Source organism: Salvelinus namaycush, chromosome 17 (genome assembly GCF_016432855.1).
Source record: "Salvelinus namaycush isolate Seneca chromosome 17, SaNama_1.0, whole genome shotgun sequence".
Taxonomy (NCBI): Eukaryota; Metazoa; Chordata; class Actinopteri; order Salmoniformes; family Salmonidae; genus Salvelinus; species Salvelinus namaycush.
Window position 1 is genome coordinate 16,689,005 of NC_052323.1, and position 142,725 is coordinate 16,831,729.

At 46.1% G+C, this 142,725-nt stretch overlaps 5 protein-coding genes and 1 pseudogene across 8 annotated transcripts; 4 read left to right on the forward strand and 2 right to left on the reverse strand.

The window, feature by feature from the left end:
• Positions 1-2,996: 2,996 nt before the first annotated feature.
• On the reverse strand, positions 2,997-12,010 carry LOC120061968 (annotated as a pseudogene).
• A 539-nt stretch (positions 12,011-12,549) lies between these two features.
• LOC120062365 (lipid droplet-regulating VLDL assembly factor AUP1-like) lies at positions 12,550-25,137 on the forward strand. Its single transcript, XM_039012286.1, has 12 exons — positions 12,550-12,798; positions 13,242-13,379; positions 13,864-14,014; positions 14,203-14,387; positions 18,140-18,212; positions 18,685-18,758; positions 21,909-21,975; positions 22,222-22,327; positions 22,455-22,592; positions 23,637-23,785; positions 24,421-24,509; positions 24,653-25,137. The coding sequence occupies exons 1-12, from the start codon at positions 12,758-12,760 to the stop codon at positions 24,696-24,698; spliced, it is 1,257 nt and encodes a 418-aa protein (XP_038868214.1). The 5' UTR covers positions 12,550-12,757; the 3' UTR covers positions 24,699-25,137.
• Positions 25,138-27,501: 2,364 nt separating this feature from the next.
• On the forward strand, positions 27,502-30,589 carry LOC120062364 (tubulin beta-4B chain-like). Its single transcript, XM_039012285.1, has 4 exons — positions 27,502-28,020; positions 28,746-28,854; positions 29,019-29,129; positions 29,401-30,589. The coding sequence occupies exons 1-4, from the start codon at positions 27,964-27,966 to the stop codon at positions 30,459-30,461; spliced, it is 1,338 nt and encodes a 445-aa protein (XP_038868213.1). The 5' UTR covers positions 27,502-27,963; the 3' UTR covers positions 30,462-30,589.
• Positions 30,590-35,077: 4,488 nt separating this feature from the next.
• LOC120062366 (diacylglycerol kinase theta-like) lies at positions 35,078-61,783 on the forward strand. Its single transcript, XM_039012287.1, has 23 exons — positions 35,078-35,884; positions 37,474-37,553; positions 37,772-37,871; positions 42,429-42,514; positions 45,807-45,932; positions 46,013-46,166; positions 49,665-49,739; positions 52,705-52,805; positions 53,615-53,829; positions 54,009-54,099; positions 54,304-54,358; positions 54,499-54,560; positions 54,728-54,878; positions 55,069-55,107; positions 55,659-55,774; positions 55,907-56,058; positions 56,609-56,757; positions 56,886-57,064; positions 57,208-57,308; positions 57,583-57,729; positions 57,936-58,047; positions 58,234-58,386; positions 58,525-61,783. The coding sequence occupies exons 1-23, from the start codon at positions 35,662-35,664 to the stop codon at positions 58,624-58,626; spliced, it is 2,769 nt and encodes a 922-aa protein (XP_038868215.1). The 5' UTR covers positions 35,078-35,661; the 3' UTR covers positions 58,627-61,783.
• Positions 61,784-67,809: 6,026 nt separating this feature from the next.
• LOC120062367 (nuclear factor NF-kappa-B p105 subunit-like) lies at positions 67,810-90,063 on the forward strand. Of its 3 annotated transcripts, none has more exons than XM_039012290.1 (24): positions 67,810-68,127; positions 68,711-68,751; positions 69,055-69,130; positions 70,477-70,523; positions 70,673-70,771; positions 76,293-76,441; positions 77,799-77,962; positions 79,540-79,698; positions 80,665-80,769; positions 81,864-81,955; positions 82,070-82,208; positions 82,371-82,499; positions 82,706-82,804; positions 82,900-83,067; positions 83,223-83,364; positions 83,567-83,681; positions 83,760-83,988; positions 84,064-84,233; positions 84,450-84,552; positions 84,699-84,829; positions 85,063-85,132; positions 85,263-85,429; positions 88,313-88,451; positions 88,572-90,063. In XM_039012290.1, the coding sequence occupies exons 2-24, from the start codon at positions 68,716-68,718 to the stop codon at positions 88,649-88,651; spliced, it is 2,808 nt and encodes a 935-aa protein (XP_038868218.1). In that variant the 5' UTR covers positions 67,810-68,127; positions 68,711-68,715; the 3' UTR covers positions 88,652-90,063. The 3 variants fall into 3 exon arrangements, with proteins under 3 accessions (XP_038868218.1, XP_038868216.1, XP_038868217.1); XM_039012288.1 differs by lacking the exon at positions 67,810-68,127 and adding an exon at positions 68,205-68,615; XM_039012289.1 differs by lacking the exon at positions 67,810-68,127 and adding an exon at positions 68,205-68,615 and having other exon boundaries at positions 83,787-83,988.
• A 364-nt stretch (positions 90,064-90,427) lies between these two features.
• Positions 90,428-99,920, reverse strand: LOC120062368 (ubiquitin-conjugating enzyme E2 D2-like). 2 transcript variants are annotated; one of them, XM_039012292.1, is made up of 8 exons: positions 99,616-99,920; positions 94,663-94,842; positions 92,810-92,873; positions 92,609-92,640; positions 92,434-92,511; positions 92,200-92,305; positions 91,989-92,082; positions 90,428-91,438 (listed from the first exon to the last, which is right to left on the reverse strand). In XM_039012292.1, coding segments are annotated over exons 3-8 (357 nt in total). In that variant the 5' UTR covers positions 92,811-92,873; positions 94,663-94,842; positions 99,616-99,920; the 3' UTR covers positions 90,428-91,392. The 2 variants fall into 2 exon arrangements, with proteins under 2 accessions (XP_038868220.1, XP_038868219.1); XM_039012291.1 differs by lacking the exon at positions 94,663-94,842.
• Positions 99,921-142,725: the final 42,805 nt, after the last annotated feature.

The following is a 142,725-nucleotide window of genomic DNA, read 5'->3' on the forward strand; positions in this document are numbered from 1 at the left end:
GCTTCTTTCTAGCCATAAGCGGGAAGCAAGCCTTATTACGAAAATAAAAACCCAATTTCAATTTAAGCTTTGTGACAAGAATATCCACATGAACATTAAAGGACAACTTGTCATCCAACCAAATACCTAGGTTTTTGTAGGATGATACTTTTTCAATGGATAAGCCACCAGATGTGACAATGCTAACGTTCTCTGGCAGAGTTCTAGCTCTGGTAAAGGTCATTAATTTAGTTTTTTGTACATTCAAGACCAGTTTGAGACGATAGTGACTGAAAAGCAGTCTGGAGCTCTTCAACAGCCTGAACCAGAGAAGGAGCACATGAATATATGTATCATCTGCATATAGATGTAACTTCGCTGGTTGCATCCCATTTCCCAAATCATTAATAAAAATTGAGAACAACACAGGAGCTAAAATGGAACCCTGGGGCACACCTCCATTAATCTCTAGAAAGCTAGACTTGTGATTGTCAGTATATACACATTGTGTTCTGTCAGAAAGATAGTTCCTAAAACAATTTACTGCCCCTTCACTGAGACCAATGTTTCTGAGTCTAGCTAGCAACAATTAATGGTCAACTGAATCAAAGGCCTTTGATAAATCCACAAACAGAGCAGCACAATGTTGCTTTTTATCAAGTGCATTAATGATGTCATTTGCCACTGCCATAGCTGCAGTTGTGGTGATGTGCCCCGATCTAAAGCCAGACTGAACACCGCTCAGTATGTTCTTTTCAAATAAGAAGTGTTTTAACTGAGTTCACTACGGAGTCATAGACTTTGGCCAGGATAGGGAGATTAGAGATAGGATGATAGTTATTAGCATCTGAGGGATCTCCACCCTTTAGCAGTGGGAGAACATACGCTGATTTCCAAAGGCTGTGTATGTAATTGGTCAAGAGACTCAAGTTGAAAATATGAGCCACAGGCTCAGTAATAATACCAGCTGGTATCTTTAAGAGGTAGGGATCCAGATTATCTGGACCGGCAGACTTTTTAGTGTCTATTTCCTTTAGTGCTTTATAGACCTCAGTATAAGAAACAGGCTCAAAGTTAAAATGGTTCACATAAGGGCCTATTTAATAGTTTACTGTAACAGAGCTTACATTAGAGGCCTGGGCCCCACCATTATCAAAAACTGAACCAGCAGATATGAAGTGCTTGTTAAAAACCCCTACAATATGGTCTTTATCCTTCACTTCATTAGAATCCATCATTAAATGGTCAGGAAGGCCAGAGGATACATTAGAACCTGACACTGATTTGATTAGCTTCCAGAACTTGGTAGGTTTGTTTAGGTTCTCTGTGACTGCATTTAAATAGCAATCTGATTTGGACTTCCTGATCAATCCTGTGCATTTGTTTCTTAGCGCTCTGAAGGAGGCCCAGTTAACAGGAGCATTTGTATGTCTAGCTTGAGCCCAGAGACATTTCTCTTTCTAATTAATTCTGCCAAGTTATCTGAAAACCAGAGATTGTCCCTTCCACTGAATCTATATTTCTTCACAGGGGCATGCTTATCACAAATCGACACAAATTTCATATAAAAATAGATCAGACTTACTCTGTCAATATTATGGTACAGATCATGTAAGAACGCTTGCTCATCAAACTGTCTAAAATTTATTTTAAAAATATAACGTGGTTTGGCTTTGGTCATTTTTGTATTTTTAACACAAGCAATTGCAGTGATCACTGACATCACTACAGAATATCCCAGTCGATGTGTATTTGTGAGAGGTATTCGTTAGAATAATGTCCAATAGCGTTGATTTGTTAGGTGCTCTGGGATTCGGTCTTGTAGGCACATTAATTAAATTAGCGAGATTCAGAGAGTCACACAGATCTTTAAAAGAGTCTGATACAGATGTAAGCATGTCCCAGTTCAAATCTAAAATAATGAATTCAGAGTCATTTAACCTGTGCAGGACATCAGAAAGAGAGTTAAGTGCGTCTCCCAAAGCCGAGGGTGGTCTGTAGCAGCCGAGGGCGGTCTGTAGCAGCCGAGGGCGGTCTGTAGCAGCCGACTACAGTGATGTGGGAGTCTTTATATATGTTCACTTTAACCGCAACCAATTCAAAACGTTTGGCTTCGGGAAATCAAGAGAATTTCAATAGTTAGCTATTAAAGAAAAAAAGCATTTTTGTGTGTGTGATTATACAGTAGGCTTAGCAGCCCTTATTTTATGCAAATATTTAATCCTATGGTTACAATATTTATAAAGACATTTTACAAATGTGTTCAGGGGGGGGCATCATACAGGCAAGTCAGTTATTTTTATTTAACTAGGCAAGTCAGTTAAGAACACATTTTGTATTTACAATGACGGCCTACCAAAAGGCAAAAGGCCTCCTGCGGGGATGGGGCTGGGATAAAAAAAAATGTAAGAAATGTAAATATAGGACAAAACACAAATCATGACAAGAGTGACAACACAACACTACTTAAAGAGAGACCTAAGACAACAACATAGCATGGCAGCAACACATGACAACACAGCATGGTAGCAACACAACATGACAACAACATGGTAGCAACACAAAACATGGAACAAACATTACTGGGCACAGACAACAGCACAAAGTGCAATAAGGTAAAGACAACAATACATCACATAAGCAGCCACAGTCATTGCATGTATAAACATTTGTAAAATCAGTTGTACAACAACTGGTAAACAACAGTTTCATTTTCACATTGTATAAACCTATAAACCATGTTTTTCTTTATAAAAAAAACTCAATTATGATTCATTTAAATTAGTGTGCAACAATTTATTAATAGCCACAAATGGCAGAGTACACCAGATGGACTGGTCCATTTTTGCCTAGCCTAGGCCTAGTGGGCCTGTCTAATTTGGGTTTTTAGCGCAAAATTCTCATTATCTTGCTAATAATGGGGGCCTCAAGGGGGAAAAAAATGGGCCAGTGTGTTAGAAAGGGGAGATTTTGGGTCCCAGTCCGCCACTGGTACGACTACACAAATAAGAGTCATGCTACAGTCCTGTCTTTTGTCCCCTCAGTGGCCTGCATTCTAAGAATAGTACTATATGGTGAATGTGAGGTGCGTATGACTTGACATGCTCAATGTGCTGGACGCCAGTCCTGCATGGTCCCCCAGTGATGTCCTGCAGTAGAGAGGCAATGTGGATGGCTGTGTCCTTTGTCCAGGCACCCCAAACTTCTCTGTCACTCCCCTTAGGAGACACCTCTTCTTGGTCTCCTCCAGAAATGTCCACTCTCTCCATGACAGGAACAGAGGAAGTGTCACAGTCTGTAATATGATGTGATGTGGTAACATTCTGGTGAATATGCAACATGCCACCGGTCCTTTTCCTCAGTAGTCGACAGGCAACAGGCCAGCCATCCGCAGAGCTGGGTATAAGACCCAAATTCACCCGGTCAGCCAGGTTACACAATGGGAGCTGGAAAAACACCCAAAACGATTATTCTCAGATCAGAAATCAACCAGTTTATGTGATCTCCAGTATAAAGATGTTGTTCCTTACTTGCCGGTTGTCTCTGTTGTGGTCGGTGCAGTGATGCCACACTCCATTTAATTCCCAAGTTTCTCTGCAGGGCTTCCACGGCATCTGGGTTCCACTCACAAGCATGAACATGGCTGGCCCCCGCATGCACCAAGAATGGGATAGTGAAGTAGCCAATACCTAATAAAGAATAACAATATAAGGAATAACAATATAATCCTATAGTGCTAAATTATGCATAGATTATGAATCTTTTCTGTAGTTCATGGACAATATACACAGATGCAAGATGTATTTTCTTACCTGCTTATAAATCCACCACAGTCTCCCCACTGCAGTTGAATGAGGCGACCCTGAGCTTCTCTGTGATGTTACCAGCAGAGAACATGCACACCTGGTCACATCAAACTCATCCCTCAAAGAAAGTTGTAAAACATGACAAAACAATTGGACAAGGAGTACGTAACATACAACTATTCCCTTGAGACTACAAAGAAACACTTCTGGTACCATTTTTTTAAAGAATACTGGTACTAATGTCATTGAAAGGGTTAAAGGAGTCATTACCTGATATTGTTGTCTACATGTGTCACCCAGCTGTCCTCTCCAACTAGCATGGTCACTACAGGAGTTCTGAATCCATCCTTGGAGATTCAAGCTATCTTTGCCAAATGTTCTGCACCCAGTGCTTGGGCCACTGCTGGCCACAAATCTGGACCTGTAACAGATGCATTGGAATAAACACACACACTAAACCGACACAGAACATAAAATGAGGCCTGTATCAATATAATCTACAGATGATAACATATTGTATGCTATACTATAGCTGTTTTCTTCCATACTGGCTGAGAAAACCAAGTCTCCGTGGCGCTGGCAACTGTGATGCATATCGTCTCTCAGATCCTCAGTCCATCTCTCACCATGGGATTCTAGTAGGTCCTATAAGACATTCACCAGCTTGTCACTGCTTGAGATCCTCCTCTCTCTCTTTGACAGCAGAGGAGCCTGTTGCATAGAGAAAAGCAGAACAATTACAGCAAATTGTTAGATTTCAATCCAAAAAGTCAATGAAGCTAGAGATCAGTAGATGATTAAGACTATGCATATGGGTTGTTCCATTTGATTTTAATCACTTTTTTAAATCACACCCCTTTTCATTTGAACAAAACTTAAGTGGAAGTGGTCAGAAAGTGACTTTTTGAACCTGAATCCCAACACATTCAGGAGATAAAGGTGCCCAAAGTTGACCCATTTTGCATACAACACCATACAACGAGAAATCCATGTCTGCATCACTGGAAAAGATAAAACGGTTGAGTTGAATTTAATTTTTTTTTAAATAAAACTTGTAATTTAACCTTTAAGGTCAAACTCAGATTTGTTTTCATTTTCCGCATATCTTGTAACTTAGACCCTATTTTACATCTGAGGTGTTTGTCTTGTGACCGCCATCGGTTAAGACACAACATACATATTATATATAAGATAAGAAAGAGTATGGAAAGTTTGTTGAAATCAAAAGGGGTGTGGTCAAAAAGTGCTTAACACCAAAATGGAACCACCCATACATATTGGACATTGTCAGAAAGGTAGTAAGTGGTGTGTTTACAGATATATTCAATCGCTCCCTATCCCAGTCTGCTGTCCCAACATGCGTCAAGATGGCCACCATTGTTCCTGTACCCAAGAAGGCAAAGGTAACTGAACTACAGTTGAAGTCTGAAGTTTAGATACACCTTAGCCAAATACATTTAAACTCTGTTTTTCACAATTCCTGACATTTAATCCTAGTAAAAATTCCCTGTCTTAGGTCAGTTAGGATCACCACTTTATTTTAAGAATGTGAAATGTCAGAATAATAGAAGAAAGATTTATTTCAGCTTGTATTTCGTTCATTCTTACATACACTCAATTAGTAATTGGTAGCATTGCATTTCATTTGATTAACTTGGGTCAAATGTTTCGGGTAGCCTTTCACCAGCTTCCCACAATAAGTTGGGTGAATTTTGTCCCATTCCTCCTGACAGAGCTGATGCAACTGAGTTAGGTTTGTAGGCCTCCTTGCTCACACACGCTTTTTCAGTTCTGCCCACAAATGTTCTATAGGATTGAGGTCAAGGCTTTGTGATGGCCACTCCAATACCTTGACTTTGTCCTTAAGCCATTTTGCCACAATTTTGGAAGTATGCTTGTGGTCATTGCCCGTTTGCAACCAAGCTTTAACTTCCTGACTGATGTCTGAGATGTTGCTTCAATATATCCGCATAATTTTCCTCCCTCATGATGCCATCTATTTTGTGAAGTGCACCAGTCCCTCTTGCAGCAAAGAACCCCCACAACATGATGGCCAAACAGTTCTATTTGTGTTTCTTCAGACCAGAGGACATTTCTCCAAAAAGTACGATCTTTGTCTCCATGTGCAGTTGCAAACCGTAGTCTGGCTTTTTTATGGCGGTTTTGGAGCAGTGGCTTCTTCCTTGCTGAGCGGCCTATCAGGATATGTCGATATAGGACTCGTTTTACTGTGGATATAGATACTGTTGTACCGGTTTCTTCCAGCATCTTCACAAGGTCCTTCGCTGTTGTTCTGGGATTGATTTGCACTTTTCGCACTGAAGTACGTTCATCTCTAGGAGACAGAACGCATCTCCTTCCTGAGTGGTATGACAGCTGCGTGGTCCCATGGTGTTAATACTTGCATACTATTGTTTGTACAGATGAACGTGGTACCATCAGGCGTTTGGAAATTGCTCCCAAGGATGAACCAGACTTGTGGAGGTCTACAATTTGTTTTCTGAGGTCTTGGCTGATTTCTTTTGATTTTCCCATGATGTCAAGCAAAGAGGCACTGAGTTTGAAGGTAGGCCTTGAAATGCATCCACAGATACCCCTCCAATTGACTCAAATTATGTCAATTAGCCTATCAGAAGCTTCTAAAGCCATGACATAATTTTCTGGAATTTTCCAAGCTGTTTAAAGGCACAGTCAACTCAGTGAAATAATCTGTCTGTAAACAATTGTTTGAAAAATTACTTGTGTCATGCACAAAGTATATGTCCTAACCGACTTGCCAAAACTATAGTTTGTTAACAGGAAATTTGTGGAGTGGTTGAAAAAATTAATTTTAATGACTCCAACCTAAGTGTGTGTAAACTTCCGACTTCAACTGTAAATGACTACCGCCCCGTAGCACTCACTTCTGTCATCATGAAGTGCTTTGAGAGACTAGTCAAGGATCATATCACCTCCACCTTACTGGCCACCCTAGACCCACTTCAGTTTGCATACCGCCCTAACAGGTCCACAGACGATGCAATCGCCATCACACTGCCCGATCCCATCTGGATAAGAGGAATACCTATGTAAGAATGCTGTTCACTAACTACAGCTCAGTATTCAACACCATAGTACCCTCCAAGCTCATCATCAAGCTGGAGGCCCTGGGTCTCAACCCCACCCTGTGCAATTGGGTCCAGGACTTTCTGACATGCTGCCAGCAGGTGGTGAAGGTAGGAAACAACATCTCCACCTCGCTGACCCTCAACACTGGGGCCCCACAAGGGTGCGTGCTCAGCCCCCTCCTGTACTCCCTGTTCACCCACGACTGCATGGCCATGCACGCCTCCAACTCAATCATCAAGTTTGCAGACGACACAACAGTAGTGGGCTTGATTACCAACAACGACGAGACAGCCTACAAGGAGGAGGTGAGGGCACTCGGAGTGTGGTGTCAGAAAAATAACCTCTCACCCAACGTCAACAAAACATAGGAGATGATCGTGGACTTCAGGAAACAGCAAAGGGAGCACCCCCCTATCTACATCGAAGGGACAGCAGTGGAGAAAGTGGAAAGTTTTAAGTTCCTCAGCGTACACATCAATGACAAACTTAAATGGTCCACCCACAGACAGTGTGGTGAAGAAGGCGCAACAGCAGGAGGCTGAAGAAATTTGGCTTGTCACCCAAAACCCTGACTAACCTCTACAGATCCACATCCTGTTGAGAGAGCATCCTGTCAGGCTGTATCATAGCCTGGTATGGCAACTGCTCTGCCCTCTACCGTAAGGGTGGGGGTGGTGCGGTCTGCACAACGCATCACCGGGGGCAAACTACCTGCCCTCCATAACACCTATAGCACCCGATGTCACAGGAAGGCAAAAAAGATCAAAGACAACAAACACTGGAGCCACTGTCTGTTCACACCGCTACCATCCAAAAGGCAGGTCAGTACAGGCATATCAAAGCCTTGACCGAGAGACTGAAGAATAGCTTCTATCTCAAGGCCATCAGACTGCTAAACAGCAATCACTTAACTCAGAGGCTGCTGCCTACATAGAGACCCAATCACTGGCCACTATAACAAATGGATCACTAGTCACTTTAAACAATGCCACTTTAATAATGTTTACATATCTTACATTACTCATAGTATATAATACAGTATATGCATATGATATCTAGTTGCACCTTTCATATGCCGCTCGGTCATCGCTTATCCATATTCATCGCTTATCCATATATTTAAATGTACATATTCTCATTCACCCCATTTAGATTTGTGTGTATTAGGTAGTCGTTGGGGAATTGTTAGATTACTTGTTAGATATTTCTGCACTGTTTGAACCAGAAGCACAAGCATTTCACTACACTCGCATTAACATCTGCTAACCATGTGTATGTGACCAACATAATTTGATTTGATTACTCCGCTCAAAATCTGAGAGTAAAGTAATATGTCGGAAACAAAATGTCACGACAATCCGGATAGAAACAGCGAATTTGTCAGTAAACTTTCCAAATGTAGACAAAAAAAATATTCTAGACAAGGTGGGATATTTTTTGTCGGTAAAATTACGTATGCGAGAAATGGCGGTGGAAAGCCTTTATGCACGACTATTTATATAATAACAATAATATCGACGTAAACTTGAGTTACCAATGATATGTTGTGCTGTCCTTCCAGGAGCTCAGGAAAGCACGCAGTTTATTAGGCTACAGATTAAATATGTTGTGATGAACTTCACAGGATGGTGACCAGTGATGAGCTTGATGCATCTTTTCAATAAATATCGAGTGTCTTATTCTGGTGACATTATGATCGACGCTTGGCTGCCGTTTGACAAATAAAACGTATATTTATTCTGCGCCCAATACGTGTGTGGTTTAGACCCAGTGGAGAATATAGCAAACCCGTACAGGCTCCAAGATCTGGTATATTTCAACATCTCAATCAAAAAAGCTAAACTCACCTTTGACCCTATCATCACACAAATGCTTACAGTATGGCGTTCAATGGGGAACAATTGCAAATATATTATTAATCACCCCCATATTATTTATTTAATGTATTTTTAATCCCAGCCCCTGCCTCCGCAGGAGGCCTTTTGGTAGGCGTCATTGTAAATAAGAATTAGTTTTTAACTGACTTGCCTAGTTAAATAAAGGTTCAATAAAAAAAAATATGCCATTGTTTAATAATGACAGTATCATTTTGGGTGGCAAGCCTATATGTTTTTCAGCTTGGAGTGAGGGGGGAATTCTTACTCTCTCTGACATTGTGGACAGTTGAAACCTACATGCGTTCCAAGACATGAAAAAGCAATACCATCTGCCTGGTTTTAATTTTTATTTTATTTGCAGCTTCGTTCTGCTCTAAGTGCTTATGGAGTACATTGGAGATCTGATCATCTCATCCACAAAATAATAATGGCAAGGGTAAGGGCAATCTCCAAATTATATATATCAATCAGATGTATTTATAAAGCCATTTTTACATCAGCCGATGTCACAAAGTGCTATACAGAAACACAGCCTAAAACCCCAAACAGCAAGCAATGCAGATGTGGAAGCACGGTGGCTAGGAAAAACTCCCTAGAAAGGCAGGAACCTAGGAAGAAACCTAAAGAGTAACCAGGCTCTGAGGGGAGGCCAGTCCTCTTCTGGCTGTGCCGGGTGGAGATTATAACAGTACATGACCAAGATGTTCAAACGTTCATAGATGACCAGCAGGGTCAAATAATAATAATCACAGTGGCTGTAGAGGGTGCAACGGTCAGCACCTCAGGAGTAAATGTTCAGTTGGCTTTTCATAGCCGATCATTCAGAGTTAGAGACAGCAGGTGCGGTAGAGAGAGAGAGAGAGAGAGTCGAAAACAGCAGGTTCGGGACAAGGTAGCGCGTCCTGTTCACCGGACGCTCTACCTTGTCTCGAACATGCTGTTTTCGACTGGTATATATTCCTATTCCTACTCAAACCAACATATTACCAATCTATTAAAAATGGAACCAAGATATACCAGCAGTAGATATTAACTGGAGTACTGTCTGGTCCAACATCATATTCTCATCAGGAACCCAAATGACTCACTACAATTTTGCCCACATGAGTTATGCGACTCCTCAACAACTTTTCCAGATGAACATAAACTCAACCCCTGTCTGTATGCTCTGCCCCCAGGGTACTCCTGGCACATTTGTGTGACTAAACTGCACACTTTAGAGTGGCCTTTTATTGTCTCAAGCGCAAGGTGCACCTGTGTAATAATCATGCTGTTTAATCAGCATGTTGTTATGCCACAGCCTGTCAGATGGATGGATTATCTTGGCAAAGAAGAAATGCTCACTAACAGGGATGTAAACACAATTGCACACAATTTGAGAGAAATAAGCTTTTTGTGCATATGAGGGGGGGGGGGTAAATGTCTCTTGGTTTGTGTTTTGTTTGTTTGTCAAACAAAAAAATTATAACTTGATCACAAAAACAACTAAAAATCTTGCTCTTTTGTCCATAATAATTTCATCATGTAAGCTACAACTGCACTGTATACTGAAAAAAAACATCAGTAGAGTTGAAACTGCAATGGAAACCCATTAAACTTCTATTTTTATTTGCTACATGGGAATTTAACCGCAACAATTATTGTTATGTACACTACGTCACCAAGCAAAGCCTTTTTCCGCAATGAATGTCAGTTTCATGCAAACCCCTCTGGTGGGAGAATATATTGTTTTTATGCAGATTTTTGAATATTTGCATGAAAATCTGTCACCAAGTGGATGGAAACCTAGACACTGTTACCTAGCTAATGAGAGACTGTCGAATTTGGTCAAACAAAAAAAAGCTTTCTAATTTGCTACGTGAGGCTTATTTGATTGAATAGAAGTTTTGTAATGGTTAGGTTGTTACAAATGCACAGACATAAGTGGACGCACGTGGCATTTTGGCAACTTACCTGAAAATGACTTGATATTGGAGTTTTGCCTGTTGTCATAGAGATAGAGATCTCATCATGGATATCCAATAAGACGTTTCAGCATGGACATTGTCATCAAGGGCTTCCACCATTTTAAAGTAGTCAACTGGGTGGGGATTCTTATGAATTGGGAGCAATCAGCCAATGAAGAAGAAAATGTACTACTTTAAAATGGAGACAGCCTCAATGGCTCTGCCCATGCTGTGACAGACACTATAATTGTACAGATACAAAGATGAGTCCTCTCTCTCTATCTATCTATCTATCTATATATATATATATGGCTATCCTCCCACCTGCCTTCCATCTTTGAGGACATGTACTTCCATTGTTAGAGCGGTCACTCTAATACAGGGATGGGAAACTTTGATGTGTGTGCGGGCCACAAAAAACGAAACTCATCATGAGGGGCCGCAGTGGCTCGTGGGTCTGCGTACCACTAACATGGGCTAATTGAGTGACTGCTGATGCGCAACCAAATTTTGAAATTACACCTTGTATATTCTATTATTCTAACTCTCAATAGTAAGTTGATACTCAACTGAGTCCCTAAAAAAATAACACACTTTTATTTTTTGGTCCGCTGTCCTACAAAAGGGGGCCAAATGCCCAGTTGCCCATCCCTGCTTTAATATCTTGTCAATATAATAGACAATCTTTGACATTGTGTATCCTCCTCATAGCTGCCATTACCTGGATCCTCACAGTTTCCCATGTGCTGCCAGTGGTACACTCTGTTTTGGAAACTTTGGAGATCAAGCTGGGGTAGGCCGAATGGTATGATTGGCAGGGTCACTGTCCCAGCAGAGTGTTTTTGCATGCAGAACCTAAGGTTCAGAACACCTTGTGCCTGCAAATGTTTCCTTTGTAAAGGTCATTACAAAGGAAATACATAGTTAGCAACAGAAGAGGCAGAAAAACAAGCCATCCGGTCAAGACATGCAAATAGAAAGTAGGCTAGCTAGCTAGCTTCCAGAAATTGGGAATAGCTAGCTTCCAGAAATTGGGAATAGCTAGGTAGCTAACTGCACTGTTGTGCATGACGTTGTAGCACCCTCGGAGATGGTCAGTGGTGGAAAAAGTACCCAATTGTCATACTTGAGTAAAAGTTAAGATACCTTAATAGAAAATGACTCAAGTAAAAGTGAGTCACCCAGTAAAATACTACTTGAGTAAGTCTAAAAGTATTTGGTTTTAAATAAACTTAAGTATCAAAAGTAAATGTAATCATTTTAAATTCTTTATATAAAGCAAACCATACCGCATCATTATCTAGTTTTTTAAATTTACAGATAGCCAGGGGCACACTCCAACACTCAGACATCATTACAAATGAAGCAGGTGTGTTTAGTGAGTCCGCCAGATCAGAGGTAGTAGGGATGACCAGGGATGTTCTCCTAATAAGTGGGTGGGTGAATTGGACCATTTTCTGTCCTGTTAAGCATTCAACATGTAATAAGTACTTTTTGGGTGTCAGGGAAAATGTATGGAGTAAAAAGTACATAATTTTCTTTATGAATGTAGTGAAGTAAAAGTAAAAGTTGTCAAAAATATAAATAGTAAAGTACAGATACCCCAAAAAACTACTTAAGTAGTACTTTAAAGTATTTTTACTTAAGTACTTTACACCACTGGAGATGGTGTACCACCCATTTCTCCCCAGAGATATCACAAAACATGAAAATAACGATGCAGGAGCAAGTTGAATATGGTGACTGTTTTCCTTAGCTCGTTCCAGCTTGTGGTGACCATTTTTGGAGTGTCAAACGTTAACGAAAAAGAAGGAACCGGAAGTGGTGGAAAAACGTCACTCTTCTGCTCTTTCTAGCGTTCAACATGGCGCCCAAGGTAGACTAACTGGACACGTTAGCCAGCTACAACATGAGCTAAAGAGCTGTTGCCAGTTTTACCTTTTTATCGTTTGGAATTAGTGTTTACGTTTGATTAGCTAGCTAGTATGCAGGAACGTAACCCGTGTAAATAACTTACTCAACCGACAGATAAGGTGAAATAATGGAAACTCAAGGAATAGAACAGATGTTTGACTTCCAGCGGTAAGAACAAGATGTGTTGTTGTCAAGACAAGTATGTAACGTTAGCTAACTAGCAGCTAGCTAAATTAGCTTATCAGTACTCCCATAGCAAACATGTTCCATAGTCTTGGCTGATCATAATCGGCTCTGGCTAGTAGCTAGCCAGGTCACAGTCTTATTGCCTTCCATTTAGCTTGTTAGGTAGCAAAATTACCCCAAAATATATCAGTATTGTTATGAACGACGTTAGCTAACTAGTTAGCTGGTATCTTGATTAGTATCAATAAGTAACATTAGTTTGCTAGCTAGTAGCCATCTAAGCAACATGATTCAGCTGTTATTCTTAACACGTTTAGCCAATTGACGTCAGCTGTTTTATATTCTTGCTCATTTTTAATCTGTCCGGTTGGACTCGGAATATTCTGCCTGACCATGACCACACTGAAAATCTGTGTCTTAAACAGGTTGCCAAACGATGGACTGGTCCTGTTGCTGGTATTGCTTTACTCTCCAGTTGGCCTGTGTTTGATGTTACTACGAATCTTCGTAGGTGCACATGTGTTTTTGGTGAGCTGTGCACTCCCAGACAGTCTTGCTAGAAGGTAAGGGTAGTTTTGCATTATTGACTAGCAGTTGTACGTTGACTCAGCAATATAACGTCATCATACACCTTGGGCTGACTTCCTGCTTATAATAAAACCAACATCTGACTAGACTGCAACAATTGGCTTCTCCCAATATGGGAAGAAGAGTGCAAATTTGGAGTAGTCAATTGTGGGAAGTCTTGGCAGATTTGGAATAGTTTTTTAAAATGCAACCTTTATTTAACTAGGCAAGTCAGTTAAGAAACAATCTTATTTACAATGATGGCCTACCGGGGAACAGTGGGTTAACTGCCTTATTCGGGGGCAGAACGACAGATGTCAACTCGGGGATTCGATCCAGCAACCTTTCAGTTACTGGTCCAACGCTCTAACCACTAGGCTACCTGCCGCGCTAGAGTTCATGTAGTATTTCTCAGTTTCAAAACATATTCTCCTGGTTCGTGCTTACAGAATCTAACTCAAAGCTTTCTTCCTGTTCCAGATTCATTGTGAGAGTAATGTCCTCAGTCCTTGGTATGCACGTGAGACAGAACAGCCCACGTTTCAGAGACAAAAGCACAAAACTGTACATTTGCAATCACGTGACCCAGTTTGACCACAACATTGTCAATCTTCTGACCTCGTGCAATACAGTGAGTATTTTGGTTGATGAAGTGAAGCTATTTATAGTGTTGCATTTTGAGCTCCTGGAGTTGTGCTTGCCCAACTGAACAAAGATCTCTTTGTCTAGAGATGCAGCTGCATTGACTCAACCGTTGGCCATCAACCAGTGTTTATTTATTTTGACCATGTCATGTGACCTGTCTGCTCCTCTGCTCAGCCCATGCTGGAGGACTCTGCTGGCTTCGTGTGTTGGGCCAGAGGTTTCATGGAGCTGGGTGCCGTATCGGGCCAGGATGAGATGGAGTCCCTCAGGAGATACTGCTCCTCTCCAGGAACTCTGCCCCTGCTCCTCTTCCCTGAGGAGGACACAACCAATGGGCGCTCTGGCCTGCTCAAGTTCAGGTGAGCCACAATACACTGCATTTTTCCTGTCCTCAAGAGTATTGAGTTCTGTCTGTCACTATTTGTTTTTGAAGTTGGTTTCTTCAAACCAAGAGTATCACTGCCCCACATGCTGCTTAAAGCATCGTGTGCATATCAGTGCTTTCTATGGGGTTTATCCTATGCATAAGACAAAGTTTTTTGTATTTGATTATATCTGCTCTCTTTGTATAGGGGAGAGTGGGGTAAGTTGAGCCTAAGGGTTAGTTGAGCCACCCTTTGCTTCTAGGAAACCATACACAAAATGAATAATGTGACCAAAATATTTAGGACGAGGTCATCATTTCATTGAGTCTGTGAAGGAAGAAGCCACATGGGGAAAGTGGTAAGCAAGTTTGGTCCAAAAAACAGATTTTCATAAAGTCCAATTAATTTAAGTTATAGGTTTCATGATGCTTGTGTTTAAGTGATTGATGTTAACTGTTAACCGTTAATTCAGGGTTTTCCAAACCTGGTCCTCTGGACCCCAAGCGGTGCACATTTTGGCTTTTGCCCTAACACTACACAGCTGATTCAAATAATCAACTAATCATCAAGCTTTGATGTGAATCAGCTGTGTAGTGTTAGGGCAAACAACTAAACATGAACCCCATGGGGTCCCAAAGATCAAGTTTGGGAAACACTGTGTTAATTGGTTAGCCGCCGAAAATACATTTGACCGGTCATGCTTATCGGTCTATAGGTTCATTTGCATTATTTAGTGGAATTAAATCGGCGTGTGTATTTTCATTGGTGGAATTAAATCGGCGTGTGTGTGTTTTCGTTAGTCGTCATGTATGTTATTTATCACACGCGTACAGAGCCTAGTTTGAAGAGCGGAATAGCCTACCATCTGTCAGACAGCACAAGAGTAGCTCCTCATAAAGCCTGTAGACTACTGGAGTGAAACGTGCTTTTGGAAGCCCAGTCATTGTGCAACAAATAACTATTCTAAATACAATCGCATGTTAACTGTTTTGATGGTCACGATTTAAAGAGCTATTTTTATTTCTCAATCTCAACTCGTAATTAAAGCACGTCTCCCGTTTGCCATTCGAGTGCAAAGGCTATAGTCAACAGTAGGCAGGCTATCAGCGTGTCACCCACCACTTTGTATTGTGAGCTTGAGGCAGTACAGGTTATTGTGAGCTTGAGGCAGTACAGGTTATTGTGAGCTTGAGGCAGTACAGGTTATTGTGAGCTTGAGGCAGTACAGGTTATTGTGAGCTTGAGGCAGTACAGGTTATTGTGAGCTTGAGGCAGTACAGGTTATTGTGAGCTTGAGGCAGTACAGGTTATTGTGAGCTTGAGGCAGTACAGGTTATTGTGAGCTTGAGGCAGTACAGGTTATTGTGAGCTTGAGGCAGTACAATTGTTTAAAACGTTTTACTGAACGTTTTACTTTACTGTAAATGAGGTATGTCTTACGTTGCTTCAAATTAGCCTAGTGAAAATCCAACCGTAGAAACGTGGTGGCAATTATTTAATAGAATTCCTCATGCCATTAACCAGCATTTCTCTCCTGTTGGTTTTCATATCAACTTTCCTTCATTCTCCGGAACCAAAAAAACAGTCCTAGTCATATTAGCAACTCATCCCAGTTGTTGCTATTAGATTCCCCCTCTTTGTAAATTTGTGGCCAAGATTTTAATCTCTGTCACATGGAACCACTCGCATTAGGTGCGCTCTTAATGAACATGTTAACTTCTTGTATGCATACATAATAATTTCTGTTGGTTACGCAATTTTACTGTTTTTAGGAATTTTTATTTACTGTTATTTGGCCGGTTAATGAGGGTCGGATAGTCGGCAGCAAAATTGACAGATATGCACCCCTAATCTAAAGCAAAGTAGATCGTTTTAAGATTGATTTATACATCAGTTGGGGTCTCTACTAGCATTCAAACTCTAGGCGGCATTCAGCATTCTGCCTTCTCCCTACAGTTCTCAGCGGTTAGCTTCGCCCACGACTGGCTCATGTAAACTACAATCCCCACGCTGTGTTTTAACGTTTAGAAATGTCAATAATCATTGCTTGCGATACGGCTTTCTAAACATATGACCCTTATCTTTGTAGATAAACTGTAGTAGTTTTGACCTGCTCCATACAGCTATGGGTTCCTCCATCAGACAACTACACTTCCACTACACTTCCAGAGTTATGCTTACACACAGGCTTTTGGAGCACGCTAGATAGCTAATTAACACAGGTGGTCTCCTCTGTTTTCCGTAAACAAGCACTGTAACATGGACATATGGCCTTGCGGGAACACTAACCCTATAAAGGTGTGTATCAGTTTGTACCTTTTTGTTTTTAGAAAATTAGTTCTAGCTTATATGAAAGACATGGTCCTTATGCTTCTTAAACCGTACCACAATGTTAATGTTCAGACCGAGCGCCGGAGCTCTTAACAAAAATCCCCTGTGCAGAAGTCGCCTTCGTCCAATTACCTTTATGTGTTATGTAATGGAACTGAGAGTCATCATCAAGGCATAGGGTCTCTATAAGCTACAATATGAGGTCCTAAACCTAGCATGAAAGTACATCCTTGTACCTTTTTGTGGGCTAATATAGTCAACATTTTTGCCTTGGGGTACGGTGAGCCAATGGCTACCATACCCCATTAAAAATGATGATTACATTTTGTAAGTTATATGCATAATATTTTTGAAATGTGTCATGCATATGAACTCAAGATATTGTATTTTTATTGTTACAGAGCAGACATCATCATGCCCCGTGTATACAAATGTAAAACAAGCAGGAGTCTAGCCCCCCTTGAGGTTCTTGAGAGAGCAGCCAAGGAAGTGAGAGACGGGAAGAAGTCCATTCAAGCAGCAGCAAAGGATGAACAAATAGACTGAATTGACAGTAAAGGGATGCATTGACAAAAAATAAAACAAACATGTACCTGTGTGAAAGAGAGGCTATGACAGAGTAGCACAGGAACACAAGGTCTTATCTGATGACATGGAGTCTGAGCTTGCTAAACATATCAAGAATCTTGCGGATCAGTTTCATGGTCTTAGTAGCTTCAAATGCAAAGAACTAGCCTACAAATTGGCACATCAAACAACATACCTGTCCCAGACAACTGGTCAAGAACTGGAAGGATAAGTGATATTGAACAGAGAGCTCTATATCTGAATGTAGGCATACATTTATGATATACAATATACCACACCCCCATTCCATGAATTCAACTTTGACCAACCAGCACCATCACCCATTGTCACAGGACACAATCACCCACTTACCCCAAGGTGGCTCAACATACCCTGTCCCTATGCTCAGCTTACCCCACACCAGGGGTAAGTTGCGCCAAGAGAATAACTTTTTTAAACTTATGTTTACATTAATTCTGATTATTTCCAGGGAAACAACATCTTGAAATATTTGTAGATATCTTTGTTACAAAGAATACTAAATTTCCCTTGACATAGTGATGCTGAATGTTAAAAAAAATATGTATATATATATATATATATATATATATATATATACACTACTAACCCCACTCTCGCCATCACAAATACATTTTTATAGTTTTCACCAGTAGGACAGAGAACTATTGCTATTAGCAACTTAAATGGTTAGTGATTTATTAGCAGGTGGTTAGAGGAGAATCTGTCCTGAGCAGAATGCCAACACTGCTATAGGCTGCCCCTGTACTGCCCGTGTATTACTGGTGCTAAGAGCTACTGAGCAAATCAACCTGTTTTCTCTCCCTCAGCTCCTGGCCTTTCTCCTTGACTGATTCCATTCAGCCTGTGGCCTTGCAAGTGAAGAGACCATTTCTAGCTCTGGTAATACGATCAAAACTAAACTGCCTCTTTGTCATATTTTAAAAGAAATTATGTGGCATATTTAGCAATATACATTTGGTGAAAGTTTTTGTTTAAAGAGTTGGGCTTTCAAGGGACGACAACTGTTGTTTATTCAGTCTTGTTGAGTAGACTCGTAATATATGGTAGATGAGTGGGTGTGCATTTAAATGGGAGGAGCAAGTTCCACACTAAACATGACATTTTTATAGAAATTCTAAGAAACTGTGACATTATTTCCGAGACACCACTCATATATTAGAGTTGATCAAGCCATCATTTCGTCCAACAGTCCATAGGAAGACCTGTAAAATTGTTTTGCACACCGCTGGTAGACTAAATATGTTTTTGTGCACTTGATTTGTCACTGTCAGTCTTAACATATTTCTGTCAGACACATGCAGAGGATTTCCTGTAATGAAAGCGCTAATGTAGTTTGTTCCTCTTTCTCCAGAGCACGCCAGACTCCTTCTGGCTGACAGAACTGTTGTGGACCTTTTTCGTCCCGTGTACAGTGTACCATGTAAGGTACTAAATAATTACTACCTATTACTACTTGTCATTGTCCGGGTTCTGGTTGGACCTTGTAATAGTATAGAATTGATATTTGACAACTTTTGTTTGTCCTTAAAGTCCACTCCATTACTCATTGGGAAATTCCCTTCGAATTTGCAGTGGTTTGTCCTAGATATGTGACGCTCTTGCCATTTCAGAGTTAATGTTTAGTCAGCGTCAGCAGAACAGTTCCTAGTGAAAGTCTAAACACTTTACATTTTGCTGCCTTAAAATGAAATCTTAAGGGATTACATTGTTTTTTCCCCCTACAGATCTAAACATCCTACTCCAAATTTCCCAAATGAAATAATAAAAAAAATTGGATATGTCTTCACCCCCCCAGAGTTAATACTTGGTGGAAACACCTTTGACAGCCTTTATAGCTGTGAATCATATTCAATAAGATTCTACCAACTTTGCACAACCCTTAGGTCAACATACAGTACAGTTTTTGAATGACTACCTCATCTCTGTACCCACACACATACAATTATCTGTAAGGTCCCTCAGACAAACGGTGAATTTCAAACACGGATTCAACCACAAACACCAAGGTGTGCCTCGCAAAGAAGGGCACCTATTGGTAGATGGGTATAAAAAAAATAGCTTTCGTCAATAAGAATTCAACCCCTTTGTTATAGCAAGCCTACATAAGTTCACGAGTAAAACTGTGCATAACAAGTCACATAAGTTGCATGGACTCATTCTGTGTGCAATAAATGTGCTTAACATGATTTTTGAATGAGCACCTCATCTCTGTACCCTACACATACAATTATCTGTAAGGTCCCTCAGTCAAGAAGTGAATTTCAAACACAAATTCGACCACAAAGATCAGGGAGGCCTCGCTAAGAAGAGCATGTATTGGTAGATGGGTAAAAATGAAAAAGCACACATTGAATATCCCTTTGACCATTGTGAAGTTATTAATTACACTTCGGATGGTGTATTTAAATAAAGATACTTTTTTTTTTTTTTTAACTAGGCAAGTCAGTTAAGAACAAATTATTATTGATCTGTACACCCAGTCACCACAAAGATACAGGCGTCCTTCTGAACTCAGTTTCCGGAGACGAAGGAAACCCTTCAGGAAGGCTGATGGTAACTAAACAGTTACACACTTTAATGGCTTTGATAGGAGAACTGAGGATGGATCAACAACATTGTAGTTACTCTACAATACTAGCCTAAATGACAGAGTGAAAAGAAGGAAGCCTGTACAGAATAAAAATATTCCAAAACATCCATCCTCTTTGCAACAAGGCACTAAACTAATTTTGCCTTAAAATGTGGCAAAGCAAGTAACTTTCTGTCCGGAATTCAAAGTGTTATGTTTGGGGAAAATCCAATAAAAAAAGTACCACTCTCCATATTTAAGCATAACGGTACAGTAGATGCATCATGTTATGGGTATGCTTGTAATCGTAATGGACTAGGTAGTTTTTCAGGTTAAAAAAAAGAAACGGAATGGAGCTAAGCACAGGCTAAATCCTAGATGAAAACCTACTTCAGTCTGCTTTCCACCAGACACTGGGATATTAATTTACCTTTCCGCAGGACAATAACCTAAAACACAACTCCAAATCTACACTGGAGTTGCTTACCAAGAAGACGGTGACTGTTCCTGAGTGGCCGGGTTAGTTTTGACTTAAATCACCTTGAAAAGCTATGGCAAGACCTGAAAATGGTTGTCCAGCAATGATCAATAACCAATTTGACAGAAATAATAATAATGTGCCAATATTGTACAATCTAGGTGTGCAAAGATCTTAGAGACTTACCCAGAAAGACTCACAGCTGTAATCGCTGCCAAAGGTGACTCTAACATGTATTGACTCAGGTGTGTGAATTCCTGTATTTAATTTTCAATAAATGTGCTAACATTTCTAAAAACATATGTTTTCACTGTCATGGGGTATTGTGTGTAGATGGTTGAGAGAAAAAATTTAATATATCCATTTTGAATTCAGGCTGTAACACAACAAAATGTGGAATAAGTCAAGAGGTATGAAAACTTTGGTCAAAATGTCTCGAGCTCCGTTTGGTTGGGAGTCATTGATAGAAAGCAATTTTCAAACCTTGTCTCTGATTTGCATGCACATTTAAGTCAGGACTGAGACTTGACCACTCAGGAACACTCAACATCTCTTGAAGCCATTCTGGTGCGTCTTTGGCATTAACGTGTAATTGTCCCACTGAAAAATAAAACTGCTTTGCTCCTGGGTATGCTCCTTTTCATATTTATTTTGATCCTGACAAACTCCCCGGTCCCTAAATGGCCAATTTATTTGCCGTGTTGTATTGCAGTATTACTTAATGGCTGTGTTGCAAACAGAATGGATGATTTGGAGTGGATTTTTTTAAAGGCCACTAATGTGGGGTGAATGCAATCTTCTGTATTTTAAAGTATTGGCAGCATCATGTTATGGGTACGCTTGTCACCGGCAGGGACTGGGGAGTTTGTCAGGATCAAAATAAATATGAAAGTGACAAAGGCCAAATTAAAAGTTAAAGGAAACCCTGTCGTAGTCTTCTGAAAACGTAACCCTGGTATAGACCAATATGTGTTCAGTGATCCTGAATGGTCCATTCTCAGTCCTGACTGAAATCTGCTTGAAAGTCAGAGACAAGGTTAGAATATTACTGTCCATCAATGATTCCCAACCTTATTTACTTAGCTTGAGCAATTTTGACAAAAACAATGGCTTTACGTTGCCCAAAGGTGGTGCAAGGTTGGTAGAATCTGATTCAAAATTATTCAGAGCTGTAATGGCTGCCAAAGGTGCTTCCACCAAGTATTAACTCTGGAGCGGGTGAAGATGAACGCAATCAATACATTTTTTATTAATTAGGAACATTTTCTATAAAAAAAATTTCACTTTGAAAATGTGGAGTAGGCTGTGTAGATCGGTAGGAAAGAAATCCAATTAACTCTTATTTAATTTTAAGTCAGCAAAATGTGAAGACTGCAAGCGGTATGTAGACTTTCACTAGCGACTGTGTTGTCATAACTTTTCAACCAGCTTGATTAGAGGTAGAAGCAAGTTTACATCAAGAGGCAAGTTTTTAAGTTCATCACTGCTCACAAAGCTTGTAGAGATCCTGTTTCGTTTACTTTCACAGATGGCTCCCCCCTGTGTCGAGGCAAGATGAAGAATCCCTTCAAGAGTTTGCCAACAAAATCCAAGGGGTATAAAACCTTACACACTTGTTCTACAACGCCTTCTGTTCCCTAATGCCCACATTGTCTCAAACAAAACCAGTATGTATCTTATTGAAGGATGGTGCATATTGCAAGTTATCACATTGACTGCCGTAAAGCACTCAATTCCAGGCTCTGAGCTTGTGATATTACAAAATTCTCAATGATATGGAACACTTAAGCGAGTGGTTATTCGATTGTCCTCTGATTGGTCTTTGCGCCGTCCATTTTCAGCTCCTAGCCACCGAGCTCGGCGTGGTCTCAACACAGATTACCAAAGCAGACAAAGCCGAGCACGTGAAAAGGAAACGGCACGTTGCACCGCACACCACCGCCTCAAGTAAGAGAGACCTGGAGAAACCTTCCCTGACAAAGCCCCTCTTACAGCATGGTCTTGGTGCAAGTTATGCTAACTTGGTGGTTGGGACCGTCAGTGATGGTGTGTATTTGCTGCTGTCTGTGTCCAGATTTGGGTGCCAGACCACGTCCTCTGGGCTTCATGGTCCGCAGCTCTGGGGTGGAGGAGCTAAGGATCAGCAGGATGGCCCAGCAGGTGAAGGAGGTTCTGCCTGACATCCCCCTCGGCGTCATCACCAGAGACCTGGGTACGCCAATCCTTCATTTCCGCTTTGCATTTCCAGTGCAGTGACAGAGAATTTGAAATGGTGACGAGCAGTGCACCAATTCAAGTCGCATGTGCATTTCATTGAAATGGAGTGGTAATACTTGACTTGAAACCAGTGCTATAACACGTTATGACAAGGTCAACCTGTTTAAAATATGATCATAACACTATCATGACGCATATTTAGACCTGTTGTGACATATATTGTTATTTTCTGGCTGGTTATGACACCTAAATCAGAGTGTAAATACCCACAAAACCAACCACTAGTTATTTTATGGCTGGTTATTACGCCTACATTTTAGTATTTTTATTTAACCTTTAACTAGGCAAGTCAGTACATAAGTGTGTAAAAACCTACAGAAGGCAAAACATTCCATTACACCATAGCCTACTTATCAACATTATGTTTACGTTATATTCTTTAAAAAATTGTTTAACCATATTAAATGATCATTGTAAATGCACACGTTGATGTCAGACATGCGCCTACCCCAATGCTCTGTTGCTGATGACTGGGACGAATACAGAAGCAGATTTCAGGAGCAGGACAAGACATCCTCTTTTGACTGATGACTGATATAAGGGCATGTACGTGATAGGCCTATCTGGCTTATATAGTTATGATGGTCATAATGCTTCTTGAGTGTCAAAGTGTGTTTTCTACAAGTTATTTAAAATCTAATGAAAAAACATGACTGTAAATAGTTAATTACAAAGGATTTAAGAAACAAACTTTCAACCGAATGCTTTATTTAAATTAACATTCTTATGTAGGTGTCATAACAAGCCATAAAATAGTGCAATATATGTCACAGCCGGTATAAATATATGGGTTATGACAGTGTTATGACCATATTGACAGGTTGTCAGCTGTTATGACATGGTTATTACTGTCGTAATATGTTATGACACTGGGTTTCAAGTAAAGTGTTACCAATGGAGTTTGCATTAGGATCAATGGGAGAAAAAGGCACAGTAGCATGCAGCGTTTCCCAAACCTTTTCCCTTACCCTTTTTACAGTGCAAACCAACTGCGTGGACACCACTATCACTAACCTGCTGGAGAGCACTGAGGAGTTTCCATTGGAGGCCACAGGCGGAGCCACATCTGCACCAGGCCCATCCTGGAGGTCCCTCTCCTTTTCAGCTGCACCTGCTCCCACCATTAAGGTCTGCCAATCATCTAAATGATGTCTTAAGTCTACTGGTAGTCTACACTAAGTGTACAAAACATTAGGAACACCTGCTCTTTCCATGACATAGACTGAACAGGTGTAGATGAAAGGGAGGAGACAGATTAAAGAAGGATTTTTAAGCCTTGAGACAATTGAGATGTGGATTGTGTATGTGTGCCATTTAGAGGGTGAATGGGCAAGACAAAATGTTTAAGTGCATTTAAATGGGGTATGGTAGTAGGTGCCAGGCGCACCGGTTTGAGTGTGTCAAGAACTGCAGCACTCCTGGGTTTTTCACGCTCAACAGTTTCCCATGTGTATCAAGAATGGTCCACCACCCAAAGGACATCCAGCCAACTTGACACAACTGTAGGAAGCATTGGAGTCAACATGGGCCAGCATCCCTGTGGAACGCATTCAACACCAAGTAGAGTCCATGCCCTGATGAATTGAGGCTGTTCTGAGGACAAAAGGGGTTGCAACTCAATATTGGGAAGGTGTTCCTAATGTTTTTGTACATTCAGTGTATATTACCTTGCCAGCAAAGTAATTGAGGTACCATCTTGCTACACTATTCAATTTATCAGGAGCTTGCTGTATAGTCAGATTTTGTTGATTTTTGACCCATAGCCTGCTGCCAAGTCTTTTGGGAAATCGCCAGTAGACCGACACATGTCCCTACAAGAGAGGAAGGAGGCCTTGTATGAGTTTGCAAGAAGGTGAGATCAAAGCTGCAATTCAGTCTTGGATTGATTTTAATTTCACCCACCCATAGAATTGACACATTTGGCCCTACATTTTACACTCGTCGTTGTTGTCCACCTGTCAACTCTGTTAGTTGTTCCGCCTTCCTTTCCTCTAGACGCTACATAGAGAAGCATGGACTGGAGCAGGACGACAACCTCTGAACAAGATCTGATCGCTGGGAAATGTGTTAGGAATGATGGTTGTTAAAATCAAATAATTGTACAGACAATAATTGTACAGGAGTGTATGGAGAGTTGAACAGAGGGTTTTTGTTGAGCCACACATACCGGAGGAAAACCTTCTGAAGACTTCAATGGATTTTTTTTATTTTATATTTGCTTGCATGGAAATCATGCATGTGTATTTTTAATTCTTTCTCCCAGCAAAAATATTATTTTGATAACAATTTGTATTAAGACCCAGTGACCATAAAACATCTCATTATTTTTTATAATGGCAGAGGTTATGATGAAACAAAGTCCATCTTGCTCTGCTTTCAGAGAAGCCACATCAGCTCTTAGGTTCATTATAATTCGACAGTACTTGTTTCTGCAGTATGAACCTTCTAAAGTTAATAAAGTTCATAATTTATAAATGCAAGAGATTGTCTTGGCTAGAATCACAATTCCACTATTCCTCTTTGGATTTACCCTGGCATGACTCAATTAGTGCTAAGCAGCATTAAGTCATAAAATCAAATTCTACGAGAGAGTAAATACATGTGTATAACTGTTGGGGATTGTCAAGTCAGAAACCCAACTTTAACAAACTATCTGTTAAGCAACTGCTTGCAAAGCTTAGGGTAAGGTTTAGAATAAGGGTTAAGATTAGAGCTAGAGTAAAGTGAATAGTTGAAATGTTACTCATAGTCTGTAGAGCATCTACAAATAAAGGGTTGCTTACAAATGTTTAATAGTCAGATAACAATATGAGATAATGAGAATGAGGAGTTATACTTGTGTAGGCGTATCCTACTGCTCCTGCCCTGAGGCCCAGGGTTTTGTGGTGCAGGGAGTGTATCATTAGCGTCTATACAGCAGGATCATAGGCCCGAGACCCCCTTCAGCTGTTCTGATTCGCTCTTCTACAGTTATTTGGGAAGTAGGCCACAAACACAATACGTCACCGACAGACATCTGCTCCGTTATGGGTCTGGCACCGCGGCAGTATCATGTCGTGTATGTACAGTACCAGTCAAAAGTTTGGACACACCTACTCATTCAAGGGATTTTCTTTCTTTTTTCTGTGTTGTAGAATAATTGTGAAGATGTCAAAACTATGAAATAACACATATGGACCCATGTGGTAACCAAAAAAGTGTTAAACAAATCCAAATATATTTGAGATTTAAAGTAGTCACCCTTTGCCTTGATAACAGCTTTGCACACTCTTGGCATTCTACTCAACCAGCTTCTTGAGGTAGTCACCTGGAATGCATTTCAATTAACAGGTGTTCCTTGTTCATGTGTGGAATTTCTTTCCTTAATGCATTTGAGCCAATCAATTGTGTTGTGACAAGGTAGGGGTGGGAAACAGAAGATAGCCCTATTTGGTAAAAGACCAAGTCTATATTATGGCAAGAACAGCTCAAATAAGCAAAGAGAAACGACAGTCCATTACACATGAAGGTCAGTCAATGCGGATAATGTCAGTAACTTTGAAAGTGCAGTTGCAAAAACCATCAAGCGCTATGATGAAACTGCCTCTCATGAGGACCGCCACAGGAAAGGAAGACCCAGAGTTACCTCTGCTGCAGAGGAGAAGTTCATTAGAGTTACCAGCCTCAGAAATTGCAGCCCAAATTAATGCTTCACACAGTTCAAGTAACACACATCTCAAAATCAACTGTTCAGAGGAGACTGCGTGAATCAGGCTTTCATGGTCGAATTGCTGCAAAGAAACCACTACTAAAGTACACCAATAAGAAGAAAAGATTTGTTTGAGCCAAGAAACACAAGCAATGCACATTAGACCGGTGGAAATCTGTCCTTTGGTCTGATGAATCCAAATTTGAGAGTTTAATTCCAACTGCCGTGTCATTGTGAGACTCGGAGTAGGTGAACGGAGGATCTCCACATGTGTAGTTCCCACCGTAAAGAATGGAGGAGGAGGTGTGGGGCTGGTGACACTCAGCACACTTAACCAGCATGGCTACCACAGCATTCTGCAGAGATACACCATCCCATCTGGTTTGCACTTAGTGGGACTATAATTTATTTTTCAACAGGACAATGACCCAACACACCTCCAGGCTGTGTAAAGGCTATTTGACCAAGAAGGAGAGTGATGGAGTGCTGCATCAGATGACCTGGCCTCCACGATCACCTGACCTCAACCCAATTGAGATGGTTTGCGATGAGTTGGACCGCAAAGTGAAAGAAAAGCAGCCAACAAGTCCTCAGCATATGTTGGAACTCTTCAAGACGGTTGGAAAAGCATTCCAGGCGAAGCTGGTTGAGAGAATGCCAGGAGTGTGCAAAGCTGTCAAGGCAAAGAGTGGCAAATTTCATGAATATAAAATATATTTTGTTTAACATTTTTTAATGTGTTATTTCATAGTTTTGATGTCTTCACTATTGTTCTATGTAGACAATAGTCAAAATAAAGAAAACCCCTTGAATGAGTAGGTGTCCAATTTTTTCACTGGTACTGTATGTATCTCATAATCAAGGTAGAGGGAAGGGAGGATTTCATGATACAAATAAAAGTGTTATTCAAGTAGGTCTATCTGAGATTTCAGCCTGACAATGGTTAGGTTAATGTTGCAGACTTTAAAAAATAACTGATATGATGTGGAAACTTTTAACGTGAACAATGACAAGTGATTTATAACTTATAAATTAGAAGACTGTCTTGATGATTGCATGTAAAGACTTCAGCAAGAGTCCAAAAATTTAAAATAACCTTAACTCGTTCCCTGCGTTATGCCTCCACGAAAATTGACCAAATCAAAGGTGAAATTATATAAATATGGCTATTGATTATTTCTCCCTTATTAGTGGAGATATGTTTCGTGATGCAAAAATTCAGATTGAAGGAATTGAATGCTACAAACTTGAACGAATGAATTATGTCGAGATGACATGCTAGACTTTTAATAATATGCTAAACCTAATGCGATTTACAATCTGGAGGCCGAGATGTAGGCTACTATAGCCAGTATTTTCATTCCCACTTCATTCTTTATGGTCCTATAATATTCATCCTATTACAACACGTGATATCGTAGCGTTTCTGATCAGAATTCCACCAATCACGTCGCTTACAACGCGGGTACTGCGACCAAATGGACCAATAGGATTGCTATAAATTGACTCGATTTTGGAGCATGACCAAACAAATGTACTCTGGAGCAACAGTTTGACGATTGTAGCCGCTCAAAGAAAGAACTCCTTGAAACTAGACTAAGTTTACTCTACTAACAAAATGAGGGAGATTGTTCATTTACAAGCTGGGCAGTGCGGTAATCAAATTGGCGCTAAGGTTTGTACACTTTAGGCTTTAAAATCCATGATTTTTGATTAGGTTTAGAAGTTAAAAAATAAAATCTACGACCACGTTTTATTGTATTTAATTATATTTGAGATTGTGCCCGAGAAAATAACTTTTGGGCAATTTTAAAATGTTATGTCTTGGATTGAAAACGATGTGGCCCCGTTGTGCTTGGTTGGATCAATTATTGTTTGGCGGAAAATATCACATCCCCTTGATTTATTATTTTCCTTCCCGTTTGTTCCAACAAGTTCAATGATTTTGAAGAGGCATCAACTTGTTAACGGGGCAAACCTTCAGATGATCGACGCAATGAGTCTTCAAGGGTGTTGGCCGCCCCGCGTTGAATCAGCGCGCGCAGTTGTAATATGGCTCGTTGTCTTGTTCAGCGGATGCGCCAAAACCTGCTCGCGCTCACTGCAACTATTATAGTTTTAGTTTACATATGCATATTTGTCTGTTCTAATACATCGAGCACTATTTCCCCTTTTATTTGTCCATTTAACAAAGGACAACGCAAAAATTCGACCATTGTAAAATGGTGCCAACTTTGGAAACCATTTTGTTTTTAGATGTAGTACTTGAAGGAAGCTACAAAGCCGATTACTCTTGTTTTTTTTATTCAAAAATGTGTTCTTTATTTAATTCGATTGTAAACATCTTAACTGAATTGTCAATACATTTTCAGACTTCAAAATGCATGATTTGTCTTTTAGTTCTGGGAGGTGATCAGTGACGAGCATGGCATTGACCCCACTGGAAGTTACAATGGGGACAGTGATCTTCAGCTGGAAAGGATTAATGTGTACTACAATGAAGCTTCAGGTGAGTTAGGTTGTGTTATGTCATGATCCACATTTGGTCTTTTAAGCTGGCTTTCGTCCAACTCTGGCTACACAACTGATATCCTAGTTACTATTATAAGTGTGGTAGAATGGGTTTTGAAAGGATGTTAATTTATTTTAAGTGCTCTTGTGTTGTCATTTCAGGTGGAAAGTATGTGCCACGTGCAGTACTTGTGGACTTGGAGCCAGGGACCATGGACTCTGTGAGATCTGGACCATTTGGTCAGATCTTCAGGCCTGACAACTTTGTCTTTGGTAAGAAACTGCCTTGGCAGTTTGACTATATTAACTTGGAAGTTGTCTGTGCCTGGATTTGTTGCATGTTACTACAGTACAGCTTAATTACCTGACTACAGTCACTAGAGACAACCTGTTGGCATTGGTTACGTAAAACAAAGGGTTTCCGTGTCGCTTAATTTGCTTTGTCATCCCTGACTTTAGTGTTTGCACAATCAATCACCAGGGCCCAGTTTTTCCATAACATCTCATTATCTTTGCATTGATGTCCTACTTTTGTCCATTCCAGGTCAGAGTGGTGCTGGTAACAACTGGGCCAAGGGTCACTACACCGAGGGTGCAGAGCTAGTTGACTCTGTCTTGGATGTTGTGAGGAAGGAAGCTGAGAGCTGTGACTGCCTCCAGGGCTTCCAGCTCACCCACTCCCTGGGAGGTGGAACTGGCTCTGGCATGGGCACCCTGCTTATCAGCAAGATCCGTGAAGAATATCCCGACCGCATCATGAACACTTTCAGTGTGGTGCCCTCCCCTAAAGTGTCAGACACTGTGGTGGAGCCCTATAACGCCACCCTCTCAGTCCACCAGCTGGTAGAGAACACAGACGAGACCTACTGCATCGACAACGAGGCGCTCTACGACATCTGCTTCCGTACCCTTAAACTCACCACACCCACCTACGGAGACCTCAACCACCTGGTGTCTGCCACCATGAGTGGGGTCACCACCTGTCTCCGCTTCCCCGGCCAGCTCAACGCTGACCTGCGCAAACTGGCAGTCAACATGGTGCCTTTCCCCCGTCTCCACTTCTTCATGCCCGGCTTTGCACCTCTCACCAGCAGGGGAAGCCAGCAGTACAGAGCCCTGACAGTTCCAGAGCTCACTCAGCAAATGTTTGACTCTAAGAACATGATGGCAGCCTGTGATCCCCGCCACGGACGCTATCTCACCGTGGCCGCAGTCTTCCGCGGGCGCATGTCCATGAAAGAGGTGGATGAGCAGATGCTGAACGTCCAGAACAAGAACAGCAGCTACTTCGTTGAATGGATCCCCAACAACGTCAAGACTGCAGTCTGTGACATTCCTCCCCGTGGCCTCAAGATGGCTGCCACCTTCATCGGCAACAGCACTGCCATCCAGGAGCTGTTCAAGCGCATCTCTGAGCAGTTCACAGCTATGTTCCGCCGTAAAGCTTTCCTCCATTGGTACACCGGAGAGGGCATGGATGAGATGGAGTTCACAGAGGCAGAGAGCAACATGAATGATCTGGTGTCTGAGTACCAGCAGTACCAAGATGCCACTGCAGAGGAGGAGGGAGAGTTTGAAGAGGAGGGCGAAGAGGATTTGGCTTAAATAGTTTTTTCCTTTTAAAACATCTGAGTAGTTTCTTCACATTTCCTGTCTCTGGCAACCTTCAGCTGTACCTTTTTTATTGTTTGTTTGTTCATTTGGTTCACTTGCAATAAAAGTAGATAAACCTATTTTTACACTGTTTGTCATTCAGTAAGACCTGGGTAATGTAAAGGGGGTGGCAGGTAGCCTAGTGGTTAGAGCATTGGGCTAGTAACCAAAAGGTTGCTGGATCGAACCCCCAAGCTGACACGGTAAAATCTGTCCTTATGCCCCTGAACAAGGCAGTTAACCCACTGTTCCCAGGTTGGCCCGTCATTGTAATTAAGAATTTGTTTTTGACTGACCTGTGTAGTAGAAGAAAGAGAAAAAATACAATAAGTGAAAAAATTTAGTATTTTAATGGAAATGTTTACTGTCATTAACATTTTAGTTTTGTGAGGGAGGTGATGGTGAAATAAGCTTGTTCAATGGAGAATAATTGTTTCAATGTAATAACTGCAATAAGTTAAATGCAAAATATGGCACAATGGTTCCAAATAAAAGGAGTGTTCAATTAATATCGTTAAGCAAAAGTCCATGCTTTGATCACTTAAAATGGTGATTAGAGGTCAAATGGTATGTGCACTCAAGTATTCAGACCCCTTGGCTATATTCACTTCTTGCATTACAGTCTTGTTCTAAAATTGAATTTAAAAAAATGCACAATACCCCAAAGCAAAACCAGGTTTAGAGATGTTGATGTCTTTCAGAAACATGTAAGTATTCAGACCCTTGACTGAGTACTTTGAAGCACCTTTGGCAATGATTACTGCCTTGAGTCTTGGTTATGACGCTACATGCTTGGCACAGCTGTGTTTGTGGAGTTTCTCCCATACTCTGTCAGATTGGATGGGGAGCTTGGGCTCTGGTTGGGCCACGCAAGGATGTTGATACTTGTCCCAAAGCCACTCCTGTGTTTGTGTGGTTAGGGTTCTGTTGGAAGGTGACCTTTTGTCCCCAATCTGAAGTCTTGAGCACTCAAACAGGTTATCAAGGATATCTCTGTACTTTGATCTATTCATCTTGACTGTAGTCTCCCAGTCCCTGCTGCTGAAAAAAATCCCCCACAGCATGATCCTGCCACCATGCTTCACCGTAGGGTGCCAGGTTTCCTCCAGATGTGACACTTGGCATTCAGGCCAAGGAGTTCAATCTTGGTTTTGTCAGACCAGAGAATCTTGTTTCATGTTCTGAGTCCTTTAGGTGCGTTTTGGCAAACTTCAAACGGGCTGTCGTGGGTTCTGTCTGGCCACTATACCATAAAGGCCTGATTGGTGGAGTGCTGCAGAGATGGTTGTCCTTGATGGTTTTCCCATCTCCACAGAGGAACTCTGGAGGTCTGTTGGTGACCATCAGGTTCTTGGTCACCTCCCTGACCAAGGCCCTTCTCCCCTGATTGCAAAATTGTTCCTGGCAGACAGCTCTACGAGGAGTTTTGGTGGCTCCAAACTTCTTCCATTTAAGAACGATGGAGGCCACTGTGTTGGGCACCTTCAATGCTACAGAAATTGTTTGGTACCCTTCCCCAGATCTGTGCCTCGACAAAATCCTGTCTCGGAGCTCTACGGACAATTCCCTCGACCTCATGGCTTGGTTTCTGCTCTGACATGCACTGTCAACTGGGACTGTATATAGACGTGTACGCCTTTCCAATCAAATTTACCACAGGTGGAATCCCAAGTTGTAGAAACATCAAGGATGATCAATGGAAACAGGATGCACCTGAGATCAATTGAGTTTTATAGCAAAGGGTCTGAATACTTGCGTAAATAAGGTTTTTATGTTTAATTTTAAAATTTGCAAAAATGTCAACCTGTTTTTGCTCTGTCATTGTGGAGTTTTGTGTAGATGAGGGGGGGGAAATATTTGAATACATTTTAGAATAAGGCTGTAATGTAACATTTATGTGGAGGAAGGGGTCTGAATACTTTCCAAATGCACTGTATTTACATTATAAATCATTGGTCGAGACCTGTTGGGTCCATGCCTCACCTATTTTCTCAGTTTGGTATAACTGTATGTATACTGGACAAAAACCTGCAATGATTTTACTGAATTACAGTTCATATAAGGAAATAAATTAATTAGGCCCTAATCTATGGATTTCACGACTGGGCAGGGGTGCAGTCATGTGTTTTTCCCCACAGAATGGCTTTATTACAGAAATACACCTCAGTTTCGTCAGCTGTCTGGGTGGCAGGTCTCAGACAATTCCGCAGGTGAAGAAGCCGGATGTGGAGGTCTTGGACTGGCGTGGTTACACGTGGTCTGCAGTTGTGAGGCCAGTTGGATGTACTGCCAAATTCTCTAAAACAACGTAGGCAGTTTATGGTAGAGAAATAAACAAATTCTCTGGCAACAGCTTTGGTGGACATTCCTGCAGTCAGCATGCCAATTGCATGCTCCCTCAAAACATGAGACATCTGTGGCAATGTGTTGTGTGACAACTGCACATTTCAGAGTGGCCTTTTATTGTCCCCAGCACAAGGTGCACCTGTGTAATGATCATGCTGTTTAATCAACTTCTTGAAATGCCACACCTGTCAGGTGGATGGATTACCTTTGCAAAGGAGAAATGCTCACTAACGGATGTAAATACATTTGTGCACAAAAGCTTTTTGTGCGTATATAGAACATTTCTGGGATGTTTTATTTCAGCTCATGAAACATGGGACCAACACTTTACATGTGTTTATTTTTGTTTAATACAGGTAGGCCTACAATAGAATACAAATGTGTTCATATTCCTCAAAACTGGTCACCAGGGCCCAGTTTTTCAAAACATTTAATCCAGATTAAAATTGTATTTTTTATTCAGCTGGGCAAGTCAGTTAAGAACAAATTCTTATTTACGATGACAGCCTACCAAAATGCCTGGGATTTAAAAAATACAATATAAATATAGTAGCAGCACAAAGACATGGCACAAACATTATTGGACAAAGTCAACAGCACAAAGGTCAAGAAGGTAGAGACAACAAACAATACATCATAGAAAGCAGCCACAACTGTCAGTAAGAGTGTCCATGATTGAGTCTTTGAATGAATAGATTGAGATAAAACTGTCCAGTTTGAGTGTTTGTTGCAGCTCGTTCCAGTCGCTAGCTGCAACGAACTGAAAAGAGGAGCGACCTTTAACAGAATGTGACTGGCAGAACGGCTTAGTCTTAATCCTGAGCCCCCATTCAATTGTGTTCACTTTAGAAATATATTTATTTTTTTATCCCAAATGTCATGGGATCATATAAAAGTGTATTTGTTGTAGCATATGTTATACATTAACAGATTTGATTCAGTTCTCTAAAAACTACATCCAAAAATGAGGGACTACATCTAAAGGAGCAGAATCTAACACCACATGATGATTTTGATCCGCATTAGATGTTTTAAACCTGGGCCCTGGATTTCCACTTCTTGATCTGCATGCTCTTAGCTATCCCCAGTGACATACATTTCAGGCCAAGGTTGATAAATTTCACTGTGTTCATGTAATGTGAGTTGTCACATGTATTTTCACCTAAATACCACTAGGTGGCAGCAGGTAGCCTAGTGGTTATAGCGTTGGACTTGTCACCAAAAGGTCGAATCTCCGATCGAATCCCCGAGTTGACAAGGTAAAATCTGTCGTTCTGCCCCTGAACAAGGCAGTTAATCCACTGTTCCTAGGCCGTCATTGAAAATAAGAATTTGTTCTTAACTGTTAAACTGCCTAGTTAAATAAAGGTACAAAATACAAATAACCAGCCTATGTCCAAGAGTTGGTTGACTGATGAATTGAATGCCAGGGACAATAAGAAAGGCAGAAAGAGGACCATTGGGGTTTATCATGAAGCACTTTACTTTTGAGTTGATAGGTTTAAAGCTGTCAGGTTTCCACCAATTCGTTTGACCACGGATAAGTATAATACTGTAGCAACCCGCACGGACAGTTGTGTGTTATGCTATTAGTTGGTTGTTTTGTACTTACCATTACCCAGTGTTTGCGGGGTCCGCCATGCCAATCAACCTGCTATCTGCCAATCACGGCTTGGAATGTTCTGATGCCGGGCATCCTGGTGGTTGGCGTGGGGGGGTTGGAGCATTGGACGTTAAGACCAGGTTTAGCTATTGTTCTCTCTCTTATGGCTGGCCTTCACAAGAGAAGGTCACGGTTGTTTTATAGGGTATCCTTCATTTATTTGGCGTAGGCTACGGCCAAACAGTAGCCTGTGTGAAGTTGGGTTAATAAACCGTAAATTCGTAAACTCAATTCTCTGTCTGGACAATTGTTCCTTTTTAATCTAGTCAAGTCATTACAATACTGGTGACCGGTGGTAGGTGAAATGCCGCATGCCAAAAGATTATGGGCAATACAAGTAGGCTAGTGAATAACAGCCAAGAGTTTATTGCATTGTAAAAATTGTCATTTTTATAATCTAGAGAACTGCACAATGAGTTATTAGAGCAATAGGGTCGCTGGCGCGTTATGGTCGAGATGGCTGCAGGAGCCCAGCAAGGACTTTTCTGTTTGTGCTGTGCTTCATTTGCGTTGAATATTCTCTGATGCTGGTCACTCACTCATCGTGTCTGGGCGCTGTGAGGGCCAACCTTGTGAGGGCGGATGAAAACCGCTGCACAACTATGAAAACTGCGGGCGGAAGTAGCTAGCAGCTGATGTGTAAAAGCTGCAAAAGAAAAACGGAGCAGGATAAAAACAACCAATTTAGTTAGCAATTTAAATCGCTAATTAGTTAGATTGTCACTTGTTGCTTTGATGGATTTTCTCTGAACTTGCTTGCCTTTAATTTTTTTTGCGAGCAAATTTACCGTTTTGCTGACGTTAAGTTAGCTAGTAAGCTTCTTTTTCATGTTTCCTGGTGACGAGCCACAAGACTGAGTGTTTTGTCAATTAACCATCTTTCTGGATCATTCAAGACTTATGTTTTTTTATTTTTTGCAATGCTGGTAGCTAACTGCCATGTCTATTGTTGTTAGCTAACTTCATGACCGCTATAGCTCCAGCAGCAGCTGGCACCACTGGCTCCAAAGTGTAATGACACGGCGGTTGGGCATAACGTAGCTGGAGCTCGCTGGTTTTGCCGCTTGGCAGCGGAAACATATTTTCGCTCAAACACCCTAGCTACGTTTTCATTATACACGACCCTTGTGGTGCACAGATACGATGGCAAACAGCACTCGAACGAAGAATGAGAATTCCATCATGGAAAGCCCAAGCGCAAGCCCCATGTCCGGGAGGAAAAAGGCACAACAATCCCCTGGGTCTCGCTCAAGGTACCATGTCAATGCACCCGGACATTGTTTTAGGAAAGTGACTCTCACCAAACCAACGTTCTGCCACAACTGCAGTGATTTCATATGGGGTCTTATCGGATTCATTTGTGAAGGTAGGTTGGTTTACACGAGACGTGACATTTGTTTTTGTTTCTTCGCTTGACCAGAGCAGTTGAGTTGAAACGGTTCAACTGAAATGTAAAATGTGCTTGACGTTGGGGAATTCACAAACTGAAGCATTTTGGTTGACGTAATGCTTATAGGTTCTAAACTTGTCTAGATATTGTCGCCATGTACATTATGGCATGTGCGTGTCGTAGGCGAGAGGAAGAGCTGTATGTATGTGTGTAGTAACATTGTGTATGTGTATGTGTGTGTGTGTGAAAGAGGCCTTGTCGCTGTGTCCAATACATTTGTGTGTGTAAAAATGTTAAACTGCAGCTAGTAGACTAATGCCATTATCATGCACAGACTGGCATTAGGATGCTATCGATGAATGTCAATTCAGTAAAGTCCCTCTCCTTTACTCCATGATGTCCATCATGGTTGACATCTGAAAATGTACCTCCCATGAACATGTGTAAAAAAAAATATACGAAACAAAGCAATGCCTAGCCTTACACTGAAGCATGGGGACAGCACAGCAGCACTGCATAATAGCATAAGACTGATGGACAGCACCCAGTGTTACCAGGCAGAGCGAACGGGGGAAATGCAAAGTCTCTGTTGCGCAATTAGCTGCAGTCAAATCGTGATACACTTTAACTGGTCGGCATGGCAACAGGGGACTGGATGCTTGAGAGCAAAAAAAAGCTAAACACCCTAGACATGGCATAAGAAATGTTTATAATGCTACACTGGTGCTAGATTAGATTTATGTGCCTTCTTAAATGCTGTAACAGCCTATGTGTCAAATGTGAAGCATAAACTGTATGTCGCCCCCGTGAAGGTGGATGCGACCATGCACTCTTGTTGTTAGACAGCTTGTCTTATTAGAACAGTTGTTACTGTGCCATCTAGCCGAAGCCCATAATATCTCAGTAGGTCTATGGGGCTGCTTATGGCCTGGCTCAAGCAGTGTGTTCCCAGTGGGTTGTGACGAACCACTGCTCCTTTCAACATATATACCCGAGCCGTAACCTTGTCAGGAACCAGTTCCAGTAGCACTTTCTAGAGTAGGTCTATTGTAATGCATCATGACTGCCACAACTGTGTGCATCTGGTTGACACCGAGAATCAGATTTTCACTTAAAAACAACAACGATGATTGCAAAGTTAAACAAAGAATACAACTCTATACACAAGGAACACTTTTAACAATTTTCATATGACACTATACAAAAACACATTGATTTTTTTTTTTTTAATTGAGCAATTCATTATTTGTTTTTGTTTGGCATACAATTTAAAGTAAAAAAATCTTGAGTCTCAGTGTCACTTGGTTACCGTAGAATTTCCAATCTATAAAGACTATTACGAATGCTTAGCAAATATTATAATGCATTACTGGGTGAAGGCATTACTAATGCATTTACAAGACATTAGCCAATACAAAGGTAGTTTATAGACAGTGTAACACTAATGTATTGCTCAACCAAAATCTCATTACAAGAAATGAATGGGACTTTGGATAGCCTTGTTACTGATGCTCCAAGGATGAATTGACAAGTTGACTGACTCTGGTGTCTCCTCCCACCCCTAGTATGTAACTTTATGTGCCATGAGAAGTGCCTGAAGACTGTGAGGACTGCGTGTTCATGTATGGCCCCGACGCTGGTGCGGGTGAGTGACAGCACAAAGTTAAACTGCTCTATCGCTGCTTGTGATTGTGGTTAGTACATGCTAGTCCGAAAATCCTTTGGCATGGTTTCAAGAGCTTTCACAACAGACAGTGTATATGCGACCAATGGCACAATGTACTTGCAACGTATGACCAAAGTGTTGCATGTTTACTTTGTAGAAGTGTGCATATTCCTTTTTTGTCCATTTGTGAACTCCAGGTCCCTGTCGCCCATTGCTTTGGTCCAGCAGGGCAGAAAAAGAGATTCTGCTGTGTGTGTCGAAAACATCTGGAGGGAAACACAGCCATTCGCTGTGAAGGTTGGTTTTCAAGAGCTTTCACAACAGACAGTGTATATGCGACCAATGGCACAATGTACTTGCAACGTATGACCAAAGTGTTGCATGTTTACTTAGTAGAAGTGTGCAGGTCATGATGTTGCATATGGAAGCTAAACCTCAACGTATGTGTACATAGGCTACATTGGACATTAAACACAAGTGTACACACCCAAAGTAGATTTTATATACACTCCCCTCCATATGTATTTAGAGAGTGATGCTAAAATATTACATATGGCTCTATACTCCAGCATTTTGGATTTGAAATCAAATGTTTCATATGAGGCGACAGTACAGAATGTCACCTTCATACATATCTGATTTACAGTTTAGAATTTAAAGCACTTAATATATTTAGTCCACTATTTGAAGATGTCATAAGTATTTGGACACATTTCACTTGTAGTGTATTTAAGGTAGTCAAAAGTTTAGTATTTGGTCACATGTACCTTGCACACAATGTCTGCATCAAGCTTGTAACGCTATAAACTGGTTGAATGCATTTACAGCTTGTTTGGTTGTGTTTCGCATGGTTTGGTCCAATAGGAAGTGAATGGAGAATAATGTATTGTGTCATTTTTATTGCTAGTAAGAATAGATGTTTGTGAACACATTTACCTGAATGTGGATGCTACCCAGTGGTGATTCTAGCATGTAAATCTTGGTGGGGCAAATTCAACTTTTCTTTTTTTAGATGCATGCCAGCAAAGCCACTACACAACATTGTATTATTTGAATAGGCCTATGTGGTTTAAAAAGGAAAATACAATCATGAGGATCCACTTTTATAGACAATATACTGACGCAATGACAGCACATTGTGCAAACAAAACAACCCTCGCAAAATCAACTGGAATTACATGGGTATATTACAGAACTCTTTGTTGAAAAAACAATATTTGAATGGGAAGAGACTGTCACTGGCAAACATGGTTACAGACCCAACAACATTATATAGTATCCCCTCCTCCTTAAGAAAAGCACGAGCTAATTATAATACACAAAGTAAGCAAAACAATGAAATTATTCCAACATTGCCTAAAATGATGAATAAAATACTAATGAGATAGTGAACGTGACACTTATATAGGTCTATCTTCAAACTCCCTGTCATAAATGAGCCAAGGCGCAGTGTGCATGTAATTCCACATATTTTTTAATCGTAGTGAAACCTTCACAAAAAAACAGGTAAACAGAAACCGAACGTGACGCAAACGTGGAGCACACAAACACTCACAGAAAATAAATAATTACCCAAAAACACAGGTGGGAAAAAGGCTGCCTAAGTATGATTCCCAATCAGAGACAACGATAGACAGCTGCCTCTGATTGGGAACCATACCTGGCCAACAAAGAACTAGAATGCCCACCCACATCACACCCTGACCTAACCAAAGAGAGAAATAAAAAGGTTCTCTAAGGTCAGGGTGTGACAATAAGAAATGAAACAACTGAGATGTACAAACTATGGCATAAGGGCACGATGACCGGATAAGAGTCAAGCCATAATTTCGATTAAGACATTAATGAGCGAGTAGTCGATATAACTATTTGTTCAGCACATTTCGCGACAGAATTCAGAACATGGGCCGGTCTTACAGCATTCTCCCTGTGTACCCTAAGAACATAGGATAAATAATGGGGGCATATAAGCAGACAATGAAAGCTCTTATAATATTCAATGGTGACTTTTCTCTAAAACAGGCTATAGGCTACAGGTGCACCACCAAATCACAACATTAGGCTAAATTATGAGGGGAAAAGGGACCAAATGATTAGGGTGAGGCACATGGGCTACTAACAGCTTACCACACAACATACACTTACACGCAACCCAAACCGGCTGACATTTCGTCTTTCAATCACCCATGTGGGTATAACCAATGAGGAAATGGCACGTGGGTACCTGCTTCTATAAACCAATGAGGAGATGGGATCGGCGTCAGAAATAGAAAGGAGTTCTATTTTAGCCCTTGTCATCGCTGACGCGCGTGAGCAGTGTGGGTGCAATAATTGAATAACATGGATTTCTAAATGTATTTTGCGACGCTCGCGCATGCGACGTGTCCGGTCTGGTCAGCATGTAACATCATTGGTCATGAGTATTACTTTCTTATCTACAGTATACATATCTCCCTGGCATTTTACATAATTTATGCAGCAGCATACAAGACATTTTTGGACTCACCGTTGTTGTGCTGTGCTCACTTGAACGTGGTGCGGCGGTCCTTCTGGTGGGCAAACTTTGTCATCAAACTTTGTCACAGTCTGGCATTTTCTGGATTTATGGTGCTTTCAAGACAACTGAGAACTCTGTAAAAAAACAAGGTTGAATCATGACATCAGTGATTTTTCAGGTCGGAGCTCTACAAAGAGGCCCGAGTTCCCTACATGGAATTCAGAGTTGGATGACCGTTCAAAATGTGTTTTCCCAGTCAGAGCTTTTTTTTTTCCCCAGAGTGAAGCAATGAAGTATGAGATTTCCCAGTTCCAAGTTTCCAGTTGTTTTGAACGCGACATAAGTCATGCTGGACTGACAGCATGACCAATGTGAATGTTTATCATTTTAAGCTGGGATAAGAGACCCTTTCAGAGAGATGTTTTAACTCCTCAAACCCAGACTTGTACCACACATCCTCTCCACCAAATAGCTGGCAGGGGAAGCAAAATAGTGATTGTTTTGCAACGCTTGCAGTTAGCCTTTGATTTCTTCCAAACCACTCATTGTTGAATTTCCGATTTCCGACTTGTTGTGCAATGTTTATGGCCAATGAGCACCGATACGATTTATCTATAATTTCTCTTCATATGACAAGGATTGAAAAGGATTTGCCTATAAATTGTCAACGTGATTCATGATGATGACTGCTTGTCTAGCTAGCTAGATAAGATTGTGAAAGTATGATGTTGACATGATCAATCAATCAAAGCTATGGTAGATATAATGTGATTTGACGTAATTTAATCTGTGGCCAATGGCCTTAAGCCTTCTTGGACAGGGACTTCTAATGTAAATCTATGGTAGCACCCAAGGGGGCTTGAACTGCCTGTAGATTCTCCGGTGAAGTAGTGTCCCCATGAGTGACAGAACACTGAGCCAATCACGCCCCAACTAGAGAAGATTACCAACCCCTACGCTCTGTATTTTCGCTGGCTGCCCCACCACCACAGAAAGCACTGAGCTGGGCTGAAACACCTACATTTTGGAGCTGCCTTACTCAATAAAGAGACCATATTTGTATGCGGCTTTATTAAGTCTATTCTAATTATTTTTTACATTATTTGCAAGCTGATATGTGTCATCAATGAATGCAAAAAATAAAATGCAAAACAGGCAACAAAAAATACTAAACTGAACCGGTTGGGCTCAAAACCCATTCTCGTGATATCAATTTGGTAGTTACAGTCTTGTCCCATTGCTGCAACTCCACAACAGGCGACGGGTCGAGAGCCATGCGTCCTTCAAAACACGACCCTGCCAAGCCGCACTGCTTCTTGACACACTGCTTGCTTAACCCAGAAGCCAGCCGCACCAATGTGTTGGAGGAAACACCGTCCACCTGGCGATCGAAGTCAGCTTGCAGGTGCCCGGCCCGCCACAAGGAGTCGCTAGAGCGTGATGAGACGAGGAAATCCCGGCCGGCCAAACCCTCCCCTAACCCGAGCGACGCTGGGCCAATTGTGCGCCGCAGCATGGGTCTCCCGGTCACGGCCGGCTGTAACACAGCCTGGGATCAAACCCGGGGCTGTAGTGACACCTCAAGCACTACGAATCAGTGCCTCAGACCACTGCGCCACTCGGAAGGCCTGAGTGAGAAAGTTAGAGATGAAGATCATATACCTCCCAAAAATGTTTTATCTCCCCCATCATAGGTAATGGTGAGAGGTTAGCATGCTTTGTTGTAGCCTCTGTAACTTTCTCACTCGTCATTATTCATGATTTTTCTTAATCATGGCAATATCAGGATTGATTTCGAAGTGTTCAGAAACATCTTATCTACTCACTTAGAAAGAAAATGACTCCAGCCATCATTCACCATTCAGTTCCTATGGGGCAAAACATAACCCAAAATACATCCAAAACAAACTGCAAATGCATCCAACGAGTTTGTAAAGTCACAAGCTTGATGTAGTCATTGCATGCTAGAAATATGGGACTAAATACTCAACTTTTGATTACTTTAATACACTATAAGTGAATTTGTCTATAAAGATATATAAAGTGTTTTCATTTCTAAACAGTAAATCAGATATTTATGAAAAGACCCTAAAATAATAGGTAACATTCTGTACTGTCACCTCATATGAAACATGTTATCTCAAATCGAAACTGCAGTAGTAGGGGAATGTACTTTTACATTTTAGTCATTTAGCAGACGCTCTTATCCAGAGCAACTTACAGTAGTGAGTGCATACATTTTTGAATAATGAGATTCACACTGTAAACTTCCTTGGGGGAAATCTAACTGGGAGCTGGTCCATCAGTCATAGTAGTGACTTTGACAAAAGTAATATATCCTCTGTTTTCGGTTTCAGTTTGTGAGCTGCATGCCCACTCGGAATGTGCTGCATTCAGCTGTGGTGACTGTCGTCTCTGCCATCAGGATGGGAGTCAGGACTTTGTAAGTATTCCACACCTTCTGTCTTAAAGGTGCATTGTGTTCACACCTTTTTCATTTAAAGTTAATCCAGCAAACCAAAATTGTTTCTTTTGAAAGTTCCCAGAACATTTATTAAGTTGCGGCAAATGTTCTCATAACGTAAAAACGGTCCAGTTGTGCTGATGATTATACAATGTTTGTATAAAACATTTGCCTGACGTTGCAAGAACATTCCCAGAACACATTTAGTCTATTCTTTAAATGTTCCCAGAATGTTTCATTAGGTTGTAGGAGCAGTCTGGTGGGAACATTGTGGGGCCATCACAAAATATATGTTCCAAAAACACAAACAACTATCCAGTTGTGCTGATGATTACAATGTGTCTAATAGGTTAAAAAAACATTTGCCTGATGTTGCAAGAATGTTCCCAAAAATACATTTGTATGTTTAAAATTGTCTTTAGGTTGTGGGAACATTGTGGGGATATGACAAGAGAGAGGTTCCCAAAACACTAAAACTGATCAGTTGTGCTGACATTCATATAATGTTTGTATCAGGGTGCACAAAACATCCTTTGATGTTGCAAGAATGTTAACAGAACATCCGTTCTGAGTTCTTTAAAGGTTCCCAGAGAACACAGTGGCCTCCATCATTCTTAAATGGAAGAAGTTTGGAACCACCAAGACTCTTCTTAGAGCTGGCCGCCCAGCCAAACTGAGCAATCGGTGGAGAAGGGCCTTGGTCAGGGAGGTGACCAAGAACCCCAATGGTCATTCTGACAGAGCTCCAGAGTTCCTCTGTGGAGATGGGAGAACATTTCAGAAGGACCACCATCTCTGCAGCACTCCACCCATCAAGCTTTTATGGTAGAGTGGCCAGACGGAAGCCACTCATCTATAAAAGGCACAAGACAGCCCACTTGGAGATGGCCAAAAGGACTCTCAGACCATGAGAAACAATATTCTCTGGTCTGATGAAACCAAGATTGAACTCTTTGGCCTGAAAGCGTCACGTCTGGAGGAAACCTGGTATGTTAGCTAATGTTAGCTCAAACTCTAACTAGAACTTAATGGGAATGTTAGCTAATGTTCTGGGAATGTTTCCGGTTTGCTGGGCGGTTTGTTGTTATCAATACGCATCATTAATTGTTAGGCCTATACAGGATCTTCATTTGACCACCCTGTTGCAGGAAATGACAACTTGTAGTGTATTCGAGGCTTAAAAATGCTTTTAAAGTTTGGTAGGTGTATCGGATGACATCTCCATTAATGTTAGCAGTACATCCCAGTAATGTTTTCTCAGAACCAATTTAATTGAATCCAGGCATGATTGCTGAAGAATGTTTAGAAAACGTTATTGGAACAATCATGTCATAACGTCACACTAATTTCATGAGAGCATTCCTTGCTTGTTTTTAATAACATCTCCATCAACATTAGCAGAACATTCCTGTAATGTTTTCTTAGAACCTTTTCTATTGCTTTCACCGGAACATTGTGTTAATACAATCCCTGGCAACCTAACGACAACCTTCGGTGAATGTTATATGGTAGTTAATACACATTTTAATGAATGTTAGAAGAACATTCCAAGGATATTTCATTTCTTCGCAAAAATATTTGGGAATGTTATCATTCTAATGTTCGAAAAAACTTAATGGGAATGTTCTGGGAATGTTCACAGTTTGCTGGACAGGTACAATATTCTCAGTAGGTAAAGAGGCAAAACAGAAGACTAGTGCAAGGGTAGCACTTTTGAGGCGAAATTTAAGTTACAGATTGTAGCTTTAACTTCTTATGGCTGCAGGGGTAGTATTGAGTAGCTTGGATGAAAGGTGCACAGAGGTGCCCATAGTAAACTGCCTGCTCCTCAGTCCCAGTTGCTAATATATGCATATTATTATTCATATTGGATAGAAAACACTCTGAAGTTTCTTAAACTGTTTGAATTATGTCTGTGAGTATAACAGAACTCATATGGCAGGCAAAAACCTGAGAAGTTCCACTTCCTGTTTGGATTTTTTCTGAGGTGGCAGATTTTCAACCAAGCTCTCATTAAAATTACAGCGAGATATTGATGCGTTTTCACTTCCTACGGCTTCCACTAGATGTCAACAGTCAATAGAACTATGTCTGATGACTCTAATGTGAAGGCGGGCCGAAGGAGACAGGAATTAGTCACCACTGCCACGAGCTGACCATGCTTTCACCATGCGCGTTCACATGAGGAGGACCTCCGTTCCACCGCTCATCTGAAGTCAATCTAATTCTCCGGTTGGAACGTTATTCAAGATGTATGTTAACAACATTTTAAAGATTGATTCAGTACATCGTTTGACATGTTTCTACTGACTGTTACGGAACTTTTGGACATTTCGTCACGTTATAGTGGACGCGCTTTGTGACTTTGGAATTGTTTACCAAACGCGCTAACCAAAGTAGCTAATTGGACATAAATAACGGACATTATCGAACAAATCAAGCATTTATTGTGGACCTGGGATTCCTAGGACTGCATTCTGATGAAGTTCATCAAAGGTAAGGAAACATTTATCATGTATTTTCTGGTTTCTGTTGACTCCAAAATGGCAGCTAATTTTATTTTATTTTGAGCGCCGTCTCAGATTATTGCATGGGTTGCTTTTTCCGTAAAGTCTTTTTGAAATCTGACAAAGCGGTTGCATTAAGGAGAGCTATATCTATAATTCCATGTGTATAACTTGTATTATCATCTACATTTATGATGAGTATTTCTGTTGAAACGATGTGGCTATGCAAAATCACTTGATGTTTTTGGAACTAGTGAATGTAACGCGCCAATGTAAACTCAGATATTTTGATATAAATATGAACTTTATCAAACAAAACATGCATGTATTGTGTAACATGAAGTCCTATGAGTGTCATCTGATTAAGATAATCAAAGGTTAGTGATTAATTTTATCTCTATTTCTGCTTTTTGTGACTGCTATATTTCGCTGGAAAAATGGCTGTGCCTATTGTGGTTTGGTGGTGACCTAACAATCGTTTGTAGTGCTTTCGCTGAAAAGCATATTTGAAATCGGACACTTTGGTGGGATTAACAACAAGATTACCTTTTAAAATGATATAAGAGTTCCATGAGCAAGCACACTGAAACGATGTGAGAGAAATTACTGCTGTGCTGAGCAATATCAAATATGTTTGGTCCAGCCAGATCTACATTAAAGCAAATCCAGCAGGATAATGAGTGTATTCCGATGTGGTGACTAACTCACGTATTGCTTTTTGAACCACCTCTCTCTCCGTCTCCTTTTCTCTCTTCTTGTCCTAGGATACGCTTCACCACCACTGGCGGGAGGGAAACATCCCCTCAGGTGCACGCTGTGAGGTCTGCCGACGCACCTGTGGCTCCTCGGACGTCCTGGCGGGGATGCGGTGCGAGTGGTGTGGTATGACGGTAAGCCTCAAAACGACAACAAAAGTACCGACACTAAAGAACAACTATAGTTAATAATGCGTTTGTTTCATCCTTTGCAGACACACGCTGCCTGTTATGTCATTGTGCCTCCAGAGTGTGGCCTAGGACGTCTACGTAGCATGCTCCTTCACCCCGCTTGCGTCCGAATATGCTCGCGGAACTTCAGCAAGATGCACTGCTACCGCATCTCTGAGAGCTGCCAGAATGACCTGGGTAAGCTGGTGGTCTCCACCAATGTTCCCTCTAAGCTGTGAACTTCACTCAACTTTGTAGAGCAGTGGTCACCAACCGGTCGTCACAATCGACCGGTCGATCTCCAAGGCCTTCCTAGTTGATCACTTAAATGTATGCTCACTCAGCTGTGCTTCACAAGTAATGCAAGAACTGATCTATTACCGGTGTGATCATACACCCGACCTCAAATTGTTTCATATAATTATTTTTAAACAATGCATTGGCAAAGCCGATATGTGGTGATGACGTATTGGGCCTATAGCCTACTGCACAAACCTCATTGCTACAGTACTGTTTTTAATTTGTTAATGTTGCATAGGCTTACGTTTTTTAAGTCATGTTTAAAAAAAAAAAAAAAATCTGAGCGGTCATTCTCGGCTTGCGTTTTGACTCATAAAAGTTTGGTGGCCACTGTTCTAGAGTTTTCCCTGCTAACACTATCAACGTTTCCCTTTACTGTGGCAATTATGATCGAATCAACGCAATATTAGCGGCTTTCAATGCAACATACCGAAACAAAACAAACTATGCAAGACATTTCATAGTTCTACAAGAGCACAAAATGTGTACATTTCTAGACATCTTTGAAAGCGAGTCAGGTAAAGAGATTTTTGTTTGTCTTAAAGGGCTAGTGTTGTATTTTTAAGACAGACAGGCTTGAATAAGCAAAGGAGCTAAGAGGTAGAGGGTAGCATAATTTGTCGGATTAATAATGGTATGGGAATAATGATGCATTTTATTTTGTAAAGTGGTTTCTTGCATCACACAACAAAATGTTCAGTCACCTCCTTATCTGAAGGACAAGTGTATAAACAGGTTATTGTCAAGCCCTGCATGTATTTTGCCAAAGTCTCATGGAATGTAGGCCTACATTGAACACCACACATTGGCTGCTACTGTAGGCTGAACGATAAAACAGCTATTTCAATGTTAAAATGTTGTGGAATATATTTTCTCTACTGTTTTGATGGTAGGCCACTCTGGTAGGCCTACATTATGACCAAATAGCCACAGTAGCCTACTGGACCACTGTTAAAACTGTAACTTAAAGCGGGTACAGCCTCAGTGTTAACAGTAAACGCGCGCTGGAAGTTGCACAGAATTTTCACAATGTTCAACTTTGCGCTCAGCAGACCTGAAATTTGCTCAGTGCTGATTTTTTTTTGGAGGGAACATTGGTTTCCACCATCCATTAACCCTCCCCACCCCCATACCCAAAGCCACATCCTCTAAGCAACTGTTTCACACTCAGACATTACCATTCAAACGAATATAGACAGTGTGCACACAAATATACACATTGTAAATATTGTAAATATACACAGTAAATTAAGAAAGTAATAAGATAAACAGTGCATTTGGAAAGTATTAAGACCCCTTGACTTTTTCCACATTTTGTTACGTTACAGCCTTGTTCTAAAATGGCTTAAATAAATAAAAAAAATCCTCATCAATCTACACACAATACCCAATAACAACAAAGCAAAAACGGGTATTTTGAAAGTTATGAAAATTCATTAAAAATAAAACCAGATACCTTATTTACATCAGTATTCAGACCCTTTGCTATGAGACTGGAAATTGAATCCTGTTTCCATTGATCATCCTTGAGATGTTTCTACAACTTGGAGTCCACCTGTGGTAAATTCAATTGATTGGACATGATTTGGAAAGGCACACACCTCTCTATATAAGGTTCCACAGTTGACAGTGCATGTCAGAGCAAAAACCATTCCATGAGGTCGACGGAATTATCTGTAGAACTCCGAGACAGGATTGTGTTGAGGTACAGATCTGGGGAAGGGTACCAAAACATTTCTGCAGCATTGAAGGTCCCCAAGAACAAATAGGCCTCCATCATTCTTAAATGGAAGAAGTTTGTAATCACCAAGACTCTTCCAAGACCTTGCTGCCCGGCCAAACTGAGCAATCGAGATAGAACTGAGCAATCGAGGGAGAAGGGCCTTGGTCAGGGAGGTCACCAAGAAACCGATGGTCACTCTGACTGAGCTCCAGAGTTCCTCTGTGGAGATGGGAAAACCTTCCAGAAGGACAACCAACTCTGCAGCACTCCACCAATCAGGCCTTTATGGTAGAGTGGCCAGACGGAAGCCACTCATCAATAAATGTGAAAAGGGATACCTAGTCAGTTGTATAACTGAATGCTTCTTCCGCATTTAACCCAACCCCTCTGAATCAGAGAGGTGCGGGGGGCTGCCATAATCGACATCCACGTCTTCGGAGCCCGGGGAAGAGTGGGTTAACTGCCTTGCTCAGGGGCAGAACGACAGATTCTTACCTTGTCAGCTCGGGGATTCGATCCAGCAACCTTTCGGTTGGCACCTAAAGACTCTCAGACCATGCGAAACAAGATTCTCTGGTCTGATAAAACCAAGCTTGAACTCTTTGGCCTGAATGCCAAGCATCACGTCTGGAGGAAACCTGGCACCATCCCTACAGTGAAGCATGGTGGTGGCAGCATCATTCTGTGGGGATGTTTTTTCGCGGCAGGGACTGGGAGACTGGTCAGGATCGAGGGAAAGATGAACGGAGCAAAGCACAGAGAGATCCTTGATGAAAGCCCCAGTCTGAGCAGGTTAAGGTTCACCTTCCAACAGGACAGCGACCCTAAGAACACAGCCAAGATGACGTAGGAGTGGCTTTGGAACAAGTCTCTGAATGTGTTTGAGAGGCCCAGCCAGAGCCTGGACTTGAACCCGATTTCTGGAGAGACCTGAAAATAGCTGTGCAGCAACGATCCCCATCCAACCTGACAGAGCTTGAGAGGATCTGCAGAGAAGAATCTCCAAATACAGGTGTGCCAAGCTTGTAGCGTCATACCCAACAAGACTCGATCGAGGCTGTAATCTCTGCCAAATGTGCTTCAATAAATTACTGAGTAAAGGGTCTGATCACTTATGTAAATGTGATATTTCAGTTTAATTTTTTTTTGTAAATTTGCAAACATTTCTTTGTTTGCTTTGTCATTATGGGATAGTGTGTGTAGATTGATGAGGGGAGAAAAAAACAATTTAATCCATTTTAGAATAGGCTGTAATGTAACAATGTGGAAAAAGTCAAGGGGTCTGAATACTTTCCAAAGGCACTGTAACTGAATGGCCGAGTTTCCGTTCTGAAAATGTGAGACCTAGGCCTAATTCATTCTCTGACAATACCACACAGTCAACTTTTCAGTCCCTTTGTAAACATTCTTACTTGGGCATCTAGGCTGTTAGGAATGACGTCTGCCTTTGAGGAAGTGTCAACTTGTCGTTGGTCCCTTGTTCTAGGTCAGACAAGATGTCACTAGTCATTTGTCAAGCAAGATGAGCAACGATAAACTGTGCTTGACTTTGAAATTAAAAAGGCATTCCATGTTTCACACGTGTGTAAACTGTGGGAAAACAAATGCAACGTTCATTCTATTTCCTCATTGTTTGACTTCACGTACCTGTACTTCGACTTTTGCTTCATCAGATAACTTGGACGAAGTTGACACCCAGATTCCAGCAACTACAAAGGAGAGCCAGCCGGCAACCACAGCGGATTCAGGTAGATACAGGATAAGTTGTCACGTGTATTTGGCCAGTGATGTTTCCCTGTGATCATTGAAGTCACATCAAAACCTATACGATTATTCCCATGTTTCAACTATATAAGAGAGTCCCTAACGTTTCTGTAAGAAGTTACAGTACCAGTCAAAAGTTTGGACACACCTACAGTTGAAGTCGGAAGTTTACATACACCTGAGCCAAATACATGTAAACTCAGTTTTTCACAATTTCTGACATTTAATCCTAGTAAAAATTCCCTGTCTTAGGTCAGTTAGGATCACCACTTTATTTTAAGAATGTGAAATGTCAGAATAATAGTGTAGAGAATTATTTCTTTCAGCTTTTATTTCTTTCATCACATTCCCAGTGGGTCAGAAGTTTACATACACTCAATTAGTATTTGGTAGCATTGCCTTTAAATTGTTTAACTTGGGTCAAACATTCCAGGTAGCCTTCCACAAGCTTCCCACAATAAGTTGGGTGAATTTTGGCCCATTCCTCCTAACAGAGCTGGTGTAACTGAGTCAGGTTTGTAGGCCCCCTTGCTCGCACATGCTTTTTCAGTTCTGCCCACTCATTTTCTATAGGATTGAGGTCAGGGCTTTGTGATGGCCACTCCAATACCTTGACTTTGTTGTCCTTAAGCCGTTTTGCCACAACTTTGGAAGTATGCTTGGGGTCATTGTCCATTTGGAAGACCCATTTGCGACCAAGCTTTAACTTCCTGACTGTTGTCTTGAGATGTTGCTTCAATATAGACACATCATTTTCCTCCCTCATGATGCCATCTATTTTGTGAAGTGAACCAGTCCCTCCTGCAGCAAAGCACCCCCACAACATGATGCTGCCACCCCTGTGCTTCACGGTTGGGAAGGTGTTCTTCGGCTTGCAAGCCTCCCCCTTTTTCCTCCAAACATAACGATGGTCATTATGGCCAAACTGTTCTATTTTTGTTTCATCGGACCAGAGGACATTTCTCAAAAAAGTACGATTTTTGTCCCCATGTGCAGTTGCAAACCGTAGTCTGGCTTTTTTATGGATGAACCAGACTTGTGGAGGTCTCCAATTTGTTTTCTGAGGTCTTGGTTGATTTCTTTTGATTTACCCATGTTGTCAAGCAAAGAGGCACTGAGTTTGAAGGTAGGCCTTGAAATGCATCCACAGTTAGACCTCCAATTGACTCAAATGATGTCAATTAGCCTATCAGAAGCTTCTAAAGCCATGACATAATTTTCTGGAATTTTCCAAGCTGTTTAAAGGCACAGTAAACTTAGTGTACTTCTGACCCACTGGAATTGTGATACAGTCATATAATCTGTCTGTAAACAATTGTTGGAAAAATGACTTGTGTCATGCACAAAGTAGATGTCCTAACCGACTTGCCAAAACTATAGTTTGTTAACAAGAAATATGTGGAGTAGTTGAAAAACGAGATTCAATGACTCCAACCTAAGTGTATGTAAACTTCCGACTTCAACTGTACTCATTCCATGGTTTTTCTATATTTTTACTATTTTCTACATTGCAGAATAATAGTGAAGACATCAAAACTATGAAATAACACATATGGAAACATGTAGTAAGCAAAAAAGTGTTAAACAAATCTAAATATATTTTAGATTCTTGGAAGTTGCCACCCTTTGCCTTGATAACATCTTTGCACACTCTTGGCATTCTCTCAACCAGCTTCATGAGGTTATACACCTAGAATGTATTTCAATTAACAGGTGTGCCTTGTTAGAAGTTAATTTGTGGAATTTCTTTCCTTAATGCGTTTGAGCCAATCAGTTGTGTTATGACAAGGTAGGGATGGTATACAGAAGATAGCTATATTTGGTAAAAGACCAAATCTATTTTATGGCAAGAACTACTCAGCTCAAATAAGCAAAGAGAAACGACAGTCCATCATTACTTTAAGACATGAAATTCAGTCAATCCGGAAAATTTCAAGAACTTTGAACGTTTCTTCAAGTGCAGTTGCAAAAACCATCAAGCACTATGATGAAACTGACTCTCATGAGGACCACCACAGGAAAGGAAGACCCAGAGTTACCTATGCTGCAGAGGAGAAGGTCATTAGAGTTAACTGCACCTCAGATTGCAGCCCAAATAAATGCTTCACACAGTTCAAGTAGCAGACACATCTAAACATCAACTGTTCAGAGGAGACTGCGTGAATCAGACCTTCATGGTTGAATTGCTGCAAAGAAACCACTACTAAAGGACACCAATAATAAGAAGAGACTTGCTTGGGCCAAGAAACACGAGCAATGAACATTAGACCAGTAAAAATCTGTCCTTTGGTCTGATGAGTCCATATTTGAGATTTTTGGTTCCAACCGCTGTGTAAGGGCTATTTGACCAAGAAGGAGAGTGATGGAGTGCTGCATCGGATGACCTGGTCTCCACATTCACCCGACCTCAACCCAATTGAGATGGTTTGGGATGAGTTGGACCGCAGAGCGAAGGAAAAGCAGCCAACAAGTGCTCAGCATATGTGGGAACTCCTTCAAGACTGTTGTAAAAGCATTCCAGGTGAAGCTGGTTGAGAGAATGCCAAGAGTGTGCAAAGCTGTCATCAAGGCAAAGGGTGGCTACTTTGAAGAATTTAAAATCTATTCTGATTTGTTTAACATAACACTTTTTTGCTTACTACATGATTCCATATGTATTATTTCATAGTATTTAATGTCTTCTCTATTATTCTACAATGTAGAAAATAGTACAAATAAAGAAAAACCATTGAATGTGTAGGTGTGTCCAAACGTTTGACTGGTACTGTATTTTGTGTTGCTTTAACTGTGTGTGCTATTTGGAGCATGACACTGAGCTAACGGGTCCTAACGCTCCCAATGTTCAGCATTTGCTAATGTTTAGTAATCTATTCTAATCCTAATTATACAGGTCCATACATGTAGAATTTCCCACGTTTGTCTAAAGAGTTTTTTTTTTTCAAATTTCAGGGAAGCAGGTTCTCAAGGTGTTTGATGGGGACGATGCAGTCAAGCGCAGCCACTTCCGTTTGGTCTCCATTCCTCGGATAACCAAGAATGAGGAAGTGGTGGTGAGATTCTCCCCATTCCCTAAAACTGGATTAACACTGGATTATTTCCGCTTTTTTCTGGCATCAAGTGATTAATTGTTTTTAGAGTGCATTTATTTTTCTCCCATCACTCCTTCCTGGATATCTGCTGTGTATGCAGCCTTTAGCCCTGCTCTGTCACACCTGATTCAAGGTCCTGATGTTCAGCTGGTCAGCAGTGGTGTTAAGTACTTAAGTAAAAATACTTTAAAGTATTTTTACTTAAGTCGTTTTTTTCTTCATATCTGTACTTTACTATTTATAATTTTGACAACATTTACTTTTACTTCACTACAATCCAAATGAAAATAATGTACTTTTCACGCCTGTATCAAGAGAACATCCCTGGTCATCCCCACGGCCTCTTAACTGGCGGACTCACTAAATCTTCGTTTGTAAATGAGGTCTGAGTGTTGGAATGTGCACCTGGCTATCCGTAAATTTAAAAAACAGGAAAATTATGTTGTCTGGTTTGCTTAATTTGAAATGATTTATACCTTTACTTTTGATACTTAAGTATATTTTAGCAATTACATTTGCTTTCGATACTTAAGTATATAGCAAATACTTTTATACTTTTACTCAAGTAGTATTTTAATGGGTGACTTTTACTTGAGTTGTTTTCTATTAAGGTATCTTTACTTTACTGAGAATTGGGTACTTTTTCCACCACTGTCTCTGCGAAGTGTTTAAGTACTACTGGTCATTAGAATCAGGTCAGGTGTGTCAAAGCCTGCACTCCCAGTAGGTCTCTCCAGGAGGATGATCACTGATCTAATCCCTGTCTGCAGGAGTCAGCGTTGAGGACCTTCTACATCCCAGATGACTCGCTGGACTACGAGCTCCAAGACAACGGCCAGCAGGCTCTACACAGCAATGACATCCTCAACCGTAACGGCACCCCTGACGAAAAGGCCATCTTTAAGGAGAATGTGCCGGAGGCGTGGCTTCTAAGGGCCAAACCCCAGGACACAGAGGTCCTCAAGGTTTATGCTGGCTGGCTCAAGTGAGTACTGCAGGGGGACAATACTTAGTCATTGGGCAAATCTCAAATGACTATTCCCTAAAAGTGCATTACTTTTTGAACAAATCCTTTGCTGATGCCTAATGAGTTGTTCCCATGGTGAAAGTTGCCCTTATACCATACCTCTATCTCCCATCTCTACTGCCTGGCTCTGTTTACAGGGTTGGTGTGGCGTACATATCCATCTCCATCTCCAAGAACAGCACAGTGGATTCTGTCATTAAGGAGGTCCTCATTCAACTGGGAAGACAGGTACAGCTTACCAGCAGGTCTCCAACATAACATACACAGTCCACCTTAACTGCAGCTTGGCACATACCTTGGCACGAGTATTGTTCACGGAAATTGCAATTAATGGTTGTACTAGAGACTCCATTGCTCTGACTGTATAAACGTATCTGTTAATGACAACCCTCGTTCAACAATACTCTTGTTTGGTGATGCTCTTTTCTCCAGGACGAAGACCCATCAAGCTTCAGCCTTGTGGAGGTTTACATGGGCAGTAAGCAAGGTCAGGAAACAGGGTGGTGGCAGACCTATACATCAAGGATGGGTTTTTACATAGCAAGTGTCACACTCTGTTTATATGCCTTCATTACTGTATCTTATCAAAGTTCACTGACGGGGTGTGTTCTTTCTCTCCACATTCAGTTCAGAGACAAGGGCTGACAGGCCAGGAGCTGCTGCTGTACAAACTGCAGGAGATAAGGAAGGTATGAGGAACTTTAACCTGACCTGTTTATGGGTGATTGGGTGTGCATAATGTAACAAAATGTGGAAAAGGTCAAGGGGTCTGATTACTTTCCGAATGCACTGTATGTGTGTGTAGGTGTTTATGAACAGGCGTGTGTGTTTATCTGTGTCTTTTTGTTTCTGACAGATCTCCCTAAGGCAGATGAACCAGACCCGTTTCTACATAGTGGAGAGCAGGAAGCAGGTTGTGCAGGTCAACCTGCTGCTAGAGGGACTGCCTGTACAACTGAGCAAGGAGGAATATACCGACCTGCTACAGGAGCACTTAGCTATCAAGAGTGAGTCTACACACATCACATCACCATGCTGCTCCTTTTCTAGAATTAAAAGGGACGGAATCCCACAGTATTCAGTGTTGTTCCGCTTTACCCCAGAAATCCTCCCGAACATTTCCCTTGAAATGGACTATAGTTGATTGAAGTGTGATTAGGACTGTTGTTAACTAACTAATGTGAATCTGCTCCTTAGGTCACTTGGTCACCATCACACATGTTTACGGGAGCCAAGGTGGGTATGTTGCCATGGAAACAGCCAGTGGAGCACCACCTTCCCTTTTCCAACCCCCTCCATCTCATCCCACTCTTTTCTCCCCACAATCCCCTCCCTGTGCCCTCATTCCACATCATCCCCATTCAGGACACACAGGCTTTAGTTGGCTCTGAAACAGACGGTCTGTTCTGAGCTGTGTGTCCCTGCTTGACACTGCTCAAGTCGCTCCTCTGTTGCCGCAGGCCACTGCAGCAGGATCCTGCCCCATTCAGTGTTACATAAGCCTCTTTCTTACTGACTGTGAGTGTCCCACTGCAGCTGCCACTTCCCTAGAGCTAAATGGGCCATTTATATCAAGCCTGATGTATGGCCCACAGCCATTTATCTTGTGATGTCTTCATTATAATAAACCATTTATTTGTGGAGAATGTTTGATGCAATACATCCAAAGCACTAAATGTCATCATAACATTGAATGTGTGCCAGTCTGGGCTATATGAGAGGTCCTATTTACAGTGCTTGTTATGCAAAATCACATCCTGAGGTTTGCTTGTCTGTCTGAGTTGTAGGTGCAGTAGTGGTGCAGATATCGTGCTTCTCTGAGGCTGAGAGGATCTACATGTTAGCCAAAGACACGTCTGTCAGTAACCAGCAGCTGACCTCCCTAGTCATACCAGAGATCATGGTAATGCTGCATCAATGTGAAGTAAACAATTCCAGATCCCAATTGAATGTGTCATTTACGTGACCTGAACTTTTTAAAGAAGCTGGCTTGCTTTACTCCATTGACAGTGCTGCTGTTGTAACTCCCCTGCAGCACAACAAGTTGCCCAAAGGTGGCTCGCCCCTACTGGTGTTTGTCAACCCCAAGAGCGGCGGGCTGAAGGGCCAAGAGCTTCTCTATGGCTTCCGGAAGCTTCTCAACCCCCACCAAGTGTTTGACATGACCAACGGGGGACCGTTGCCTGGGTGAGACAAATGGTGGTTAGCCTCATTCAGCAGTGTGATGTCAGAGCTGTTGTGTTTGTAGAAGGGGGGTCTGTGTTGTGCAATGTTTTTTCCACAAGGTCTTTGGAAGGAGTTTTTCGACTATGTATGTTTGTTAGCCATGACACGGACACAAAAAAATGTGGCCAACCAGCGAATACATGATTGACTTTAAATATATATGTTGTAGAAAATAATAGAAACATTATTATTTATGTAAGAGATATGTATATATATATATATAACTAGCTTACTAGGCTATAATTCTAACCAATGAAAGAGATAGCCTAGTAAGCAAGTTAGATATATCTATAATTCTAAACCAATGAAAGAGATAGATATATCTAACTTGCTTACTAGGCTATAATTCTAACCAATGAAAGAGATAGATATATCTAACTTGCTTACTAGGCTATAATTCTAACCAATGAAAGAGATAGATATATCTAACTAGCTTACTAGGCTATAATTCTAACCAATGAAATAAACATCTTATCTCTTTTATTATGTTCTTTTTTTCTATCCTCCACAGACTGCACACGTTTAGAGAGGTACCCCGCTTCCGGGTTTTAGTGTGTGGGGGAGATGGGACGGTGGGCTGGGTCCTGGGGGTCCTGGAGGCCATCCGACACAAACTGGTCTGTCCCGAGCCTCCCATTGGTATTGTCCCACTGGGCACAGGTGAGAGGACACACCCTTCTCTTCTGATCACTGTAGTGTGCGTAGGTTAGCTTTAATCAGCGGACATCAGTAGTTGAACTATTCCCCCCCCCCCCCCAATATCTTCTCCCCCCAATGCCTTCCATCAGGTAATGACCTGGCGCGGATCCTGCGCTGGGGGGCGGGCTACAGCGGAGAGGACCCCCACCACATCCTTGTGTCTGTAGACGAGGCGGAGGAGGTGCAGATGGACCGCTGGACCATCCTGCTGGATGCACAGGAAGTCACAGAGGACGGCAAGGAGAACGGCTTCCTGGAACCACCAAAGGTACAATCAGATGAATGCAGATATAACAATGGCAATAGCTATAATTTGAATCATAACTATAATGCCAAGAGATCTATTCAGTTGATGCATGGGCGCGCTGGTCGTCGTGGTCATTAATTTACTGGTGGTCTCCCTTGTTGCAGATAGTGCAGATGAACAATTATTTTGGGCTGGGCATCGATGCTGAGCTCAGTTTGGACTTCCACCATGCCCGTGAAGAAGAACCAGGAAAGTTCAACAGCAGGTAGGAGACCACCTCCAGTAAGAAGTTGCTTTAAAATGTCTCAATAAAGAGAACATCCCCAAAACGACTTATCCTTGTTGTGTGTGTGTAGCAGTGGAGGCTGCTGAGGGGAGGACGGCTCATAATAATGGCTGTAACGGAGCTAATGGAATGGCATCAAACACATGGAAAACATGTTAGATGTATTTGATACCGTTCCACTAATTCCGCCCCAGCCATTACCACGAGCCCATCCTCCCCAATTAAGGTGCCACCAACCTCCTGTGGTATGTAGGTTCCATAACAAAGGTGTGTACCTGAAGGCGGGTCTGCAGAAGCTGAGCCACACACGGAACCTTCACAAGGACCTTAAACTGCAGGTGGACAAACAAGAAGTAGAACTGCCCAGCATAGAAGGCCTCATCTTCCTAAACATCCCCAGGTAGGAAATACACACAAAAACACACAGGGTTAAACTCTAGACGCGACTGACAGTCAGACACTCATGACGCATGACATTCACTTCAAGATGCATGCTCATGAAGAGGAATGGCCTCACACACGGTCCCCTTACCCACTCAAACCTAAAAGTACATAATGATCTGAAACACAGTCGGTACTTACAACTGTGTGTGTGTGTGTGTTCAGCTGGGGCTCTGGGGCAGACCTGTGGGGATCAGAGGGTGACTCGCGCTACGGGAAACCCCGCATTGACGATGGCATGCTGGAGGTGGTGGGGGTGACCGGGGTAGTGCACATGGTGAGTTCATCACCTACTGCCCTTACTCTGTTTAGTACCACGTATGTCCTGATACCACAGAGAAGAGAGAGATCAGCACTAAAAATGATCCCAGTGTTTCAGAACCTTTTCTCCAGTGTACAGCGTTAAAATCAGGATACCACGAATGAGGTTTGTATACAGATATATCTGTGTTGTGTGGTCCAGGGCCAGGTGCAGGGCGGCATGCGTTCTGGGATCCGTCTCGCCCAGGGCAACTACGTGCGTATCACAGTGACCAAGCCCATCCCTGTGCAGGTGGATGGAGAGCCCTGGATCCAGGCCCCTGGAAATATCATCATATCTGCAGCAGGCCCAAAGGTAACCGCTTTTTGCTACTATAATGGGGCAAATAGTTACAACTTTACTGTGGTGTCCTTCACCAGGGATGCAAATCTCCCATACCTATCTATAAAGTCAAGCGCTGTTAAGCTATCATGTCCTTGATGCTGTGTTCAGGTACGGATGCTGAGGAAGTCCAAACACAAACAGAAGAAGCAGCCTGCCAGCCTGAAAGAGAGGCGATCCGAAAGCCCTTCGTCCAGCGATGGGGGACACTGACGCCCCCCCCCCCCAACACCTGCTCCTTGGTGTCACCATGTGAGCATGGTGGCCTGTTGGCTGCTCTAAACAGCTGTGGCAGTGGCCTATGTGCCCCATAGGCTCTCAGATGGTTTGCGTAGCTAGCACTGTCAGCTACTGGAGTGTTACATTGATAAAGGAGATATCACAAGCATTTAGCAGTCTCTCTCATTCTCATCTTACTGCTTATCAATTTCACAGCTGTTGGGTTCGGTTGCCCCAGTTAAGATCATTCAGATTAGCTTCCTGTCTGATTTGTTAGTTTGTTTTATTTTTGCAGTCCTTCAGAGTTGGTATGGCCTGGTATTTATCAGAGACAAATACATTGTAACAATTGGCCATGGTATTATCTGGTACTATAGCGTTTGGTACCAGGTGGTTACAATGAGTCCCCAAGAAACCAAGAGGGGTTTATAAACAACATGTAATTACTGTGTTACCGTGTAATATCAAAGTAAATACCAGACGGTAAAATAAAGTGTAATTGTTGCTTTTTTTAAAGTTCAGACATCAAGCTGCTTGCTGGATTAACGTCAAATAGTCTACTACTTGACAAATGATCTACTACTTGACAAATAGGTTACTACTTGACATAGGTTACTACTTGACAAATAGGCTACTACTTGACAAATAGGCTAGTACTTCGCAAATATTCTACTACTTGACAAATAGTCTAGTACTTGACAAATAGTCACTTACTACTTGACAAATAGTCTAGTACTTGACAACTAGTTTAGTATTTGATTTTACCAAGTACTAGTATTAATGTAAAACAACAACTTACCAAAGTCAAAATGCTTACGTGTAGTATATTAGAGTGAAAATAAACCGCACTATTTGCTTAAAACCCCACTGGCCATTCAATAACAATTCTAGGAAGTGCATGTGAGACATTGCATGTTATTTAATACATACATGTTTCATTCAGGTGTAATACTTTGAGGAAAATCGATATTCCAAGTGGAGACTTACGACAGTAGCCTCAGAAATATGCACATCCGCACAGACAAACACACTCCCATCTTAATATTCAGACTCAAGTCTGTAGCCAAGTTCCTCCTATTGTTTATAACCTGTCTCTGTAGCAGTCACCCTCGCTGCAGAATAAGTACTCACCTTCACTTAATGCCTCACAAATGTATTCCAAACATAAGTATCATTGGATTTGAATGAAATCATGAATGTTGCACTCCATTCGTTGTTTTACATATCTTTGTTGCTGCTCATTTTTTGTAGCTGATGGAATGAATGCAGGGAGGAGACCACCAGCCAATCCTAAATCTGCATTATAAACTAGAGAGACTTGTGTTGGATTTCTCCAGTCATTTGCCTGGAGGTCATGTTTCATTCATAGTAGAGATGGTACACCTGAGTGCTTGTTCTCTTGTTGTCAGCACTTCGTCCGCATTCCTGGTGATGTAGAATTTACAAGAAATGCAGTCATGAAATGACTCCTTCATTTGAAGGAGGATCTCATTTTTTACACTCCAGCACATGTGATGTCGTCGGAACAGTATTTGATTGATTCTAAGTTGACTCACTTTTGTGACTTGGTGCTAGTGTGTAGCAAAACGTTTGAATCTTTCACTCCACTAGCAGCTTCGGGCCCTATTCAATCAAAACTGGTAAGCTGGTGTTGTGGTTGAGTCAGAATCTGCAGTCCTTTTATGCAGTGTGAAAGTATTTGTGAAAGCACAGTATTTCCAAGGTGCATTGACAGCTAACTGGGCTTGAATGAAGAGGGTCCTAGACAGTTCGGTCCTCATGGCCCAGTAGACACACCCACTGTGGTGATTTCACCTGTGGTTCCTCATTGGCCATGTTCCAATCATCGTAATGGCTTCCTTTCCTTGTCTCCTCTCCTTCCTGAACACTAGTAAATGAAAGGATTGGATAGGTACTCACCATATACCATAGAGACTTATGACAAGGACATGAACCCATTTTAGACTGAGGGGACACAGCTGTTGTGAAATGCATGTCCAGTCAACAGCCTGTGTAAAAGAAAAATGGGAGTAAACATAGTGATGTTTTTAGCTGTTTAGCTCTAATATGAGATTGTTTATTCCATTTAGAGGCATAAAGTGTTTCTGTGTATACAGTATGTGAAGACAAGGATTGGTTTTAGATCAATAAGTATCTTTGGTATCTGTCTGGTGTCAATGGTCAGCTCTGTTCTGCAGTGCTCATTGGGATAGACAGTCTTTTACAACCATTGCTGTAATGCTTTAGTCACACCATAACTCCATCACCAAAAGCAATCCACTCCAAAGATAGTGCTCCAATAGGAATGCCCCTTTAACCCTTCTCATAAGACTGAAGAATGTCCACACTAACGGATGATTTGAAAAGACATGGAAGAAGTGATGACTGATTGCTGGCAAATGCATCAGCACACAGTTTGATGGCTATCAATCATAACATTTTTGTGTTTGCCCTAAAAAGTGCCATTATTTTAATAAAAATTCTATTTCTCCTCAATGTTGCCGCACTGAAAACTCCATAACAGCATTGCGTCAATGCCCAAGGTACTGTTTTGTGTTGAATGTTGCTTATGTGTATACCGTAGTAAGTTTACAGCTTCTGCATCATTTGTGCCTGTTGCTGTGCGATGAACCTTCAGGCCAAAGTGTCGTTCTGTGGTGTCATTAGACCTAAACTCCACGTGGTGCCTCATTCAAGTGCTTCTAGAACCTTGGTGGTATTACCTGTGCGTCAACGTGTTTAACATGATGTGTGGTCCACTCCTGCTGGTGCAGTGATTGAATATCTTCATCTAGGCATTTTTAGACCATTTTGAGCTAATGTGCCTATAGATGACTTATGTTGTCAATTCTGTGTTTTTATTTGATTTGCCGTAATAGAAGGTATTTTACGTTTTTACCAAGTTTCAATGGGAGTTAAAAGCTAAATGAATAAATATGTATATTTTTGCAGACAAAAGCTGTTTTTAGTTTGAACTGTAAATTGCACTAAATGTATTGTTTTACAGATGCTTTTAGGTGTTAAGTTTGGTTACTCTGATGTTTAAAAAACTAAATCTAAAGATATATGTGAAAATAACGAAAGATATATGAAAAGATACTGTGTAACAATTGTGTCCAGTTAAAATAAAATCAAGAAACGGGACATCATGTATTATTGTACCTGAGTTTTTATTGTATTTGGGAAGTCATGCCCGGGTCGAATACTACAAGGGAGAAACGGGTTGCACTCTTTTACGGTACTGAAATCACCAGGTATTTTACATTGCATCAAGTAGAAAATAATTTGGTACCAGATAGTAGCAAACATATAAGTGCTAGAAAGTGAATGACATTTCTTTGTCATGTGGCTCAGGCTTTGTTGGGCAACTGGCTGCCTGGCGAGGCCCCCCTTTTGTAGGCGCGCAGATCTGTTAGCCCCCAAAAAACTCAAACTCAGTCGGGGTCTCAACTTTGAGAGTTAGAACAGTACACAAGGTGCAATTTCAAAATGTGGTTGTGCATCACCAGTTAGTTTCTTGTTATGTCAGTCACTGACAGTCTCTCAATTAGCCAGGCCAGCTAAAAATGTTTAGCTGTCTAGACCACTTTATCAATCTATCTACATGTGTAGTAATCATGTTTCAATTACCAACCGGGGGCCCCCATTGATTTTGTTAGTCACTCTCACTCATATATATAAAATGGCAAACATTTCTCTCCATCCCATGGCAAAATAAGTAGAAGTGCATGAAATTTGTTTCCAAAATTGCAAAATAAGTTCTCTAAGCCCCATGGCAAAATGTGTAGAATTGCAGGAAATGAATTATAAAATTTATTTTTTCTCTCTTCTGTCACTAATGTATACACTCACTACTTACTGGAAGTCGTTCTATATAAGAGAGTCTGCTAAATTACTAAAATGTAATGTAAAATGTTGTTAGTTAACATCCCAGCTTTACCATACTACGTAATGGTCACCAGGCGGCAGGTGCTACCATAGATATATGTATTTAATTTTTATTCAACCTTTATTTAACTGGGCAAGTCAGTTAAGAACAAATTCTTATTTACAATGACGGCGTACCAAAAGGCAAAAGGCCTCCTGCGGGGACGGGGCTGGGATTAAAAATAAATCAAATATAAATATAGGACAAAACACACATCACGACAAGAAACAACACTACATAAAGAGAGACCTAAGACAACAACATAGCAAGGCAGCAACACATGACAACACAGCATGGTAGAAACACAACATAACAACATGGTAGCAACAACATGGTAGTAGCACAAAACATGGTACAAACATTATTGGGCACAGACAACAGCACAAAGGGCATGAAGGTAGAGACAATAATACATCACACAAAGCAGTCACAACTGTCAGTAAGAGTGTCCATGATTGAGTCTTTGAATGAAGAGATTGAGATAAAACTGTCCAGTTCGAGTGTTTGTTGCAGCTCGTTCCAGTCGCTAGCTGCAGCGAACTGAAAAGAGGAGCAACCCAGGGATGTGTGTGCTTTGGGGACCTTTAACAGAATGTGACTGGCAGAACGAGTGTTGTATGTGGAGGATGAGGGCTGCAGTAGATATCTCAGATAGGGGGGAGTGAGACCTAAGAGGTGTTTTATAAATAAGCATCAACCAGTGGGTCTTGTGACGGGTATACAGAGATGACCATTTTACAGAGGAGTATAGAGTGCAGGGATGTGTCCTATAAGGAGCATTGTTAGCAAATCTGATGGCCAAAAGGTAAAGAACATCTAGCCGCTCGAGAGCACCCTTACCTGCCGATCTATAAATTATGTCTCCGTAATCTAGCATGGGAAGGATGGTCATCTGAATCAGGGTTAGTTTGGCAGCTGGGGTGAAAGAGGAGTGATTATGATAGAGGAAACCAAGTCTAGATTTAACTTTAGCCTGCAGCTTTGATATGTGCTGAGAGAAGGACAGTGTACCGTCTAACCATACACCCAAGTACTTGTATGAGGTGACTACCTCAAACTCTAAACCCTCAGAGGTAGTAAAAACACCTGTGGGGAGAGGTGCATTCTTCTTACCAAACCACATGACCTTTGTTTTGGAGGTGTTCAGATCAAGGTTAAGGGTAGAGAGCTTGTTGGACACTAAGAAAGCTTTGTTGTAGAGCATTTAACACAACATCCAGGGAGGTGCCAGCTGAGTTTAAGATTATCATCTGCATATAAATGGATGAGAGAGCTGCCTACTGCCTGAGCAGTCAATGTTGTTGATGTAAATTGAGAAGAGCGTGGGGCCTAGGATTGAGCCTTGGGGTACTCCCTTGGTGACAGGCAGTGGCTGAGACAGCAGATTTTCTGACTTTATACACTGCACTATTTAAGAGAGGTAGTTAGCAAACCAAGCCAAAGACCTTTCAGAGACACCAATACTCCTTAGCCGGCCCACAAGAATGGAATGGTCTATCGTATCAAAAGCTTTGGCCAAGTCAATAAAAATAACAGCACGACATTGCTTAGAATCAAGGGCAATGGTGACATCATTGGTTGCAGTGACACATCCATAACCTGAGCAGAAACCAGATTGCATACCCGAGAGAATACTATAGACATCAAGAAAGCCAGTCAGTTGATTATTGACAAGTTTTTCCAACACTTTTGATAAACAGGGCAAAATAGAAATAGGCCTATAACAGTTAGGAGCATCCTTATCTCACCTTTTAATTTCATTATATCGATTATTTGGCAAAAACTTTCTTAAACAGAACGAAACGGGAGGGAAACTCTCGTTGCAACTGTTTTGGACTGATGATTACATTGCAAAGAAGAAGTTGAATATACTGCTACGTCACTGGGTATTTCACTGCGGTCAAGTGAGCAGACACGCGAAAAACGCATGGTGCGTTCAACACAAGTGGGAACTCGAAAGAAAACCGACGTCAAGTCATGACGTCAGTGATCTTAACGTCGGAAAGTCTGCGCTCTAGAAAGGCCCGAGTTCCCGACTTGGAATTTCGAGTTGGATGACCATTCAAACCGAATTTCCCCATTCGGGGCTCGTTTTTTTTCGCGTTTCCAGTTATCTTGAACGCATGGAATTCGGAGATTTCCACGTTTTGAAATCCGAGCTCCAAGTTTTTTTGAACGCGGCAGTAGTCAAGCTATCTGCGCTTAGCTTCCTCCTGAATTGTTGTGCGCGAATACACAACACTTTACGGCATCAGGTATTTTCTTGTAAGGATAGAGCAGATAGACAATAGCTACAAATCATTCCAATCAAACCGTTTGAAGCACAGGTATTCAATCTTCCATAATCAAAATTATACCAAATCGTTTATTTCATTTTTGCTCCTTTTGAAAATGTACTTTGATATCACGGGTAGCGAGAGGCTGTAGTAGCCTAACAAGGGTGCTGTTTAGCAAATGTTCAATTGTGAAAGCAAGACTTGTTTACAGTCATGACATAATATACACACACACACACAGAGCAATATCTAATTGAGCTTAATATGTTTTCTTTGTATTTCATTAAAGATAAATTATATAATTATGTTTAGTGTTAAATAACTACATTTAGTTGATCTGTTCCACATTCTTTATCTTTATCATTTTTTTAAAGAATTGAACAAAAATATAAATGCAACATGCAGCATTTTCAAAGATTTTACTGAGTTACAGTTCATATAAGGAAATCAGTTAATTGGAATAAATGTATTAGGCCCTAATCTATGGATTTCACATGACTGGGCAGGGGCGCAGCCATGGGTGGGCCTGGGAGGGTACAGGCCCACCCACTTAGAATTTGTTCTTAACTGACTTGCCTAGTTACATAAAGGTTAAATAAAATTTTATTAAACTTAGGAGCCATGTACAGCCAATCAGAATGAGTTTTTCCCCACAAAAGGGCTTTATTAAAGACAGAAATACTCCTCAGTTTCATCAGCTGTTCGGGTGGCTGGTCTCAGACGATTGCACGCTCCCTCAAAACTTGAGACAGCTGTGACATTGTGTTGTGTGACAAAACTGCAGATTTTAGAGTGGCCTTTTATTGTCCACAGCACAAGGTGCACCTGTGTAATGATCATGCTGTTTAATCAGCTTCTTGATATGCTACACCTGTCAGGTGGATGGATTATCTTGGCAAAGGAGAAATGCTCACTAACAGGGATGTAAATACATTTGTGCACAAAATTTAAGAGAACAAATATTTTTGTAGGTATGGAACATTTCTGGGAACTTTTATTTCAGCTCATGAAACATGGGACCAACACTTTACATATTGCGTTTATATTTTTGTTCAGTATAGTTATATTACAGTGAACTTTGATGTAAAATATATATATAAAATAGCTGTACAAATGGCTGGTATACTTTTTAATATTTTTTATGTGTGACACTAGTAGATCATTAATCCAGTGTGATGACCATTTTATGCCAGTTTAAAATATTGGTTAAAATAATTGGTTATTCTACACTGAGTGTACAAAACATTAGGAACACCTTCCTAATATTGATGCACCCACATTTGCCCTCAGAATAATTCGTCGTGGCATGGACTCTACAAGGTGTTGAAAGCATTCCACAGGGATGCTGGCCAATGTTGACTCCAATGCTTCCCACAGTTGTGTCAAGTTGGCTAGATGTCCTTTGGGTGGTGAACCATTCTTGATACAGACGGAAAACTGTTGAGAGTGAAAAACCCAGCAGCGCTGAAGTTCTTGACACACTCAAACCGGTGCACCTGGCACCTACTACCATATCCCGATCAAAGGCACATACATCTTTTGTCTTGCCCATTCACCCCGCACACATACACAATCCATATCTCTTAAAAATCCTTCTTTAACCTGTCTCCTGCCCTTCATCTACACTGAGTGAAGTGGATTTAACACGTGACATCAATAGGGGATTATAGTTTTCACCTGGATTCACCTGGTCAGTCTATGTCATGGAAATGTTTTCTATACTCAGTATATTAAAGTGAACTTTGAGGGTATTTAACTCAAGTGTTCCACAGACAAAATGTCTGGTAAACATATTTTGAGATGTGAGCCACTAGTAGATAATTAATCCAGTGTGATGACTGTTGCATACCATACGATGCCCATATTATGCCAGTTTAAAGATGTTTTGTCACATGTGAGCCACTAGTAGATCAATCATCCATTGTCATCAATATTGCAAAGCATAACATGCTCATATTATGCCAGTTCCAAGATGGGAAAAAATACTTGTTTTGTCCTATTATCGTGAACTTTGAGGGATTATAATTCAACGGTAACACAGAAAAAATTGATGGTAAAAATGTTGTCACGTGTGCTACTAGTAGATCAACAATAATTTTTGACTGACTTAATTTAAATATTTTTAAAGAATTTTTATTAATTTAATGAAATTATATATGTTATAGGTTGAAAACAAATCTAACCCTGTACAGTGAGTTGGTTCTCTCTTTCAGCGGTCAGGTTGGAGTCTCTTCTGCTCCTCTTCTGTTAATTGGCTTCAATGGTGTACATCCTCCTTTCTTCTCACCTTCTTCAAATTCTCCCCCAACATCACAAGGAAGCAATGGTGCGCCATGTTAATCACACTGTATTACTGATATACTAGTGGCACTCGTCACAAAATGTTTATATTCCATTTTTACTGTGTTAAAATTGAATTAAAAACTCTAAAAAATGTCACTGTAATATACAGTAAATGTATTTTTACAATCTTGTAGCTGGCATAGTATGGGCATTGTATGGTTTATAAAGATACAATTTTGTTGAGGATAGATCAAACAAATGTAGTTATTTAACACTTTAAACAAAATTCTACACTCTCTTTAATGAAATACAAAGAAAAACATCAAGCTCACCTAGATCTTGCTGTGAAACTGTGTGTGTGTGTACTGTGTTTGTACGTCATGACTGTAAACACATCTTGCTTTCACAATTGAACATTTGTTAAATAGCACCCCCGCTAGGCTACTGCAGCTTCTGCAGCCTTACTCTACACGGGATATCAAAGAAAGTTTTGATAAAGCGAGAAATGTTATAATTTTGATTATGGAAGATTGAATAAGTGTGCTTCAAACAGTTTGCTTGGAATTATTTGTTGCTATCGTCTCCATCTGTGCATGAAAGTGCATCCTACTCAGTTTCAGAAAACACGTGATACCCTAAAGTGTTGTGTATTCGCGCATCAAATTCAGGAGCAAAGTGAAGCGCAGATGGCTTAACTGCGATTTGAGAGTGTCGGCTTACTTGACCGCAGTGAAATTTCTAGTGGGGAAGTCAAGTGTCTGAACAACTGTATAAGTCGATGTCCTTTGTTGTTAGCTAGTACTGACATATTTCATGTTCGTTTATTGATGCAAGTTGTGTGTAATGTGAACAATTTACTATAGATACCGTCAATGTTTGATTAGGTCAAATGAGTTCAGGTCGCAAGCATGGCGCAATAATGTGCAAAACTCGACTGAACTGATTGGATTGGGACTGCCATTGCCTTGGACTTTCATGTTGATGTAGGAATCACATTTGTGACCTAAGGTAAGCATTGGCTACAATGTTTCAATTTAATGAGTAACTAATTTAGAAAGTTTATTGATAGTTAGCTTAGCTACCGTTCGCTGGTATAACTTTGCTACCAAGTCAGTTAGGTAGCTAGCCTTGTCCACTTCCTCTTTATTAGCCAGTTAGCATGTATGCTAGCCAACTAAAATAGTTTAATCGACTAGCATGTATGCTAGCCACAATCAAGCAATGAAGTAGCTAGCTAGTTAGCTAAGTAAAGCCAGTTTGCTCTTTATTTAGTCATTATGGGGCTATTGGAAAATGTACTTAAATTAGCCAAAGCAGCACCCTCTCTTATCTTGACACTTGTTTTAGTTAGCTATTAAACTTGAACTGGCTAGTTAGCTAAGTGGTTTATGCACAGAGCATTACCAGTAGCAAATCCAAATGTAACGAGAACTGTTTAATCAGGCCACATTTGAGATTGGGTCAGATGCAGGAAATCAATGACATCTTTAATTCCGGTAAGTCAGTTTGATATACCTGTATGTAATATCCATATGTGCACTATTGCTTTATAAGCCATGACTTTTCTCAAGGTCTTTGTCTTCTCTCTCAGACACCATGGCAGAAGAGGAGCCTTACCTACCTCACCAACCGGTAAACTAGGTGTTTCATGTCCACGCTATGTCGACACTGAATCTCTGTATTTGTCATATATGCATTGTAGGCTATATATTTTGTCACCGAGTTTTAAGCAGAAATCGATTTCCCTATAAACATACAGCCCATCAGAACAACAGCCCATATTTAAGGAGAGGTTAACACGGTGGCTAAAGATGTCTCTTCATCTGACATAGGTTTGCCAGTGTCTCTTTCATATATGTTAGTCATACCTTTCTACATTTGTCAGTGAAATTAGATTTCAATGTCCTTGTTCTCTCTTGTTGTCTTTTCTCGTAGTACAACTTTGACATAGATCCACTATGGGATCCTCTGAATTTCCCTCCCATGTCACACTCCAACTCACTCCGGACAGGTAAGAAGTCATGACCCCCTTTATAAACCCATTATGAGCTATATTGATTACCTGCACCCATCTGTCCCCTTCAGATATGCCCCATGGTTTAGGCCTTTATACCCAAATAGAGATGAAATAGGCCTAACTAAAGATGTCATTTAATGAATGCCAGTGGTAGCCTAAAATTGGAGAGTGCTTTCACTGTCGAGAGTAAGCTCTTCCTTGCCACCTCTGTTCTTTTATGGAAAAAGTTGTTTTTCTAAACTCAGTTTCATGATGTCACGATATTGCAGAGTTGTAATGTAGACATAAAGCATACTTCTCCTACTCTGTGCTTTCACTTCTCCTTTGGTCTCAAGAGGGCTGTTTTAAAACCAAGGTTTAAGTGAGACTAGTAGTGGATGTTTATGCAAGACTAGTGGTTGTGGGAATGGGCAAATAAGGTTCAAGGTACTGCTGCTGTACCTTTTTGAACTGCCCAGACATATGAAGCTGTGAAAGACCGTCAACTGTGAACAGCAAGATTCCTACAGTTGTTTTTGTGTTCAAAGCGACTTTGAGATTGTTTGTAATGAAAAGAGCTATATATAATGGCTATATAAAATACAGCTATTTTATTACTACTTTCTTGGGGGATACCCATCTCTGTACCCAGAACTGGCATATTCAAGAGCAGTCTAGATGAATGGACATACCCGATAAGCTACTTCATTCATCTTACAAGTATGGATCAAGACATCTTGTGACAGGGCAATGCTCCATTCTTAGAGCTGAAGGAAAATGTCACATTTTAATGTCCGGATGAAGGTTGTCTGTTCTATAGAGATCTGAAGCCGAACATCATTTGGCAGATGAGGTTCTTGATTGAGGTTATGTCAGTGGGAGGATGTGGCTTAGGCAGCGGGCCCTGCATTAGGCAGGAAGGGGAAGAGGCTCGCTCAGCTAAGTTGTTTGAGGAGGAAGATGTTCTGAGACAGAGAGCAGAAGGTGTTTTGTTGACACGGAAGATAGCCCTGGCCCCCATTCCTAAAAGGTTCAAACCTTTTGTCAGTATTGCTTCTTATCTGACTTAAAATACTTCCTCTACCACAGCACCTGGGGAAAAGTAATATGTTTGTTTAGTAGAGGGAAGGTCCTGGAGAGCTAGGCTACTGGCTGTGCAGGGTTTTGTTCCAGCACCACTCTAACACCTGATTCTGCTAATCAATGTCCTCACTGGCAGCTCATTAGTTAGCAAAATCGGGTGTGTTAGAGCAGGGCTGGAACAAAAGCCTGTATGCACACCCAGTACAGAAGCTCTCTAGAAGGAGGGTTGGCCAGTCCTGCTGTAAAACTAACGTAAACCATTGTTTATTTGTTCTTAGTTACAGCAGATGGACCCTACCTCCAAATCATTGAACAGCCTAAACAGGTAACCCTTTTCTTCATTGTGCTCCTTCTCTGTTACACCATAGGCTACGTAAACAAGCTAGACTCAAAAATTGAATTTAATCACATTTCAAAGTGGTATTGAAAAGTGTTCATTTGAGTGTCATTAAAGGTATTCTATGTCTATTCTAGCGGGGCTTCAGGTTTCGTTATGGCTGTGAGGGACCTTCTCACGGCGGGCTACCAGGGGCCTCTAGTGAGAAGAACAGAAAGTCCTATCCCAATATTAAGGTAAGTCCCACCAACATGTCCTTCCTTATGTCATCATTTCCTTCCTTTCTTCCTTCATGCTTTCCATCCATCCTTCCTTCTTCTTTTCTCTCCTTAGTTATTTCCCTCCTCCGCTCCTTTACGTTCTTCATTCTGTTCTCTCATTGCCTCATGTCTGTCCTTCACTCCTTCCTTCCATCCTTTATTATCATGTTTTCGATCCCCCTTTTTCTCCCAAATTTCATGCTATCCAATTGGTAGTTAGTCTTGTCCCATCGCTGCAACTCCCTTACAGACTTGGGAGAGGCGAAGGTCGAGAGCCATGCGTCCTCCGAAACACGACCCCGCCAAGCCACACTGCTTCTTGACACAATACTCGCTCAACCCGGAAGCCAGCTGCACCAATGTGTCGGAGGAAACACCATCCACCTGGCGACCGTGTCAGCGTGCATTGCGCCTGGCCCGCCACAGGAGTTTCTAGACAACCCAGCTGGCCAATTGCGCGCTGCCTTATGGGCTCCCGGTCACGGCTGGCTGCGACAGCCAGGGATCGAACCAGGATCTGTAGTAACGTAGCTAGCACTGCGATGCAGTTCCTGCGCCACTCGGGAAGCCCCCTTCCTTTGATCCTCCAACTGAACAAGCTGAAGTAGGAATTCTGCTTGCGATTCCTAGGAATTTTCTGTCTCATGTGTTTGAGATTTAGTCGTTTTTTTTCGTGTATATGTGGAAAAAGTTATGATCAGTTCCGCTTGTATTTCAAACTAACATTTACAGGCCCACCCTGACAGAAATCCGTTCATGGCATACAAATATATCCATTCTCTCACTCACACACCACAAATGTTAATTTATCTTAGACAATTTGAACAATGTTCAGACTGAACTCTGGGAAATCCCCTCCGTTTGTGTCTCCACATATTTTCTTCAAATAGTAGGAGTAGGTGTTGTCACTTTCTCCAACCTCTCATTTGCGTAGAGTGCTTTTCTTTCAATACATTTGAACTTTTGTGACCGTAACACTCCAACTCCTAACTGAGCCTGCCAGTCAGCCAGCCAGTTAAGTCCTTATGTTTCAGTAATTTAGTCATTAAGTCCTTATGAATGAACTAGCTGCACAGGCTAAGAGCCAATAACCCTGAGAGCACATTTTTGAAAGTTAGGTGTTTGAAACCAGGAATATAAATCTGACCTGCCATTTACTTTGTTTCAAGCCTTTTGGGAATTTCCTCCTGTGTCATAGGGGTAATTACTAGGAACTGTTGAGTGGCGTCTCTGACAGGAAACAGTATTTTCAGCTCGCCCCCACGATCTCAGACAGACTCAGACATGAAACGACTGCCTCAGAGCGAAGAAAGTATTGTCTCTCAAACCTGTTATAGAGGTTGTGCAGGCACATGTAGCCCACTGTCTATGTTGTGCATCTGTACAAAGAAGACACACAGTACATTGATATGAGTTCTGTTTCTGTGCAACATATATGCTTCCCTATGTATTTATTTGGACGGTGAAGCTAAAGCTTTTAATATGACTCTATACTCTAGCCTTTGGGGTTGAGATCAAATGTTTCATATGAGGCGACAGTACAGAATGTCTGAGTTTTCCACAAGTCAGTGCTTGCATCCATCCCTGGAGGGGCAATTTCATTTAATCTGCAAGACAAGGACAACACAATAGCATTCTCACTGCAGCCTCACTTTTCACCTTGTAAGATAACCCAAATAGGTAACCAAGGGAGGAGTTATATTCTAGAAAGCTGGATATGTATATGCTGTGGCTAAAGACGGGTTTGAGGAAAAATACATTTGAGCGCAAGAGCAGGCTAGAGAGCCTTTTCTAGGTAGACAACTTCAAAATGTGTTTTTCAGTCTCACCCTCTGGCTACTGCACCTAACGGCACTTGCTGTTTTAAGGAACTGGGTTGGTTTTGTATGTAGGCCAATTTTGTCTCGGGGAACCAGAAAGAGGCTAAGTGAAGGCCTAGTTCAGTGGCATTCGTCTACAGCAGGTTTCCCAAACTCGGTCCTGGGGCCCCCCGTGGTACACGTGTTGTTTTTGTCCCTAGCACTACACTGTTGATTCAAATAACCAACTCCTCATCAAACTTTCATTATTTGAATCAGCTCTGTAGTCCTAGGGCAAAAACCAAAATGTGCACCTGGGGGGTTGGGGGGAGGGGGCCCAGGACTGAGATTGGGAAACCCTGCTCTACAGTGTAGTATTCATTTTGACAAGGAAGCATGTGTAAGATTTCAGTGGTTAGATGGCATACTTTTACCTCCCCCTGTGTCCATTACATGTGTTGATATCCATAACCTCATAGCATACATAAGTCACTCCCAGAGTTAATCATTTATTTGATGCGTCATTGTTGCTGTATTGAATTAATGTCATCAGCCTTTGACAGATCAAGCATGTTGTTTACATTCTATTGTTAGATCTCGACTATCTATGTCGGCTTCCTTTTAGTCAAAACAGAACTCTGTGAGACATTGGTCTGTGTGTCATAGAAAGTGATTCAACTGCATGAAATGCATATCTGATCACTGAAGAGAAATACACATTCTCTTTCCTGTGAAGAATTGGTGACGGGTAAGCTCAGGGGTTTCCCGTGACGGGTAAACCGAGGAGTTTTGGATTGGCTGGGAATCTTTAGCTGAACTTGACCTTTTACCGTTGTTTGAAAATAGATCTGGTGCGTATGAAGAAGTGTGCAAAGACTGAGGTTCCCAACCTACCCTAACCCTGAGTGTCAACTTGAGCCATGTGGAACACTGTTTTCATCCGTCCTTTCCTTTGGTCGATTCATCACTCAGATATTGTTTACCATTTGGACTGGCATTTTCAACCATTTTGAATGCTTGTTGCGCGTGATTGTATGCGTGTGTTTTGTTTACGCAAGAGAGACTAATTTTCCCTGTAGAGAAAGGGTCTGAATAACCACATGAGACACACAACACAGTGACCATCACACTCCAGCTCCTAACTGAGCCTCACTCAGCCAGTCAAGTCCTTACCTTTACATTTCAGTAATTTAGTCGTTATGAATGAACTAGCTGCACAGGCTAAGAGGCAATAACCCTGAGAGCACATTTTAGATTTTAATAAATTGTATTTCCTTACACAAAACACCACACTGCCATACTGTGTAAGCAGGAGAGCGCGTAGCAGTCTGGCTATAACCCAAATAGTTAACCAAGGGAGGAGTTGTATTCTAGTCCTTATATTCTAGAAAACCGTATATGTACACTATCGTTCAAAAGTTTGGGGTCACTTAGAAATTTCCTCGAATGATCAATTAGCCTTTTAAACACCAGTGTCAACGTCAACAGTGAAGAGGCGACTCCGGGATGCTGGCCTTCTAGGCAGAGTTGCAAAAAAAAAAGCCATATCTTAGACTGGCCAATAAAAAGAAGATTAAGATGGGCAAAAGAACACAGACACTGGACTGAGGAACTCTGCCTAGAAGGCCAGCATCCCGGAGTCACCTCTTCACTGTTGACGTTGAGACTGGTGTTTTGCGGGTTCTATTTAATGAGCTGCCAGTTGACGACTTGTGAGGCGTCTGTTTCTCAAACTAGACACTCTAATGTACTTGTCCTCTTGCTCAGTTGTGCACCGGGGCCTCCCACTCCTCTTTCTTTTCTGATTAGAGCCAGTTTGCGCTGTTCTGTGAAGGGAGTAGGACACCGCATTGTACAAGATCTTCAGTTTCTTGGAAATTTCTTGCATGGAATAGCCTTAATTTCTCAGAACAAGAATAGACTGACGAGTTTCAGAAGAAAGTCCTTTGTTTCTGGCCATTTTGAGCCTGTAATCAAACCCACAAATGGTTATGCTCCAGATACTCAGCTAGTCTAAAGAAGGCCAGTTTTATTGCTTCTTTAATCAGAACGACAGTTTTCAGCTGTGCTAACATAATTGCAAAAGGGTTTTCTAATGATCAATTAGCCTTTTAAAATTATAAACTTGGATTAGCTAACAACGTGCCATTGGAACACAGGAGTGTTGGTTGCGGATAATGGGCCTATGTAGATATTCCATTAAAAATCTGCCGTTTCCAGCTACAATAGTCATTTACAACATTAACAATGTCTACACTGTATTTCTGATCAATTTGATGTTATTTTAATGGACCCAAAAAAAGTTTTTCTTTCAAAAACAGGGTAATTTCTAAGTGACCACAAACTTTTGAACAGTAGTGTATATGCTGTGGCTAAGGACAGGGTTGAGGAAAAAGACATTTGAGTTCAAGAGCAGGCTAGAGACTTTTCTAGGTAGGCCTAGGCAAATTCAAAATGTGTTCTTCAGGTTCACCCGCTGGCTACTGCGTCTAACAACATGTGCTGTTTCTAGGAACTGGGTTGGTTTTGTATGTAGGCCAATTTTGTCTCGGGGAACCAGAAAGAGGCGAAGTGAAGGCCTAGTTCAATGGCATTCGTCTACAGCAGGGTTCTCCAACAGGTAGAGCTACCAGTAGCTCGCAGCCCACCTACGAGTAGCTCGCCAATCAGTTCTGAAATACATGCATTTTTTTCACGTGTTCCATCGCAAAATGTCACACAAAGCTCACGCTATCATTGGCTACTATCCAATCAAAGCCACATTGACATTATCCCACCCCTGGTTAGCCACGGTTGGTTTAAAAAGCTGAACTTAACACAAAATTAATTTTCGCAATATTGCCCCCCTCTGTCTGTTTTGTTGCGCGTTTGTCTACCACTCTGTATGTAGCCAGTTAGCGATGCTAATGATAACAGTCTTGTGGGTAGACAGACTTTCCCCAAAAACATTCTCAATTAAATGTTAATCCAGGATTATTTCTATCAATTGGGTGCTGATTGTTTTGCTAACTCTGTCATGACATGTGCTTCAGCAGTAGGCCTAACAGTATAAATATGGCTAGGCCAACACATTCCTTTCTTGCTAAATCTTAGTTTTTTTCCAGACCTCAAAAATAGTCTTCTGATGTAATTTAAGCATCGACATGGACTCAACATCAATTTTCGTTGTTTCTCTATGAATAATTGTAATATTGAGAGTAAAAAACTGAAAAAAATCCCGAACCACGAAATAAAAACTTAAGACAGAATTTGGGAAAATACAAAATCGATTTTTGTGGGACCTTTCGTACCAAGTAATGTTTATTAACCATTTTACTGAGGGGTTTTCCGTGATGGGTATGCCGAGGCTTTTCGGATCGGATGGGATCTTTGGCTGAAAACTCGACCTTTCACTGTTGTTTAATAAAAAATAACTCTGGTCACTTTTTTAAAAGGTGTGCAAAGACTGAGGTTCCCGACCTACCCTAACCCTGAGTGTCAAAATTTGAGCCATGTGGAACACTGTTTTCATCCATCCTTTCCTTCATGTTTTCATTTGGTCGATTCATCAGTCGGATATTGTTTACCATTTGGACTGGCATTTTCAACCGTTTTTTCGATGCTTGTTGCGTGTATGTATGTATGAGTCACTATCAGTCTGGCTCCCGGAGCTGTAGTTCTATATCTGGTCTAAAAAGTGTTTGTCTCCCTCTTTGCAGATCTGTAACTACCAGGGGTTGGCACGTGTGGTGGTACAGCTGGTGACCAACTCTAAAGATGCCCACCTCCATGCCCACAGTCTGGTGGGCAAGCAGTGTGACAAGGGCATCTGCATCGCAGACCTACAGCCCAAAGACTCCAGCATCAGGTGCTTGTTTCCACCATTCTCTCTCTAGCTGACACACACACATACCAGTTAGCTTACCGGTGCATTCAACAGGTTTTAATATGCTTACTTATTGACAACATTGCAGACATGTCAGGACTTCCTATAAGATGATTATAGGTCCTTCCTTTGAGATCCTATGTAGTGATGAGATTTCTGACTTCGGGTTTCCCCATCTAACCTGAACGTACGTCGTTGTGGTGTTTTATCTTGCATGTTTACTTAGCCCTTCCCATTAACCTGTATACAGGTTGAAATGGCATATTTTGTAATTGATAAGCGCCTAAATTAGAATGCAGTGGCTGTACAGTAACATGCTATACATGATGTCAGAGCTTTTGACTGACAGCCGTTATAAACTTGAACACCGCGCGTGACAAGACGATGCCCCCGTCCCTCCCGCAAATTGGGCAACTTTTGCACATTTGTTGTCTGACTGAGGGAAATGCTTTAAATCAAGAAAAGTTGTGCCATTGCCAGTTGTGCCATCAACGTTTATAATTATGTTTGATCCACAGTTAGAAAGATGACATACGTTATAGCCTGGGTTGTCCTGAAGAGAATGAGCCTATGTTTGTCTGATTGGGAACAAGCACTTGAATGCACTAATGACTCCTTTCTATGCGCACCAAAGTTGCAATGTTTTTGAAGTGCCTTTTGAAAGCCTAACACTGTAAGATCCTATTTTATAATTTAGCTAGCCATATTCGTAATATAATACGCTTTCAAATGATGCCCACCTGACCCAAATTGTGATTTTTATAATGGAATGTTTTTGGATTGCATAAACAACAACAGTAATTTTGTGATGGTGGGGACACGGCAGTGTTCCAAATTTAAAAAAACTACAGGTGTGCTCGCTTCAGTTCCTCAATGGCAACGCTAGGAGAGCAAAAAAAGAAAGGGAAAAAAGCACCTTTTTATAGTTGAAGGCTCTTTCCTTGAGTCATAAAAGTGCTTAGAAATGACCTGGGAACTGTGCACAGTTTGGAGAGGTGTGTGACCACTTGGAGATACCAGTTAGACCTCTCACTCAAATCCTTGTCATCATTGACAAATGCTGTAAAAGTACAGTAAATGTAAAATGCACATAAAATCAACAGTGTAATGTTTGGATTCAGTCTTGTCAGGCGAACTGTTGTGTCCTCACCTTTTGGTGTAATATTTTCCCCATAATCTCCAAATTGTTCTCTTTCAATTGCTTCCATGGTCATGAATATGCTTTTCATAGTTCTTCTATCAGAAACATTTCAATTTGGCCGTGTCCATATAGGCCAATTTCCACAAGCGTAAGGGTTTAAAAACGTACCACATATAAATCAATAACTCCATGTGACAGTTTCCCCAACTTGGGCATCCTCCACGTGACCAAGAAGAACGTGAGTAAGACACTGGAGGACCGTATGTCTGAGGCCTACAGGATGGGCTACAACTGTGGTATCGTCATCCATCCCGAGATGGACGCCTTCCAGGGAGAGTTCCGCATCCCCCGAGAGCTCACTGGTCAGTCACCTTTAAGACAATGGACTGAATGACTATATTTCTGCAGAGCACAAAGAATATTTTTTGTTTTGCATACAGTGCTTTCAGAAAGTATTCACACCCCTTGACTTTTTTACATTTAGTTGTGTGACAGCCTGAAAATAACATTTATTAAATTGTGATTTTTGTGTCACTGATCTACACATAATACCCTATAATGTCGAAGTGGAATTGTGATTTTAGAAATGTTTACTAATTAATTCAAAATGAAAAGCTGTAATGTCTTGAGGTAAAAGTATATAACCTCTTTGTTATGGCAAGCCTAAAATAGTTGCTTAACAAATCACATAATAAGTTGCATGTACTCACTCTGTGTGCAATAATAGTGGTTAACGGGATTTTTTTTATGACTACCCCATCTCTGTACCCCACACATACAATTATCTGTAAGGTCCCTCAGTCGAGTAGTGAATTTCAAGCACAGATTCAACCACAAAGACCAGGGAAGTTTTCCAATGCCTCACAAAGAAGGGCACATTTGTTAAAAAAAAAAGAAAAAGAAGCAGACTCTGAATATCCATTTGCGCATGGTGAAGCTGTTAATTAGGCTTTGGATGGTGTAGCAATACATCTAGCCACTACAAAGATCTAGCCACTACAGGCGCCCTTCCTAACTCAGTTGCTGGAGAGGAAGGAAACCGTTCAGCGATTTCACTGAGGCCAATGGTGACTTTAAAACGGTTACAGGCTGTGATAGGAGAAAACTGAGGATGGATCACCAACATTGTAGTTACTCCAAAATAGTAACCTAAATGACAGTGAAAAGAAGGAAGCCTATACAGAATAAAACAAATATTCCAAAACATGCATCCTGTTTGTAACAAGGCACTAAAGTAATACTGTAAAAAAAATTGGCAAAGGAATTCACTTTTTGTCCTGAATACAAAGTGTTATATTTTGGGCAAATACAACACATCAATGAATACCACTCTTCATATTTCCAAACATGGTGGTGGCTGCATCATGCTATGGGTATGCTTGTCGTCGGCAAGGACTGGGGAGTTTTTCAATAACCCTAAAACACAAAGCCAAATCTACAGTTACTTACCAAGACGACATTGAATGTTCCTTAGTAGCCAAGTTACAGTTTTGACATATCTGCTTGAAGATCTATGGCAATACCTGAAAATGTCTGTCTAGCAATGATCAACAAACAACTTGACAGAGCTTGAAGAATTTTAAAAAGAATAATGGGCAAATGTTGCACAATCCAGGTGTGGAAAGCTTTTCGAGACGTATCCAAAAAGACTGCTGTAATCACTTCCAAAGGTGTTTCTAACCTGTATTGACCCAGTGGTGTGTGTACTTATCTAATCAAGATATCTTAGTGTTTTATTTTTATTTATTTTTTAAAATAAATAAATCCTTCCACTTTGACATTACAGAGTATTTTGTGTACATTGTTGGCATCCATTTTAACCCTACCCTACTTTAAAACATTCTGTTTTAGAAAAAGTCAAGGGGTGTGAATACTTACTGAAGGAACTGTGTGAATTTATGCATTGCCTGCTTCATTCAACCTTTGTGTGTGTGTTCAGATCACCAGAGAAACCTGATCAGCAGCGCAGCGTCCTACCAGGCTAAAGAGATGGATCTGAGTGTGGTGCGCCTCATGTTCACAGCCTTCCTCCCAGACAGTGACGGGGGCTTCTCCCGTAGACTGGACCCCGTCATATCAGACCCCATCTTCGACAGCAGTAAGTCACTAACAGCCACATAGTCACTTGGCGCCAATTCCACCAAATGTTTCTAACATTTGCATATGCAACTCAATTCTCCCATTGACATCAATGCATGATTAATGCAAAAGTCTGGCTAAAGTGGTTTGATCTCAAGTTAGGATTCGGCCATTTGTGCTGCGCTTTCCAGTGCACTCTGACCCCAACATAACAATGACTAGCTAGCTAACTATCTAGCTAAAACAGTCTTTAGCCATGACCCAATAAGAACTCTCTGTGGTCCACCATTGTTTATTCTTTACATTACCAGTGAAGGGTGGTCCATTACCCTTCTCTAAGTCCATCTTATGACAAAGGTCCCTCACCTCACCATAGAAACACACCATATCAGGCTACATGCAACCCAGTAGCTATAAGACCAAGTGCCTCAGCTTAATGAAACTCCGGAAGGGACTATTGTTTGAACAAATGAATTTAACCGCTCTCGTGCCTTTATGCAGTGTATCACTGAATTCACGTTTTTATTCAGAGTTATACAGATGTATTGAAATTAAACCATATCTGTGTGCCCTGGTTTCATTTGCGTAGCTCTGTGCGTGTATCTTCCTCTACATCACATTTGTCACTCGGCTTCCTCTCCTAGGCTGAAACTAGGCATCCACTTTTCATTTTGATGCCAGCCCTTTACTGCGTGAAAGCATCCACACAGTTAGTGTATGTCAAGTCTTTTCTTCTTCACATTCGGGGTGTCTGGGGTTTTTTGAAATTAGAAAAGAAACAAGCAAAATGGTGGTTTGAAATTTGATAACGAAGGGCATTTTCAAGGATTTGCAAGGCATCCAATAGGGATTATGCACCACAAAGAATACTGTTTTTTTAGTTACCTATTAGCTGTCAATAAATATAACTAATTCTGCTTGCACTAAACAGAAGATCTGAGTTGACCCCTTTGACCATCTCTCTATTCCCTTGTTCTGTCTGCAGAAGCTCCAAATGCGTCTAACCTGAAGATAGTGCGGATGGACCGAACAGCTGGCTGTGTGACAGGAGGAGAGGAGGTCTACCTGCTCTGTGACAAGGTTCAGAAAGGTACCCTAGTTCCTTTTTCACACTCCACAGCTGAGTCAACCTTGAGCCGAGCTGTACTGCGCTGGCATGGTTACGCATCCACCACAGTTGCTGGAAAGGAAAATATCTGAGCCGGTACCGTTTGGGTCAGCACGATAGTGTGAAACCGGTGTAAGATGCAGGCGCCATGGTTGTGCCATCTATTCTCCCAAGACAACTTTATCATGAAGATCTAACTGTCAACGTGTTGTCTGAAGCGTTATCTAGCTGGCTCTTAACATCAACCCGGTACATGTCTCTATGTGACATCATCATTCATCACACTGTACTACTCATGAAGGAAGTCCTCCGGCCTGCTTTTCCAACCTCAGGGAATTCCCCATCTGTTATGCAAATGTGGGAAGAGGAAGAGAGTTGTAGTGGCCTGTTGTCCTTCTCGCTATGTTTTCTTTAAAATATTCTGCATTGGTCGGTTGGCAGAACGTCAACAACCCTGGAATGAAAGATCCTCTCTTGGAACAGAAGTTCACGTCTCTGTTGGGCTCTGCTGTTTGACTTCCAAACAAAGAGCCTCATCTCCAGTAATTCTACCTCACTGTGTATCATGCTTATCAGACTCAATCAGGGATATCCTATTCCTGTCCTTCAGGCTTTTCTTCTAGCCCAGCACTAACACACTTGATTCAAACAATCCATACTGAAGACCACGATTTTCAATGATTCTTTGAAATAGGTGTATTGGGTTGGAACAGATGCCTGCACACACAGTAGCTTTCCTAAGACCGGAGTTTCCTTGTCGAGGAAGTGTACAGTGCAGTCAAAACATTTCTCTGAGATATTCAAATACTTCTGTCTGGAGATGTGGGGCACCATTTCCTGGTTTCCTTGGAAAGACGTTGACATTTCCTTTTGGTTCCATGACCGATGACACGTGAAAGATACCCTGCAACACTTGAAGGCTTTATGCACATACTTGTTGGTTTGGATAATAAAGAAGTGTTTTTTTTCTAGTGAACTTGTATTATCCTCCAATATCTTTCACATCGTCAGTTTATTACTTTACTCCTAGTTTGAAGGTGGAGTTGTGAGAGTGTATCTTTCCCCTGTCGCAACAGATGACATCCAGGTGCGCTTCTATGAGGATGACGAGACGGGGCTGACATGGGAGGCCTTTGGGGACTTCTCCCCCACCGATGTCCACCGACAGGTCAGTGACACATAAGTTGCCAATGAAGTCCATTTCCTCTCCTGTATTTTACATTTCCTCCCCTGTACTATAACCTAACCATGAGTAAAATCTCCACCCCTTCCCCCTCCACAGTTTGCCATTGTTTTCAAGACCCCCAAATACAGAGACCTGAACCTCCAGAAACCCACCTCGGTGTTTGTGCAGCTGAAGCGTAAATCGGACAATGAGACGAGCGAGCCCAAGCCCTTCACCTACCACCCGCAGATCATAGGTGAGCCGGTCTGAAACACTCCCAGACCTGTTCCTGTAGACCCCTTGTGCATGCTGTACTCCATCCCAACCCACTGTAGTTTGTGCTATTCTTCAAATTGAACATAACCCATTATTCTGTCAAGTCAATCCGCTCGTCTTGCCCCCTGGTCTTCATGCTCAGATAAGGAAGAGGTTCAGAGGAAGAGACAGAAGACCCTGCCTAACTTCCAGGACTACAGCGGCCACGGTGGAGCAGGGGGCCTGTACCGGGGACCAGGGGGGGGGGGTCCCGCTACAGGGGGAGGAGGAGGTACAACAAACATGTTTCTTATAAGTCATACATTTTTACAAAACTGAATAAATGTAATGAAATGTGATTTTAAGGTGAACGAGACAAGCCATGTCAAGATCAAATGGGTAATGTCTCATAAAAGTCCTAAACACAAGATGAAGTACCATTTTCAAAAGCTTTATTGTCTATTTAGGTTAAAATAACAACTTTTGATTATATTTTAGGTTTCTTCCAGGGCTATTCCACCTACAATAATTACGGCACCAGCTACAGCTCTGGCTTTTCCCCTGGCATGAGTGGTGGCGGGGCGGGAATTAAACATGGTGAGTGTGTCTGTCTGTTTTCCAGGGTTTTGAGATCAATTCCGTTTCAGTTCAGGATAGGAATGAAGCTCAACCCATGTTCCCTCTCAACACAGCTCCACAGGGCAGAGCGGAGGACAGTGGTGATGACAGCGACATGGATGATGACCCGGCCTCGGGGGCAGTGGTGGGGGTCCGAGCCAAGTCAGAGGACGCCTCTGCTGGGGAGACGAGTGAGGAGAGAGGGGCCGGTGTGGAGCTAGGACCAGGGGACAGGACTGGAGGTGAGGTCAACCGAGACATTTGTAAAGTGATTAGCTAGAGTGAGTCAGTGCCTCAGGGAGCAGACCACTGCAGGGTGTCTGTGTGTGACAGTGTGTGTTGGAAGCCAGGGTGTTGTGTATCCAGTCAATGACAGTGTTTTTATATTTGTGTACAGAGTGTGTGCTGGAGGCCAGGCTGGTGGATGTTGCTGAGAGGCAGGTTGAAGCCCTCTTCCAGTACGCCGTCACTGGTGACGTCAGCTACCTGCTGGCTCCACAGCGCCAGCTCATGACTGCTCAGGACGAGAACGGTGACACGTACGTCCCCTCTCCCATCACTTCAGACCTAATTTGAATGGAAATACAACCGTCCCTGCATTTTTCAAACTTTTCTATCTGCATTCATTTGCCTCCATTTTGTGTCCATCTGCATTGATGCCGATAGGATAAATAGCCCTGAAATGTGGCATAATTTCTCCAGTAGCACATGCCAATCTGTGCCTGTCCTCTGTTTCTCCAGTGGTCTCCATCTGGGAGTGATCCACAGCCAGACAGATGCAGTCAGGAGTCTAGCCCAGGTGCTCTCTGCCCTGCCTGGAGAGGAGGTCCTCAACATGAGGAACAACCTCTACCAGGTAACAAACACACACAGACAAGAATTTGTCCTTGCCTAGTTAAATAAAGGTAAAATAATTCTGAGGTAGTAAAATCAGAACCCCATATTTGTCCCTCTATACCAGACTCCTTTGCACCTAGCGGTGATAACACAGCAGAAGGCGGTAGCTGAGGCCCTCTTATTGGCTGGGGCTGATGTCACTCTGTCTGATCGCCACGGAAACACAGCTCTTCACCTGGCCGCCCAGCAGAAGGAGGGAGGTATGGTGGGATTTCTACTGAAACGCAGAGAGATGGTGGAACTAGTGGACCTCCCCAACGCAGCAGGTACAACACAGACACACACACACACAGTACATTGTGAAGAGTCCACTGGAGTATGACAGTGATTTTATCCTCCAGGACTGTGCTCCCTCCACCTGGCTGTGCTGGCCAACAGCCTGTGTTCCCTCAGGGACCTCCTGGTGAGCGGGGGCAGTGTGGAGGTCCAGGAGAGGAGCTGCGGCCGCACGGCGCTCCATCTGGCCACTGAGCTGGACAACGTCTCCCTGGCAGGCTGCCTGCTACTGGAGGTATATATTGTAGAAGCCTTGCCTACATCCATACCTACCACCCTGCAACGTTCTGCTGGCATCTTGAGACTAAGCAGAGTTGGGGCTGGTCAATACCTGGATGGGAGACCTAGACTATGTTTAGTATAGTCAAACTAACACAACCCAAGTAGCCCTTTCCCTGTGAGGGTTGTGGGCGTAAGATGTGTGTGTTGACAGTGTTCTCTTTCTCCCTAGGGGGATGCTAATGTGGACTGCTGCACCTACAACGGTTCCAGCCCTCTCCATACAGCCACAGGGCGGGGCTCTGTCAAGCTGACCGCTCTCCTCATGGCTGCAGGTGGGACTACGTTTCTTCAAACTGTCCCCTTTGTGCAAATGTCTCAATTTGATGACCGTCTTGATGTTTGCTCTGTAACGGCCCCTTTTTATAATATAGTCCTAGCTCAAAGACAGAAATTACTTTATCAATCTTTTCATGTCTAGGTGCCGATCCTCACAAAGAAAACTTTGAGCCCCTGTTCTTCAGAGAGCATGACTGCTGTGTGGATGAGGAAGAGGAGGATGAAGGCTACATCCCAGGGACAACTCCGCTCAACATGGCTGCCACTCCTGAGGTGGGTTCCGTGTGTTTGTCGTTAACCTCAATGTTCTTCTATGGTCACATATCACTCAGCTGACTAATATTGCTACAGTCCTTTCTCACTTAAATTTTTTTACTATGAAAGTAATTTTATGACTGTTCGAAACTACTGGTGTGTGAATTCAAGAGTTGAAAGCATTTTTGAGAATTTACCTTTGATCAACTGGAACGTTCGCTAAATATTCTCTCTCTTCCTTGTACTTCTAGGTGTTGGAAATCCTGAATGGAAAAGAGTACAAGCCAGAGATCAACACCTCCGTCTTCGTCCCCCCTCAAGGTTGGCTCACGCACTTCAGTTTAAACAAGCTCCTTCATTGTAATCTCTACAGCTTAAGCCATGGGGTTTTCCTGCTGTCTCATCTTGGTTCTTGTCCACTGTGGAGTACAACGATGTCATATTTCTGTAGGTGACATGCAGAGCCTGGGCTCAGACACAAAGCGGGCACTATGCCAGGCCCTGGAGTGCCCGGAGGGTGGCTGGGAGAGCCTGGCACACATACTGGGCTTGGGCATCCTCAACAGCGCCTTCAGACTCAGCTCCTCCCCCGCAAGCACGCTGCTGGACAGCTACGAGGTACACACACACGCACTATCCCAACCTAAAGCAAAGACATGAGGGGGAAATATAGGGCTTGTGAGTCACACAGCCATTGTAAGATTGAAATTTCACTTTCATAGTCTGTCCTCTTTCTTGGTCAGATTTCTCCCACCTTTAAATTAAAATCAGAACAGAAAGTGAATGAATATGTTCTCATGGAAACTTGGGGACTTTTTTTTTTTTTCAACACTTCGATTGAATTTTGACTCAATTGTTGAATGATGCCGTGCGTCAGGGCCCCCACCGAGCCAGGGGACTGGGTGATCTCGCTCTCCGTGGCCGGCGTGATCTTTAATCCGGTCAACACTTAAGGCCGCGGGGCCGGACGGTATTCCAGGACGCGTTCTCAGTGCATGCGCATAACAGCTGGCAGGCATATTCACAGTCATGTCCTACCTCTCCTTGACCCAGCCTTTATTCCCCACGTCAGGAGACCTCAATTCCATTCCACACTGCCCTCGCCCACCTAAATAAGAGGAATACCTATGTGGAATTGCTTTTCATACACTACAGTTCAGCATTCAACACCATAGTCCCATCCAAGCTCATCACCAAGCTTAGAACCCTGGGACTGAGCAGCTTCCTCTGCAACTGGATCCTGGACTTCCTTTTATTTGTATTTATTTCACCTTTATTTAATCAGGTAGGCCAGTTGAGAACAAGTTCTCATTTACAACTGCGACCTGGCCAAGATAAAGCAAAGTAGTGCGACAAAAACAATAACACCGAGTTACACACAAACAAACATACAGTCAATAACACAATAGAAAAATCTATGTACAGTATGTGCAAATGTAGAAGAGTAGAGAGGTAAGGCAATTCCACATAATAAATTGGCCTTACAATTTAGCATTAACACTGGAGTGATAGATGTGCAAGTAGAGATACTGGGGTGCAAAAGAGCAAGAGGATAAGTAATAATATGGGGATGAGGTAGTTGGGTGTGCTATTTACAGATTGGCTGTGTACAGGTAAGCTGCTCTGACAGCCGATGCTTAAAGTTAGAGAGGGAGATATAAGACTCCAGCTTCAGTGATTTTTGCAATTCGTTCCAGTCATTGGCAGCAGAGACCTGGAAGGAAAGGCAATAGAAAGTGTTGGCTTTGAGGATGACCAGTGAAATATACCTGCTGGAGCGCATGCTATGGGTGGGTGTTGCTATGGTGACCAGTGAGCTGAGATAAGGCGGGGCCTTACCTAGTAAAGACTTATAGATGACCTGGAGCCAGTGGGTTTGGCGACGAATATGTAGTGAGGGCCAGCCAACAAGAGCATACAGGTCGCAGTGGTGGGTAGTATATGGGGCTTTGGTGACAAAACGGATGGCACTGTGATAGACTGCATCCAGTTTGCTGAGTAGAGTGTTGGAGGCTATTTTGTAAATGACATCGCCAAAGTCAAGGATCGGTAGGATAGTCAGTTTTACGAGGGTATGTTTGGCAGAGTGAGTGAAGGATGCTTTGTTGCGAAATAGGAAGCCGATTCTAGATTTAATTTTGGGTTGAAGATACTTAATGTAAGTCTGGAAGGAGAGTTTACAGTCTAACCGGACACCTAGGTATTTGTAGTTGTCAACATATTCTAAGTCAGAACCGTCCAGAGTAGTGATGCTAGTCGGGCGGGCGGGTGCAGGCAGCAATCGGTTGAAGAGCATGCACTTAGTTTTACTAGCATTTAAAACCACCACCCTTGCGGGTGGTGAGGGTAGGCAACATCACCTCTGCCACGCTGACCCTCAACATGGGGGCCCCACAGGGGTGGTGCTTAGTCCCCTCCTGTACTCCCTGTTCATCCACGACTGGGTGACCACGCACAACTCCAACTCTATCATCAAGTTTGCTGATGACACGACGGTGGTAGGTCTGATCATCGGCGACGATGAGACAGCCTACAGGGAGGAGGCCAGTGATCTGTGGGGCCAGGACAACAACCTCTCCCTCAACGTCAGTAAGACCAAGGAGCTGATCGGGGACTACAGGAAACTGGCGGTGAGCACCCCCCCATCCACATCGACGAGGCTGCAGTTGAGCCGGTCGAGAGCTTCAAGTTCCTCGGTGTCCAAATCTTTGAAATATCTTTTGTATTTATTTAACCTTTATTTAATTAGGCAAGTCGGTTAAGAACAAATTCTTACTTACAATGACGGCCTACCCCGGCCAAACCCTAACGACGCTGGGCCAATTGTGCGCCGCCCTATGGGACTCTCAATCACGGCCAGTTGTGATACAGCGGACAGCCACCCAAGAATCCAGCCATCCAAGCCATAATGTTCTCTCTGCTTCTGCACGGCAAGCGGTACCGGTGCATGAAGTCTGACACCAACAGGCTCCTGAACAGCTTCTATCCCCAAGCCATAAAACTGCTACATAGTTAAAAGTGGCTACATGGACTATCTGAGTTGACCCTTTTATTTACATTTTTGCACTGTCTTTATACAAACTCACAGGACTCTACACACTCACAGGACTCTACACACTCACGCACACTGACACACCAACACACGCACACTCTCCATTTTCTCACACACATAACATGTACACACATTTATACTGACTCTACACACACTCACAATCATAATTTACACTGCTGTTAATCTGTTTATCATATATCCTGATGCCTAGTCACCTTACCCCTATACATATCTACCTCTATCTATATATATGTGTATTTCATTGGTGTTGGAACTGGCCCTGTATATAGCTTGCTTACTTTCTTGCTCTCTATTTCTCGTTTGTTCTACTTTATTTTATAGTACTACTGATACTCCATTGTTGGGATAAGCTCTTGCAAGAAAGGCATTTAACTGTAGTTGTGCACGTGACAACTTGACACGTTACACTTCTATGCCACCGTCTGTAGGTGTCTGGAGGAAAGGTCAAGGACCTTTTGGAGGGACTCAGGACTGTAGGGAACTGCTCTGCTTTGACAGTACTGGAGGGGGCACTGTGTGAAACAGAACAGGCTCCACCAGCTACCCAAAGCACCACAAAACTCTTAGGTAAGCTCAAAAACAACAGCCATTATACCTTATGTGATTTCAATAGAATAATCTTGGATAAGAAGTCCTCTGCTCTTAATCCCCCTTATCTCTCTCTCTTTGTGTTGCTGGGTGTCTCAGAACGTGTGTGTGATCTGAAGCTGGACGGATGGGAGGACAGCGGAGTGTGTGACAGTGGGGTGGAGCTCTCCACAGCGTGACCGCCAGATTGGTCCATTACATATCATGGCCCTGGCCATGTCAGGATTTCATGAAGCTTCTGCTTCCTGTAAGCAGGCTATAGACAATTTCCCTCTGAAAGGGACGAATCCTACAAGCACACCTCACACATCATGCTAAATATCCTCACTTTTCTATTTGGCCCAGTAACGTTTTGAAAGTGGTTTTGTATACGTAAATATAATATGCAGGTTATGTTTGGATAATGTTTGCATAAGAAGTAATCTATTTGAAATGTGATGTTTGTATAAACATCATGAATGGGTTTTATTTGGGGAAAAGGGGTTTCCAAGGTAACAGCATGTAGTATAAATCCTTGAAACTAATAATAATTTATGAAAAATTAATGGACAATTATTAGATTAAAATATGATCTGATATTTTCTGCTCCCACTACAGTTACTTTAGTCATAGTCAAACAAGCAGCCAATTCTAATAACACATTTTTTGAATGACCCTCCGGACTTTGGCAAAGACCGTCTGGCCCCAGGGCAAAATGATTTATAGGGCAAGGAACCCATACAGAATGGATTTTAACTGTAAGCTGCTTTGGATAAAAGCTGATAAATTATATGAAATTAAAATTGCCCCCATATACAGCAGTAGTATGCTGCCAAAAGGATAGCTCATTGTTATGAATCTCCCACTCATAAAAAGTGATTCCGTAGCTGTGGAAATATCACGTGGATATGCTAAACATGGATAGAATGGTTTGTATTGGAACCAAGCAACCATTAACACCTCCCTCCTGCAATGTTTTTGTATCGTGTACAATGTCAAATTGAATTTCCTATGGAAGTGGTGCTACCAGTCATTTATAAGTATAATGGATTATCCTCCACTATGCATGTCTGTTAGAGCACAATCCTCATCCTGGACTACAGTACAGAAACCACTTTTGGATAGCTTTTAGTTCCTTTCTGTGTAGACATGCTTTTCATCATACCAGAATTTTAAACTGAGGTTTTCTCCATTTGTATTGAGTTGGGGGGGGTAAACTCAGTTTTGGAAGCCATTTGTTTCTGGTTTTGTAGGTCCAATTCTTTGATCGCATAATCAGGTTGAGTTCTGCGTGAAGATGTGTTGGAGAACGGTGCCTTATTTTGTAATGAAGTATTCAGCATCCCCAGTGATATTTCATGTTAACAGCAGATTGAAAGGCATTTGTTTCATACAAGTTTGAAGCCATTCCAACATCTTCCTGATAACACTGGCATTTTTAGACATTAAAATGTGTATCTGTCCCATGCAAAAGTTTGGATTGGCACTGCATCACTGTGTGGGGCTTCAATATTTATACCTGTACCATGTAAAACAGCTTTGTACAGTCAATGTTTGCTTTTAATGGGTTTCATTGTAATACTTTTTTAATAAAATTGGTAATGGTGTGCAATTTGTCCCATATTTTAGTAGCTACATATTGGGTGAAGTAGTTAGGACACAGACCTGAAAAATATCCACAACACGGCAAGCATCTGTCACTGGATAAAGTGTACTTAATGTAAATGTCAAATGCAGGTATATCAATAGTGGAGTTGACCTGTCTTAGTATGAAGATTTTCCTAAATTAAGGTATTGGAGTCTAGGAAAATACATCTGAAGGTCCTTAGCTGCTCTAGTCATGGGGGGGCCTATAAATAACCCCACAGTTGGGGGCTTCTCAGCATTCCCAGAGGCATATCGTTTGCTACTTGTAATGCGATCAACAGCCCTAATGCATCTCCATATATTTAAAAGTAGTCCTGCTACAAAAGAAACCAGAGTTATTTGTTCAACTTTATTGAGAAAAAAAAAGTAACCATTAAATAGAGCTATTAGTTGATCAGCCATTGAGAACTTTGAATAACGTATTCAGTGCAAAAGAGAACAGTGTTATGGATGATGATTAACTAATGGCTCCACGTTCTAAAAACAAAAAGTAACAAAATATCAGTGAACACGTTTGCTCTCAATCCATTCTCAGCAGCACATAAACCAATTTCTTATTAACATGCATAAAATATTTTTCTTATTTACTGCATATAACTTCAGCAATTCTCCATTCAAAACAGCTAAAGTTAAGATTCACCCATTTTGAATGTTAAAGTTTTTGTGCATCTCTGATGTTCTATTGATTCCTGCGTCATTCCATGTGTATATGAGTTATCACCGTTCAAGCAGGCCGGCATGACAAGTTTTGCACCGGTTGCATTTCTGCCTGCTTGAACGGTAGCTCAGATACACATGGAATGACCTGGGAATCGATAGAACAAAAACGATAAAACATTCAAAATGTGTGAATCGTAACTTTAAGATTAAGTGTATAATATTCACAGACATCAGTTCTCTAATGCTATTGGAAAAGCGTACAAAAGTGTGATTGAACCATGTTGATCTCCTCAATACAGAAATGGTGGCATTGAGAATCTTTATTTTTAGTTGGCACCTCCTGCGTGAATTCAGAGCAATCAAGAGCTCTTCACAAAGTGGCTGTGGTTGGCTTTATACAGACACATGCTTCACAGAGTTCAGAGCAATTGGCATCTTTTGTAAAGAAAAAAAGGGGTATTGGAAACATTTGTCCTTGTTAAGAGGATGTGAATACATTTAGGGGGCAAAACAAAATCAATTACTGTTATTTGCTGATGGTAAGGGGTTGCGGCCGAATGGGCAAAAAAAACAAAACAGTAATTTATAGTTTTTTCCCAGCTATAATGCAAGTTGATACGACCATGACCGATTATCACATGGCGTACTTCTGAGTCCATTCCCGGGCTATTCTGTTGTACCTGTGGAAAAGTAACAGAAAATAAATCAGTCCACCACAGACAAGGGGTGGAGCTTCAAGAACAACGCCATGCCTTACAACACAGCAACTACCCAAGATAAACCTGAGATGCATGATGTTCACACACAGAGGACTCTCCCATAGTCCCACCAAAATGGCATTCAATACTGTCAAACAGTCCAAGACAGACAATCAGACAGTGGGAATACAGGTCAGCAAAGCCACCATCCACCAAAGCAAATTTACTTAGAGTGGCAAAATATGTCAGCCTCTGAGTTAGTTGAAGTGCTGTCAACAGTAAATGTCAAAACCCACAACAATGTCCTCTCCCTCGACGATGCAGGGCAGTCTTACCCTAAAGCATAGCGTACTTTTCTGTCCATTCTCTCGCTAGTCTATTATACCTGATGCAGAAGGAAAAGTCCTATATTATAAGTATCTAGATCTAATATTATAGGGTATAACTCACTTTGCACCGATCTTGTTCAAGCTTTTGGATCAAAAAGTTGCATAATATTTTATATAAAATGATTAGAGTACAATATACTAACTTTTCTGTATCTGTTTTGTAGATACGGGCGATCTCTGGCACTAACGGGTCGTCAGGGTTGGGGTCACATAAGAGTGAACAAATGGACAAAAGTACTGAAAGGGAGATTAAAAAGAAGGATTAAGAGTGGATCTTAGGCATGTGAATCAAAATGAAGTCAAGGTAAAAATGCGTAACACGAAGGGCACAAAGAATGAAAAACGACACCCTACCTTTAGAGATAGTTAATGCTGGAGACCACTGTGATCTCAAAATATCCAGGCAGATGCTGCCATTACTGTTAATATTTGGGTGGTAAATTCTTGTGGTGAACGCAAGCTGCAATGAAAAGGTTGGAGGAGCAATCAAACACACTGATCCACGGAAAGCTCATTCCTCAATCTTCTACATGCATCAAGACAACTTCAATTGTAAAAGAACAGAGGAACAAGAGCAGAAATAATTACCTTAGGTGGTTTGAAGGGGTAGTCTGTGGGGAAATGAATAGTCAGGAAAAAAACACCACCTTGGTATGGGCTGTCATTCTGAAAAGGAAACAAAATTACATCTCAACGGTCACACTGAGCAGCCAAAGCAACTTCAAATTCATCAAACGGAGAAACACTTTATAATGATACTCACAGGCCCCATAATTGTAGCTTGCCAATGAAACACTGCCAAAACAGAAAGGGAGACAGTTGAGGAATGTTTCAGATGCCATGCTGTTGATCATTTATTTATGCACCGAGATTATTCTGTATAATGAAAAAGCGCTTTACAAATGTAATAAATTACGAATTATTATAATGTTAGGTTTACTACAAGTGCTCAGTTTGGCCTTACTGTCGTCTCCAACCGGGCCAGCGGAACACTGTGCAGGAGGGTCCCTGCCCAGGTCGTTCAGCTCCTGAAACAGAGAGACCAAACCAGAACACCATCAGCCCACTGTTCCCCTTCCAAGTACCAACACTGTTAACTCATCATTGCTACTGCACAGACCTCACAGTCGTACTTGGAAGAGCATTTGCTTTGCATTTACATTGCTGGTGTTGCAAAGAGCAAGGTGCACTGCACAGGAAGTACTTTTAAAGTTTAATTAGAGACTGATGAAAAGAGGAATCCATTTGATAACGACTGTAGCTCAATGATTAGTCTTGGCCATAATGAAAGTGGGCAGTGACTAAACAGTTTCTTGTATTGCCGTGATTGAGCATATGGTATCTTGCAGAGCCCCGTCAGAGCAAGCACTTCAGGACAACAGATCAGGTAAGAACTTCTTGGGCCAATAGTAATACTGTCTATATTGCATGTGGGTCCGAGTGGGAGTGACATGAGGGTGAGAATGTTAGTCATGGAATAGATCAGTAAAATAGGTGCAAGCCTTGAGCAGGCAGGAAGCTGCGGGCTGTGTTGCCGTCAGGCAAAGTTGGTGTCTGTGCAAAGCTGAGCTAAAGTAGACACACACAGCCGTCACCCAACCTGTAACAGCCTGTGTTGACATGGGCCTAGGCTTCCTCACCCATGGTCAACTAACGGGTTAGAAAAGGTCAAAATTTTACTTATGTAAATACAGACCTGCTATATCTCAGTAATAAACATAGGCCTGCATAGACTTGAATGATGCGTATGTGAGTCGAGGAAAATAATTAGCCTAGAGTGTAGCGATAGTCCCAACTTTGCATGATGGATGAGGCCTATCCCTGACAACTTGTGGCAATGTCTCAAACACCCAAGTCAGAGCGTGGATTTGCCTGATCAGTGCTACACTGGAGGGAAAGATGACAGTAGCTAGGTTTCCATAAAATTTGAAACAGATTTATGCAAAAAATTATATAATAAGCTTTTTATATGCACATTTTCCCACCAGAGTTGTTTCCATCAGACTGACTTTGTTGCGGATTAAAAGGCAGTGTGTGATGACAGGGCACATAAAAACACTTTTGTGCTTAAGTTTTTGTGTACTGATTTTTTTTTACAAAAATAACTTGTTTGTGTATCCATTGCAATCTACACTACCGATAGTGTTGTCACAAACTGTGGCAATAAATGGCAAACTTGGCCAATCTGGTTTTCACACATGCTCTCAAGACAACAGTTTGCTCCTAAAGTGGATACTGGACAGGTTAGGTTATGACATGGATAAGAGCAAGATCTTTTTTATTTGTTAATTGGCAGCTAAGCATCGATCATCTTGTCACTAGCATACAAATCTAATCAGCATTTATTTGTCGTACACATGAGGTAATTTTATATCTATAAAATCGGGTGACCCGCTAAGAAAAATTACAGCAAGTCTGTGAGGGTCTTAGGGGCCAAGCCAAATTTCTTCAGCCTCCTGAGTTTGAAGAGGCACTGTTCACCTTCTTCACCACGCTGTATGGGTAAAGGGACCATTTCCAGTTGTCAGTGATGTGCACGAGGAGGAACTTGAAGCTTTTCACCTTCTCCACTGCGGCTGCACTCTCTGCTTGTCTCCTGTAATCTACGATCAAGCGCTTTTGTTTTGTTAACGCTGAGGGAGAGTTTTTTCCCCCCGCCTACCACTGTTGTGTCGTCAGCAAACTTGATGATTGAGCTGAAGACGTGCGTGGCCACACAGTCATGGTTGAACAGGTAGTACAGGAGGGGGCTGAGCACGCACCCCTGTTGGGCCCCCGTGTCGAGGATCACCACGTGGCGGAGGTGTTGTTGCCTACCTTCACCACCTGGGGTCAGCCCATCAGGATGTCCAGTCTAGAGAAAAGTCTTTGTCTTCAGGCCTGGAGGGAAGCCAAAGTCATTCCGCTACCAAAGAGTGGTAAAGCAGCTTTTACTGGTTCTAATAGCAGACCTAAATCAGCTTGCTGCCAGCTCTCAGCAAATACAATGCTACTTCTCTGTAAAAAAAAAAAAATTGACGTTCAGCATTCTTATATAGAAGGGCACTCAACATGTACTGCACTGACACAAATTACTGATGATTGGTTGAAAGAAATTGATAAGAAGATTGTGGGAGCTGTACTGTTAGATTTCAGTGCAGCCTTTGATATTATTGACCATAACCGGTTGTTGAAAAACACTTGTGTTATGGCTTTTCAACCTCGGCCATTTTGTGGATTCAGAGCCATCTAATATAACTCGGGTTCTCTCTAATGTTAAACACATAAAATGTGGTGTACCGCAGGGCAGCTCTATAGGCCCTCTACTCTTTTATATTTTTATCAGTGACCTGCCACTGGCATTAAACAAAGCATGTGTGTCCATGTATGCTGATGATTCAACCATCTATGCATCAGCAACCACAGCTAATGAAGTCACTGAAATCCTTAAAGAGTTGCAGTCTGTTTTGGAATGGATGGCCAGTAATAAACTGGCCAGGAATAAAATAAAATCTAAAACTAAGATCATTGTATTTGATACAAATCATTCCCTAACCTCCGCTGAATCTGGTAATGAATGGTGTGGCTGTTGAGGAGACTACTTGGCGTTACCATAGATTGTAAACTGTCATGGACAAAACATAGATTCAATGGTTGATGGGGAGAGGTCTGTCCGTAATAAAGAGATGCTTTGCTCTTTTGACACCTCTCCACAAAGCAAGTCCCGCAGGCTCTTTTTAAAAATGTTTTTATAAGAAACAATATGTTGGAAATGTCTAATTGTTTGCATAGTCAACTTACACAAAGCACTGACGCACACATTAACCCCACCAGGGGTCTTTTCACAGTCCCCAGGTCCAGAACAAATGAAAGGAAACGTACAGTATTATACAGAGCCATGCATGCATAGAATTCCCTTCCATCTTTCATAGCACAAGTGAACAGCAAACCTGGTTTCAAAAAACAAATAAAGCAACACCTCACGGCACAACGCCTCTCCCCCATGTGACCTACTGTTTGTGTGTATGTACTGACATGTATTTGTAACTGATAAATGCACACACACTACATGTTAATGTTTTTAAATGTATATCAATTGTAAAGTCTCTTGTCTGTAATGTATTTTTCATTATATGTCGGACCCCAGTAAGACTAGCTGTCGCCATTGGCGTCGGCTAATGGGGATCCTAATAATAATCAAATGGTGGACACCTTAACGTAAGTGGGGACAACACACTGGGATATGGAGAGATTGAATATGTCCGTAAACACTCCAGCCAGCTGGTTTACAGAACACGGCTTGGGGTAAAATTAAGACCCTCAATATTTATTGGAAACGAGCATTATGCTCATCACTGTCCACTTTCACCACCCTGTGCATGCTTTTCAAGTCGCAGTGGGATGACCACACAACATAGCATCGCGTGACTGTAAATTTACATCAACATGGTTATTCTAGCAACAATTGTGCCACAAATTGCTTCCACCGCAATTCATAGCATAATTATTTTTACAGACAAAAAGATAATTCCAACAGTTACCCCAAGTGTTTTTCTCTAAATCACAAGTCAAATTGCAACATTTTGTTAAAAATATGGCCCAGATTACTTGCCCATATCGTGCAGCCCTACGTGCAGTGTGGAAATTATCTCAAATGCAGAAATTGATGAAAATTATGACTTTTTTGGTGTTGAAGTTGAATTGAACAGTATAAAACAATCAGAATGGAGAAAGACCCATTGAAATCACGTAGAATGTATGTGTTGCCACCCTAGGCTCACGCACTACTCATTAAGCAAATTTAGAACTTTTACTTTTATTATTAAAAAACAAAATACCGTTAAAAAATATATATATTAAATACTGTGATATAATATTTTGCCCATATCGCCCAGCCCTATAATAAACCAGAGTTTACATGCATCGTCCTGCATGTTTAGGCCTACATTGTTGCTGGTTTAATATACTATGTTGGGTTCAATTCAGTTCAATTGTGTCAGTAAGTTTAAAACAGCAACATCCAATTCTAATAGGTTGGTTATTAGGCTATACCTTATTTGTACAGTAACAACCAATGTTTACCCTTTATTTTTCAGGCAGGCCTCAAAGGGCTTTGAAGCAACATCCAGGGTTACTAACAACTTATTTTTAGGCACAGGGCCTGTCCCACTCAATGTGAATATAAAGCTATCTGGAAGCATAGGCCTACATTTGTTTACACCTATTCAAACTGAATGTTTGTAAGCTAGGCATAATGTAAAATCAACACTAACGCCCAATTTGCTCATGTTTCAAGGGTACAGGCTACTACAGCAATGTAATGTTGGGGACTTCATCCATGGTGTTTTAGTTTCAATGTTTGCCAATTACAATCGAGTATGCATTCTTTTATATTAATGCCATGGCCCTGTAACATTAAAAGCCGAGTAGCTACAGTGGTTCGCGAAAGTATTCACCCCCTTGGTATTTTTCCTATTTTGTTGCCTTACAACCTGGGATTATAATAGATTTTTGGGGGGGGGGTTGTGTCATTTGATTTACACAAAATACAAAATATTTTTTTATATTATGAAACAAACAAAAAATAAGACAAAAAAACTGAAAACTTGAGCGTGCATAACTATTCACCCCCCCAAAGTCAATACTTTGTAGAGCCACCTTTTGTAGCAATTACAGCTGCAAGTCTCTTGGGGTATGTCTCTATAAGCTTGGCACATCTAGCCACTGTGATTTTGCCCATTCTTCAGGGCAAAACTGCTCCAGCGCCTTCAGGTTGGATGGGTACTGCTGGTGAACCGCAATCTTTAAGTCATACCACAGATTCTCAACTGGATTGAGGTCTGGGATTTGACTAGGCCATTCCAAGACATTTAAATGTTTCCCCTTAAACCACCCAAGTGTTGCTTTAGCAGTATGCTTCGGGTCATTGTTCTGCTGGAAGGTGAACCTCCGTCACAGTCTCAAATCTCTTGAAGACTGAAACAGGTTTCCCTCAAGAATATCCCTGTATTTAGCGCCATCCATCATTCCTTCAATTCTGACCAGTTTCCCAGTCCCCGCCGATGAAAAACATCCCCACAGCATGATGCTGCCGCCACCACCATGCTTCACTGTGGGGATGTTGTTCTCGGGATGATGAGAGGCGTTGGGTTTGCACCAGACATAGCGTTGTCCTTGATGGCCAAAAAGCTCAATTTTTGTCTCATCTGACCAGAGTACCTTCTTCCATATGTTTGGGGAGTCTCCCACATGCCTTTTGGCGAACACCAATACGTGTTTGCTTATTTTTTTCTTTAAGCAACGGCTTTTTTCTGGCCACTTTCCGTAAAGCCCAGCCCTGTGGAGTGTACGGCTTAAAGTGGTCTTATGGACAGACACTCCAATCTCTGCTGTGGAGCTCCTTCAAGGTTATCTTTGGTCTCTTTGTTGCCTATCTGATTAATGCCCTCCTTGCCTGGTCCGTGAGTTTTGGTGGGAGGCCCTCTCTTGGCAGGTTTGTTGTGGTTCATATTATTTCAATAATGGATTTAAATGGTGCTCTGTGGGATGTTCAAAGTTTCTGGTATTTTTTTATAACCCAACCCTGATCTGTACCTCTCCACAACTTTGTCCCTGACCTGTTTGGAGAGCTCCTTGGTCTTCAGGGTGCTGCTTGCTTGCTTGGTGGTGCCCCTTGCCTAGTGGTGTTGCAGACTCTGGGGCCTTTTAGAACAGTTGTATATATACTGAGATCGTGTGACAGATCATGTGACACTTAGAATGCACACAAGTGGACTTTATTTAACTAATTATGTGACTTCTAAAGGTAATTGGTTGCACCAGATCTTATTTAGGGGCTTCATAGCAAATACATATGCACCCACCACTTTTTCGCTTTTTCTTTTCATTTCACCAATTTGGACTATTTTCTGTATGTCCATTACATGAAATCCATTTAAATTACAGGTTGTACTGCAACAAAATAGGAAAAACGCCAAGGGGGATGAAATAGTTTTGCAAGGCACTGTAATTGGGTGTTTTCTTAAGTTAACGAGTGACTACCTTCTCTTGCATTTTTATCTCGACTTCACAATCAAATGTCAGTGCATTCATGACATCGCTCTAAACCAAGATTAGGAGAAGTGTTGAATGTATTACTTTGTTTGGGGACACAGCAATTACACTATTTTACTTTAGTAATAATTACCACAGCAGCCATGTATATTTTTATGCCAGAGTTTCGGAATAGATGCCAGAAAATACCAACACGAGGATGACACTCGACTTGGCCAGCTTGTATGACAAGGTTTATATTTCCAGCAAGATACACCAAACCGAAACCTGCCACGAGTTGGTGGTAGTGGTATGTAACAACAACCATATCCTCAATCTCATCAGGTTTCACCATGACTTGTTAACTAGCACCAGAAAGTTTATGGGATAACGTTACTATCGAACAATGACACCGACTAAGCTAACGTGAGACGATTAATATAATTCGGATTCTGAGCTAACGTTACTGCTAGCTAGATTCTGAACTAATATTGAGCGCACACTCACTTTAAATTAGCTAAAACTAGCTAACGTTAGCTTAACTACTTAGCTAGCTAAGCTACTAGGCCATGCTACTGCAAGCCAAGCTGGCTAACAACCAAATAAGCACGCTTGTTATAGCGAACTTGCAACTGCTCACTGTACGACGCGTTACACAGCTAACTAAAACGACAAATATACATTTTACCACATGACCTATAACATATCTAACTTATTTAGCTGTGTTTACGGAAAAGACTCAAACAACAATCAATTTACCTTGTGAATTCGTTTTAAGGCCATTCTGCTAGTGCGTAGGGACCGGTTGTCGAAGATAGAGCAAAGGCTAGCTACGTGATGCAAACTAGCATATAGCAATTAGCTGTAGTGTACGGCGATCTACCCCAACTAGCTTTACATCAACTGACAATATTACTTTTATAGTTGATAAACGGGTATCAATATAGCTATACTGGTATTTTCGCTTTTCCTTGGTCGACAGCCGTTGGCCTCTTTGACTGCACTGGTATTATAACGTTTCCGATACGTTAGCTCGGCTCGTTCTTCTGGTCACGACTGTGAAGTGAGCAATATTAGCGATGAGTTGAATCAGTGGTTCGCCTTCATAATAAAAGTCCCGCATTGAAACTATACAAATAGTCGAATCATGCCACAATTGGATTAAACCCAAACAAAACAAATCACAGAAAGTAGTGTATATTATACAGAAGTCAAATAATAAATTATGCAGTTGTGTTATTTGTGTGCATACAAATGATATAATAAATTGCTAAAACATATATATGACCACCTCCATTAGTCGAGAGAAGAGAACGTGAAGAGAAAGTTGATAAATGTATCAAATCTGAAGGAGAGTGGTTTCACTAAATGTTTCCCTGTGACCAGATATGATAAACTCAATTCTGACTGCCTTTTCTGTTCAGTCCTATCACAGAGCCCTGACCTACATGCCATGTAGTGAGTTTAAAATTAAGATTGCTGCGTCTTGTTGGGTATCAGAGCTGGCATGTCTACTCTAGAGAATACTCAAACAACAGGGGGAATCAAGGGTTGAGGGCATTACTTTGCTAACTTTTTAACCCAATGGGAGTATTAACTCAGATAGCATAAGAACACTGCATAAGTAATGGCAAAATGTGTAGAATTGCAGGAAATTAGCTTTAAAACAGCAAAATGTTGTACTCCATCCACTTGACAGGTGTGGCATATCAAAAAGCTGATTAAACCTCATGATCATTACACAGGTGCGCCTTGTGGTGGGGACAATAAAAGACCACTTTAAAATGTGCAGTTTTGTCACACAACACAATGCCACAGATGTCTCAAGTATTGAGGGAGCGTGCAATTGGCACGCTGACTGCAGGAATGTCCACCAGATTCCCTCCCGGGTGGCGCAGTGGTCTAAGGCACTAGCTGTGCCACCAGAGACTCTGGGTTTGAGCCCAGGCTCTGTCGCAGCCGGCCGTGACCGGGAGGCCCATGGGGTGGCACACAATTGGCCTAGTGTCGTCCGGGTTAGGGAGGGTTTGGCCGGCAGGGATATCCTTGTCTCATTGTGCACTAGTGACTCCTGTGGCAGGCTGGGTGCAGTGCATGCTGACCAGGTCGCTAGGTGTATGGTGTTTCCTCTGACACATTGGTGTGGCTGGCTTCCGGGTTGGATGTGTGCTGGATGTGTTAAGAAGCAGTGTGGCTTGGTTGGGTTGTGTTTCGGAGGATGCATGGCTCTTGACCTTCGCCTCTCCTGAGTCTGTGTGGGAGTTGTAGTGATGAGACAAGACAGTAACTACTAACAATTGGATACCATGAAAAAGGGGGTAAAAAAAATAAAATAAAAAGGAATGTCCACCAGAGCTGTAGCCAGAGAATTGAATGTTAATTTCTTTACCATAAGCTGCCCTCCAACTTCGTTTTAGAGATTTTGGCAGTACGTCGAACCAGCTTCACAACCGCAGACCACGTGTAGGCCAGGACCTCAATATCCGGCTTCTTCACCTGTGGGATCGTGTGAGTGGGGCTGGGAAGAGGGGGGGGGGGTGCTGAGGAGTATTTCTGTCTGTAATAAAGGTATTTTGTGGGTAAAAACTAATTCTGATTGGCTGGGGCTGGCTCCGCCTATGCCCACCCATGGCTTCACCTCTGCCCAGTCATGTGAAATCCATAGATTAGGGCCTAATTTATTTTTATTGACTTATTCCCTTATATGAACTGTAACTCAGTAAAATCTTTGAAATTGTTGCATGTTGCGTTTATATTTTTGTTCAGTATAGAATCTAGACGCTAGTGCACCACGAGTAGCGTCGGTCCAGGTCATGCGAGGACCGAATTGGGGCACAAAGAAACGTTCACTGTGAGCATCAGATTAGATAGTCACACAAGTCAGCTTCAGAATTCAGTTTGATACTTATGATTAATAAAAAGTTGTGTAAAATGGCCTTTAATGTGGGGGAAGTCCTTTTCAAAATCGATAAACATACAGAGAGCCCTTTCTGGGTGCCTGTATATCTATCTTCCTGTTTAATGTAGGATAACAACTGGACAAGATATAGGACACGTTCCCCTGCTCAGGCATTGCATGCATCATTCAATGGTCGGGTAGGTCATGGACTGTACAGTCAGGCACCAGATTATTATTCACTTTTATTTAATCAGGGACCAGGTTCTCATTTTCAATAGGGGACATCAAATAAAATATACAACTACAAGATTCAAGATAGAATAACAGGTACATTACTTTAGAACATCACAAACATCACAGGCATCATAAACAATCAGTCAAAACAATTGCACACCTCTGTGAACTCATCTTCAGGGTTTTAAACTGACTTAAAAACTCTTGGATTGCTTCCGACTCATTGCCTGGGTTCAGGTTGAGTATTTTAGTGTCAATGTACTGGTTCAGCATCCTGTAGCATGCAATGCATTTGAAAGGCTCTGTCATTGAACTAGTGAGGGTTGTAGTGCTGGTACCAGGGAACCCAAATCTAATGAATTATGAAAGTGATTCCAAGTGTGTGGAGCTTTAAAACTAAAAGCGTATTTACCTAGTTCAGTGGAGACATGAGGAATCTCAAGAGTTGGTATCTCATGTTTTTATACAGCAATATGTATTTTTTTGGGTGACCTGACCAAATTCACATAGAAATAGATCTGCTATTGTCATTGAAGCAAGAAGCCGTAGATATGTTCTATGTGCACTATTTCTATGCTTCCTGTGCTTAAGTTTAGTTGTTGCATCTTTTACTTACATTTTTGTACACCAGCTTCAAACTGCTGAAAATACAATATTTTTTGTTATGGAAAATGTATTTCACAGCGGTTAAGATATCAAAATGATTCTCTACACTATACTTGCTTTGTCACATAAACTGAAAATAGGCAAACTATTAGAATTTTAGCAACCAGGAAATGGCGGAGCGATTTCTGCATAGTACATCTTTAACAACGAAGTGAGGTAAATCGGAAGCTTGTATAGTAAGTACCTAGAGCTTTCTAAACAAAAAGGGAGTAATGAAGTGATTTATGGGACTTTTGATACAGGATGCACTGATGAGTATTGAAACTATCACCTGTGATAAAGCAAAGGGCGCTATGGTAGACGACATACAAAGGTTTAAGAGTAGTGGTTGCTGCATTCTGGTAAATGGTGTCACCATAGACAAGAAGGAAAGTTGACTGTACAATAATTTTTAGCATTTAAAAAAATTGAACCTTTATTTTTTTTTAAAGATGTCCACTTTAAATCTTAGCTTTTTAACTAGCTCATCAGTATGTTTTTTAAACGTTAGATCTTTATCAATCCAAAACGCCCAGATATTTATAAGCGGAACCCGCTCAATGAGAGAACCATCTAATGAGTGAATATGTAGCCCCTGTGAGAAATGTTTCTGTGAATTAGAGAATAATATATATTTAGTTTGTCAGAGTCTAGGTGATGTGGGTAAGGCGGAGTCAGGCGCAGGACACAGAGAGGAGTAATAATAGTAACTTTACTCAAAATTAATCTTCCAACAAGGAGAACGAAAATCCAGAATCACATAAACGAGACAACTGACAACAATAAACACGCACAAAACCATGATGGCTCCAGAGGGTTAAATAGGGAAATAATTAAACCGTAATGGGAACCAGGTGTGTACAATACAGACAAAACAAATGGAAAAAGAAATGTAGATCGGTGGAGGCTAGAAAGCCGGTGACGTCGACCGCCGAACGCCACCCGAACAAGGAGAGGTGCCAACTTCGGCGGAAGTCATGACAGTTTTGCCTGCATTAAGTACAAGTTTTAAATCAACAAGGGCTTTCTTTAATGTAACAAAATCACATTGCAGCTCTAACATTCATGTATGTAATTCCATACAAATATGCAGTCCGGACTAGAAATAGGTGGACCATCTTTGTTTATGCTCGCCTAACCACACCCAGCGGTGGATGATTAACAAGACAGCCAACCAATGGGATTCCCTGACGTTTAAGAGTGGCTGAAACTTCTGGGAACATTTTTAAAAAACAGTGTCCGGGAACTACACTCATCGACCCGTTTGAGAAATCTGAATTATAGCAAAGATGGTTTAGTATGAAGATATGTAGAAACTGCTTCTCCAATAGAAATCCCTGATCACGCTTGTATGTGTTGTCATGGCGACGTTGGCTAGCTAAGCTAATGCACAGCAACACGCCATCTGGTCTAACGGTCATCTTGCGGCGAACTGCGTATGTGCAGGCCGTCAAATCAAAGTCATAACCCAAGACAGTCGAACCCTCTGTATTTTCAAGTATTGTGGTGGCAGCATCATGCTATGGGTATGCTTGTCACCGGCAGGGACTGGAGAGTTTGCCAGGATCAAAAGACATATGAAAGGAGCAAAGCCCAGATAACAAGTTAAAGGAAAACCTGCCGTATTTTTTCTGAAAACCTAACCCTGTGATGAAGTTGTATTTTTCAAAGGGACAATTACACACCAAAGATACACCAGAATGGCTTTCTAAAAGGTTGTGGGTGTTCCTGAATGGTCCAGTCTCAGTCTCAGTCTTAAATGGCGGCTCGTGGCTGGCTGGCGACTCTGGCGGCTCGTGGCTGGCTGGCGACTCTGGCGGCTCGTGGCTGGCTGGCGACTCTGGCGGCTCGTGGCTGGCTGGCGACTCTGGCGGCTCGTGGCTGGCTGGCGACTCTGGCGGCTGGCGGCTGGCTGGCGGCTCTGGCGGCTGGCGGCTGGCTGGCGGCTCTGGCGGCTGGCTGGCGACTCTGGCGGCTGGCTGGCGACTCTGGCGGCTGGCTGGCGACTCTGGCGGCTCTGGCGGCTGGCTGGCGGCTCTGGCGGCTGGCTGGCGGCTCTGGCGGCTCTGGCGGCTGGCTGGCGGCTCTGGCGGCTGGCTGGCGGCTCTGGCGGCTGGCTGGCGACTCTGGCGGCTCTGGCGGCTGGCTGGCGACTCTGGCGGCTCTGGCGGCTGGCTGGCGACTCTGGCGGCTCTGGCGGCTGGCTGGCGACTCTGGCGGCTGGCTGGCGACTCTGGCGGCTGGCTGGCGACTCTGGCGGCTCTGGCGGCTGGCTGGCGACTCTGGCGGCTCTGGCGGCTGGCTGGCGACTCTGGCGACTCTGGCGGCTCTGGCGGCTGGCTGGCGACTCTGGCGGCTCTGGCGGCTGGCTGGCGACTCTGGCGGCTGGCTGGCGACTCTGGCGGCTGGCTGGCGACTCTGGCGGCTCTGGCGGCTGGCTGGCGACTCTGGCGACTCTGGCGGCTCTGGCGGCTGGCTGGCGACTCTGGCGGCTCTGGCGGCTGGCTGGCGACTCTGGCGGCTCTGGCGGCTGGCTGGCGACTCTGGCGGCTGGCTGGCGACTCTGGCGGCTGGCTGGCGACTCTGGCGGCTCTGGCGGCTGGCTGGCGACTCTGGCGGCTCTGGCGGCTGGCTGGCGACTCTGGCGACTCTGGCGGCTCTGGCGGCTGGCTGGCGACTCTGGCGGCTCTGGCGGCTGGCTGGCGACTCTGGCGGCTGGCTGGCGACTCTGGCGGCTGGCTGGCGACTCTGGCGGCTCTGGCGGCTGGCTGGCGACTCTGGCGGCTCTGGCGGCTGGCTGGCGACTCTGGCGGCTCTGGCGGCTGGCTGGCGGCTCTGGCGGCTGGCTGGCGACTCTGGCGGCTCTGGCGGCTGGCTGGCGACTCTGGCGACTCTGGCGGCTCTGGCGGCTGGCTGGCGACTCTGGCGGCTCTGGCGGCTGGCTGGCGACTCTGGCGGCTGGCTGGCGACTCTGGCGGCTGGCTGGCGACTCTGGCGGCTGGCTGGCGACTCTGGCGGCTCTGGCGGCTGGCTGGCGACTCTGGCGACTCTGGCGGCTCTGGCGGCTGGCTGGCGACTCTGGCGGCTCTGGCGGCTGGCTGGCGACTCTGGCGGCTCTGGCGGCTGGCTGGCGACTCTGGCGGCTGGCTGGCGACTCTGGCGGCTCTGGCGGCTGGCTGGCGACTCTGGCGGCTCTGGCGGCTGGCTGGCGACTCTGGCGACTCTGGCGGCTCTGGCGGCTGGCTGGCGACTCTGGCGGCTCTGGCGGCTGGCTGGCGACTCTGGCGGCTGGCTGGCGACTCTGGCGGCTGGCTGGCGACTCTGGCGGCTGGCTGGCTGGCGACTCTGGCGACTCTGGCGGCTCTGGCGGCTGGCTGGCGACTCTGGCGACTCTGGCGGCTCTGGCGGCTGGCTGGCGGCTCTGGCGGCTGGCTGGCGACTCTGGCGGCTCTGGCGGCTGGCTGGCGACTCTGGCGACTCTGGCGGCTCTGGCGGCTGGCTGGCGACTCTGGCGGCTCTGGCGGCTGGCTGGCGACTCTGGCGGCTGGCTGGCGACTCTGGCGGCTGGCTGGCGACTGGCGGCTCTGGCGGCTGGCTGGCGACTCTGGCGGCTCTGGCGGCTGGCTGGCGACTCTGGCGGCTCTGGCGGCTGGCTGGCGACTCTGGCGGCTCTGGCGGCTGGCTGGCGACTCTGGCGGCTCTGGCGGCTGGCTGGCGGCTCTGGCGGCTGGCTGGCGACTGGCGGCTCTGGCGGCTGGCTGGCGGCTCTGGCGGCTGGCTGGCAGCTGGCTGGCGACTCTGGCGGCTCTGGCGGCTGGCTGGCGACTCTGGCGGCTCTGGCGGCTGGCTGGCGACTCTGGCGGCTCTGGCGGCTGGCTGGCGACTCTGGCGGCTCTGGCGGCTGGCTGGCGACTCTGGCGGCTCTGGCGGCTGGCTGGCGACTCTGGCGGCTGGCTGGCGACTCTGGCGGCTGGCTGGCGACTGGCGGCTCTGGCGGCTGGCTGGCGACTCTGGCGACTCTGGCGGCTCTGGCGGCTGGCTGGCGACTCTGGCGGCTCTGGCGGCTGGCTGGCGACTCTGGCGGCTCTGGCGGCTGGCTGGCGACTCTGGCGGCTGGCTGGCGACTCTGGCGGCTGGCTGGCGACTCTGGCGGCTCTGGCGGCTGGCTGGCGACTCTGGCGGCTCTGGCGGCTGGCTGGCGACTCTGGCGACTCTGGCGGCTCTGGCGGCTGGCTGGCGACTCTGGCGGCTCTGGCGGCTGGCTGGCGACTCTGGCGGCTGGCTGGCGACTCTGGCGGCTGGCTGGCGACTCTGGCGGCTCTGGCGGCTGGCTGGCGACTCTGGCGGCTCTGGCGGCTGGCTGGCGACTCTGGCGACTCTGGCGGCTCTGGCGGCTGGCTGGCGGCTCTGGCGGCTGGCTGGCGACTCTGGCGGCTCTGGCGGCTGGCTGGCGACTCTGGCGACTCTGGCGGCTCTGGCGGCTGGCTGGCGACTCTGGCGGCTCTGGCGGCTGGCTGGCGACTCTGGCGGCTGGCTGGCGACTCTGGCGGCTGGCTGGCGACTCTGGCGGCTGGCTGGCGACTCTGGCGGCTCTGGCGGCTGGCTGGCGACTCTGGCGACTCTGGCGGCTCTGGCGGCTGGCTGGCGACTCTGGCGGCTCTGGCGGCTGGCTGGCGACTCTGGCGGCTCTGGCGGCTGGCTGGCGACTCTGGCGGCTGGCTGGCGACTCTGGCGGCTCTGGCGGCTGGCTGGCGACTCTGGCGGCTCTGGCGGCTGGCTGGCGACTCTGGCGACTCTGGCGGCTCTGGCGGCTGGCTGGCGACTCTGGCGGCTGGCTGGCGACTCTGGCGGCTCTGGCGGCTCTGGCGGCTGGCTGGCGACTCTGGCGACTCTGGCGGCTCTGGCGGCTGGCTGGCGGCTCTGGCGGCTGGCTGGCGACTCTGGCGGCTCTGGCGGCTGGCTGGCGACTCTGGCGACTCTGGCGGCTCTGGCGGCTGGCTGGCGACTCTGGCGGCTCTGGCGGCTGGCTGGCGACTCTGGCGGCTGGCTGGCGACTCTGGCGGCTGGCTGGCGACTGGCGGCTCTGGCGGCTGGCTGGCGACTCTGGCGGCTCTGGCGGCTGGCTGGCGACTCTGGCGGCTCTGGCGGCTGGCTGGCGACTCTGGCGGCTCTGGCGGCTGGCTGGCGACTCTGGCGGCTCTGGCGGCTGGCTGGCGGCTCTGGCGGCTGGCTGGCGACTGGCGGCTCTGGCGGCTGGCTGGCGGCTCTGGCGGCTGGCTGGCGGCTGGCTGGCGACTCTGGCGGCTCTGGCGGCTGGCTGGCGACTCTGGCGGCTCTGGCGGCTGGCTGGCGACTCTGGCGGCTCTGGCGGCTGGCTGGCGACTCTGGCGGCTCTGGCGGCTGGCTGGCGACTCTGGCGGCTGGCTGGCGACTCTGGCGGCTGGCTGGCGACTGGCGGCTCTGGCGGCTGGCTGGCGACTCTGGCGGCTCTGGCGGCTGGCTGGCGACTCTGGCGGCTCTGGCGGCTGGCTGGCGACTCTGGCGGCTCTGGCGGCTGGCTGGCGACTCTGGCGGCTCTGGCGGCTGGCTGGCGACTCTGGCGGCTCTGGCGGCTGGCGACTCTGGCGGCTGGCTGGCGGCTCTGGCGGTTGGCTGGCGACTCTGGCGGCTCTGGCGGCTGGCTGGCGACTCTGGCGGCTCTGGCGGCTGGCTGGCGGCTGGCTGGCGACTCTGGCGGCTGGCTGGCGACTCTGGCGGCTCTGGCGGCTGGCTGGCGGCTGGCTGGCGACTCTGGCGGCTGGCTGGCGACTCTGGCGGCTGGCTGGCGACTCTGGCGGCTCTGGCGGCTGGCTGGCGACTCTGGCGACTCTGGCGGCTCTGGCGACTGGCTGGCGACTCTGGCGACTCTGGCGGCTCTGGCGGCTGGCTGGCGGCTCTGGCGGCTCTGGCGGCTGGCTGGCGACTCTGGCGGCTGGCTGGCGACTCTGGCGGCTGGCTGGCGACTCTGGCGGCTCTGGCGGCTGGCTGGCGACTCTGGCGGCTCTGGCGGCTGGCTGGCGACTCTGGCGACTCTGGCGGCTCTGGCGGCTGGCTGGCGACTCTGGCGGCTCTGGCGGCTGGCTGGCGACTCTGGCGGCTCTGGCGGCTGGCTGGCGACTCTGGCGGCTGGCTGGCGACTCTGGCGGCTGGCTGGCGACTCTGGCGGCTCTGGCGGCTGGCTGGCGACTCTGGCGGCTCTGGCGGCTGGCTGGCGACTCTGGCGACTCTGGCGGCTCTGGCGGCTGGCTGGCGACTCTGGCGGCTCTGGCGGCTGGCTGGCGACTCTGGCGGCTGGCTGGCGACTCTGGCGGCTGGCTGGCGACTCTGGCGGCTCTGGCGGCTGGCTGGCGACTCTGGCGGCTCTGGCGGCTGGCTGGCGACTCTGGCGGCTCTGGCGGCTGGCTGGCGGCTCTGGCGGCTGGCTGGCGACTCTGGCGGCTCTGGCGGCTGGCTGGCGACTCTGGCGACTCTGGCGGCTCTGGCGGCTGGCTGGCGACTCTGGCGGCTCTGGCGGCTGGCTGGCGACTCTGGCGGCTGGCTGGCGACTCTGGCGGCTGGCTGGCGACTCTGGCGGCTGGCTGGCGACTCTGGCGGCTCTGGCGGCTGGCTGGCGACTCTGGCGACTCTGGCGGCTCTGGCGGCTGGCTGGCGACTCTGGCGGCTCTGGCGGCTGGCTGGCGACTCTGGCGGCTCTGGCGGCTGGCTGGCGACTCTGGCGGCTGGCTGGCGACTCTGGCGGCTCTGGCGGCTGGCTGGCGACTCTGGCGGCTCTGGCGGCTGGCTGGCGACTCTGGCGACTCTGGCGGCTCTGGCGGCTGGCTGGCGACTCTGGCGGCTCTGGCGGCTGGCTGGCGACTCTGGCGGCTGGCTGGCGACTCTGGCGGCTGGCTGGCGACTCTGGCGGCTGGCTGGCTGGCGACTCTGGCGACTCTGGCGGCTCTGGCGGCTGGCTGGCGACTCTGGCGACTCTGGCGGCTCTGGCGGCTGGCTGGCGGCTCTGGCGGCTGGCTGGCGACTCTGGCGGCTCTGGCGGCTGGCTGGCGACTCTGGCGACTCTGGCGGCTCTGGCGGCTGGCTGGCGACTCTGGCGGCTCTGGCGGCTGGCTGGCGACTCTGGCGGCTGGCTGGCGACTCTGGCGGCTGGCTGGCGACTGGCGGCTCTGGCGGCTGGCTGGCGACTCTGGCGGCTCTGGCGGCTGGCTGGCGACTCTGGCGGCTCTGGCGGCTGGCTGGCGACTCTGGCGGCTCTGGCGGCTGGCTGGCGACTCTGGCGGCTCTGGCGGCTGGCTGGCGGCTCTGGCGGCTGGCTGGCGACTGGCGGCTCTGGCGGCTGGCTGGCGGCTCTGGCGGCTGGCTGGCAGCTGGCTGGCGACTCTGGCGGCTCTGGCGGCTGGCTGGCGACTCTGGCGGCTCTGGCGGCTGGCTGGCGACTCTGGCGGCTCTGGCGGCTGGCTGGCGACTCTGGCGGCTCTGGCGGCTGGCTGGCGACTCTGGCGGCTCTGGCGGCTGGCTGGCGACTCTGGCGGCTGGCTGGCGACTCTGGCGGCTGGCTGGCGACTGGCGGCTCTGGCGGCTGGCTGGCGACTCTGGCGGCTCTGGCGGCTGGCTGGCGACTCTGGCGGCTCTGGCGGCTGGCTGGCGACTCTGGCGGCTGGCTGGCGACTCTGGCGGCTGGCTGGCGACTCTGGCGGCTCTGGCGGCTGGCTGGCGACTCTGGCGGCTCTGGCGGCTGGCTGGCGACTCTGGCGACTCTGGCGGCTCTGGCGGCTGGCTGGCGACTCTGGCGGCTCTGGCGGCTGGCTGGCGACTCTGGCGGCTGGCTGGCGACTCTGGCGGCTGGCTGGCGACTCTGGCGGCTCTGGCGGCTGGCTGGCGACTCTGGCGGCTCTGGCGGCTGGCTGGCGACTCTGGCGACTCTGGCGGCTCTGGCGGCTGGCTGGCGGCTCTGGCGGCTGGCTGGCGACTCTGGCGGCTCTGGCGGCTGGCTGGCGACTCTGGCGACTCTGGCGGCTCTGGCGGCTGGCTGGCGACTCTGGCGGCTCTGGCGGCTGGCTGGCGACTCTGGCGGCTGGCTGGCGACTCTGGCGGCTGGCTGGCGACTCTGGCGGCTGGCTGGCGACTCTGGCGGCTCTGGCGGCTGGCTGGCGACTCTGGCGACTCTGGCGGCTCTGGCGGCTGGCTGGCGACTCTGGCGGCTCTGGCGGCTGGCTGGCGACTCTGGCGGCTCTGGCGGCTGGCTGGCGACTCTGGCGGCTGGCTGGCGACTCTGGCGGCTCTGGCGGCTGGCTGGCGACTCTGGCGGCTCTGGCGGCTGGCTGGCGACTCTGGCGACTCTGGCGGCTCTGGCGGCTGGCTGGCGACTCTGGCGGCTCTGGCGGCTGGCTGGCGACTCTGGCGGCTGGCTGGCGACTCTGGCGACTCTGGCGGCTCTGGCGGCTGGCTGGCGACTCTGGCGACTCTGGCGGCTCTGGCGGCTGGCTGGCGGCTCTGGCGGCTGGCTGGCGACTCTGGCGGCTCTGGCGGCTGGCTGGCGACTCTGGCGACTCTGGCGGCTCTGGCGGCTGGCTGGCGACTCTGGCGGCTCTGGCGGCTGGCTGGCGACTCTGGCGGCTGGCTGGCGACTCTGGCGGCTGGCTGGCGACTGGCGGCTCTGGCGGCTGGCTGGCGACTCTGGCGGCTCTGGCGGCTGGCTGGCGACTCTGGCGGCTCTGGCGGCTGGCTGGCGACTCTGGCGGCTCTGGCGGCTGGCTGGCGACTCTGGCGGCTCTGGCGGCTGGCTGGCGGCTCTGGCGGCTGGCTGGCGACTGGCGGCTCTGGCGGCTGGCTGGCGGCTCTGGCGGCTGGCTGGCGGCTGGCTGGCGACTCTGGCGGCTCTGGCGGCTGGCTGGCGACTCTGGCGGCTCTGGCGGCTGGCTGGCGACTCTGGCGGCTCTGGCGGCTGGCTGGCGACTCTGGCGGCTCTGGCGGCTGGCTGGCGACTCTGGCGGCTGGCTGGCGACTCTGGCGGCTGGCTGGCGACTGGCGGCTCTGGCGGCTGGCTGGCGACTCTGGCGGCTCTGGCGGCTGGCTGGCGACTCTGGCGGCTCTGGCGGCTGGCTGGCGACTCTGGCGGCTCTGGCGGCTGGCTGGCGACTCTGGCGGCTCTGGCGGCTGGCTGGCGACTCTGGCGGCTCTGGCGGCTGGCGACTCTGGCGGCTGGCTGGCGGCTCTGGCGGTTGGCTGGCGACTCTGGCGGCTCTGGCGGCTGGCTGGCGACTCTGGCGGCTCTGGCGGCTGGCTGGCGGCTGGCTGGCGACTCTGGCGGCTGGCTGGCGACTCTGGCGGCTCTGGCGGCTGGCTGGCGGCTGGCTGGCGACTCTGGCGGCTGGCTGGCGACTCTGGCGGCTGGCTGGCGACTCTGGCGGCTCTGGCGGCTGGCTGGCGACTCTGGCGACTCTGGCGGCTCTGGCGACTGGCTGGCGACTCTGGCGACTCTGGCGGCTCTGGCGGCTGGCTGGCGGCTCTGGCGGCTGGCTGGCGACTCTGGCGGCTCTGGCGGCTGGCTGGCGACTCTGGCGACTCTGGCGGCTCTGGCGGCTGGCTGGCGACTCTGGCGGCTCTGGCGGCTGGCTGGCGACTCTGGCGGCTCTGGCGGCTGGCTGGCGACTCTGGCGACTCTGGAGGCTCTGGCGGCTGGCTGGCGACTCTGGCGGCTCTGGCGGCTGGCTGGCGACTCTGGCGGCTGGCTGGCGACTCTGGCGGCTGGCTGGCGACTCTGGCGGCTCTGGCGGCTGGCTGGCGACTCTGGCGGCTCTGGCGGCTGGCTGGCGACTCTGGCGACTCTGGCGGCTCTGGCGGCTGGCTGGCGGCTCTGGCGGCTGGCTGGCGACTCTGGCGGCTCTGGCGGCTGGCTGGCGACTCTGGCGACTCTGGCGGCTCTGGCGGCTGGCTGGCGACTCTGGCGGCTCTGGCGGCTGGCTGGCGACTCTGGCGGCTGGCTGGCGACTCTGGCGGCTGGCTGGCGACTCTGGCGGCTGGCTGGCGACTCTGGCGGCTGGCTGGCGACTCTGGCGGCTCTGGCGGCTGGCTGGCGACTCTGGCGACTCTGGCGGCTCTGGCGGCTGGCTGGCGACTCTGGCGGCTCTGGCGGCTGGCTGGCGACTCTGGCGACTCTGGCGGCTCTGGCGGCTGGCTGGCGACTCTGGCGGCTCTGGCGGCTGGCTGGCGACTCTGGCGGCTGGCTGGCGACTCTGGCGGCTGGCTGGCGACTCTGGCGGCTGGCTGGCGACTCTGGCGGCTGGCTGGCGACTCTGGCGGCTCTGGCGGCTGGCTGGCGACTCTGGCGACTCTGGCGGCTCTGGCGGCTGGCTGGCGACTCTGGCGGCTCTGGCGGCTGGCTGGCGACTCTGGCGGCTCTGGCGGCTGGCTGGCGACTCTGGCGGCTGGCTGGCGACTCTGGCGGCTCTGGCGGCTGGCTGGCGACTCTGGCGGCTCTGGCGGCTGGCTGGCGACTCTGGCGACTCTGGCGGCTCTGGCGGCTGGCTGGCGACTCTGGCGGCTCTGGCGGCTGGCTGGCGACTCTGGCGGCTGGCTGGCGACTCTGGCGGCTGGCTGGCGACTGGCGGCTCTGGCGGCTGGCTGGCGACTCTGGCGGCTCTGGCGGCTGGCTGGCGACTCTGGCGGCTCTGGCGGCTGGCTGGCGACTCTGGCGGCTCTGGCGGCTGGCTGGCGACTCTGGCGGCTCTGGCGGCTGGCTGGCGACTCTGGCGGCTCTGGCGGCTGGCTGGCGACTCTGGCGGCTCTGGCGGCTGGCTGGCGGCTGGCTGGCGACTCTGGCGGCTGGCTGGCGACTCTGGCGGCTCTGGCGGCTGGCTGGCGACTCTGGCGGCTGGCTGGCGACTCTGGCGGCTCTGGCGGCTGGCTGGCGACTCTGGCGACTCTGGCGGCTCTGGCGGCTGGCTGGCGACTCTGGCGACTCTGGCGGCTCTGGCGGCTGGCTGGCGGCTCTGGCGGCTGGCTGGCGACTCTGGCGGCTCTGGCGGCTGGCTGGCGACTCTGGCGACTCTGGCGGCTCTGGCGGCTGGCTGGCGACTCTGGCGGCTCTGGCGGCTGGCTGGCGACTCTGGCGGCTGGCTGGCGACTCTGGCGGCTGGCTGGCGACTGGCGGCTCTGGCGGCTGGCTGGCGACTCTGGCGGCTGGCTGGCGACTCTGGCGGCTCTGGCGGCTGGCTGGCGACTCTGGCGGCTCTGGCGGCTGGCTGGCGACTCTGGCGGCTCTGGCGGCTGGCTGGCGACTCTGGCGGCTCTGGCGGCTGGCTGGCGACTCTGGCGGCTCTGGCGGCTGGCTGGCGACTCTGGCGGCTCTGGCGGCTGGCTGGCGACTCTGGCGGCTCTGGCGGCTGGCTGGCGACTCTGGCGGCTGGCTGGCGGCTCTGGCGGCTCTGGCGGCTGGCTGGCGGCTCTGGCGGCTCTGGCGGCTGGCTGGCGACTCTGGCGGCTCTGGCGGCTGGCGACTCTGGCGGCTCTGGCGGCTGGCTGGCGACTCTGGCGGCTCTGGCGGCTGGCTGGCGACTCTGGCGGCTGGCTGGCGACTCTGGCGGCTCTGGCGGCTGGCTGGCGGCTCTGGCGGCTGGCTGGCGACTGGCGGCTCTGGCGGCTGGCTGGCAGCTGGCTGGCGACTCTGGCGGCTCTGGCGGCTGGCTGGCGACTCTGGCGGCTCTGGCGGCTGGCTGGCGACTCTGGCGGCTCTGGCGGCTGGCTGGCGACTCTGGCGGCTCTGGCGGCTGGCTGGCGACTCTGGCGGCTCTGGCGGCTGGCTGGCGACTCTGGCGGCTCTGGCGGCTGGCTGGCGACTCTGGCGGCTGGCTGGCGGCTCTGGCGGCTCTGGCGGCTGGCTGGCGGCTCTGGCGGCTCTGGCGGCTGGCTGGCGACTCTGGCGGCTCTGGCGGCTGGCTGGCGACTCTGGCGGCTCTGGCGGCTGGCTGGCGACTCTGGCGGCTGGCTGGCGACTCTGGCGGCTCTGGCGGCTGGCTGGCGACTCTGGCGGCTCTGGCGGCTGGCTGGCGACTCTGGCGGCTCTGGCGGCTGGCTGGCGACTCTGGCGGCTCTGGCGGCTGGCTGGCGGCTGGCTGGCGACTCTGGCGGCTGGCTGGCGACTCTGGCGGCTCTGGCGGCTGGCTGGCGGCTGGCTGGCGACTCTGGCGGCTGGCTGGCGGCTCTGGCGGCTGGCTGGCGACTCTGGCGGCTCTGGCGGCTGGCTGGCGGCTCTGGCGGCTGGCTGGCGGCTCTGGCGGCTGGCTGGCGGCTCTGGCGGCTGGCTGGCGACTCTGGCGGCTCTGGCGGCTGGCTGGCGGCTCTGGCGGCTGGCTGGCGACTCTGGCGGCTCTGGTGGCTGGCTGGCGACTCTGGCGGCTCTGGCGGCTCTGGCGGCTGGCGACTCTGGCGGCTCTGGCGGCTGGCTGGCGACTCTGGCGGCTCTGGCGGCTGGCTGGCGACTCTGGCGGCTCTGGCGGCTGGCTGGCGCCTCTGGCGGCTGGCTGGCGACGCTGGCTGGCGACTCTGGCGGCTCTGGCGGCTGGCTGGCGACTCTGGCGGCTCTGGCGGCTGGCTGGCGACTCTGGCGGCTCTGGCGGCTGGCTGGCGACTCTGGCGGCTCTGGCGGCTGGCTGGCGACTCTGGCGGCTCTGGCGGCTGGCTGGCGACTCTGGCGGCTCTGGCGGCTGGCTGGCGACTCTGGCGGCTGGCTGGCGACTCTGGCGGCTCTGGCGGCTGGCGACTCTGGCGGCTCTGGCGGCTGGCTGGCGACTCTGGCGGCTCTGGCGGCTGGCTGGCGACTCTGGCGGCTGGCTGGCGACTCTGGCGGCTCTGGCGGCTGGCTGGCGACTCTGGCGGCTCTGGCGGCTGGCTGGCGGCTCTGGCGGCTGGCTGGCGACTGGCGGCTCTGGCGGCTGGCTGGCGGCTCTGGCGGCTGGCTGGCAGCTGGCTGGCGACTCTGGCGGCTCTGGCGGCTGGCTGGCGACTCTGGCGGCTCTGGCGGCTGGCTGGCGACTCTGGCGGCTCTGGCGGCTGGCTGGCGACTCTGGCGGCTCTGGCGGCTGGCTGGCGACTCTGGCGGCTCTGGCGGCTGGCTGGCGACTCTGGCGGCTCTGGCGGCTGGCTGGCGGCTCTGGCGGCTGGCTGGCGGCTCTGGCAGCTCTGGCGGCTGGCTGGCGGCTCTGGCGGCTCTGGCGGCTGGCTGGCGGCTGGCTGGCGGCTCTGGCGGCTGGCTGGCGGCTCTGGCGGCTGGCTGGCGACTCTGGCGGCTCTGGCGGCTGGCTGGCGACTCTGGCGGCTCTGGCGGCTGGCTGGCGACTCTGGCGGCTGGCTGGCGACTCTGGCGGCTCTGGCGGCTGGCTGGCGACTCTGGCGGCTGGCTGGCGACTCTGGCGGCTCTGGCGGCTGGCTGGCGACTCTGGTGGCTCTGGCGGCTGGCTGGCGACTCTGGCGGCTCTGGCGGCTGGCTGGCGACTCTGGCGGCTCTGGCGGCTGGCTGGCGACTCTGGCGGCTCGTGGCTGGCTGGCGGCTCCTGGCTGGCTGGCGGCTCAGACGGCTCCTGGCTGGCTGGCGGCTCTGACGGCTCGGGACAGACGGGCGGCTCAGACGGCTCGGGACAGACGGGCGGCTCAGACGGCGCTGGGCAGACGGGCGGCTCAGACGGCGCTGGGTAGGCGGATGGCTCAGACGGCGCTGGACAGGCAGGCGGCTCAGACGGCGCTGGGCAGACGAGCAGTGCAGGCGGCGTTGGGCAGACGGCTGACTGACCTGCTGAGGCGCACAGTAGGCCTGGTGCGTGGTGCCGGAACTGGTGGTACCGGACTGGAGACACGCACCTCAAGGCTAGTGCGGGGAGAAGGAACAGGGCATACTGGACCCTGGAGACGCACATTAGGCCTAGTGCGTGGTGCCGGAACTGGTGGTACCGGGCTGGGGACACGCACCTCAAGGCTAGTGCGGGGAGAAGGAACAGGGCATACTGGACCCTGGAGACGCACATTAGGCCTAGTGCGTGGTGCCGGAACTGGTGGTACCGGGCTGGGGACACGCACCTCAAGGCTAGTGCGGGGAGCAGCAACAGGACGCACAGGACTCTGGAGACGCACAGGAGGCTTGGTGCGTGGTGCCGGAACTGGTGGTACCGGGCTGGAGACACGCACCATAGGGCGAGTGCGTGGAGGAGGAACAGGGCTCTGGAGACACACTGGAAGCCTGGTGCGTGGTGTTGGCACTGGTGGTACTGGGCTGGGGCGGGGAGGTGGCGCCGGATATACCGGACCATGCAGGCGTACTGGCTCCCTTGAGCACTGAGCCTGCCCAACCTTACCTGGTTGTATGCTCCCCGTCGCCCGACCAATGCGGGGAGGTGGAATAACCCGCACTGGGCTGTGTAGGCGAACTGGGGACACCATGCGTAAGGCTGGTGCCATGTATGCCGGCCCGAGGAGACGCACTGGAGACCAGACGCGTTGAGCCGGCTTCATGGCACCTGGCTCAATACTCAATCTAGCCCTGCCAGTGCGGGGAGGTGGAATAACCCGCACCGGGCTATGCACACGTACAGGAGACACCATGCGCTCTACCGCATAACACGGTGTCTGCCCGTACTCTCGCACTCCACGGTAAGCATAGGGAGTTGGCGCAGGTCTCCTATCTGACTTCGCCACACTCCCTTGTAGCCCCCCCCCCCCCCCCCCCCAAGAATTTTTTGGGTTTTACTCACGGGCTTCCAGCCTTGCTTCCGTGCTGCCTCCTCATATCGCCTCCTCTCGGCTTTAGCTGCCTCCAGCTCTTCACGAGGGAGGCGATATTCTCCCGGTTGTGCCCAAGGGTCCCTTACCATCCAATATCTCCTCCCAAGTCCAAGAATCCTGTGTATAGCTCCTGTTGCTGCTTGACACGCTGCTTGGTCCTTTTTGGGTGGGTTATTCTGTCACGATCGTTATAAGACGAATGAGTGGACCAAGGCGCAGCGTGAAAGAAAGACATCTTCTTTTAATGAAGACAAACAAAACACTTATAAACGAACAAAAACAACAAACGATCGTGAAGCTAAAACAAACTACGTGCACACATGCAACATAGACATAGACAATAACCCACAATCACCTAAAGCCTATGGCTGCCTTAAATATGGCTCCCAATCAGAGACAACAATAAACAGCTGTCTCTGATTGAGAACCAAACCAGGCAACCATAGACTTTCCTAAACCTCTCTACTGAACACAATCCCATACACTATACACAAACCCCTAAACAATACACACACCCTAAACTAGACAAAACACACAAACATCCCATGTCACACCCTGACCTAACTAAACTAATAAAGAAAATCAATATAACAGAGGCCAGGGTGTGACAGTACCCCCCCCCCCCAAAGGTGCGGACTCCGGCCGCAAAACCTGACACAGAAGGGGAGGGTCCGGGTGGGCCTTCCTATGGCGGCGGCTCGGGTGCGGGACGTGGACCCCCCTCCACCATAGTCACTACCCGCTCTGGCGGATCCTGGCTGGCTGGCGACTCTGGCGGCTCGTGGCTGGCTGGCGACTCTGGCGGCCCCTGGCTGGCTGGCGACTCTGGCGGCTCTGGCGGCTGGCTGGCGACTCTGGCGGCTGGCGGCTGGCTGGCGACTCTGGCGGCTCTGGCGGCTGGCTGGCGGCTCTGGCGGCTGGCTGGCGACTCTGGCGGCTCTGGCGGCTGGCTGGCGGCTCTGGCGGCTGGCTGGCGACTCTGGCGGCTCTGGCGGCTGGCTGGCGACTCTGGCGGCTCTGGCGGCTGGCTGGCGACTCTGGCGGCTCTGGCGGCTGGCTGGCGACTCTGGCGGCTGGCTGGCGACTCTGGCGGCTCTGGCGGCTGGCTGGCGACTCTGGCGGCTCTGGCGGCTGGCTGGCGACTCTGGCGGCTCGCGGCTGGCTGGCGACTCTGGCGGCTCGTGGCTGGCTGGCGGCTCCTGGCTGGCTGGCGGCTCTGGCGGCTCATGGCTGGCTGGCGGCTCATGGCTGGCTGGCGGCTCAGACGGCTCCTGGCTGGCTGGCGGCTCTGACGGCTCGGGACAGACGGGCGGCTCAGACGGCTCGGGACAGACGGGCGGCTCAGACGGCGCTGGGCAGACGGGCGGCTCAGACGGCGCTGGGTAGGCGGATGGCTCAGACGGCGCTGGACAGGCAGGCGGCTCAGACGGCGCTGGGCAGACGAGCAGTGCAGGCGGCGTTGGGCAGACGGCTGACTGACCTGCTGAGGCGCACAGTAGGCCTGGTGCGTGGTGCCGGAACTGGTGGTACCGGACTGGAGACACGCACCTCAAGGCTAGTGCGGGGAGAAGGAACAGGGCATACTGGACCCTGGAGACGCACATTAGGCCTAGTGCGTGGTGCCGGAACTGGTGGTACCGGGCTGGGGACACGCACCTCAAGGCTAGTGCGGGGAGAAGGAACAGGGCATACTGGACCCTGGAGACGCACATTAGGCCTAGTGCGTGGTGCCGGAACTGGTGGTACCGGGCTGGGGACACGCACCTCAAGGCTAGTGCGGGGAGCAGCAACAGGACGCACAGGACTCTGGAGACGCACAGGAGGCTTGGTGCGTGGTGCCGGAACTGGTGGTACCGGGCTGGAGACACGCACCATAGGGCGAGTGCGTGGAGGAGGAACAGGGCTCTGGAGACACACTGGAAGCCTGGTGCGTGGTGTTGGCACTGGTGGTACTGGGCTGGGGCGGGGAGGTGGCGCCGGATATACCGGACCATGCAGGCGTACTGGCTCCCTTGAGCACTGAGCCTGCCCAACCTTACCTGGTTGTATGCTCCCCGTCGCCCGACCAATGCGGGGAGGTGGAATAACCCGCACTGGGCTGTGTAGGCGAACCGGGGACACCATGCGTAAGGCTGGTGCCATGTATGCCGGCCCGAGGAGACGCACTGGAGACCAGACGCGTTGAGCCGGCTTCATGGCACCTGGCTCAATACTCAATCTAGCCCTGCCAGTGCGGGGAGGTGGAATAACCCGCACCGGGCTATGCACACGTACAGGAGACACCATGCGCTCTACCGCATAACACGGTGTCTGCCCGTACTCTTGCACTCCACGGTAAACATAGGGAGTTGGCGCAGGTCTCCTATCTGACTTCGCCACACTCCCTTGTAGCCTCCCCCCCCAAGAATTTTTTGGGTTTTACTCACGGGCTTCCAGCCTTGCTTCCGTGCTGCCTCCTCATATCGCCTCCTCTCGGCTTTAGCTGCCTCCAGCTCTTCACGAGGGAGGCGATATTCTCCCGGTTGTGCCCAAGGTCCCTTACCATCCAATATCTCCTCCCAAGTCCAAGAATCCTGTGTATAGCTCCTGTTGCTGCTTGACACGCTGCTTGGTCCTTTTTGGGTGGGTTATTCTGTCACGATCGTTATAAGACGAATGAGTGGACCAAGGCGCAGCGTGAAAGAAAGACATCTTCTTTTAATGAAGACAAACAAAACACTTATAAACGAACAAAAACAACAAACGATCGTGAAGCTAAAACAAACTACGTGCACACATGCAACATAGACATAGACAATAACCCACAATCACCTAAAGCCTATGGCTGCCTTAAATATGGCTCCCAATCAGAGACAACAATAAACAGCTGTCTCTGATTGAGAACCAAACCAGGCAACCATAGACTTTCCTAAACCTCTCTACTGAACACAATCCCATACACTATACACAAACACTATACACAAAACACAAAACACTACTATGAATATCCCATCAGTAAGTTTATTCCTTTTGCATTTTCAGTGTTACACTGTAGCCGGTTGTTAAATTGTTACTGTAATGTATACCTACTCAAATACACAGATTCAATACAGTAACAAAGACATTGTCATTTATTTCCAAAATGCAGTATTTTTTAACACTTGTGTTTTGTATGTAACACTTTCCATACCCAACAGGAGAAAACCAGGAAAAACATTCAGTAAGATAATGTGTTTTCTGTACAAAATCCCCCCAAAATTAAAGTGGCTCATTCGTTCAAAACTCTAAAAGACAAACACATACAAAATGTAAGAAAAAAGACATTAGGCTGCATCCTGCCTCCTATTTTGGTCTGGCCACAGCACCTCATCTATCTACATCACAAGCACTGTTCTCCCTGGCTAAACAGTGGGATAAGAATCTTCTAGAGTGACGGATCCAGCCGCCGAAAGCCCCCCATCAACTTCACCACACGCATCCTCCATTGCCTGGAGAAGAGGCATGCGTGCGAGGGGATGGCGGTCATACACCTTCCATCGCCATGCCGAAAAAAACTCTTCAATTGGGTTTAATGGGGAATATGGTGGGAGGTATAGAACAATAAATTGTGGGTGGTCGATGAACCAGTTGTGGACCAGAGCAGCCCGGTGGAAACTCACGGTGTCCCAGATGACAACATACCTGGGCTGCTCTGGTCCACCCCTCTGCTCGGCTGGAATGAGGATGCCATGTAGTGCGTCAAGGAATGTGATGAGAAGGGCGGTGTTGTAGGGACCAAGGTTGGCATGGTGATGGAGGACGTCTCGCTGACTAACGGCTGCGCACATGGTGATATTCCCTCCACTCTGTCCAGGGACAATCACAATGGCACGGTGGCCAATAATGTTCTGTCCCCTTCTTTTGGCTGGGTTGAAGCCAGCCTCATCAATGTCAATATAAATGTGCAGAATTGCAGCGGCATCCAGCTCAAAGACTCTGAAACAACAAGACAATATGTGACAGAGCAGTCAATATGGTGAGGCACAATACACTGGATTACAGTACTGTAATGTGTCTATACAGTGCTGATATGATAGTAAATTCACAGTATAGTACTTAGTTGCACATATTCCTCTTGCTCTGTTCTTTAACCCTCTGTTTCATACGGATTCAGTTGCACTGTAATACACAGTCCAACGTAGACAAGCCCACCTGGTGAATGTTATTGAATATTGTGTTGTCTGCAATTATGTGGTTCTGGATTTCTCGTAGTCTATTGGTATTGTTTGCCACCATGCGGTCTCCTGTTCCGGTGTCTTCCAGCATGGCCTGGCCGTCTCTCAGTTCTGCAGAAGATCCACAAATATGATAGATTATTTTAGCTTACTGTAACCAATTTTCTTTCAATATGAAATAACATTACTGTAACATTGGCCAACAATCACTGAGTAACATTGACCTACTGAGATGTCGGACTGCAGTATACATATAAAGAGCATTGTGTAGATGGTAGGTAATTTACCGGTTCTCATTTCTGAATGTATGGATGATAGATGCTCTCTGCCCAGCCTCCCTTATACTCAATCCATGGTGGAGCACATGGTCAACCAACGTGGCCCTGATCTAATCTGAGACAACTGTCCTTCCTCGTCCTCATCTTCCTCTCACTCCTTCACCTCTAGCTTCACCATTTTCCTCCAGAACAGGAGAGCTCATCTGTGGCCTTTTATAGCGCTACAGCTCTGATTTCTAAGTGAATAATTCAGCAACTAATGTTTACACCTGTGAGGAGTGGGTGTTGCCAATTGGTGTATAGAGCTTGGCATTGTGATTGGCTTTGCTTTCCAAAGGGACTAAAGATATTTTAATTTTGAATGTTGTGCCTAATGTAGAGAACTGTGGGTAGTGTTTTGCAAAAAGTGTGATATAGAATTGAAAACTGAGTGTAAAGCAGGAATTGTGCTTGCAATTTTGCAGACTTGGTTTCGGGATTTGGTACATGAGTTTCAGGTTTCAGTGATTGCATTTCAAGTTCCAATTTTAGTGTGTAAACAATTGGGAAAAACTGTAATACAACTGAATACATGAAGAGGACGGACATTTACTTTCATGGCTAGGTTGAAGATATCTTATTTCATGCATTTACCACATGCCATGTTTGAAGCAATTAGTCATAGCCATGAGCCAAAACAAAGAGAACAATGTTTTGAAGTCGATACACGTACCTCTAGGTATACTTACAGTATGTGGGTGAGTCAAATGATTTGAAGGACATTATTTGATATGATTTAATACACAATAACAAACTGTGCTCCATTTAAAGTAGAAGTAACTGCGCAGGCACCTGACCTAGATGGACTGGAATGACGTATATAACCCAGCATCAATAACCCAACAATGCGCTTTGTAGAAAACAACCCAACTAAGTAATCCAATGCCTGCGACCATCATTTTTCAGAGTGTACTGCTGAAAACCTTGAAGATAAAGTTTGAGGATCTTCAATGCAAAGCCATCATTTAACATGATGGAAAAAAAAACCTTGCCCTTTTCTGTCACATCTGGTACAGTCAAGGAGATATAGGGGATACTTAGCGTGGGTACTTCAGCTGGAGATGAGGACAAAAACCCTTCCTTAAAAGATCTTAAGGTCTTAAAAGTGCATAAGACATGTACATCAGTGGAGGCTGGTGGGAGGAGCTATAGGAGGACAGGCTCAGTGTAATATCTGAAATTGAATTAATAGAACAGCATCAAACACATGGAAACCTCATGTTTGACTCAGTTCCATATATTCCATACCAGCCATTACAATGAGCCCATCCTCCTATAGCTCCTCCCACTGCTATACAGCTAGTGGAAAATGGAACACCTGCATTTAAAAATATATTTTATTTGATAAACAATTCAAAACATACACATACAAACACAAACAACAACATCATACAAACAAACATCAAATACATCACACCTATCCAGACCCACTAACACACCCCCATCTCCAGCGCCCACATCACTCTCCGCCACATGGCCTGAAACTGCCCTCTTTTGTTTTTCCTCCGTCGCCCACGCACTTTCAACTTTTAAATAATAAATCATTCGATTTTTCCATTGTGTTAATGATGGCGGACTGAATGATTTCCAAGTTTTTAGTAAACGTTTTTTCAAGATGAGTGAAGAGAAGCGTCCAACCCATCGGATATCTCACTATGCCCCCGTATGTCTTGAAATATGCAGAGAGACTGATTAAACGCAAGTTTACATTGTAATACTTTCTAGCTCCGCCAACAACTTCCGGACTTTATAGCGTTCCCAGATAGCATGGATTATTGAGTCATTATTATTTCCCTTTCTGACCTAAATCCCAAACTGCTTCCCCAGAGGACAGTTGGATGAAGAGCTTGGTTTGGAAACCAAAATGTCTTCATGGCATCATGAACTCTGCCATAACACACCTCATCCTTTTCGACAATATCAGCAACTGACCCGGTTTCAAAGACACATGATATGAGAGAGAGACAGGAGGTGTGTGTGTGTTTGTGTGAGTGATTGAGTGAGTCAGACTGAGAAAGAGAGAGGACTACAAAGTATGGCACCATACTCAGCCATATCTATCCTCACTCATATGTATCTGTATAATAGACAAATGAAGCAGTCAGCATTATCAGGAGAGACAATCTACAGGGGACACAAGTATTCACACAGGTAGGTCACATGAGAATGAAACTTTCCCTTGTCAAATATACACTGCTCAAAAAAATAAAGGGAACACTTAAACAACACAATGTAACTCCAAGTCAATCACACTTCTATGAAATCAAACTGTCCACTTAGGAAGCAACACTGATTGACAATAAATTTCACATGCTGTTGTGCAAATGGAATAGACAAAAGGTGGAAATTATAGGCAATTAGCAAGACACCCCCAAAAAAGGAGTGATTCTGCAGGTGGTGACCACAGACAACTTCTCAGTTCCTATGCTTCCTGGCTGATGTTTTGGTCACTTTTGAATGCTGGCGGTGCTCTCACTCTAGTGGTAGCATGAGACGGAGTCTACAACCCACACAAGTGGCTCAGGTAGTGCAGTTCATCCAGGATGGCACATCAATGCGAGCTGTGGCAAAAAGGTTTGCTGTGTCTGTCAGCGTAGTGTCCAGAGCATGGAGGCGCTACCAGGAGACAGGCCAGTACATCAGGAGACGTGGAGGAGGCCGTAGGAGGGCAACAACCCAGCAGCAGGACCGCTACCTCCGCCTTTGTGCAAGGAGGTGCACTGCCAGAGCCCTGCAAAATGACCTCCAGCAGGCCACAAATGTGCATGTGTCAGCATATGGTCTCACAAGGGGTCTGAGGATCTCATCTCGGTACCTAATGGCAGTCAGGCTACCTCTGGCGAGCACATGGAGGGCTGTGCGGCCCCACAAAGAAATGCCACCCCACACCATGACTGACCCACCGCCAAACCGGTCATGCTGGAGGATGTTGCAGGCAGCAGAACGTTCTCCACGGCGTCTCCAGACTCTGTCACGTCTGTCACATGTGCTCAGTGTGAACCTGCTTTCATCTGTGAAGAGCACAGGGCGCCAGTGGCGAATTTGCCAATCTTGGTGTTCTCTGGCAAATGCCAAACGTCCTGCACGGTGCTGGGCTGTAAGCACAAACCCCACCTGTGGACGTCGGGCCCTCATACCACCCTCATGGAGTCTGTTTCTGACCGTTTGAGCAGACACATGCACATTTGTGGCCTGCTGGAGGTCATTTTGCAGGGCTCTGGCAGTGCACCTCCTTGCACAAAGGCGGAGGTAGCGGTCCTGCTGCTGGGTTGTTGCCCTCCTACGGCCTCCTCCACGTCTCCTGATGTACTGGCCTGTCTCCTGGTAGCGCCTCCATGCTCTGGACACTACGCTGACAGACACAGCAAACCTTTTTGCCACAGCTCGCATTGATGTGCCATCCTGGATGAACTGCACTACCTGAGCCACTTGTGTGGGTTGTAGACTCTGTCTCATGCTACCACTAGAGTGAGAGCACCGCCAGCATTCAAAAGTGACCAAAACATCAACCAGGAAGCATAGGAACTGAGAAGTTGTCTGTGGTCACCACCTGCAGAATCACTCCTTTTTTGGGGGTGTCTTGCTAATTGCCTATAATTTCCACCTTTTGTCTATTCCATTTGCACAACAGCATGTGAAATTTATTGTCAATCAGTGTTGCTTCCTAAGTGGACAGTTTGATTTCACAGAAGTGTGATTGACTTGGAGTTACATTGTGTTGTTTAAGTGTTCCCTTTATTTTTTTGAGCAGTGTATTTCATTTGAAGTTATGCCTACGCTACAAGTGACATTTATCTTTCACAGTGGCATGCAAACATGACAAATAAGTCATTTTCAGAATTCATATATAGCCCTGTTTTATATAGGTGTTTTAGCCTAGACTTCAAGGCTATTTAATTTCGGATGTCAAGACCTAGTGTGTATTCATTAGACTAGTGCACACCATAGCACCCCGAACCAAAACGAGAGTTTCTATTGAATAAACTCACATAGGTTCCTCCCAGTTATGCTCAGTTTGGTTTCCAGTGAATACACCTCTAGGCTAGGTGTGGTCATATGGATGATTTGTTGGCACTGATGGTTTGTTTATGTAGCATGTTAAAATAACTAACGTAGCGGGTCAGGAGAACTAACGTAGCAGGTCAGGAGAACTAACGCAGCGGGTCAGGAGAACTAACGTAGCATGTTAGGAGAATGAGGTCAAGGTTAGGAAAAGGGTTAGGTTTAGCTAAAATGCTACAATTGTCAACTGTTGTCTCCGACACAACCACTAGATGATGCTGTAGGCATACTCCATCTTGCCACAATGGTAGAAACCATCAGCTATGTAAACAAACAAACAAAACGAAGGTTAGGGGCGGCAGGGTAGCCTAGTGGTTAGAGCGTTGGACTAGTAACCGAAAGGTTGCAAATTCGAATCCCCGAGCTGACAAGGTAAAAATCTGTCGTTCTGCCCCTGAACAAGGCTGTCACCCCACTGTTCCTAGGCTGTCATTGAAAATAAGAATTTGTTCTTAACTGACTTTCCTAGTTAAATAAAGGTAAAAAAAAAAAATAACACACAAAAAACATGTATCCATGGTTATGTGAGTTATATGGATCACTCCAATATATTGGTATCACTCCTTGACGGAGGGATACATCCGAGGTGAGGATTTACAGATTTACTCCCGTGTACACCTTTGTCACGGCTGGGGTCCGCCCCTATATATAGACCCCATGGCCGCGACGCACGTTCTCCACATCATTTTTGAGGCGCCTCTAGCACCATAGAGGATTGATCCATATAGCTCACATAACCGTGGTTACATACGTCGTTATGTTTCACTAGATTGGCTCACTCGAATATATTGTTATACCCGTACCAGATTTAGTCGGTGCTAGAGGGACCTGGCCAGCCAGCGGCAAAGTCCCAGCGTGGGACCGAGACGCAGGGGCCGACAATGTGGAAGGGGGGTCCCGGCACAGTCCCCGGAAGGGGAGGCCATGCCCAGGACCTCTGAACCATCCGCAGAGGGAGATGCCACATTTACCCGATAGTACCTAGCAAAGGTTCAAGAGGAAGCCCAGCTGGCCGCAGCACAGATATCAGCGAGGGACACTCCTCTCAGTAGAGCCCAGGATGCAGCCACACCTCGTGTTGAATGTGCCACCGCAGATCCCAGCACTGGTCTGCCAGCCAGGAAGTATGCTGTCGTAATCGTGTCCAAGATCCAGTGAGAGCCTCTGCTTTGATAGCCCAGCCCCCAGGACTCTCTCACCATAGCAGACAGAGAGCTGGTCTGTTGTTCTCACTGACCATGTCCGCTCCACATAGGCAGTCAGTGCCCTCACAGAGCACAGCATGCCGGAGGGAGGCCCAGACTCCCCCACCACTGCTGGGGGGGGGTCATAAGCAGACAGGATAAAAGAGATGTTCACATGGCTGTCTGACAGAACCTTCGGGAGGAATGAAGGGTTGGGGCGGAGAGATATACTCCTCCCCCCGGAGTCCATCCGGTAGCACTCAGAACTTACCGAAAGAGAATGGAGCTCACCCACCCTCTTCATGGAAGTAATCGCTACCAAGAAAGCCACCTTCATAGAGAGGTGTTTCAGGGAGGCAGACTCCAACATTTCCAAAGGAGACTTTCCCAAAGCTGGCAAGACCACATCCAGATCCCAACTCGCCCATGAGCGGGTCCTAGCTGGACGCAGGCGACGAACCCCCTTCATAAACCTGGAGACCACTGGCCTGTCCATCCACCCCACATGGCAGACAGATATAGCGGCCAAATACCCTCTCAGTGTAGAGGCTGCTAAGCCCTCATCCAAGCGAGACCGCAAGTATTGGTGGACATAGTGCACCCCGCATGACTCGGGCACCACCTCAATTTCAGTGCACCAAGAGCAGAACAACCGCCAGCGCAACTGGTATGCCGTGGTTGTAGCCGGTGCCCTTGTGCTCTGCATGGTGTTCATTACACCCTCCTGTAGTCCTAACATGGACCATTGGTGCCGTTCAGTGGCCAAGCCCACAGACTGAGGCGGTGCGGCCTCGGATGCCACAGAGTTCCCCCGGCCTGAGACAGCAGGTCCGGTCTCAGGGGAAGTTGCCACGGTGTCCCAGACAACAGGGACAGGAGAAGGCTGAACCAGGGTCGTCTGGGCCAGTATGGGGCCACCAGAAGCAGACGATGCTCTGCCATCCTGGTCCTGTCCAGCACAGCCTGGATCAGGGGAAAAGGGGGGAATGTGTAAAGCACCAGCCCTGGCCAATCGTGAGCCAGAGCATCCAAGCCCAGAGGCCCTGGTGACTCCGACATGGAGTACCACCGGGGGCAGTGCGCATTGTCCAGGGAGGTAAACGGGTCCAGGTGCGCCCTCCTGAACTTGTCCCACAGGTGCTGCACCACCTGAGGAGGTAGGCTCCAGTCCCAAAGTTGTGGGCCCTCCCTCAAGAGCGTATCCACTGCCACATGCAGGATGCCAGGTACGTGCACTGCACGTAGAGATGCTAGACGTCCCTGAGCCCAGAGAAGGAGCTCCCGTGCCATAAGATGGAGGCAGTGGGACCTCAGTCCACCCTGATGGTTGATGTAAGCCACCACCGTGGTGTTGTCCGTTCTCACCAGGACACACCAGGTCTTTGTTAGGAGAATTAAGTTCTCATATTCTTTAACCAATTCAATTAAATTACTCAGTCTGCTATATCAGGATTTGCAGGATACTGATAGAAATAAAAACAGACAGAGGCCCAGTCTACAAAAGTAAAATGTTTATTTACGGGAACGTTCTGCCTATCATTTCCTGTACATTGGTCTATATACCTCACATTTTGTCATAAATGTCCCTCCTCCTCTCAGATACAATGGCAACATAGTTCACAAGTCTTCTCCTACTCACACGTTGTCTGCCACCTGTTAAACAATCTACTACAAGCCCAAGGTCTCTCCCCTCCCAGGGTGGGGACAGAATGTCCTGTAAGGAGCATAGTATTCCAGCTTGTCTGACAAAAAGGAACAGAAAGTCCTTGTTCTAATTCTTGACTAAAACTACACACATTAGATTTAGTTTTATGATTCTAATAGGTTTCATACAATCATACAGTGACAGGGTAGTATTCTGTTAGTTATAGCTCTACGTTAAATGTATACATCATTTAGTCATTATTCATAAAATTCATAACAGTGTTCCCTTCAGATGTGGAAGGAAAGACTGCAGGGCCAGCAGTACAGCTCGGAGCTCTAGTGTATTGATGTGCCTGCCGCTCCAAGATGGAAGCCAACAGCCGCTGGCCGACCTGCCCTTGGTCACACACCCCCAGCCGATTTGGGAGGCGTCTGTGCTGACCAGCTCCCGGCGGCACATCCTCAGCTTCTCCACCCCACCTGAGGGAAAGGAGTGACAGCGCCACCTCAACAATGCCCTGAGGCACTATGTGGTCACCCGCAGCTGGCGGTGACGGTGGCACTTCGGGTGCAGCCGGTGGGAGTTGAACCACCGTTGAAGAGGCCGGAGATGGAGCAGGCCCAGGGGAATCAACAATGAGGCCGCCGTCAGCAAGCCCAACAGGCGTTGGCAGGTCAGGGCGGTTACCACCCACCCCTGGTCAAAGCAAGATAAAATTGCCTGAACCCTTCTGGTGGTCAGGCGTGCTCTCATGAGGACTGAGTCCAATTCCATGCCAATGAAGGCCACCCTCTGGGTGGGCGTCAGACGACTCTTGTCGTTTACTATAATGCCCAGCCCGCCAATGTGGGTCAGGAGCATGTCTCTGTCTGACAGGACCTGAGTCCTGGTCGGGGCACAAATCAGCTAATCGTCCAGGTAATTGAGGATCAACAACCCTCGGGACGTGAGAGGTGCCAGAACAGCGTCCATGCACTTTGTGAAAATGCGGGGTGCCAAGGAGAGGCCGAAGGGAAGAACCATGAATTCGTAAGCCCTCCCTTCAAAAGCGAATCGGAGGTACTGCCAATGAGCTGGGTGAACAGGAACATGGAAGAACGCATCCTTCAGGTCCAGCGTCACGGCCTGCAACACGCGGGACGGGGACAGCATGTGGAACCTCAGTACCTTCAAGTACCCATTGAGGTTGCGGAGGTCCAGAATCGGTCTAAACCCTCCGTCTCTTTTTGGGACCGCAAAATAAATACCTAGGTATTTGGTTGGATGACAAGTTGTCCTTTGATGTTCGTGTGGATAATCTTGTGACAAAACTTAAATTGAAATTGGGTTTTTATTTTTGTAATAAGGCTTGCTTCCCGCTTATCGCTAGAAAGAAGCTTGTTCAGGCCACTTTTCTCTCTGTAATTGATTATGGTGACTTGTTGTATATGCATGCAACCTCCTCCGTCTTACAGAGACTGGACTCTGTTTATCATGCATCCTTGCGCTTTATTACAAATGCCAAGTCATTCACCCCCCATTGCACATTGTACCAAATGGTAGGTTGGACCTCACTTTATATGCGCATAAAGATACATTTGTATGTGTTTATCTACAAAGCCCTTTTGGATAAACTCCCTCTTTACCTCTGTAGTCTGGTCTCCTTCACCACCAGCAGTTACCATACCCGGTCTGCTAAGTGGTTGATATGTCCCCAGGACATTCACAGTATTAAGCAAGACTGCCTTCTCTTCTTGTGCACCAGACACATGGAATAGTCTACAATCCATGCTTCATCTAGATATGTTAGTGCCACTGAATGAATTTAAAATATTGATGGGAGACTGTTACAGAGGAGTGCAAATGCTTTTTTTTAGGCTGGATCACGTTGTTGTATTGTTGTATGTTTTAATGATGTAATGTATTGATTGTTACTGCCTTCTTGGCCAGGTCTCCCTTGAAAAGGAGACTCTGGGTCACAATGGGCTTTTCCTGGTTAAATAAAGGTTAAATAAATAAAAAAGTGGAGTAGAACCCACCTAGCCGTTCTGATGTCTTGATCCTGGCACCCTTGTCCAGCAGTGAGGAGATCTCCAGCCACAGGGTTTTCTTCAGGGGGTCGGTACCCCTCGAGCATTGTGGACAACACCCATGGGGACTCCACACATTCCTCCCACTTGGCCCTTTGAGACCAGGAGAAGTGGCTGAGGCCGGGGAAGGGTGTGTCAGGGTCCTGTCCAGTCTCTGCTGTGAGTCGGAAGCACCCCTCGGCAGAGGCCCAGCTCTCCGGCAAAGCCTCGCAGAACTCAGCAGAGATTGGGACAGATAGAGTCATCACTGTCCAGCAGTTTGATGTCCAGTGCAGTGGCTACCCGGGTGAGTAGGCCCCTCATAGCCTCTCGAGCCGCTGGGGGCGATGAAGCCCCACTGCTGGCTTCTGATGGCCTGTCAGCCTGGTAGCCCCGCTCACGGTGGTGAACAGTGCCAGCATCGTCACCCAGGAACAGCCTATCACTGGCCAATAGGGAACAGCTGTCGTCGCCATCGAAGCAATCAACCTCCTGACGCAGGGCATATACCCTCCGTTCAATAGGCAGAGGGCAAAATAAAAGAGGAGAGAATACACCTACTGGTGAAGCTGGTTTCCTGGGGTGGCTAGGGTAAATTGGTGCAGAAGATTCACTGTTATCCTGAAAACCATACACAAAGTTAAATATTCCCCAAAATATATTGTGGGAGTTAACATCCTCCTGTTAGACCTTGATACACATGTTGGTTTGTTGTAGTAGTACTTACATCATGGTAAACCATAGGCCGTCCTGGCATAGGAACACAGCTGTCTAGTTTGAGGGTCTCCGTCTTGCAGCAACACTTCTTCACATAGCAGCATGCAGCCACCTCAGCAATGATGACAATGAACACAGTAACCAAAAGACCTAGAGTACTACGTGCTGAGAGAGAGACATTCAGACGCATTGCATTAGCGAGGGATATAATAAAAATAATGTTAAATTATATGCGGTGAGGGGAAATGACAAGCAAGCTAAAAGTGAAAGTTGTAGGCAGAATCTTCCCTCAGCTGTGACGTTAAGCATCGTTCATCAGGACGCATGGCTTTCGACCTTCGTCTCTCCCGAGCCCGTACGGGAGTTGTAGCGATGAGACAAGATAGTAATTACTAGCGATTGGATACCACGAAAATTGGGGAGAAAAGGGGATAAAATTTAAAAAAAATTAAAAAAAATTAAAAAAAAGCATCGTTCATCAACCTCCTGTCACTGCCTTGGAGGGCATGGTGGCCAGAGTGTGCCTGGGGGAGATCCCATAACACCCACATTCTACCCTCCACATTGAAGGTCCCTGGGTTTGTGCGGTTCCACTGGACCACTGGCTGAGAGGTAGAGCCCCGGGCAGTAAAGTCCAGCAGGGCGTACTTCTCCCCATAATTACGGCATACCCTATCAGAGAAATAAGAGACAGGAGAGACATGAGAGAGCGTGGTGGTGGTGGTGACAGTAGTTATGAGAGCAGAGACAGGAGAGAGGGTGGTGGTGGTGACAGTAGTTATGAGAGCAGAGACAGGAGAGAGGGGGTGGTGGTGACAGTAGTTATGAGAGCAGAGACAGGAGAGAGGGTGGTGGTGATAGTAGTTATGAGAGCAGAGACAGGAGAGAGGGTGGTGGTGATAGTAGTTATGAGAGCAGAGACAGGAGAGAGGGTGGTGGTGGTGATAGTAGTTATGAGAGCAGAGACAGGAGAGAGGGTGGTGGTGGTGACAGTAGTTATGAGAGCAGAGACAGGAGAGAGGGTGGTGGTGGTGAGAGTAGTTATGAGAGCAGAGACAGGAGAGAGGGTGGTGGTGGTGATAGTAGTTATGAGAGCAGAGACAGGAGAGAGGGTGGTGGTGGTGACAGTAGTTATGAGAGCAGAGACAGGAGAGAGGGTGGTGGTGGTGAGAGTAGTTATGAGAGCAGAGACAGGAGAGAGGGTGGTGGTGGTGATAGTAGTTATGAGAGCAGAGACAGGAGAGAGGGTGGTGGTGGGGGGGTGATAGTAGTTATGAGAGCAGAGACAGGAGAGAGGGTGGTGGTGGGGGGGTGATAGTAGTTATGAGAGCAGAGACAGGAGAGAGGGTGGGGGTGACAGTAGTTATGAGAGCAGAGACAGGAGAGAGGGTGGTGGTGGTGAGAGTAGTTATGAGAGCAGAGACAGGAGAGAGGGTTGGGGTGGTGAGAGTAGTTATGAGAGCAGAGACAGGAGAGAGGGGGGTGGTGGTGACAGTAGTTATGAGAGCAGAGACAGGAGAGAGGGGGGTGGTGGTGACAGTAGTTATGAGAGCAGAGACAGGAGAGAGGGTGGGGGTGACAGTAGTTATGAGAGCAGAGACAGGAGAGAGGGTGGTGGTGGTGATAGTAGTTATGAGAGCAGAGACAGGAGAGAGGGTGGTGGTGGTGATAGTAGTTATGAGAGCAGAGACAGGAGAGAGGGTGGGGGTGGTGGTGACAGTAGTTATGAGAGCAGAGACAGGAGAGAGGGTGGTGGTGGTGAGAGTAGTTATGAGAGCAGAGACAGGAGAGAGGGTGGTGGTGATAGTAGTTATGAGAGCAGACAGGAGAGAGGGTGATGGTGGTGGTGGTGAGAGTAGTTTTGAGAGCAGAGACAGGAGAGAGGGTGGTGGTGATAGTAGTTATGAGAGCAGAGACAGGAGAGGGTGATGGTGGTGGTGACAGTAGTTATGAGAGCAGAGACAGGAGAGAGGGTGGTGGTGATAGTAGTTATGAGAGCAGAGACAGGAGAGAGGGTGGGGGTGGGGGGGTGACAGTAGTTATGAGAGCAGAGACAGGAGAGAGGGTGGTGGTGGTGACAGTAGTTATGAGAGCAGAGACAGGAGAGAGGGTGGTGGTGGTGAGAGTAGTTATGATAGCAGAGACAGGAGAGAGGGTGGTGGTGGTGATAGTAGTTATGAGAGCAGAGACAGGAGAGAGGGTGGTGGTGGTGATAGTAGTTATGAGAGCAGAGACAGGAGAGAGGGTGGTGGTGGTGATAGTAGTTATGAGAGCAGAGACAGGAGAGAGGGTGGTGGTGGTGACAGTAGTTATGAGAGTAGAGACAGGAGAGAGGATGGTGGTGGTGACAGTAGTTATGAGAGCAGAGACAGGAGAGAGGGTGGTGGTGGTTGTGACAGTAGTTATGAGAGCAGAGACAGGAGAGAGGGTGGTGGTGGTGAGAGTAGTTATGAGAGCAGAGACAGGAGAGAGGGTGGGGGTGGTGGTGACAGTAGTTATGAGAGCAGAGACAGGAGAGAGGGTGGGGGTGATAGTAGTTATGAGAGCAGAGACAGGAGAGAGGGTGGTGGTGATAGTAGTTATGAGAGCAGAGACAGGAGAGAGGGTGGTGGTGATAGTAGTTATGAGAGTAGAGACAGGAGAGAGGATGGTGGTGGTGATAGTAGTTATGAGAGCAGAGACAGGAGATAGGGTGGTGGTGGTTGTGACAGTAGTTATGAGAGCAGAGACAGGAGAGAGGGTGGTGGTGGTGAGAGTAGTTATGAGAGCAGAGACAGGAGAGAGGGTGGGGTGGTGGTGACAGTAGTTATGAGAGCAGAGACAGGAGAGAGGGTGGGGGTGACAGTAGTTATGAGAGCAGAGACAGGAGAGAGGGTGGTGGTGGTGACAGTAGTTATGAGAGCAGAGACAGGAGAGAGGGTGGTGGTGGGGGTGACAGTAGTTATGAGAGCAGAGACAGGAGAGAGGGTGGGGGTGACAGTAGTTATGAGAGCAGAGACAGGAGAGAGGGTGGTGGTGATAGTAGTTATGAGAGCAGAGACAGGAGAGAGGGTGGTGGTGGTGATAGTAGTTATGAGAGCAGAGACAAGAGAGAGGGTGGTGGTGGGGGGGTGATAGTAGTTATGAGAGCAGAGACAGGAGAGAGGGTGGTGGTGGGTGGGTGATAGTAGTTATGAGAGCAGAGACAGGAGAGAGGGTGATGGTGGTGGTATAGTAGTTATGAGAGCAGAGACAGGAGAGAGGGTGGTGGTAGGGGGGTGATAGTAGTTATGAGAGCAGAGACAGGAGAGAGGGTGATGGAGGTGGTATAGTAGTTATGAGAGCAGAGACAGGAGAGAGGGTGGTGGTGGTGATAGTAGTTATGAGAGCAGAGACAGGAGAGAGGGTGGTGGTGGTGGTGACAGTAGTTATGAGAGCAGAGACAGGAGAGAGGGTGGTGGTGGTGATAGTAGTTATGAGAGCAGAGACAGGAGAGAGGGTGGTGGTGGTGGTGACAGTAGTTATGAGAGCAGAGACAGGAGAGAGGGTGGTGGTGGTGACAGTAGTTATGAGAGCAGAGACAGGAGAGAGGGTGTGGTGGTGATAGTAGTTATGAGAGCAGAGACAGGAGAGAGGGTGATGGTGGTGGTGATAGTAGTTATGAGAGCAGAGACAGGAGAGAGGGTGATGGTGGTGGTGATAGTAGTTATGAGAGCAGAGACAGGAGAGAGGGTGGTGGTGGTGATAGTAGTTATGAGAGCAGAGACAGGAGAGAGGGTGGTGGTGGTGATAGTAGTTATGAGAGCAGAGACAGGAGAGAGGGTGGTGGTGATAGTAGTTATGAGAGCAGAGACAGGAGAGAGGGTGGTGGTGATAGTAGTTATGAGAGCAGAGACAGGAGAGAGGGTGGTGGTGATAGTAGTTATGAGAGCAGAGACAGGAGAGAGGGTGGTGGTGGTGATAGTAGTTATGAGAGCAGAGACAGGAGAGAGGGTGGTGGTGATAGTAGTTATGAGAGCAGAGACAGGAGAGAGGGTGGTGGTGGTGATAGTAGTTATGAGAGCAGAGACAGGAGAGAGGGTGGTGGTGATAGTAGTTATGAGAGCAGAGACAGGAGAGAGGGTGGTGGTGGTGATAGTAGTTATGAGAGCAGAGACAGGAGAGAGGGTGGTGGTGATAGTAGTTATGAGAGCAGAGACAGGAGAGAGGGTGGTGGTGGTGATAGTAGTTATGAGAGCAGAGACAGGAGAGGGTGATGGTGGTGACAGTAGTTATGAGAGCAGAGACAGGAGAGAGGGTGGTGGTGGTGATAGTAGTTATGAGAGCAGAGACAGGAGAGAGGTGTGGTGGTGGTGACAGTAGTTATGAGAGCAGAGACAGGAGAGAGGGTGGTGGTGGTGATAGTAGTTATGAGAGCAGAGACAGGAGAGAGGGTGGTGGTGGTGATAGTAGTTATGAGAGCAGAGACAGGAGAGAGGGTGGTGGTGGTGATAGTAGTTATGAGAGCAGAGACAGGAGAGAGGGTGGTGGTGATAGTAGTTATGAGAGCAGAGACAGGAGAGAGGGTGATGGTGGTGATAGTAGTTATGAGAGCAGAGACAGGAGAGAGGGTGGTGGTGGTGATAGTAGTTATGAGAGCAGAGACAGGAGAGAGGGTGGTGGTGGTGATAGTAGTTATGAGAGCAGAGACAGGAGAGGGTGATGGTGGTGGTGACAGTAGTTATGAGAGCAGAGACAGGAGAGAGGGTGGTGGTGGTGATAGTAGTTATGAGAGCAGAGACAGGAGAGAGGGTGGTGGTGATAGTAGTTATGAGAGCAGAGACAGGAGAGAGGGTGGTGGTGGTGATAGTAGTTATGAGAGCAGAGACAGGAGAGAGGGTGGTGGTGGTGATAGTAGTTATGAGAGCAGAGACAGGAGAGAGGGTGGTGGTGATAGTAGTTATGAGAGCAGAGACAGGAGAGGGTGATGGTGGTGGTGATAGTAGTTATGAGAGCAGAGACAGGAGAGAGGGTGGTGGTGGTGATAGTAGTTATGAGAGCAGAGACAGGAGAGAGGGTGGTGGTGGTGATAGTAGTTATGAGAGCAGAGACAGGAGAGAGGGTGGTGGTGGTGATAGTAGTTATGAGAGCAGAGACAGGAGAGAGGGTGGTGGTGGTGATAGTAGTTATGAGAGCAGAGACAGGAGAGAGGGTGGTGGTGATAGTAGTTATGAGAGCAGAGACAGGAGAGAGGGTGGTGGTGGTGATAGTAGTTATGAGAGCAGAGACAGGAGAGGGTGATGGTGGTGGTGACAGTAGTTATGAGAGCAGAGACAGGAGAGAGGGTGGTGGTGGTGATAGTAGTTATGAGAGCAGAGACAGGAGAGAGGGTGATGGTGGTGATAGTAGTTATGAGAGCAGAGACAGGAGAGGGTGTGGTGGTGATAGTAGTTATGAGAGCAGAGACAGGAGAGAGGGTGGTGGTGATAGTAGTTATGAGAGCAGAGACAGGAGAGAGGTGGTGGTGGTGATAGTAGTTATGAGAGCAGAGACAGGAGGAGAGAGGGTGGTGGTGATAGTAGTTATGAGAGCAGAGACAGGAGAGAGGGTGGTGGTGATAGTAGTTATGAGAGCAGAGACAGGAGAGAGGGTGGTGGTGATAGTAGTTATGAGAGCAGAGACAGGAGAGGGGGTGGTGGTGATAGTAGTTATGAGAGCAGAGACAGGAGAGAGGGTGGTGGTGGTAATAGTAGTTATGAGAGCAGAGACAGGAGAGAGGGTGGTGGTGATAGTAGTTATGAGAGCAGAGACAGGAGAGGGTGATGGTGGTGGGAGTAGTTATGAGAGCAGAGACAGGAGAGAGGGTGGTGGTGGATAGTAGGTATGACGAGCGAGACAGGAGAGAGGGTGGTGTGGTGGGGGGGGGGGGGATTGTGATGAAGTAGGTATGAGAGCAGAGACAGGAGAGAGGGTGTGGTGGTGATAGTAGTTATGAGAGCAGAGACAGGAGAGAGGGTGGTGTGGTGATATAGTTATGAGAGCAGAGACAGGAGAGAGGGTGGTGGTGGGGTGAAGTAGTATGAGAGAGAGACAGGAGAGAGGGTGGGGTGTGGTGATAGTAGTTATGAGACAGAGACAGAGAGAGGGGGTGGTGGTGATAGTAGTTAGAGAGCAGAGACAGGAGAGGGGTGGTGTGGTGATAGTAGTTATGAGAGCAGAGACAGGAGAGAGGGTGTGGTGATAGTAGTTATGAGAGCAGAGACAGGAGAGAGGGTGGTGGATAGTAGTTATGAGAGCAGAGACAGGAGAGAGGTGGTGGTGTGATAGTAGTTATGAGAGCAGAGAAGGAGAGAGGGTGTGGTGGTGGATGTAGTTATGAGAGCAGAGACAGGAGAGAGGGTGGTGGTGATAGTAGTTATGAGAGCAGAGACAGGAGAGAGGGTGGGGTGGTGATAGTGTATGAGAGCAGAGACAGGAGAGAGGGTGGTGTGGTGATAGTAGTTATGAGAGCAGAGACAGGAGAAGGGTGGTGGTGATAGTAGTTATGAGAGCAGAGACAGGAGAGAGGGTGGTGGTGATAGTAGTTATGAGAGCAGAGACAGGAGAGGGGTGGTGGGGGATCGTAGTTATGAGAGCAGAGACAGGAGAGGGGGTGGTGGTGGTGACAGTAGTTATGAGGCAGAGACAGGAGAGAGGTGGTGTGTGGTGACAGTAGTTATGAGAGCAGAGACAGGAGAGAGGGTGGGGGTGATAGTAGTTATGAGAGCAGAGACAGAGGAGAGGGTGTGGTGGTGGTGAAGTATTATGAGAGCAGAGACAGGAGAGAGGTGGTGGTGGTGATAGTAGTTATGAGAGCAGAGACAGGAGAGAGGGTGGTGGTGATAGTAGTTATGGGGGCAGAGACAGGAGAGAGGTGGTGGTGGTGGAGGGGGGTGGAGGAGAAATGTGGTGACAGTAGTTATGAGAGCAGAGACAGGAGAGAGGGTGGTGGTGGTAGTAGTTATGAGAGCAGAGACAGGAGAGAGGGTAGTGGTGATAGTAGTTATGAGAGAGAGACAGGAGAGAGGGTGGTGGTGATAGTGAGTTATGAGGGCAGAGACAGGAAGGGTGGTGGTGGTGATAGTAGTTATGAGAGCAGAGACAGGAGAGGGGGTGGTGGTGGTGATAGTAGTTATGAGAGCAGAGACAGGAGAGGGTGGTGGTGGTAGTAGTTATGAGAGCAGAGACAGGAGAGAGGGTGGTGGTGATAGTAGTTATGAGAGCAGAGACAGGAGAGAGGGTGGTGGTGATAGTAGTTATGAGAGCAGAGACAGGAGAGAGGGTGGTGGTGGTGATAGTAGATATGAGAGCAGAGACAGGAGAGAGGGTGGTGGTGGTGATGTAGTTATGAGAGCAGAGACAGAGAGGGGGTGATGGTGGATGAGTAGTTATAGAGAGCAGGACAGGGAGAGAGGGTGATGGTGTGATAGTAGTTATGAGAGCAGAAACAGGAGAGAGGGTGGTGGTGATAGTAGTTATGAGAGCAGAGACAGGAGAGAGGGTGGTGGTGGGGATAGTAGTATAGAGCAGAGACAGGAGAGGTTGTGTGGTGTGTAGTAGTTATGAGAGCAGAGACAGGAGAGAGGGTGGTGGTGTGAGAGTAGTTATGAGAGCAGAGACAGGAGAGAGGGGTGGTGGTGGTGATAGTAGTTATGAGAGCAGAGACAGGAGAGAGGGTGATGGTGGTGGTGTAGTAGTTATGAGAGCAGAGACAGGAGAGGGTGGTGGTGGTGGTGATAGTAGTTATGAGAGCAGAGACAGGAGAGAGGGTGGTGGTGGTGATAGTAGTTATGAGAGCAGAGACAGGAGAGAGGGTGGTGGTGATAGTAGTTATGAGAGCAGACATGAGAGAGGGTGGTGGTGATAGTAGTTATGAGAGCAGAGACAGGAGAGAGGTGTGGTGGTGATAGTAGTTATGAGAGCAGAGAGAGGAGAGAGGGTGGTGGTGGTGATAGTAGTTATGAGAGCAGAGACAGGAGAGGTGGTGGTGGTGATAGTAGTTATGAGAGCAGAGACAGGAGAGAGGGTGGTGGTGATAGTAGTTATGAGAGCAGAGACAGGGGGAGGGTGGTGGTGGTTATAGTAGTATGAGAGCAGAGACAGGAGAGAGGGTGGTGGTGGTGATAGTAGTTATGAGAGCAGAGACAGGAGAGAGGGTGATGGTGTTAGAGTAGTATGAGAGCAGAGACAGGAGAGAGGGGTGTGGTGGATAGTAGTGATGAGAGCAGAGACAGGAGAGAGGGTGGTGGTGATAGTAGTTATGAGAGCAGAGACAGGAGAGGGTGGTGGTGGTGATAGTAGTTATGAGAGCAGAGACAGGAGAGGGTGGTGGTGGTGGTGGTAGTAGTTATGAGAGCAGAGACAGGAGAGAGGGTGGTGGTGGTGATAGTAGTTATGAGAGCAGAGACAGGAGAGGGTGGTGGTGGTGATAGTAGTTATGAGAGCAGAGACAGGAGAGAGGGTGGTGGTGGTGATAGTAGTTATGAGAGCAGAGACAGAGAAGGGTGGTGGTGGTGGTGAAGTAGTATGAGAGCAGAGACAGGAGAGAGGGGTGGTGGTGTGATAGTAGTTATGAGAGCAGAGCAGGAGAGAGGGTGGTGTGTGATAGTAGTTATGAGAGCAGAGACAGAGAGAGGGTGGTGGTGATTAGTTAGAGGCAGAGACAGGGAGAGGGTGTGGGGTAGTAGTTATGAGAGCAGAGACAGGAGAGAGGGTGTGGTGGTGATAGTAGTGAGGAGCAGAGACAGGAGAGAGGGTGATGGTGGTTGATGTAGTTATGAGAGCACGAGACAGAGAGAGGGTGGTGGTGATAGGTTATGAGAGCAGAGACAGGAGAGAGGGTGGTGGTGGTGATAGTAGTTATGAGAGCAGAGACAGGAGAGGGTGATAGTAGTTATGAGAGCAGAGACAGGAGAGGGTGATAGTAGTTATGAGAGCAGAGACAGGAGGGGGGTGGTGGTGATAGTAGTTATGAGAGCAGAGACAGGAGAGAGGGTGGTGGTGGGGGGGGTGATAGTAGTTATGAGAGCAGAGACAGGAGAGAGGGTGATGGTGGTGATAGTAGTTATGAGAGCAGAGACAGGAGAGAGGGTGGTGGTGGTGATAGTAGTTATGAGAGCAGAGACAGGAGAGAGGGTGGTGGTGACAGTAGTTATGAGAGCAGAGACAGGAGAGAGGGGGTGGTGGTGGTGATAGTAGTTATGAGAGCAGAGACAGGAGAGAGGGTGTGGTGGGGGGGATAGTAGTTATGAGAGCAGAGACAGGAGAGAGGGTGATGTTGGTGATAGTAGTTATGAGAGCAGAGACAGGAGAGAGGGTGGTGTGGTGATGTAGTTATGAGAGCAGACAGGAGAGAGGGTGGTGGTGGGGTAAGTAGTTGAGAGCAGAGAACAGAGAGAGGGTGGGGTGGTGGTGATAGTAGTTATGAGAGCAGAAAGGAGAGAGGGTGGTGTGGGGGGTGATAGTGTTATGAGAGCAGACAGGAGAGGGGTGGTGGTGGTGGTGAGTAGTTATGGAGCAGAGACAGGAGAGGGGGTGGTGGTGGGTGAAGTAGTTATGAGAGCAGAGACAGGAGAGGGTGGGGTGTGGGTGATAGAGTTATGAAGCAGAGACAGGAGAGAGGGTGGGTGGTGGTGAAGTAGTTTATGAGAGCAGAGACAGGAGAGAGGGTGGGGGTGAAGTAGTTATGAGAGCAGAGACAGGAGAGGGGTGGGTGGTGACAGTAGTTATGAGAGCAGAGACAGGAGAGAGGGTGGTGGTGGTGGTGATAGAGTTATGAGAGGCAGAGACAGAGAGAGGGTGGTGGTGGTGACAGTAGTTATGAGAGCAGACAGGAGAGAGGGTGGGGTGAAGTAGTATGAGAGCAGAGACAGAGAGAGAGGGTGGGGTGGTGGTGATAGTGTTATGAGAGCAGTGATATGTATAGAGTATGTGGTGTAGGTGTAATGCTAGATTTAGGACGCTTGATTGGAAACCTACGACTTCAACTATGAGGAGTCTCAAGCATGGTAGAGGGGGACGAGAGATATTTTTTTCATCACATTGGTACAGTCAATGAGTTGTGGTTCTAATTATGTAGCGTGGGTTATAGTGTCAGCGAGATGAGAAGGACAAACAATACATACTTAGACAAGTCTGTCTTCAGGTCTTAGAAGTGATAAGACAGTAGTGAAAAATAAACACACTGCCTATTGGAATTTATTTGGATACCATTAGTTACCCTTCTGACGCATGATATCCAAAAGAGTCATCTCAGGTCTGTCCAACCAAGCTTTGGGGCCAGGGGGAAGTTGTTGTGAGAAAATTTGGTAAACAAAATTGAATGTCTTGTGGCATCATGTATTCTGACCATATAAGCCTCACTATCAAACACTGACCATGAGGTTTCAAAGACAGATGATGAGTAACAGAGATGGAGAGGGTGTGTATTGAAAGAGCAGAGAGAGAGAGTGATGTACAGATGGAACTATACTCATCATATAAATAAGGCAATCAGTAATAAAATCAGCAAAAAAGAAACGTTCCTTTTTCAGGACCCTGCCTTTACAAAGTAATTCGTAAAAGCAAATAACTGTCACAGATTCATTGTTAAAGGGTTTATAACACATGTTCCCATGCTGTTCAAGAACACATAAACAATTAATGAACATGAAATGTGGAAACGGTCGTTAGGGCACACTAACAGCTTACAGACGGTAGGCAATTTGAGGTCACAGTTATGAAAACTGAGGACACTAAAGAGAGCCTTTCTACTGACTCTGCAAAACACCAAGATGCCCAGGGTCTCTGCTCTAATCTGCCGTGAAAGGCGTAGGGTATACTGCAGAGGGGGCATGAGGACTGCAGATGTGCCGGGACAAAAATTGCAAGTCCGTACTGTGAGACGCCTAAGACAGCGCACAAGGAGACAGATGGAAGCTGAATCTCCTCGCTGTGCAGACCGTGTAACAACACCTGCACAGGATCGGTATACATCAAACACACACACGCGGGACAGGTACAGGATGGCAACAACAACTGCCCGAGCTTACACAAGGAACGGCACATATCCCACCCCATCACAGTGATCAGACTTGCTGCAATAGGCTGAGAGAGGCTGGACTGCGGGCTTGTAGGCCTGTTGA

Excerpts from the sequence above, each read along its gene's own strand:
- LOC120062368 (XM_039012291.1), bottom strand. The coding sequence starts at position 99,639 with ATGGCCTTAAAACGAATTCACAAG. Across the intron at positions 92,641-92,809 it reads TGGCCCGGTTGGAGACGACA|TGTTTCATTGGCAAGCTACA; the intron begins GTAAGGCCAAAC and ends CTGTTTTGGCAG. Across the intron at positions 91,439-91,988 it reads TACAAAACAGATACAGAAAA|GTACAACAGAATAGCCCGGG; the intron begins GTTAGTATATTG and ends ACTTTTCCACAG.
- LOC120062365 (XM_039012286.1), top strand. The coding sequence starts at position 12,758 with ATGGAAACTCAAGGAATAGAACAGATGTTTGACTTCCAGCG. Across the intron at positions 13,380-13,863 it reads CCAGACAGTCTTGCTAGAAG|ATTCATTGTGAGAGTAATGT; the intron begins GTAAGGGTAGTT and ends TTCCTGTTCCAG. Across the intron at positions 14,015-14,202 it reads TTCTGACCTCGTGCAATACA|CCCATGCTGGAGGACTCTGC; the intron begins GTGAGTATTTTG and ends TCCTCTGCTCAG.
- LOC120062364 (XM_039012285.1), top strand. The coding sequence starts at position 27,964 with ATGAGGGAGATTGTTCATTTACAAGCTGGGCAGTGCGGTAATCAAATT. Across the intron at positions 28,021-28,745 it reads GTAATCAAATTGGCGCTAAG|TTCTGGGAGGTGATCAGTGA; the intron begins GTTTGTACACTT and ends TTTGTCTTTTAG. Across the intron at positions 29,130-29,400 it reads GCCTGACAACTTTGTCTTTG|GTCAGAGTGGTGCTGGTAAC; the intron begins GTAAGAAACTGC and ends TGTCCATTCCAG.
- LOC120062367 (XM_039012288.1), top strand. The coding sequence starts at position 68,585 with ATGCAGGAAATCAATGACATCTTTAATTCCG. Across the intron at positions 76,442-77,798 it reads CCCAAAGACTCCAGCATCAG|TTTCCCCAACTTGGGCATCC; the intron begins GTGCTTGTTTCC and ends TCCATGTGACAG. Across the intron at positions 81,956-82,069 it reads CCACCGATGTCCACCGACAG|TTTGCCATTGTTTTCAAGAC; the intron begins GTCAGTGACACA and ends CCCCCTCCACAG.
- LOC120062366 (XM_039012287.1), top strand. The coding sequence starts at position 35,662 with ATGGCAAACAGCACTCGAACGAAGAATGAGAATTCCATCATGGAAAGC. Across the intron at positions 46,167-49,664 it reads GAGCTGCCAGAATGACCTGG|ATAACTTGGACGAAGTTGAC; the intron begins GTAAGCTGGTGG and ends TTGCTTCATCAG. Across the intron at positions 57,309-57,582 it reads CCAGGAAAGTTCAACAGCAG|GTTCCATAACAAAGGTGTGT; the intron begins GTAGGAGACCAC and ends TGTGGTATGTAG.